We start from the raw sequence: 144,179 nt of genomic DNA, 5'->3' as shown, positions 1-144,179 counted from the left end.
AAAAATGCATTCCCAATGGCGATATGGTGATCATGGGGGAACGGAAACTCAGACCTCTTCATGATAGCAATTGAAAGAAAGAGGTCAGGATTGAATTAAATTTATGACATGATATGATATGGTATGTGAAATATGAGCAAGAGACTGGCATCAGGTGATCTGGCATCTGGTGATCTCCTGGTCAGAAACTACCATTAGTGAGATGAGTTACATGCACAGGCCTGGTGTCTATGCAATAAAGTACACTCAAGAAGAAAAGAAGAGGCATTGGGGTATTTTAGAAAATTTATGTAAAGATATGTACGTTTTGAACTTCTAACATTTTCTGAATATTCTTTTCATCCTTCTATTTTTTTTTTTCCTTTTTACATTACCATGAGCATTTTGATAATGCAATGGCATGTGCATGTAGCCAGCTTCAATAATTAATAACTGGGTTTTATTTAGGAGCACCAGACCAGAGCTGTCCTGTTTTGTTGTATTGTCTTTTTTGCAGATAGGAAGAAGAGTTGGACCAATATTTTCATCTTACAAATCATTATCTAAGATTTCCCTTCTGTTTGCTAATTACGTGGAAAATTTGTAAATGATTTTCCTTCTTGGAGATCAAGATTAGTTGTTAGCCTGATGAAATTTGTTAGCCTAACAAAGATTGTCAACTTGAAAACTGATCGTCCGCTAAAAATCGCTGAGAACATTGAGCTTTTGAAAGGTTAGGAAACTGACGCGTTTAAGAGTGAAGTTGGCATTAACATCTCGATTTTTTTGTCGAAGAAAGACAATGGCCCTTAGACAAAAGTGTAATCGATCAGTTTTATTCTCTTTTTCCAATAACGTCTTGAGTAGTTTATAGGTTTCCATCTTGTTTGGCCCTTAGTCTATATTAATTGGAAAACATAAACAAGAATAAGAAAATTGATTATTATATTATTAGTTTGCCGCTCAGTGTACATTAGTTGAAAAACAAAAAAATTAACTAATGATAGAAAAAAAGTCAGCAACCTGATGTATAATAAACAAACACCAAATGGCTTCAAACATGATAGCATCTAAGTCATATAAGTAAGAGCACGAGTTTGTGTAGGAGCATGAGCAGACAAGTATGACAATTTTAGAAAATCTTGATATGAGTAGCAATAAAATAGTGTGTGTGTATATATATATATATATATATATATAGATAGAGAGAGAGAGATTGGAAGAAAACAGACACCTAAGCCAAGGATAAAAACCAGACCCTTTAAGATTTTGCTAAAAAAATATTTTAAATAAAATATAAATATTCTAATATATTTATATAAACTATTTTAAATAGAACATGCTTTGAATCAAGGTGCTTTTCTATTATCAAAATGTTGATGCTACAAGAGCCATTCATTTTTACCAATTATGAAAACACTATTAAAACACAAAAATGATCAACTTAATATATATTTTGCGTGATCAATGTATCTTTAAGATCATATTAATGGGGTAAAATTTCCCCATAAAAACACTTTATGTGATCAATTTGTAATGGTCTTCGTATTCCAACTAAAAACAAGAAGGCCACAGATCTTGCCATTTGTTTGTTGTGAAAATTTAAGTTTAATGACGCCATGCCTTGGTTTTTTGCTTCAATATTGCTTTCTTTAGATAACTTTGGCTTTGCCATTTTGAATTTATTCAGTATGTTCTTTTAGGTAGATTTCCATTAGCATTAAACCAGCTAGCTATTTAATCAAAATTTTCTTAAGATAAAGACGTTAATCAAGTTACTCTAAGTTTTAGCCAATTTTTCTTTAATTTATTATGTGCTCGAGTTTAGGAAATAGGAATATAAAGAAATTGAAACCAAACATTTAGGTCATGGATAAAAACTAGACTTTAATTTTTTGGTAAAAATATATTTTAAGTAAAATATAAATAACTTAATATATTTATAAAAACTATTTTGATATAAAACATACTTTGTATCAAGTTGTTTTTATGAAAAATGTTGATTTTTCTATCATCAAAATGATGATGCAACGAGAGCCATTCATTTTTCCTTATTATAAAAACAGTATAACCCAAAAACATGATCAACTTAACATATTTTCCACCGGCTTACCCTTAAGATCATATTGGTAAAGTTAGATTTAAAAAAAAAAACACTTTAAATATCATAGTAATAGGTCTGGATTTGTCCCTGATCTAATTTCTGCCCATAACTGATACATAATATATATATATATATACATATATATATATATATATTATGTTGTGGCTTGAAAGATCAGGTGGTGTCTCAAAGGACGCAGCCTTGAGTTGTCCCTCAAAACATGAAAATGTGATTTTATTACATTCAATTTGTGTTAAGATACCGGGAAACTATTGGGCTTTACGTTGTGAACAGACAAATAATGATAAATCAATTGAAATTCAAGCTCTACAACAATCTTTTGTAGGATAAAGACGACAAACTTCCTTCCATATTAGATCTAGATAGGACAGAGGATAATTTAGACTAATAATATAGTCAATTCAAAGGAGCCTTATTTCTCCATAAAAACAATAAAATACATCCTTCTTTCCTGTATATTAGACAAATGGTTCTGCAGTTTGCTGCTAACTTTGAACATGCATAACATGTGCTAAATGGTACCCGCCGATTGTTTCCTCTATTTCCTTTCAACCAAACCATGCTTTTGGGGAAAAAAATGCATTGTTCATATTGCTTTGGTTATTGTTATAAACACTTCAACAACCTTGTCTGTAAAAAATGTTATGATGTAAAACTCATTTTTTGTCGCCCAAACAAAAACCAAGTCTCAAATCTCAAAAACCTATAATCTTGGTTTCCAAAATTCATTAAGAAAATTGGTTTTCACGAAACCAGATTTTCAAGAGAACCATTTTTTCAAAGTGTCATAAGTTTTGTTAAATCTTGGTTTTCGTCAAAACCAGTTTCTATGGCACTCGAACACTCGAAAAATTCCTGGTTTTAGAGACAACCATGTTTTGGGATGCCATCTGTTGGGTGGATGCTGTAGAGCCTCTCAAGCCAAGTTCTAAGTGGTTTCCACTTGAAAACTTTCCTTTCCAAAGAAATATATTGCACGTCATAGTTACGAATGAATTATTCAATTAACAATATTGGATTATGATTTTGCACTGAAATTGAACTCAATTAACAAAAGTTTTTTTCGTTTTGTGTGTATTTTTGTGTTCCACAGGTTAGGAGGGCTAGCTACAATTTCAAACTTGTAACTGAGTGTTAAACTAAATTTTTTATATAGGCTAAATAGTTTTTTTACATGTATTTTTTCTCATTTGAGGTGGGGCCATGGCCCTTGCGCCAGGCCCCCCTTGTTCCACATAGGCATCTTGATCAAGTTTAGTTTTTGCAAATGGTGCTTGTGATTCTAAACTAACACTTTTTGTAACTTTTTAAGAACCTAGCCTTATATAAATTGAAGGATGCGCTATTGTCATCGATGCAATCCAAAACCTCGGAAGGAGGGGGGATGAGGGTACCTTTGGGCCTAGTTTTAGGTGCAAGATAGCATGGCCAAATACATACTGTGGGCTTTATGAGTAAGAAGCATGGTGAACAGATCTTCAAGAGATATGTGGTGGATATATATATGATTATTTTAAACTAGTACGAAAAGGGAATTATAAAAAAATATTAAAACTAAAAAATGTACATACTTTTATAAAAAATTTCTGAAATGTCTCAACCCCCTCTTTCTTTTTTAGTGCATGTTTGTTGCATGCACAAAGGTGTGCATGCGGCTCGATATGTGGTGGACACAGGGAAACTGTTGGGTTTAACATTGTTCAACAGACGAATAATGACAAATCAGTTGAAATTCAAACTCTACAACAATCTTTCAAAGGATGAAGACCACAAACATTTATATTTGAGTTCACATTATTTAGCCCATAATAATATAGTCAATTCGATGGAACTTTCCTTCCTTTTGGATAACATAGTATTTCTTGTATATTTGACAAGTGGTTCTGCAATTTGTAGATACACGTAGGGGCTATGCATTGAACATGTGCAAAATCTAACCTGGTTATGTACGCTATGCACGAAATTTCGCGTGATAATGACAAAAATGCTTTTGTATGATAAAAAGCAAGAAAAAGAAGTTTTTTTGTAAAGACAAAAAGAAAATTAAAAGAAATGAGAAGACTCAAAAGGAGAATTCTTTTTCAAAAATTTTAACAATGTTCTTTTTTTCCTTTTGGCGTACATTTGTTGCACACATCAAACGGCACACGCAACTCAAACTCGTGCTAAATGGCCTCTGCCGCCCATTGGTTCCGCTATTTTGTGTACAGTAATGTGGGCTTCATGGGTGGGTGTATGTATGATAATTAGGTCTTCAAGAAATATGCGGTGGATGTATGATAATTTAAAGTAGACAAACGGACAGGTCAGCATTGTCCCAAGATTTGGAATGGTCGCAAAAGGCAGCTAGCGATTTTAAAGATTATAGATAAGTGAGTCCAGCCTATATAGATGTGGGACCGTTCTAAGAGCCCTGAGAGAGGGACAAAGAGAATTTTTAGGACAAAAAGGATTTATAAAAATGTCAAAAGGAAAAAATATACATGCATATATTTATACAAGATTTCTAAGATATTCCAATCTCTTCTAAGCTAGTTGTTTACGCTATGTTGGTGCATGATTTTTTTTGTGCATTAATATGTTTAATAACAAAAATATCCCAGTTAAGAGAAAAAAAAACTTTTTGTAAGACCAAAAAAAAATCAAAATATCCCCTTCTCTTTTAGCGTATAGGATTGCGTGAGTCTAGCAACTCACTCTGGAACCTCCCTTCTTTTAATTTTAAGTGAATATTTGTTGCACGCAACTCGATCTTGTTTCAAACGCGTCGAAAGAGTCGAGCAAGGCTAGCGAGCTGAAAGTCGGTCCAAAACCAGGTGAAACCTAAAAACAGAATGAAGAAGCTGTGGTTCTAATACTGCGGCACTGCATGCCCACAACCGCTGGCCGCCCGTGGGAAGGCTTTTCAGCTTCTTCTTCTTCTTCCTCAGTCATCTCTCTTCAATTAATGCGTTTCTTAACAATCCAAACACTCGATGTACGTAGCAAGCCGCAGCGGGTCAATGATTTTGTAGATCATTTTGCCAACTAGGTGGAACAGCAGGTCTATATATATGAAGTTCGTCATACTATGCTGTGGATCATCATTCTTTACTCATCAATCCTCCGATTCTCATCGTCTGTCAGCCATGTTCCGATCCTTCGTCCTTTCTCCCAAGTCTGTCACCGTTGCATGGGCAGACCACCCAGAGTACTGGAAGGTGTCTTCCATGCACAACTCCCGGTATTTTGAACCCCAACCCACCCGTCTCACTCACTCTCTCTCTCTCTCTCTCTATCATAGACATGCATACAAACGCATTGGGTCCTTTTATTTTTACTGCAGTCTCTTTTTTAGGGTGTTACAGTTTTACCCACCAATTGGGTATTTCTGTCTCTTTCAATTGATGAACAGGGTTTTGCGTTGTTATTTTGATTAAATTTGTGAATGCATATTGATGATAGTGTCGTCGTCATCGTCAATTTGCAACTGACATTGGTTGAGTCGGGCAGGAAAATGATAGTATGATGCGTATGGGGTTAATTCCTTCGTTTGCTTCAATAAAAAATAGGTTTTTCTTTCTTTTTCACCTCAGATTATTATTTAATGAGTGACTGCATATGGGTTATTAGGTTTTTCTCAAATATTTTATTCAGTCATGTAGCTCATCTTTTGATTTTTATATTTATACTTTTATGAAAAAAAAAATTTGAATGACTTTCAGCAATTGTCTGAAGGGATTAACCATTAAATTAAAAAAACCATTTTCCTCGGCCCTCTATTTTTTAATTATATTATCAGCACATGCTCTTCGAAAATACCATAGTTGCACATTTTCTTCATGAAATTATAAGCCCTAATGACGTATAAATTCTACGTCATCCATATAATAATATCGAAAAATGGCATGAATTTTTAAGAGCATGGACATCTATCTATCTATCTGATCTAATCACTGCGTTAAATTTTACCATGCTTACAAATATCTAATAGACTTCCTTCTGTACACTTGGTATCATGGATGACAGTTTTGAACCAGGGTAGGCTAGTTTCTAACGGCTCAGTTGCGGCATCTCCATAGGTTTCTTTTTGTATAGTACTTGAGCATTCCGTGACGATTTTTTGATACAATCCACTGTGATGATTTTTTGATCATCTTGTTGTTGACAATCAAAATGTGGCAGGTTCTCACAGAAAGCAGAGCTTTTACAAGTCTGCTGGCTGCAAATCCAGGGCACGTTTGATACGGCAATACTCGACAAAGATACCACATACTCACTCCTCTATTTCTTCAAGCACAATGATAAAGCATCAGGTTTAGAAAACGCAGCGGAGGTTTCTCTCTCACTGAAAGATGGGAAGACGATCTGCAAACGCCAAGTGCATCTGAAACCCGGCAGCTCCGACTTCATAAAACAGGATGGAGAAGAATGGCTTGCAATTGAGGCGGGGACGTTTCAGCCATCTGGCATTACTCGCGAGATCAGTTTTAATCTGCTGGATTGCAGCAGTAACTGGAAGAGTGGTCTCGTGTTTGCTGGAGTAGAGATTCGTGCTGTCTCGACTTGATCTTATGCTTCGACGAACAAGTGGTTCCCAAAACATGCTCCATCGTGAACACAGCTTTGGATTGGGAGTGCTATAGCGCCCATTTGTGTTTATCTACCGGTTTATTCTGTATTGTGTTTGTCTTATGGTGATAAAGGGGGGATCTGTCGATCCACATTGTATTTGATTTGTGTATTTTAGATTGTTGTGGATTCCAAAATCACCAGGTCCAACAAACATGGATTTTGGGTCCTAGGCCAACTTGTCTCGCTTGTGTGGTGATCATTTGTTGTGTTGTTTCGTGAGAAATAAAGTGGATCCTTGGTGTTCTGTAATTTTCATCTCATAATGTTTAGAGGTCGTTTGATTGCTGTTCATTAGGACAGGACTTCCTGTCGATTATATTACTGTCCTGTCCTCATGAACAATGAAGTTCTTTGTCCACCGTTTGATTACTTTAGGAACAAAACACTACGTTCTTCTTGTCCGACGTTTGTTTCATATATGTCTGTTATGTCCATTCTATTTGATGTTTGTTTCTGTTCTGTCTATTCTGTTTGTCTTGTTTGCTGTTTGTTTTTATGTTTTGTTCGAACTGTCTGTTCTATCCGATGTTTGTATCTTCTCTAATCAGTTTTGACTATTATATTTATTTTGTCTACTATATGATGACAAGAATATCTTATTTTTTTTAACAGGTTGTATCAAAACAAGTATAAAATTAATAACAACATGTTATGTGCAAATCAATATATTCGATAACACGATCTATAAAAAATCAACTCTTTCAATACAAGCATATATATAACAAAAACATCATTACTCTAAAATGTTTGAACATCTATATAATCCCCAGTATCAAGTAAAACATCAGAATACAAATAGTCTAAAATGTTCAACTGTTCAAAGCTATATGTTGGAGTACATTGACATAAAAGTATGGTTCCTATATAGTCTTCTTCTGTCCTACATACTACTCTTCCCATCGAAGCCATCTAATACTTGAAAAGATGCATCACCGTTTGGTTCCTGCATTTTAGAAACTAAAAAGACAAACAAATAATTAGGTTATCACCATAAAGTATTAAAATAATCAAGTATAACTAAAACAATGACATATAATATAATGAGAATATGTGCAATCAATGGGGTTGGATCTTCATCTGGATCCCAAATCATTTGGCAGTAGTACATGGATTGGCACAATGGTAAGAATTTTCACGATCAACATCGATCATAATTTCTCTTTATTTTTAATCTTTTTTACTCAAAAAGTGATTTGAAATCGTATCCAATTTATTTTACTAAATCCAACTAAACGGATTCAAATTTAAACTGTGATTCCATTTCATTTTGTTCATGGTGATATGAAGCCCAAACAAATATGTTTCCCCAAAATGATTTGGGCAGTATGGATTGTCGCGATACTAATAATTAATATCTGGAAGCCATGCTTTCTCTTGCCATATTGGCAGACCTAAGCGCCCCTTTCTTTCCGTCTCTCTTAATTATTTTTTCATTGAAAATAGTTATCCATTCTTATTTTTTCATTAAAAATAATTATCTAAACGAAAGTCTCAAATTGTTTAGACCAACAATTCAAGTTCATAATTCCATCATTTTTGTTACTATTTTTATTGTATCAATCTTGTTGATTCATTTCTTTATTATAAATACGTTATCCCTTGAACATTTTGGAAGATGGTTGAGTATGGGATTGCCGAACCAAGAAATGACTGCTACAGCCTGTTGTTCCATTTGCCCATATCACGACTTTTGTTTCTATCTTCTCTCTCTCTCTCTCTCTCTCTTAACAAAACAGATTGTACATGCAGAGACTCCCACGTCTTAGTCATAGTATTGCATTTTCTCTAGCAGATTCAAATGAAAATTTTACAAAAAGAAGATTAAGTTTTTTGGAGGGTGAAGAAATGCATACTGAGTTTGAGTGCTTAAATTGTAAATACCAAGTATCGTTCAAATGAAAGAAATCAAAATCAGGCTTACTTGTTTCTGTTATGTCACTAAAACTTACGTATCCACTTGTAAAATTTTGATATCAAAATGCAAGAATATGTACAAAACCATATTTTAGTGATCTTATATATATATATATATATATATATATATATATATATATATATAGTCAAATAAGGTGAATTTGTATGGATAGCCACAGGAAAAAAGCACAGCAACAGAACACCACAAGCCATGAAATCAACAACTAAGAATCATTATTAACATTGTCAACAGCAAAATGATTAGCCACAGAGAAAAAGCACAGCCAACAGAATTTTCATGGAATTCTTTTATTGTATAGCGACCAAGATCTAGCTTAGTTTTTTCATGTTGTATTAGTTCTCTTTTTACAGAAACAGTAGAAGAACAACTGTTCATTAGCTGAAGGAAATTAATACCCAGATCAACATAGGAAATCAAATCTCAAGGAAATTGCGAAAGAAGAGTCCAGCTACATTATGGTGATCAACAAATGGAACCAAGACATATCCTGGCTACACCAGTAGCATCTATGTTCTCATGCCAAGATAAGACATTGGTTCCCAACTTCTCCATACTAACTCCATACAAATTCTTCTTGCAATAAAGAATGGATGTGATCCGCAAGTCTTCTAATGCTGAATGCTGTTGGAGATAAAAGACTGAATGCTGGGAACGTGGCTGTTAGCGAAAGCTGTGAGGGATCTGTCTAAGAGTCCGAAATCTAGCACATAAACTGTTATCGTATTCTTGTTCCATTTGTGTGGCGAGAGGGAGAATAGAGAATGTTAAGATGAAAAGCACGGTGGGCTTGGCGATGAAAATATCTTCCAGCTAATTAACTTCCAAGTCTAGCTTCTCGGCGTAGGGGTAGGAGCCTCAATTAGAAGTTCCTCCTCTTCCAAGGGGAAGCAGCTTAGCTACCAAAGAGGAGGGTGACCCAGTTTATTTGGCTGCAACTATTTCTTTTTTCACTCAACCATCAACTCTTATTGAAGTGGGCGATATATGCCTCATAATACTACAGCCAACTCAATAGGTTGTATTTGGTAACCCAATAAATTAACACGTTGAATTTCCAAATCGTGTGAGAGCTTTATTATTTGAAGTGAACTTCCAAGTTTGGAAACAAACCTGATTATGTTTACTACCACTTATTATTGCAGTAAGGAAAAGAGATGCAGACTGCAGCTTCACAAAGAACATAACGCATCTGTATTATAGGCAAATGTACAAGTAAAGAATACAGTCTTAAAATTCACAAGCTGATACAGATTATACTGCATTGGAACTTAGCCCATGTAATGTGAAGGCACAATCTTGATCGTTTATACACAACCATCTCATGTTGTGGAAGTTTTCTCAACGAACAAATTAAAGTTGAGTCTTTGACAAGCTGAATCAAGTAAAACCATGAGCTACTGATCTTACTTTTACTAGCATTTATACTTAGAAGACAGTCTTATTCCTCACAGCAGAAAAGGTTCAAATTTATAGATATTGTCTAGATGTACAGGTCATATTATGTCAACTAGGTGCTGTTTTTCATGTGACAGTGTTACCGATGGACAATGAAACACCATACAAATCTCAAATTTCCAACTATAAAGAAAGTGAGAAAGGGTAGGGGATGCCAGCCATGGTCCATGCTCAAGCAGTAACTGAGTGAGAGAGAACACATGATAATAAAATGAGTCCAAGCAGTAACAGAGCGAGAGAGATCCCATGAATATCAGATGACTGCAACATTATAAGCAGCCCAAGGGCTATCTAAGCCATTGTTCCTACTGCAGCCATTGGCTGGGAATGCAAAACAGATGGACTGCAATTAGAAAGATCACATGAATATCAGAGCAAATATACAAATTTCTTTCAGTTCAGTTATCCTTTTAGCCAAAGTCTCAAATTTCGAGGTGGGAGTAGTGCTTATATCCAAGGGAATGTGATCTCTATGAAAGGAATGAAAGAGTATTCAGAGATTTTTAACGTGGTTCACCTGTTAAGGCTACATCCACGATGCAGGGACCCTCACCACTATGGTGGTTCCTGTTTTCCCTTTATACACTCTTTTTCTTTACAATGGATGGGGATGACCTTTTCAGTTTTAACAGACTCGATAAGGTTTCCCCTTTCAGTTACATCCTCTTTACATGAGGATGGATTACATGCTAACATGGTTCCACATTTGGTGGAGTTGATGTAACCAACTGCACGTTCATTGTTGGTGGAGCTGATGTAACTAACTGCACGTTCTGTGTGATCAGGACGAGGGTCTTTCACAGCCTCCCTCAAGTGCAACTGTATGCTTCTGAGGTTGAGCTTGACACGGAAATAATTAAACTGTGTGACAGCAATGGGCTTGGTTAGGCCATCAGCAATTTGGTCCTTTGATGAGAGATGCTGAACTCTGAGCAAACCTTTAGAAACTTTGTCGCGTACATAGTGAACGTCGACTTCAATGTGTTTGCTTCTGGAGTGAAACGTGGGATGAGCTGCAAGGTAGTTAGCGCTGATATTGTCACACCAAATAACTGGTGTGTTGACAACACTAACTTTCATCTCACTTAAGAGAGACTGAATCCAAGTTAGCTCTGCTGCGGCATTTGCTACTCCTCTATATTCGGCCTCCGTGCTTGAGCGGGAAACAACATGTTGTTTCCTTGAACTGCATGAAATAAGGTTAGGGCCAATATAAACTGCATACCCTGAGGTGGATTTTCGGTCATCAAGGGACCCAGCCCAATCAGCATCTATGTAGACATTAATGCTAGTGTTTTTGGATGCTTTGAACACCAATCCATACTGAATAGTATATTTTAAATACCTTAGGATTCTTTTAACTGCTGTCCAGTGAGCTATGGAGGGCTTGTGTATGAATTGGCACACTTTATTGATGCTGAAAGCGATGTCTGGTCTTGTGATAGATAGGTATTGTAAACCACCCACAATGCTCCTATACAAGGTAGGGTCCTCGAAATCAATGTCGTCTCCAATGTGTAATTTAGAGGAGGATGACATTGGAGTGGTGAATGGTTTGCACTCATGCATTTTTGCCTTTTTTAGAAGATCCATGATGTACTTTCGTTGAGAGAGGATAGCACCTTGGGAATTATACATAACTTCCACCCCAAGGAAAAAATGAAGCCTCCCAAGATCCCTTAAGGCAAACTGCTCACCAAGTAGCTTAATAATCTTGTTAGTAAGACTTTGAGAATTGCCGGTGACAAGAATGTCGTCAACATAGACCAGAATATAAACGATATTTTCACCACTATGCATGATAAATAAAGAAGGATCAGTTTTTGAGCTTGTGAATCCAAAATGAAAGAGACTTTGACTCAGCCGTTGAAACCAGGCTCGAGGGGCTTGCTTTAGTCCATATAAAGCCTTATGAAGGTGGCAGACGTGTGATGGAAATTGATGGTTGACGAAGCCGGGCGGTTGAGCCATATACACTTCCTCAGATAAGGTTCCATTAAGGAATGCATTATGGACACAAGTTGTCTAATTATCCAATTCCCCCGTAAAGCAAGTGAGATCATGGTTCGAATAGTACCTGGTTTGACGACAGGGCTGAAAGTTTCAAAGAAATCAACTCCTTCTTCTTGGTGAAACCCTTTTGCGACAAGTCTAGCTTTGTGTCGCTCAAGAGTTCCATCTGACCTGCGTTTGATGCGGTACACCCATTTGCATCCCACAACATTCATGTCCGAGGTGCGAGGCATAAGAGACCATGTTTTATTCTTGCAAAGAGCTTGAAATTCGTCTTGCATAGCAGCACGCCACTCGTTATGCTTGGTAGCTTCATTAAAATCTTTTGGTTCCTTGTCTTCAAGGAGTTTAGTCACTAAGAGACTAGAGAAAGCATAACGAGAGGATGGTTTGAGTGAACCAGTTTGGGAGCGTGTCACCATAGAGTGAGACCTTGAGGTGACCAGCGGTTCCTCTTGAGGAGCAGGTTGATATGGACTTGTTTGTGGCGAGCTAGGAGCAATAAGCAGTCCACTGTCATGAATAGGAGCAGTAGGATTTTCTGCAAGGGCACTGCTTGAAGATGAGAGCCATGGAGGCACAAGAACAGCTTGTGAGTGAGTTCCTCGGGCTGAAGTGTCATTAGCTGATTTTTCAATAAAAGGAAAATTTTCTTCATTGAAAATAACATCTCTGGACACAATAATCTTGAATGAGTTAGGATCCATGCATAGATAGCCATGATGGTTATAACTGTAACCCATAAAAACATGAGCATGAGATCGATAGTCGAGTTTGTTGGATCTATACGCTCTCAAGTTGGGGAAGCATAAACACCCAAAAGTTTTAAGAAACTTGTAGTTGGGTTCCTTGTTCCAAAGCATTTCAAGAGGACTTGTATTTTTCAAGCCTGCAGCAGGCAATCGATTTATCAGAAATATTGCAGCTGAAAAGGCAAAATTCCAGAGTTGTTTTGGCACATTGCTGTGAGCTATAAGAGTCAATCCAGTGTCAACGATATGCCTATGTTTGCGTTCAGAGTCGCCATTCTGTTCTTGGGTGTGAGGACAGGAATAACGATGTTTAATTCCTACCTTGGAAAAATAGTTGTCCATGCACTTGTATTCTCCTCCACCATCACTATGGAAGTTCTTAATTTTTCTTCCAAACATATTTTCAACCATTGCTTTAAACTTTTGAAAGGACTCAAGCACTTCAGATTTATGTTTCAACAAAAACAGCCATGTAAATCTTGACCATGCATCAACAAAGATAACATAAAAACGATGTCCATAGATACTAGAAATAGGGGCTGGCCCCCATACATCTGAAAAGATGATCTCTAGAGGTTCCAATTTACTGTAATCAATGCGATTAAAGGGTAACTTATGCATTTTAGCAGTTTGACAGGAAGAACAAATTCTGATATTGCAGTCCGAAAAAGGTAAATTAAAGGAACTAAGCACACGATCAACAATTTTTCTATTTGGATGTCCCAACCGGGCGTGCCATGTAGCGCGACTAGCCTTTTCTCCAATGCAAGCAACTTTGTCTTTAAGCTTGTCAAAGTCAAGAGTGTAGATTCCTCCTTTAACGTGTTCTTTCAACAACTCTTGTTTGGATCTGGCATCTCTAATTCTGCACTCTCTTGCATCAAATTCAAAAACAACATTATTATCTACAGCAAACCGATGCACAGAGAGAAGTTTCTTGGTGATAAGAGGAACATGAAGAATATCATGCATCTTGACATTGAAATTTCCAACTTTAAAGGATGAACTACCAATGTGTTTAATAGCTAAACCTGTACTATTTCCCACCTTGACAGAATCAGTGCCCGAGTAAGCGGAATTTATTGATAAAGAGCTGAGATCAGGAGCAACGTGATGGGAAGCACCAAAATCAGGATACCACGAATCATCACCGGTGGTCTCAGATGTAGTAGCATTGTACGCATGAGGAGGATTGGAATTAGAATTGTCTGATTGCTGGAATAATCTGCACGTCTTTGCCGAGTGCCCTATTTTTTCACATAATTGACAGACAATGTGAGAGCGTTGATCATTATAATACCTTTGATTTTGCTGATTGTTGTTGTAGTTTCCTCGTCCTCGACCTCGTGAGCGAAATCGACCACCACGGCCTCCACGATAGTTTCCCCTTCCATAATATTGATTTCCGCTACCTTGGTTGGTTCTGTGAGTGACATTAGCTTCAACTTGTGAGTCAAATGCTTTTTCAACAGAATCACCTTCACCAAGGTAGGCTTCATGGGACAACAAGAAACTAAGTAATTCAGTCATGCTAACAGGATCCTTGCGAATAGATATAGAAACACGCATTGCTTCATACTCTGGTGGAAGACCACGGAGTATATGAAGAATAAGGTCCTCTTCTTCAACTTTCTTTCCAGCAACTTTCAGATGGTGGGCAATGGATCTAGCTTTCTGAACAAATTGGGAAATAGATTTGTTTCCCTTTCTTAAATTCTATAGCTGCTCCTTAAGTTGTAAGATGCGTGCACGTGATTGTGCAGCATAAGAATCTTGCAGAGTGGTCCAGACTTCATAAGACGTTTCCAATCCAATAACTTGGGAGTGAACAGAGTTAGACAAAGAAGAAATAAGCCAGCTAAGGAGAAGCTGATCTCGCCGGCGCCAGTCTATATACTCAGGTTTGGGAGCAGATTTGCCATCCTTGATGACAGTTTTTTGAGGTTCAGTTTTTGATCCGTCAGTGAAGCCTTCAAGATCATAGGAGATAAGCAGAGGTCGGAATTGAGATGCCCACAATACATAATTATCAGAATCTAACTTGGTTGAAATGAAGTGTTGAAAAGAGGTAGGAGCTGGTAGGCCTGGAAGCGGAGAGGAGCTGGCTGCCATGTCCACGCTGGTTTAGTAATGGAGCACCATTGGCTCTTATACCATATGAAAGGAATGAAAGAGTATTCAGAGATTTTTAATGAGATTCACCTGTTAAGGCTACATCCACGATGCAGGGACCCTCACCACTATGGTGGTTCCTGTTTTCCCTTTATACACTCTTTTTCTTTACAATGGATGGGGATGACCTTTTCAGTTTTAACAGACTCGATAAGGTTTCCCCTTTCAGTTACATCCTCTTTACATGAGGATGGATTATATGCTAACATGGTTCCACATTTGGTGGAGTTGATGTAACCAACTGCACGTTCATTGTTGGTGGAGCTGATGTAACTAACTGCACGTTCTGTGTGATCAGGACGAGGGTCTTTCACAATCTCTATTATAGACATTCTGAAACAGAGTGATCCAGATAAATGTGACACAACAGAACAAGGATCATACCATGAAATCGATGCTTGCCATGGAGATGGATCAGTAACCATGGAACAGCTTTTTAATGAATTCATTGAAGGATCATGAAACTCCAACTATGTGTAGTTGAAAACATAGCATAAACCTAAGAAAACAATTATCCAGTATAAAGATGCTTGACAGAGCAAAAGTAGAGATGCCCTCAATCTCTTACAAAATCCTTTCAGTTAAATCAACAACTTCAATGTTTTCAATTTTGCAATACAACCGTCAATATTGGGTTACCACCTTCAATCAATTTTGGTGTGCTCGGTACCAAAATTTTCTGCTGAATACGTTGAATCATTTATCCAATTATAGTCCTAAAATCGAATTAAATCACAAGAAGAAAACAATAGAGAAACATCGCCTTTGCAGTAAAGCTAACCTGAGAGAGAGAGAGAGAGAGAGAAAGAAATAGAGAAGACGATAAACAGCGATTGGGAAAAGGGTGACAAAGAGGACGCCCTTACCTTGACGAGAAGTTGCTGCTGGTGAAGAGTAACCTCGACAGAAATGCGGAAGAGTTGCTGCTGTGGAGAGCTGCCGTTCCTGCTAAGGAGGGGAGAAGAGGAAGCTGAGGAGCTGCTGGTGAAGAGTCGGCCGTTTCAACCCTCAAGAGAAAAAACCCTAGTAGTGCTCCAGCGGAGACAGAGGAGAAGGAGTGAAGACGGGGGCAGAGACGGAGATGGAGGAGAAGGAAGTGCTCGGTGGGTGGAGGCAGGGGAGGGGCAGAGGAAGAGATAGGTCGAGGGCAAGGAGAGGTCGGGGTCACGCGGGAGGCTGTTCCATGGTAAACCATGGAACGCGGTGGAATACTTTAGCCTTTTATAAGGCATGTTCTCTGTCCATCCTGTATTGAGTGTTCTTTGTCCAATGTTTGTTTTGATTTTACTAAAACAGAACATGTCTGTTCTGTTCCGTCGTGTTCCATTGTCATCAAACGACCTCTTAGGTTTTGCGGAAACGTGATTTTGATTGAATTAGGTAAGCAGCTAAGCAAAACATCATCAAATGTAGAACTTTACTCTATTTTATTAACATTTATTTACTGAGGGTTTCTTAATGTAATTAATGATTAGCTTTTTTGTAGTGCATATCATGGAAAGAAGGGTAATCTCGAACCCTCAAGGCATATCATGGATGCATGCATGCACTTCTTACACATGTGAAAAAGTGAAAACGAAAGAAATATGTGTGTAAATAAAGTGATATTTTTAGGCTAGTGTGGGCAATTGCCCACAACAAAACCACAACATGGTTCCACCACTAGTTGATTGGGTCCTGATGGATTCTTGCACATGTTTTTGTGGATATTTCATAGTATAACTACTGTGGGCATACTGCCTCGCTTGTAGGTCTCATCATTTGAGGATATTGGCCAGTCCATAAAGGTGTGTTCAATGCCTTATGAGGAACCATGTCAAACTGAGTGAGGGACATTACAATGTTTGAGAAAAGGTTTTTCTTTTCACCTTTTCATTTTCATGTTTTTACTTTTGCTTAACATTTTTGTCAAGAATATTAAGGTCATTTTAGGCTAGGTCCGAGTATTCAGTCTCTTATGTTCGTCTCAATGAACAATAGGAGAAGTACCAACTTATCAATGATTCTTATGATGAAAATCTATTTAAAAATTATATTTATTATGAAAATAAGCTAGTCTTCATTTTTTCTCTAGATAACTATAAGTTTGGTTGCTACAAGCTGCAAGAATCAGTCCTAGGAACGAAGAGGGGAGACACAAAAATTGCAATATCCTATGGAAACATGTATTGCGGAAAGTAAGGACACACATCAGGCCAATACTTCAGAACAAATGTAAATGATGGCTCAAAAAAACTTATAAATAAACACTTCAATGTCGGGAACATATAAAAGAGAACAAAACGTTCCACATAATATCCTAAAAATCATCCAGGAGATACCACTTATACATACACACCAGCCATCTGGATGTTCTGGCCTCTCACACATGCAACCTGATGCAATACCTGGCTTCGTGTATGAGTGATTGAAGCATCTGAACAACTAGAAAAATCTGCATCCAATATATATAAGGAGGGCCCACAGCTGCCCCATTGGCTTTAACTGCATAAAGCAGCTTTAATTCATGAATGCAGCCTGAAGCATTATGAGACTATTGTCTCTCTCTCTCTCTCTCTCTCTCTCTCTATATATATATATATATATATATATATATAAAAGCAATGAGACCATATATGTCACATTATACCGTCACATCGCTTGGGACTTAAGCGCCCCAGAGAGAGAGAGAGTAAATCCAGCTTTGATGGGAATCGAACAAGTGACACACCCCATTTGGCACATCTTAGGTAACCGGCTATTGAAAAGAGAGAGAGAGACCGTAAGTTCTGCATAGGAGACACCTAACTGGTAGTTAGAGTTGTCTACCGAGCAAACCCAAACAGACTTAGGAGGTAGGACGAAGGACTGGAAAACGGCCATGGCAGCTAAAGGGGCGCAAGAAGAAATGAGTTGAAGCAACGGGGTCGGGCTGAAGATTGAAAATTAATGAAGATCCATCACTGCAAGGGTACGTTGAGCTTATACGTGGCTAAGAAATTAACGCAGTTAATGACTGAAGCTGGCGATAATTTATTAGTTGCATCCTTCATTCAATTAGCATCTTGACTTTTTGTGGAAGAAAAAAGAGTGGTACCCATGAGCGGCCGGTGGTGGGCAATGGGCAGCATTAGAGGCGCCTTCTTTCATTCACCTTCTAACTCCATAACTGGTTTCACCAGGCAACCTCAGACACAAAAATAATAATTATTCAATGATATACCGATGATTACAAGTTTGAGCTTTATAGCTCTAACTCAAACTGCTATTCCTCAATTCTTTGTCAAAAATTCTGATGCTAAGTTTAGCAACTCCAAAATAGGGAAACTATTGGTGCAACCATGAAAATTATTGATGCTTTTGCAAGACGAATAGTTGTAGATTGTTTCAATTTTCAAGGAAATTTGAAGAGACGCAAGCTATGCACCGGGCACTCAAACGAAAACAACTTAATAGGAGATGCAGTTACAGGCACCATTATGCACAGTTTAGAGCCTTTAGGGCACAATATCTATTTCCATGTAAAGGTGCACAGGCATGTGCATATAACCAGCTTTGAAACTTTGGCCCACTCTTAAATGTACGTGTTATGCATATGAACCTATGCACAATGCAAAGGTGCACAGTCATGTGCATATAACCAGTTATAAAGTCATAGACCATGAATGACACGTTACCTCCCTCCCTATATGTGATCCAAAATTCCATCCCATATTAAAGGGCACACTACTATGGCCAAGGATACCATAATTGGTAGTAATGGGAGACCTTCAGCCCACGCGGCGCCGAAGGCGTTCCCCAAAGCCTTCGACCAGCCGTCTCTCTCTTAAGCTAGCGGAAACATTCATCTTTTCTTCGGAACTATGGACTAGACGAGGAGTGCTAAGCCCTCGGCACACCATCACCCTGGTTTATCCCATTGTCGGCCATCGGCAAGCCGTGGCCATGAGGCCCTGTCAGAACTTCGCAATTCCTCCAAGTGCCTATCTACATCCAAACGAAATCTGGGTGGGGGTAGACTTCCCTTGGGAGGAAGTCCCCAGCCGAAGCCAGTTGATGACTATATGTCATTAAGTAAGGCGACCGACCATCACCCTACTCGACGATGAGCATTCACTTGCTCACCCTCGCGTGACTCTACGCGGTTGTGGAACACAGCGTATGCGCCCACTGAGGGAATTGCCTCTAACCCACGCGCACTCCCTTGTGTATCCAAACACTACGCGTGGAGAACCCAACAGATTCCCAAACGACCGACTTGCACTTCGAAAGGGACCGCTGATCATGATGCATTGAAACACCTTGTCGTCGTACCACCGCGCTGCACATTCCACGTGCATTGCTTTCTGCTAGACTCGACGCGCGATTGAATCCCACATGCCTTCTAACTATGCCTAAGCTGGCCAAGCAGCATCACCTTTTACTGGCTTGGCCGGGCCAGACACAGTCGACCGGCAACACTCTTCCACGGCCAAAATCGTCACTGACCCCAGTGACTTTGTCCCGAGCGAGAGAAGTTCAGCAACCATTCCCTTGATTTCTCTAGAACTCAGCCTTCATCTGTTCGTTTGGTTGACGCCCGTCATGTCGCGGCTAGCTGCCTTATCGGGTGTTTTGCCTCTAGTCCATTCCTTAGCATCATCTCACTTTTCTATCACTGTTTGCACTTTTTCCTTAGTAAAGTCCGGAACATCTCCGACAACCACTAAGTCTCAAATTTCAAAGCCGTGTTGCCAACCCGTGCACATACTCCTTTCTCGAGACTTGTCAACACTAAGGGCACTTGCCCTCCTTGACAATCCTTTTCCACATCGGGTCTCACCCTATCTGTCTCAGCGAGCGGTTCTCTTGGCCCATCTGCTCCTGACACCCAGACACCATCATCGGAACGTGTGATCTCCATCTGGCCAACACCAACGGGGTCACCTGAACCAGTGTCCGACGAACATGCCCGAACCCTTAGGGCACCAAAAAGCCAACATTTTTCTTTGAACAACTTGTTTGTTATCATTGTAGCGTTCTCATCTTTCAAGTTCCCTACGAGAAATCGTTTGCTCTGATACCACTTGTCACAAGTCGAGTTTCTCTAGCCCGCGCGGCGCCGAAGGCGTTCCCCAAAGCCTTCGGCCAACCGTCTCTCTCTTAAGCTAGCAGAAACATTCATCTTTTCTTCGAGACTGTGGACTAGACGAGGAGTGCTAAGCACTCGGCACACCATCACCCAGGTTTATCTCATTGTCGGCCATCAGCAAGCCGTGGCCATGAGGCCCTGTCAGAACTTCGCCATTCCTCTAAGTGCCTATCTACATCCAAACGAAATCTGGGTGGGGGTGGACTTCCCTTGGGAGGAAGTCCCCAGCCGAAGCCAGTTGATGACTATATGTCATTAAGTAAGGCGGCTGACCATCGCCCTACTCGACGATGAGCATTCACTTGCTTACCCCCGCGTGACTCTACGCGGTTGTGAAACGCAGCGTATGCGCCCACTGGGGGAATTGCCCCTAACCCACGCGCACCCCCTTGTGTATCCAAACACTATGCGTGGGGAACCCAACAGATTCCCTAACTATGGACTTGCACTTCCAAAGGGACTGCTGATCTTGATGCATTGAAACGCCTTGTCGTCGCACCATCGCGCTGCACATTCCACGTGTATTGCTTTTTGCTAGACTCGACACGCGATTGAATCCCACGTGCCTTCCAACTATGCCTAAGTTTGGCCGGTCCAGACACAGTCGACCGGCAACACCTTCCATCCTCTTTTTTTTTCAAACAGTGGATTGTTAACCTCTCACTCGCCAAACTAATTTCATCTCAAAATTTTTACCTCAAAACTAAAAACTAAATTGCGGTGGGTGCCATCGCCGCTGTAGCAGACGTGGGACCAATGGACCCTAATGCTTTTCACATCATTCATGTCAAAATTTTTTATTATTATTGTCTGGTCAAATAACGTCATCTTCCCCAACAATTTGATAAGAAATGTACAGCATTTTCAGTGATTGGAATACTCAAAAAAAAAAAAAAAAAAAACAAAAAACAAAAACAAACAAACACTGATTTTGCCAATGTCTACTTTCCTCTTTTGACTACTGGATCGTTAACGGGTGCTGATGTATGGATCGTACTTACTGTCCTATCAACTGCTACATCCATTCAAAAAGTTTCATGAAATTTGATTATATTGCGAAAGAAAAAGCAGCTTGCCGACATGTTTGGAGCTTTGTTAATGTTAGATGGGGTTCCTGTATCATTAGTCAATGTTCGTTGTTTTCCAAGTAATATAAACTTATCGGAAATATTAACTACCTAGTATAATATCATTAATCAATGTTTTTCTTTGCATCTTCCAAATTATATAGATGAAACGACAACTAAATATTTATGAATGGTTTTGGTTTTACAACTAAAAACAAGCTGGCCAGAGTTCTTGCCATTTGTTGATTGTCGAAGTTTTGAGTGTAATGACGCCAACGTTGGTTTTTTCCTTCAATATTGCTTTCTTCATATAATTTTAACTTTGCCATTTAGAATTTATTTAAACATTCTGTTACGTAGATTGCGGTTAGCGTTAAGCCAGCCAGCTAGCCAAACGAACAAAAGTTTCTTAAGATAAATACGTCGATCAATATAACAGCTCAAAGATCTTGTCCCTTGTCGTTCCATGCAGTTTATACACTTAATTGTCATTATTATGTTGTTATATACATGTATGTCAACTCATTCCCTATTAATTTTTTTAAGACGTCAAAAACTTACTATCAATTTGTGTTATGATGCACGGAAATGTGGGATTTACTTTGTTGAATGGAAAATGTATCGATATTTGAGTTAATAATACTTATTAAAAGAGCTATTAGTAGATCTAGATATCTCCAAGGGGGTTGAAGCATCGGGGTAAGATAGGGACTAGTAGGCGGCTAGTCACTGTTTCAAATCTTCGATATATCAGCTCTCTGTACTCTAAAAGGAAACACCAATATGCAGGCTGGAGCATAACCTGGGTGCCTTCACCAAGGCATCAAAAGCAATTATGGACCCTAAAGGAAAGGGGGAATGGCAGGGTCTTCGGCCATCCGTTGGGCAGTATGATGCAATACAACACGGCACAATACAACTCTTGCTCTTCCAACCTACTAGTAGATCTAAAATGATAAAGGATATTAGCCTCTAACGTGTTATAGTAAAGTCAAAGGATGCTTATTTTTCATAAAACAAAGAGAAACAATTCACTTTATTAATTACAAAGGAAACGGTACAAAGCATGACCAATATTGGACAAGGACAAGTTGGTCTATGACCCAAAATCCAAATCAGACGGTAGACAACGGCCAAGAGACTTACACTATGAAATACAAAACGAACACATTAGTGTGGATCTACATGTGCATCCAATTTTTTTATTGCCATTACCATACTATTAGACAAACACTAGACACGACACAACATATATAGAACGACAGACAAGCAGCTGCAATGGACTAGATGTGTAGGGCGACCCCCAAGTGTGTTCATAATCATTATGATGTCGGGAATTGACCACTTGCTGACTAAACTTCAGATCTGGAGACACCACGGATCTCCACCCCAGCAAACACGAGGGATATCTTCCATGGACCAACGACGGCATTCTGCAGAGTAGCGGTGATATCGCCACAAATGTTAGAGAACTGAAACCTGCCCACCTCAAGTGCCAGCCATTCTTCTCCGTCCTGTTTTATCAGGTCAAGGCTGTCTGGAGCGAGATACGCTTGGCCGCTACAAATGATCTTCCCATCTTCTTCTGAGAGAGAGACCGTCACTTTCATGCCTTTTGGTAGGGGTTCACAATTGTCTGAGAGAGACACCTCCTTCGCCGGTTGGGTTTCCGGTGGGGTTTGGAGATCTTGAAATTTGAAGCAGTACAGGACAGAGTATTTGACATCTTTGTCGAGTGCTGTTGTGCCAAATGTGGCTGGAATCTGCAGCTTCCGGTATTTGTTCGCCAAAAACTCCGTTTTCTGTAAGAACCTGCATGTCACAACGCACACGATACTATAATATCATTCTCATACTTATTTTCTCAGAAAATCTCTGCAAATTTTAAAAAACGATGAAAAACTAAAAATAAAATGTCAAATAAAAATCCGAGAACTAAAAAATGCGAAAACGTGAAAAGATGCACAAAAATGAAAAAAGATAATATAATGTGTTTCTTTCATGTCCTTTTAAAAAAATGTTTTTTTTTCTTTTTTTGGTTTACTTGTTTTTAATGTCTTCTTCACATTTTCTTTTGAATTCGACGCATTTGCTGTGACACAGATTGATGATCCACAGCTGAGTGTGATGACCTTGAAATAGACCTGCTGCTTCTCCTATTTGGCAGACTGTAGACTTGAACATTAACGAAGATCCATCACTGCTTGGGTACGTTGAGCTTATACGTGGCTAAGAAATTTACGCAGTTAATGACTGAAGCTGGCGTTAATTTATCAGTTGTATCCTTCTTTCCAATAGCATCTTGACTTTTTGTGGAAGAATGGTGCCCATGAGCGGCCGGTAGTGGGTTATGGGCAGCATTAGAGGCACCTTCTTTCATTCACCAGGCAACCTCACACACACAAAAAATAAAATTATTCAATGCTATACCGATGATTACAAGTTTGAGCTTTATAGCTCTAACTCAAAGTGCTATTCCTCACTTCGTTGGCTAAAATTCTTATGCTAAGTTTAGCAACTCCACAATAGAAAAACTATTGGTACTACCATGAAAATTATTGATGCTTTTGCTGTTTTTAATGACGTTTTTCTTTCATCAGTAAAGCAAAGACATGTATTTTTATAATGAGTTCAAATGTAAATCTCAAATGATGATTACTTGATTGACATAGAGATGTTTCATGATGCATGAGAGGAAAATGATATTTAGATGATTTTAGTGGAGTGGATCTGATTAAATTCGACGGGTACCTAATCTTTTAATTTGCTCCAATTCAAGTTCCAACTTAATGCATATGTCTTTAGAACGTAAATTTGGACTAGATCCAATATTTGGTCAATCTAGCTTCTTCACACTAGGCACGAATGATGCTTGGCATCGATGTATGCCTTACTTTGCTCTTGATACAGCATATATAAGCCGATACCTATCAACCTTTCGACGAGCTGATTTAAATATATATATATATATATATATATATATATACACCAACATCAGTCTTGTATTATATCAGCACCCACACGGTCCAATACTGACATGATATTAAAGTGACTTACAAGACGAATAGTTGTAGATGGTTTCAATTCTTTCAAGGAAATTTGAAGAGATGCAAGGGCCCACTCTTAAGGGTACGTGTCATGAACCTATCCACAATGGAAAGGTGCACAGCCATATGCATATAACCAGCTTTAAAGTCATAGGCCATGAGTGCCACGTTACCTCCCTACATTTGTTCCGCTTCCATCCAAAATGTATTCCTTTAAATGAAGCTGTTGCCAATTTCCATCTCCAACTACTGTCCCTTTTTTGATTAGTAGATTGTTAACCTCTCACTCACGGAACTAATTTCATCTCAAACTTTTTAGCTCAAAAAAACTAGAAACTAAATTGTGGTTGATCTGCAGCCATCGCCACTGTAGCGGCGCACATCATTCATGTCAAATTTTTTTTATTATTATTGTCCATTCAAATAACGTGTTTATGTTATAGTGTGGTACTTTGTCATTTCCCCCAACAATTTGATAAGAAACGTACAGATTTTTCACTGACTGGAAAACTCAAAAAAAAAAAAACTCATTTTGCGGATGACTACCTTCCTCTTCTTCACTACTGGATGGTTAATGCTTGCCGATGTATGGATCGTACTTATTGTTATATTAGCTGCTACATCAATTTAAAAAGTTCCATGAAATTTGATTATATTGCTTCGCTCCTTCTTCCTTCATAGACCCTTACTATCTTCAAGAGGTCGCAAGCACCTTGACTTGGTCTTCCATTTGAAGCCCAATCTTCCAGCTCCCCAACTCAAAACCTAGGTCACTTGGTCATATCATAAGAGTTCACGAACCAAATCTGGGCACCAGCCCCCTAGCCTCAGCAAGAGTCCATTCGGGCACTCAATGAGGGGAGTTATGCTGTTTTGGTGTCCTTAAAAAAAAAAAAAAGTTTCTTTGGATTTTTGAGTTTCTCGTTATAATTTTTTGTCCTTATAAAAGGGTTCTTGTTTTCACTGATCAGGAGTATTATAGTGATTACACAACTCCATACACAATGTATTTGTGCATTAGATGCTTATAACTAGCTTGGGTCTGAAACCCCTATAAGTGATCAATGGAGAGAGGTGGATGTGTAGTGTAATGTAGGCCGCCTGCCAATCCACATCACCCACCGGTAAGTTAAGTGCACCTATCTTTATAATTAAAACAAAATAAAAATAGATTAAACTAAATAGAACGAAATTATAGATTAACACTTAAATAATGGCGGAACAAAAAATCTCCACCCATGTCCTCAAAACATGCATTATGTAAGGTTAAAATTTTCCCTTAATTTGCTAATAACATGGAAAACGTGTAAATGATTTTCTTTTTACACATCCATTAATGAAATATTTATTGTATTGTAGATCAAAGTAAGAAGTTAATTATTTCGGACAAGCTTCCACTGAGGCTAAAGCATGCAATATTAGGAGATGCAAACAAAGACCAACAATCCACTTTATTAATTGCTGAGGAAACAACACAAAGCATGGCCACTACTGGACAAGGACAAGTTGGTCTAGGACACAAAATCCAAATCAAACGGTGGACAACGACCAACAGACTTACGCTATGAAATACAAATTGAACACATTAGTGTGGATCTACACATGCATCCAACTTTATTTATTACCATTACCATATTATCAGACAAACACGAGACACAACACAACATATATAGAACGACAGGCAAGCAGCTGCAACGGACTAGATGTGTAGGTCGACCCTGCGTGTGTTCATAATCATGATGATGTTGGGAATTGACCACCTGCTGACTAAACTTTAAGATCTGGAGACACCACGGATCTCCACCCCAGCAAACACAAGGGATATCTTCCATGGACCACCAACGGCACTCTGCAGATTAGCGGTGATATCGCCACAAACGGTAGACGACTGAAACGTGCCCACCTCAAGTGCCAGCCATTCTTCTCCTTCCTGTTTAATCAGGTCGAGGCTGTCTGGGCTGAGATACGCTTGGCCGCTGCAAATGATCTTCCCATCTTCTTGTGAGAGAGAGACCGTCACTTCTATGCCCTTTGGTAGGGGTTCACAATCGTCTGGTAGAGAAACCTCCTTCCCCGTTTGGGTTTCCGCTGGGGTTTGCAGATCTTGAAATTTGAAAAAATACAGGACGGAGTATTTGGCATACAGGATGGAGTATTTGGCATCTTTGTCGCGTGCTGTTGTGCCAAATGTGGCCGGAATCTGTAGCTTCCGGCATTTAACTGCTAAAAACTCCGCTTTTTGTAAGAACCTGCATTTCATGACGTACGCCATACTATAATATCATTCTCATAGTTATGGTTTATGTGTTTTAAATGGTAAAACTTTTCATGAGTATGACATGGCAAATTATTTTTCTCAGAAAATGTCTGCAATATATGTATATGACGTAGAATTCGTTTGTAATTAAAGATTATATATATTTGATAAAGAAAAAATGCATGCAATCGTATTATTTTCAAGCGACTTGCATACGATGTAACTATAAGACTATAAGTCAATAACGAAGGGTATGTATGCATGAGCAAATTCGTTTCTTCAATTGATCGGTTTCGCACCACAAACCATTCATAAAATTAATGCCGAAACCAACTCAAAAAATTTCTTGGGCAATTACTGGAATTTTGTTTTTCTTTCAAACTGAAAAAATATAAAAAGAAACTTTCAAAATTCGAGAGGCCTAGCTCTTATCAGTTTACGACGATATATATTTATGTGGTAGATGATGAGTACTTATAACATGATCGAATAAAATATATACATATATTTCGATGGGAAGAGATCAGTTAATAACCAATAATTATCAAATAATATCAGAGGCAGAAAAACATGGTAAAAAAAATAGTTGACCGGAGCAAACAAGTTATATTCTCTCCCATTGAATCAATTTCACTTATAACGACGCTGGCATCCATATATGTACTGTCCACCAAGTTAATCAAAATATATAACCACTAAAAATCCTGAACAAATTGGAAGAGACAAGATGTGGGTATAACTACAACACTACAAATGAAGTTCAAGAAGGTCCAGTAAAGGTAAAGAAAGATGATAAAAGATTTAAGATAGAGAAACAGAGGTTTATAGATATATATATATATATAAGATGATAAAAGATTTAAGAGAGAGAAACAGAGGTCTATATATGTGTGTGTGTGTGTGTGTGTGTTTTGGGGGGGCGGGGCAGGAGGTGGGTTGATGATACCTTGAATTCGTCGTAGGATACACCCTCCAGCAATTGGAGTCAACGGTCACAGACTTGGGAGACAGGACGAAGGAGTGGATCATGGCTGGCAGGTAAAGGGCAAGCAGAAAGAAAGGAGATGAAGCTCAAAAAGGCCGGACTGGCTGAAGATTGGTGATATCCGCGGCCGAGTCTGATGGCCCTTAAATAGACCTGCTTCTGATGCTTTCAGACTGTCGATCGACCACTGCATGGCTACAATGAGTTTCTGCATAGCTAATTAGAAACTAACGCATTTAAGAGTGAAGCTAGCGCTAATTTATTAGATGCATTGTTTTTTCCAATAGTACTTGACTGTTTGTGGAAGAAAAACAGTGGCAGTTCCAGAGACATGTTCTTTGTTCACATTCTAACTGGTTTCGCCAAGTACAGCTCCCAACCTTTCTTGCCTGTCAATGCGACCTGTTTAATTAATTGAAATTAGCTACTAAGTAATCCATCTATTAGGCCCATACCTTGTGGCACACATATTAGCTACATCCCCAAAGTTATACTACCGACTCACTAATACTACATCAAATGAGCCCACATTGTTGTGAGAAAGAGAAGTTGACCTAGGCCATCGGCCTAGTTTGTCACCATTGATCGATCCCTCACCCAAAACAATGCCAATCATCAGATGAGGAATAATTGCCACTTCATGGTAGATTTTATTAGAATTTGAAAAGCCATTATATATATATATATATATATATATATATATATATATATATATATAATCAGATGAGGAATAATTTCCATTTCATGGTAGATTTTAATATATATATATATATATATATATATATATATATATATATATATATATATATATATATATATATATATATATATATATATATATATATATATATATATATATATGCTTGCATTTGAATTTAGAAAATAACTTCGGCCACCAGTTAATGAAGGCCGGCCAAGGTACAAAATCTTCTCATTAGGCCGGCCAATGTACTAAATGTTCTTATCAGGCAAATATTCGTATTAGCAACAGTAAAGACCGTAGCCAATGGTACTTGCCCTTCAGCTGCCAGCGATGTTCGAATCCTCCGTCCCATCTCCCAAGTCTGTTTGGATTTCCCATGTTGACGACCCCAAATACTCGACGGTACTGTCTTGTATGCTCAGCTTCTCTCTCTTAAATATTCTTTTAATTATCATCCTTCACTTTTGGCTGGACCTTTTCAAATTTCATTTGCAGTGTTATATATAGTCTACATACGTACGCGCTGATCCCTTCCAATGGCTCTGGATTTTGGATGGCCCACATTAGTTTTGATTAACTTGGTGGGGAAATGATGTATATTTGATGCTGATGCATGTTGTTATAATACTGAAATTGATTGAGTCGATTGTCCGGGAAAAATGATACATGCATGGGATGAATTGACTCATTATTTGGCTTGAATGAAGTTCCTTTTTATCAATTCCATGTTTTCTGGGTTCCTGATCAGATATTATTAATTAAAATAATTACTGGTTCTTAACTAATCTCTTTCCAAATATATTTGATTCAATCATGTCGATGGCAACTCATCATCTTCTACAATCATAGTTAACTGTTATGTATCAGCTTGGTCTTTGAATTTTAAGTTTTTCTTGTTTTTATATTTTTTCATTTGAAAAAAGTTCCAACGTTGACTGAAGAAAATTTTAATTTGATTTGATTTCGGCAATTTTGTGAAGCATTTGTCGAAACAGTTCAATTAAAAAACCAATTTGCTGGCCATGCACGCATGACACCCTCCATTGACTTTAGGTATTACCATAATCATGTAATGGGTAAACATCAGTCAGAGAGCAGTGCCTGATGCCGAAAATAGGACCATTCATTAACTAAGAAATGTTTAATCGACGATATAATTGAAATGATAACATGATCTAAAGCTTAAAATCAAGAAACTCGCAAACCTTAATTTGGTAATGAGTTAACAATTGTCACAAACATCATTTATTGAATTTTTCTCGGAGTACTAAATGGAAAGTTTGTTTACGGGGTAATTCATAGCCGGGAAAAGTAAGAAAAGATGTGGGATTTTTGCATTGAGTAAATAAGCTGCTGGGAAAATATGAACAGATTGAATGCCTTGTTGGTGAACGATTCTCTTGCAAACTTTTTGGATGATCCAAATGCACTGTTATCCTGAAGAAACTCAATGCACTACAGAATTAATGAGTGCTGAAGCCATCAGTCTCTCTCTCTCTCTCTCCCACACACACACACACACACACATACATACATATATATATATATATATATATATATATATACATATATATATATATATATATATATATATATATATGGTGGTTCGTTTAAGTGTATATAACCATATACAAGTCCATATGGAAGCTACCACGAGGTTCTAATGACAGACTACAAGGGCAGCGGTTCCAAAGACCACAAAATGATGAAGACACCAAGAAAGGGTGGATCTGAGGAAATTAATCCAACGTAGGACTTCGTTGCCATTCCTGTATATCCGTTTAGTATCAATGATATTATTCTCTGGCTGTCGTGGCACTACAATCCAAGTTTGATTCTTATGCAACACATGTGGTTCACTTGTGGTTGGTACATGAAGATCTGGATCAGCAGTATTATGTGGGTTGAGTGGAGCAAGTTGTGATGCTGGATCATTTTCTGGCTGAGTCTAGATGGCCTCCGGCTGCACAACACTTGATTGCCACTCTATATTATTGACTGGTGGAAAAATGGTGGTCTGTGGTTTTGAGTCTTTCACTGTATCTAGTCCTACAAGAGTTGGATATGTTGTATTACATGCATTAATAGTAGGGAAATGAAATTGATGTACCTATTGTTGTAAATCAGCCTCTTGGAAGGAGATGTCATGACAGTTGCTGGAGCCTCTAGAATTCTCATAAAAATTTACGTGACGAGAAATTAACATTTGCCTTGATTTGGGATCTAGACACATAATCATTGCTCAATGTCAATAATGGATATAGCACTTGGATCGAAAAACCCGAAGAAATCCATAGTCAGGAACATGATTGAACATCATTTGGAAAGGCGATTTCCGATCCAGTTTGAAAGTAGGCAGCCATTAATTAAATAGACAGCCATTCGAAAAGTCTCAACCCAAAATCGATGGTGAGGTTGAGCATCATGAAGCATACTTAACCCAGTTTTGACTACATGTCGATTCTTTCTTTCTACAATCCTGTTTTGTTTGGGTGTATATAGGCATGAAAAACGGTGCATAATTCCTTGACATTTCAATTCATTCTCAAAATTTTTATTGCAAAATTTCCCTCGATTGTCCGATTAAATAGATTTGATGGTGGTTCCCAACTATTTTTCCATAATAATTTTGAAATTGACAAAACATTGATACACTTCTCCTTTACTTTTCAATGGAAACAGCCAAGTAAATTGGGAATAATTATCAATAATCAATAAAAGTTACTTAAAACCATCTTTTGACTCCATAGGGGCTGGTCTCCAAACATCCATGTGAAGGATATCTAGAGTTTTAGCACCATGAAAAGAAGACAGAAAAAAGGCAATTTATGTGCCTTTCCAATTAGACAGTGTTCACATACCTTTCCCGGAATAGGGCTATTTATTGAAATATGATTGAGAAAATTAAGCAAAGACACTATGTTCCTATTAGCATGCCCGAGTCACCGATGCCATTCTTCATGCAACCCTGGAACCTTTTTTATTTGTTGAGCCACACACACCTTCTTGATGTCACCATCAATTCTAGTTTTTACTTGAACCGGGTAAAGGCCGTCACTAGTTTTCGGTCCTTGAACAAACACTGAGCCTGTCTTGTGGTCCTTGATCACAAATTCAGATGGAGTAAGTTCAAAATTGTAATTATTGTTAGATGTAAACCGACCCACAGAAATCAGATTATGTGCAATCTTGGGAACATGTAAACTATTTTTTAAAATAAAAAAAGTCCCTTGAATATTAACCGGTAAGTCCTCCACGTGAGAAATAGGTACGAACTTACCATTTCCAACCATTACCAATTCGGAGCCCGAGTAAGTTTGCTTGTTTTCCAAATGTTGGTCACTAGCGTCAATATTATTGGTTGCCCCTGTATCTTGATACCAATATTCATCACCAGATTCTTGCAATGTCATGGCTGAAAAAACATGGGGATTAATATCCCAGCATGTCTTGGCTGCGTGGCCCTTACGACCACAATATTGACACAATGGATTTCTTAGATGACTAATTTCATGATGTTTGTTGATGGTTCGGCTGAAATCCATATGTTTGATGGTTGAATTGATGCTGATTTCTACCACGACCACCTCTTCCTTCATAAACTCCTCGACCGCGCCCATGCCTGCAACCTCAGATGGTATTGAAGGCTGTTATAGTAATTTGTTTTTTCATAGGCGATTCAGTAACATCATGTTTCATAAGTTGAAGACGCGTTTCTTGGTTTAATAGAAGATCATAGAGCTCGGCAAAACTAGGCATCTTTGCTACGGATGTGACTAAAGTGGTGACCAGACTCTCATATTCAATGGAAGTCCATTGAGCACAATTTGATCTAAATCTTTATTTGGACTTTATTTGGCATGTGATAGCCAGCAGCATCAAGAGAATCAACTAAAAGTTTAATTTTCTGCAAGTAATAAACCATATCTGATTTACCTTTTCAATAAACATCAGATCCTTTTTTAATAACATGACTCGCAGTGGAGACAGAGACCCATAGGATTTTTCCAACGTAGACTACGCTTCTCGTGCTGAGTGAGTCATGATTATTTGACCGAGAACAGCTTTAGAAACGGTATCTTTAATCCAGCTTAAAACCAAATGATCTGATTTTCTCCATATAGCGAACTCATGATTGAGTTCATCTTTGTCATCTCTTAGAATAGTTTCTGACAGAGCTTCACCTGATCCATCGAAAACTTCAGCAGGTCTTGCGATATCACCATGGTTTCAAGTTGACTCCTCCACAACAAATAATTATCTCTCTTTAGCTTCACAGAGACACGAGTTGCAATTGCGTTCCACTATGTTGATGAAGATGACACCATATGGTTAATAGCCAATGGCTTTGATATCATGAAAGGACGAAAATTGAGAAAGAGAGTAATGACTCAAGAAGATGAGTGAACCTCTTGCGTGATCATTAGCAAGAGCATTCCTTAGCTTATATAATGTGGTTTACAAGACATTACAATGGCTGGGTAAAATTACAAAGTATAGTAACAACACAATATGGTAACAACATAATGAAGGCAATGTTGAAGGTGTTATGATAGGATTTTTAAAATTTAAAAATCCTTTCCCTTAGTTGTGCCGATCCTCCACCTGGCAATCTCTTCTTGCCAAGTTCAGCTGATTCAATCACCTGGTGGTCTCTCCTTGGCATCCAGAGTATCTTTCACAGCCAACAACCAGATCTTGATCTCTAAGGAAAGCATGAGGATGACATAGATTTTTCTTGTGCTGCTTGAGCTGCCTTGCTTCAGAGATATCCAAAACTAATAGTAAATCACTTAGGAGCAGAAATTAAGTGCCAAAAATGCTTTAGAGCCATCAAAATGCAGCTTTAAGCCAGGTTAAAGCTCAAAAAACCAAGTGGATTTCAACAAAAATCTATCCATAGTTCAGCATAAAAGTTGAAATCAACTTTTTATAGACAGACAAAGGTTTGTCAAATCAACTAAATCAACTTGACTTTTAAGATTAAAATGTCAACTTAATAAAGTTGATCTCAAGGAGTTTTAAACTCTACAAATTTCAAAAACTTCAAAACTTTGATTTGTAAAAAAGCAAGGTCAAGGACCATGCTCTAGGATGCATTTTGATTTCAAAGTGTCTTCATGAATGAAAAATTGAATGAATTGCGCATGGACAGGTGAAAGAGTGAAGTATGAATGAAGCATATAGTTTGGCTTTGCCAAACATACATTCACTCACTTGATCAAAAGTCTAAATAAGTTCTAAGGTTAACAAGCACACAAAAACACTAGCCACTAAGATTTAAGTGATCCAACGTATAGTTGCTATTGTGACCAAGTCATATTGCAACAAAAACACAGTCATTTGCTTGTGTCAAAACGTCACACTCAATCCTATCTCAAAGGGGTTTTCTTAAAAAGAAGATTTCATCTCCAATTTCTTGAAATTTCAAAGTCTTTCAAAATAGACTACCAAAATTGGCAATTCACCTCTCATTTCAAAGCTAAATAAATTTCCGGCCTAAACATTCAAAATTCATAATTTCAATCAAAACCCAATTTTCAATCGCAAATGCATTTCCAAAACCTAGTCCTCAAAATTTACCAGAATTCAAAAGAACTTATGATCAAAATCAATTTTTCAAACCTATTCAAGTTTTCTATCGAATTCCAAATTACCAGTGGAGTTTAAAATGAACTTGAAAAATCCAAATCTAATTCTTGCACAATTATATAGGAGGATCCTTCAGGTAATTAGTTGTATGGTTAAGAAATCTTAGACCTTCGTCTGATTACCCTGAAGGTGGCATGAACGATCGGACCTCGTACCAATGGGCGGGCCGCCTTTTTTTGCAAACTAAAGCCAATTTCAAATTATTGCTGGTTCACACTGCCTTCCGCTTTCTAATGCACATGACGGGTACAAACAATCCACATGGCAGAACATGATTGCTAATCCAATTTCCAGGGTCAATATTTATTGTTCTTTTTCTCATCATGCAGCTTCTTGAAGCAACCTTATACAAAATTAAATGAAATGCTAATGGTTCCATTTCTAGGTACAAGGCGCGCCTGGTTGCATGAGGATTCTTACTAGAAGCTAGGTTGGATTATTTGGAGACTTTCAGTCTCACTATTAAGCCTACTACCATCCGAGTAATTCTCACCATCGCTGTGCAACACGCGTGGCCTCTTCGCCAACTCAACTTTGATAATGCATTTTTCAAAAAAGATGTTTATATCACTCAACAGAAAGGGTTTGAGGATCCAAATTTTCTATCTCATGTATGTAAACTAAATAAGGCATTTTATGCGCTAAAGCAGGCCCCTCGCTCATGGTATCAACGTCTTAGCACGTTTCTCAGTGCCCTTGGATTTTAGGCATCTCAATCAGATGCATTTCTTTTTATTTTTCTCAAATGATGTGAAAAGATATACATCTTAGTTTATGTTGATGATGTTATTATCACCATATCATCCATTAAGCTCATAAATCAAACTCTCGCCAAACTTCGGGCATCCTTTTCAGTCAAAGACTTGGGAGATTTATCATACTTTCTCGGCATAGAGGTGACTCGGCAACTTAACTATTTGGTCCTTCGGCAACAATCATATCTCCAAAACATTTTTACAAAAAGCTTAAATGACCAATGTCAAGCTCATACAAACTCCAATGCTTGCTTGCCATGTTTTGGGATCTACCTCTCCATTCTCGGATCCTACCCTCTATCGGAGCATGGTGGGAGCATTACAATATATCACTCTCATGTGTCTGGATGTAGCGTTTGCAGTAAATCGAGCATGTCAATACATCCATCAACCGTTAGACTGCCATTGGAGCCTTATAATGCGAATTCTCAGATATTTAAAAGGCACGAGTCAGTTTGGATTATGTATTCAAAGATCAGAACATCTTCACTTGAGCACGTTTGCGGACATGGATTGGGCTGAAAGTATTGAAGACAGAAAATCAACAGGTGGATGTGTGACATTATTGGGTGATGATGTTATATCATGGGCATCTAAAAAGCAACGAACTGTGGCCCGGTCGAGTATAGAAGCTGAATATAAATCTCTCGCATGTGCCACTACTGAACTTTTGTGGCTAAAATCTCTGTTGACAGAATTGGGAATCTCATGCATTGGAACCCCAACCTTGTGGTGTGACAATATAGGGGCATTATACTTAGCAGCAAACCTGTCTTTCATGCTTGCACAAAGCACATCCAAGTTGATTTCCACTTTGTGCGAGACCATGTGTCAAAAGGAAATATTTTAATTAAATTTATTAGATCATCCAAGCAAATAGCAGATGGACTGACAAAACCTCTTGGATCCGTTAAGTTAAAAGAATTCAGAGACAAGCTGAGCATTGTTCTTACCACGCTCAGCCTAGGGATTATGTGAAAGATTCTCTAGATGTCAAGGAGAGATCAGCAGGTGATTGAATCAGCTGAACATGTCGAGAAGAGATTGCTGTGTGGAGGATCGGCACAACTAAGGAAAGGATTTTCAAAGTTTAAAAATCCAATTGTGACTCCTTGAACATTGCCTTCATTATGTTGTTACCATATTGTGTTGTTACTATACTTTGTAATTTTATCCAGCTGTTGTAACGTCTTGTAAACCACATTATATAAGTTAAGGAACACTCTTTCTAATCATCACGTAAGAGGTTCACTCATCTTCTTGAATCGTTACTCTCTTTCTCAATCCTCATTCTTTCAGGCTACATTTGTCGAAGATGTACACTTGAAATTTTTTAACGACTTCCATTATCGCAGGACCTTCCATTATCTCATCAGTGTCTTGCCTTGTAGTTTCTTCTATGGATATTACATAATCCTGTATCTCTTGACACCATGGTAATGATAAAAAGGCCTAAGGCACTGAGCTGCCTCTCACCGTGGACATAGGCCTCATTGGCTGAACCACGTATTTGTTAGCGATAAGGCCCAGAAACCTCCAGGCGTTATCTCAGCTAATATCAAGAAGGTGATTGGTGCTACCTCAGCTAATATCAGGGAGGAGACTGCTGAGACGTCTTTCATCAATGGAGCTGTTACATGTACTATGCATCGAGCTAATAAGGCAACAAATATTGACACGCATAAAGCTGTTATATTCATCATGATAAGGCAACAAACAATAAAAACCAGAATTGTTGTAATCAGCCACTAAAACCAAGGAGCAGTGATCGATGTAAAGATTGAGAAACCTCTTTTTAAAGAAAATCAGGCTAAGCACTATCCTCAATTTTTTGAGCGATGGGGACTTACCCTTCTTGTGGACGTAGGTGCACAATTGCACCGGACCACATAACTCCCTAAGTCACTGTCTCTTTCCCTGTTTTCTCTTCTTCTTCCTTTTACTTGTTTAGTATTGTGTGTGTTCCTCTTTTCCTACTTGCTTTCTTTCCTTCTCTTTTTTGTTCAACATTTACTGATCAATACTTCAGCTTCTTTGGCTTTTCTCGCCTTAATTTCTGCCTGCCCTTTGGCTGCCAGCCATGTTCCGATCATTCGTCCTAGCTCCCAAGTCTGTCAACATTGCAATGGCAGACCAGGCAGAATACTAGAGGGTGCCTTCCATGCCGAATTCATGGTATATCTCTTGTGCATCTTTTGCGCTAAGGTGTCATAGTTTTACCCACTAATCACTTTCAATTAATGTTTCAAGGAGTGTAGCTGATCGGACTGATAGCCTGTGAAAATCCAGTCGTCAGTTTTGTTCCTATGGGTGCTATTCTTTTGAATTGCAAACAATGAATATACAACACTCGCACTCTGATCCTGAAGCAACACTAAATCTTAGAGGCACGGGAAAGGGTGATGTGCCTGTTTCAGAGGTCTATCTTCCAGTTAATGATCAGAGTTTGCATTTTTCTAATGAAATTAGTGGATAAATATTGATGCTAGTGCCGTGACTGTCAATTCTCAATTGAAATGGGTTGAGTCAGTGGGAAAACGATAGCATGACACATGTAGGGTGAATTCACTCGTTTGCTTCAAGTAAGAATAAGTTGTCGCTGTTTTCCACGTTAGAAATTATTTAATTGGGTTATAGTGACTACATTTTAGTTGTTAGTCATGTAACTCATCAAATACAACATAACAATGTCATAAACTGTTATTAACTAGGTACCCTGAATTTTGAAGTTTTTTATGTTTTTAGTTTTTTGAAAAAATATTCCAATGACCCAAGAAAAATGTTTCCATTAATGATTTGATTAGCGTAATTTTCTGAAGGAATTGAATCGAAAGCCATTCAATTTATTTCCCTCTATCGACTAATTATATTCTCATCATATGCCCTTCGAAAATACCAGAGTTGCACATTTCCTTCATCTACTTATAAGCCTTAATTAAGTATCAATTTCACGTCATCTATATATATATATAGAAAGAGAGAAAGAGAGAGAGAGATTGGCATAAACCTAGCACTTATGTAGGATAAAAACCAGACCCTTTAATATTTTTGCTAAAAGATGATTTTAAACAAAATAAAAGCATCCTAATATATTTATAAAAACTAATTTGATTTAAACATGTTTTCAATCATGTTGTTTTTATGAAGAATATGGATTTTTCTCTTATCAAATGTGCATGCTATGAATGCCATTCATTTATGATTATTACAAAAGCACTATTAAAGCCTAAAAACGATTAACTTTATATTTTGCATCAAACTATCTTTAAGATCATATTGGTAAGGTTATGTCCCTTAAATAATATTTTTTCAAAAAAAAAAAAACAGGATTTTATATTATAAATAAAAGTAGTGTCTAATTACATGTTATGGTCCACAAGGGAATCCTTCTTCGAATGAATGAATTATCATGGCAATATTTTTCTCCATTGGATCCAAAAAACGTGAAGAGTAGTTGACCCGAACATGCTAAATGGATCGTTAGTAGTTCTGTCTGTACAGGGTCTCTTTTGAACGGAAAATGGAATTTTTTATTGGAATGACGCTCGATGAAAACGGTATGCATTAGCGATCTTAATATATTCGATTTAAATTGATTCTTTGATGGAACCGTTTCCAAAACATTCGATATAGAAAAAAGAAAAATTAATATCCAAATAACAAAAATTAAATTGTTTTTGGATTTTTAAATGACATACTATCAGATTCAGATTTGGAAATACATAAATATCAGCTAGTTGGATTCAGAATTGAAGCATATTTGGTTTTAAATAAATATCCAGGATTTGAAACCAGAGCTTTTGCCGGCCTGCTGGCTGCAGATCCAGGGCACGTTTGACACAGCAGTACTCGACAAAGATACCACATACTCACATGGAAAGACGATCCGCAAACGCCAAGTGCATCTGAAACCCGCAGCTCCGACTTAATAAAACAGGAGGAGAGGATTCGCTGGCAATTGAGGCAGGCACGTTTCAGCAGTAATTGGAAGAATGGTCTCGTGTTTGTGGGGATGCAGATTCGTGCTGTCTCGACTTGACCTTAAGTTTGGATGAACAAGTGGTTCCCAAAACGATCTGCGTCGTGAACACAGCTTTGGATTGGGATTGTTATAGCGTCCATTTGTTCTTATCTACCGACGTATTGTCTGATGGTAAAAAAGTGGGGATGTGTCCATCCACATTGTCTTTGATGTGTCATTAGGTATTTGAGATTGTTGTGGATTGCAAAATCACTTGTACTTGAGTAATTGATCATCGTGCTGTTTCTTGAGCAATAAAGTGGATCGTTGTTGTTCCTTAATTTGCTTTTAAGGTTTTGCAGAAACTTGATTGCAAAACTTGATTCTTGTCTTTATCTTTGAGGGGGTTAGCGCATGCAATGGCTAGGACAGGGCTGGTAGGCAGCCAGTCCACTCTTTTTCGAATTTCCAACGTACCAAAGTCTTGTGCTGTAAAAGGGAAAATACTAATCATCACTCAACAAAAGATTCGCATTCTTCGACATTCCTTGAATAGCATTAAAAAAAAAAAAAAAAAAACTATGTTTACGCATCACAAACAGCCACATGCAAGCAATCAAACGTCACTGATGGTCCCAGCTGAGTGACGCTGACGAAAGAAACATCTTTAATAGTTGATGTTATGTAGCTTCAGCTTAATTGAAAAATTAACACTCGAAGCTGATTGAAAATTTGGGGTTTGAAATGTTGGTTTCGTGATCTAAGAACTAAGGGATCTTTAACGTGGCATTGTTTGCATTCCAAAATTTATTTTGGCTTTTGGAGTGCTTTTAAAAATACAAAGTTTTACTTTTAAAATGAAAGAGAAAATGAATTTACCCATCGATACGAGGATTGACAATTCTCGGTGCCTTTAACGGTGGTAATCAATCCAAGAGATATGTTTATTCTTGATGCATTTCATTTTTACTTAAACATCTTTATTCTAAATGTAGTGTACTGCTTGGAAATAATGTTCAAGATTTGATATTTCAAACTTTTCGATGAGAAAGTTTTGAAAGATCATTTGAGATTATAAACATTTTGATTTGAGAGATTTTTGAATCCAGAAATTTTTGTAAATATTGTTTGGAAATCTTTGGAACATAATATAGGTATCTTAAAGATTTTTTTTTTTTGCAATTGATTTAGTGGTCTATTAAAAACTTAATTAGGTTTAAGAGTTTGCTCTAATTCGACTACTACCTTACGAAAGTTTCATCTCATCTTGCTTAAGTTCTTTTAGAGAGGTGTTTTTGATCGTTCATGAATTCCACAATTGAATGTGAATGTATGAATGTGTTTGTTTTATATGATTAATAGCAAATTATTCATTTCTACCATATCATTCATCTAAAAATCAGCCAATCATCACATACATCTAAATTTATTTACATGCTTGTCTTAAATATTTTCATGAAGAGGAAAAAAAAAAATGCAAGTAAAGTAAGGTTGTATACCATCAAGCACCATTCCAATATTGGGTCATTACTTGAATTTTGGTCTTAGTCAAATTGATAAATGAAAATTAAAATCTTAGAACTTGAGAATGAAATATTCAAAAGAATGGAAGAAAGAAAAGAAAAGATTTTACACCAAGTGGAATATGGAGAATGAAAAAAAGATTTTGAAAAAGAAGAAGAAAAAAATTAAAGATATATATATATATATATATATATATATATATATATATATATATATATATATATATATATATATAATTTTCTTCACTCTCTCTCTTTCTTAGATTTAAGATATTCCTTTTATAAATTTTCATATAGTATGAAAAGAAGGTATTAACTTTTAGAGAGAGAAAGTAGAATGCATACATATATATATATATATATATATATATATATATATATATGAAAATATAAAGAAATATATTAAATCATAAAGAGATAAAGATAAAAAGAGATATTCGTGCATGTATACGCTTCTATATGTATGTATGCATTTAACAAAATCAAAATAAAAAAGTAACTTAAAGCATAACCGTTGGGAAAGAACAGTTTTCCCAACTGGTTGTAGACATGTGTAAAATGGCATGCTGAGGAAAGGAATGATGGCCATATATATTATCTGCAACGGTTCATGCCCTAAGCAGACTCTCAGCGAATGAACTGAACTGTTACTGTGTGTACGCCTCCAGTTTAAAGGAGAACAGGAAATTTGGTCTTTCACCTGCAGTTTCACCGTTTACATGAAAACTTGAACCCTGCTGAAGATCACAGCAAACATTGAGAATTTGAGTTGCTAAGAAATTGATGCTTGCATTTAAGCATGAGGTTGGCGTTAATTTATTAGTTGAATCCTTTTTTCCCATAGCATCTTGACCATTTGTGGAAGAAAGCATGTGTGTTCCAGCCACCTTTTTCATTCACATTCTGGCTTCATAACTGGTTTAACCAGGTACTCCCAGCCATAAGTTTTTGCCTGTTTGGACGTGTTTTAATTTGAACTTCATGATGTATGAGAGGAAGAAGCGAGGATAATTTGATTAGACCAATTGACATTAAGCTAATAATATCATTAATGGCTAATACAAACTAGTACAGACTAATGGGGTAATCAGTAATGATTTTGGTTATCCAATTAAAAAGAAGAATTGGCCGGCCGTAGTGCTTGGCATTCGAGTATTAGTGAGTCGGTAGCATAGCTTTGGGGCAGTAGCTAATATGTGTCCCACAAGGTACGGGCCCAAGGGACGGATTAATTAGTGGTTATCTTCAATTAATTAAACATGTCGCTTTGACAGGCAAGAAAGGTTGGGAGCAGTACTTGGTGAAACCAGTTAGAATGTGAACAAAGAACATGCCTCTGGTACTGCCACTGTTTTTCTTCCACAAAAAGTCAACTATTATTGGAAAAAACAATGCATCTAGTAAATTAGCGCCAGCTTCACTCTTAAATGCGTTAATTTCTAATTAGCTATGCAGAAACTCAATGTAGCCATGCAGTGACCGATCGACAGTCTGAAAGGAGCAGCCATCATACTCGGCTGTGGATATCATCAATCTTCAGCCAGGCCGGCCTTTTTGAGCTTCCTCTCCTTTCTTTCTGCCTGCCAGCCATGATCCACTCCTTCGTCATTCACCTGCCAGCCATGATCCACTCCTTCATCCTGTCTCCAAAGTCTGTGACCCTAGACTCCAATTACTGGAGGGTGTATCCTATGGCGAATTCACGGTATCAACCCACCTCCTGCCTCACCCCACCAAAATACACACACACACACACATATATATATATATATATATATATATATATATATATATATATATATATATATATATATATATATATATATATATAATATGTGTTTGTGTATATAGACCTCTGTTTCAATCATAAATCTTTTATCATCATTCTTTACCTTTACTGGACCTTCTCGTACTTCATTTGCAGTGTTGTAGTTATACCCACATATCTTGTCGCTTCCAATTTGTTCAGGATTTTTCGGAGGTTATATACTTTGATTAACTTGGTGGACGGTACATATATGGATGCCAGCGTTGTTATACGTGAAACTGATTCAGTGGGTGGGAAAATGAGACATGGGGTCGTGAATTAATCAGTTACCAAATTAATCTTTGAAACCAGAAAAATAAATAAATAAATAATATATGCATATATATATATATATATATATATATATATATATATGTGTGTGTGTGTGTGTGTGTGTGTGTGTGTCTATAAATGGGTAGGTGTTAGACGATAGATGTCAGATTAATAAAAAAAAATTCTCAGCCCTTGATCTTAGATCAGCAGTTGACAGAAAAATAAGAAATAAAACGTATGAACTAATATAGATGAAAATAGCCCATCATCTTTTTCTATTTGTTTTCTCAACTGCTAATACGGAGAAGATCCAAGGCTGAGATTGATATTTATTCGCTTAGCATTCTGCATTCTGTCATATATATATATATATATATATATATGTATATATATATATATATATATGTATGTATGTATATATATATATATATATATGCATCTATGTCACAGCAAATGCATCGAATTCAAAAGAAAATGTGAAGAAGATATTAAAAACAAGTAAACCAAAAAGAGAGAAAAAGACATTTTGTGCATTTTTCATGTTTTTGCATTTTTTTTATTTGTGGGATTTTTATTTGACATTTTATTTTTAGTTTTTGATATTTTTTAAAATTTGCAGAGATTTTATGAGAAAAACACTTTGCCATATTATAGTCATGAAAAACTTTGTCATTTTAAACTCATAAACTATGAATATGAGAATGATATTATAGTATGGCGTACGTTGTGACATGTAGGTTCTTACAGAAAGCAGAGTTTTCGGCGAACAAATGTCCGAAGCTGCAGATTCCGGCCACATTTGGCACAACAGCACTCGACAAAGATGCCAAATACTCTGTCATGTATTTCTTCAAATTTCAACATCTGCAAACCCCACCGGAAACCCAACCGGCGAAGGACGTGGATCTCTCAGACAATTGTCAACCCCTACCAAAAGGCATGAAAGTGACGGTCTCTCTCTCACAAGAAGATGGGAAGATCATTTGTAGCGGCCAAGCTTATCTCGCTCCAGACAGCCTTGACCTGAGAAAACAGGACGGAGAAGAATGGCTGGCACTTGAGGTGGGCAGGTTTCAGTTCTCTAACATTTGTGGCGATATCACCGCTAATCTGCAGAATGCCGTTGTTGGTCCATGGAAGATATTGTAAGATCATTTGGTGGGCCGATATATGTTCATAAGGAATTTCAGACATTATGGCTGTCTTAACGTAAATATCTGCTTAAGTGATTGCATTTTCGGATATTACGTCATTTTAGATGGTATGGGGTAATTTTGAAATGTATAGATACCAGTACGGAATTACGGACTCTTTGATGGGTGGAATCCGTAATTGTCTTTATTATAAAATGGTAGTGGTCCCTGGGGTCGTGCAGTGGTTGCCTGAAACATTGGTTTCTAGGGTTTTCCTCTTCCCCATCTGAGAGAGACCTCAAGCGCGCCGCACGTACCCTGGAAGACCCTACTGCGATCTTCCCGTGCACCAGATCAGATGGATTCAGGTACGCTTCCGCTTCAGTTTAAGGTTTCGTTTATTTCAATGATTTAGCATGAGCATGATCCTGTTTAGAGTATATACGTTTGGTTTTGTATATGCGTTATGGGAGAAATACCAACATTTGGTATCAGAGCCTATGCTTGTTGTTGAATCGTTGATCTTTTCGCGTTCTTCCCATTTGGATGTTCCTTTTCTTCGGCTGCAATTTTTGGTTTTCAAAAAAAAAAAAAATTTAGGGCTGAGGGCATGGGACGGAAGCCGTCGAGCTTCCGTTGCAGCCGTTTGAGGACTCAGGAGGATTGGAGAAGGGGACGCTGGATCGACGGGCGTCGGTTGCCGTTGGGCGACGGCGAGCCTCCGACACGTCCCTGCCGGCGGCACCCACGCCGTTGGGTGCCCTCCGCGCCTCTGTCGCAGCCGTAGAAACAAAAAAAAAAAAAGGAAGGGGGCACCGGGAGAGGACGACAGGGAGGGGCGACGGAGGAACACCGGCCGTTATGGCGGCACGGCGGGCTGCGACCGCCGGTTCGGGCGACGGCCGGCGCCCACCCACCTCCGTCCTGCCCGGTTTTTTGTTTTTCCCCTTCGTTTTTTTTTGTAGGAACAGTAAAAGGGGAGAAAATCAGGCAAGGGCCAAAACCGGCCGACTCCGGCCGGTTTTGGGCGGGCGATGGCCGGCCGTCGAGGCGGCACCCGCAGGCGGCCACCCACGCAGTTGGGTGGCCTGCCGAAGGATCACCACCGCACGCCTGCCGTTCGGCAGGCGAGCGGTGGAGACGACGCCTGCGACAGCTCGCGCGGTCGAGCGGGCGGGTCAGACCGGGTCGGGTCTTGACAGACCCGATCCGGATCCATCAGCTTTAAAAAAAAAAAAAAATAGAATAAAATAAATTCGTTCGCCCGCCCGCCAGCCTGCTTTAAGTTTTTCGGACCGGACCGGGTCCTACCGGACCGGGTCCTACCGGACCCGACCCGTACCCATACGGTTTGTTTTGAAACAGAACCGGTTCATTAAGTTTAGAACCGATTTCGTTTGATTTAGAACCGGTTCGCACCTTTCTGAACCGATTCGTACCCTTTTTAGACCGGTTCAGTTGTTTTTCAGATCGGTTCAATTGATTTTCAAACCGGTTCATGATTTTCAAAACCGATTTAGTTGATTTTCAAACCGTTTCATGGCTTCGAGGACCGGTTCATTCAGTTTTAGAATCGATTCGGACCATTTTCAGACCGGTTCAGTTGTTTTCAGTCCGGTTCAGTGGATTTCAGACCGGTTCAGTTGTTTTCAGTCCGGTTCAGTGGATTTCAAACCGGTTCAGTTGATTTTCTGACTGATACAGGGCATTTTAGACCGGTTCATTCAGTTTTTGAACCTATTTTTTGCCATTTTTTAACCGGTTCATTGGGTTTTGGAACCGATACGGTCTAATTTTGAACGGTTTGTCCAATTTTTTGACCAGTTCGACCATATTTAGGGCCTTTGTGGGTGCTTTTGTTGTGGTTTAAGAACGATACGGGCTATTTTAAGGCCGATTCAGTAGTTCTTGACCCTCTTAAGCACGATTATGGTACTGGTTTATAAATTTTGGACTCTTTTGAGCTCATTTCATTGAATCATTTTGGTTTTGGATTTAATGTAGGGCATACGTGTATGGTAATTTGGTTTATGCATCAGGTTTTGGATTCAATGAATGACAAATTTTGTATGTAAATTTTAATTCATGTATCATGTTTTGCATGTTATTAAAATTATGAGTGTACTTTAGATGAATGTTTGGATTATGAATTTTGATCTTTGGCCATGTCTGTTGTTTGAAATGAGTACGTTTGTACTTTATGTCGCCAAAGTGACCTCTGTTGTACGAATTTGCTTGTTTTGAACATTAGATGATAGTATACTTGATTCATGCGGGCAATAATCAACCCAAAGGAGGATTGTTGTTTGGTCAGGTTTAAGTATACAGGGCAATGAATATGTGATAATTTTTCAGGTTTTCATGTGAATAGCGAGTCAATCGAAATATAGGCTCGTTGTTTGACAGGGTTAATTATTTATATTCATTGTTGACCAAGAATACCACTTGCAGTTAGTATTTCAATCCAAAGATTGGATATTAACGTTGCACCGGTACCTTGTGATGGGATTTAGGCCATTGTATTTAAATTCATTTATATTTGTTGTTTCATCTTTGTACATGTATTGATTGTGAGCATGTTTGATATTTTTGGTTTGTTCTTTGTACAGTGAGTTCTGCTTCTATGATATCTGCAAATTTGAGTACTGTTCCTGAGTTAAATGGTTCGAATTTTAAGGACTGGAAAGAAACTGTTATGATTGTTCTGGGTTGTATGGATCTAGACCTTGCATTTAGGGAGTTGTGCCCACCTCATCCAACAGATCAAAGTTCCCATGAGGATAAGCGGTACTTTGAACGGTGGGAACGCTAAAACCGCATGTGTCTAATGATCATGAAGAGATCAATCCCAGAAAATTTTAGGGGCTCTATTACTGAAAAGGCTAGTGTCAAGGCGTTCCTTGAAGAGATTGAAAAACGTTTTGCTAAAAATGAAAAGGCTGAAACAAGCACTCTTTTGAGTAAACTTGTGACGCTGAAGTATAAAAATAAGGGGAACATACGGGAGCACATTATGGAAATGTCTCATCTTGCTTCAAAATTACAGGCGCTAGGTCTGAGGTTACCCGAAGACTTTATAGTGCATATGGTTCTTCTTTCTCTTCCACCACAGTTTGGACAGTTTAAAGTTAGTTATAACTGTCAAAAGGAGAAATGGACTCTTAGTGAGCTCATTTCGCACTGTGTGGAAGAAGAAGAGAGATTGAAGCATGATAGGATAGAAAGTGCTCACTTGACTACTACGCCTAAAAGTAAGAAAAGGAAGGCTATTAAGGAAATTGCAGTTGATCACGCATCCATTAAGAAACAGAAGAAGCATAAGGAAGGCAAATCAAGCTGCTTCTTTTGCAAGGATGAAGGTCATATGAAGAAGGATTGTACTAAATATCACGCATGGCGTGAAAAAAAATGTACGATTCTTACTTTGTTTTGTTATGAGGTTAATTTAATTTCAGTACCAAGGCACTTGTGGGTAGATTCAGTTGCTACTACTCACATAAGTGTTTCTGTGCAGGGCTGCCTAAATTGTCGGACGCCAATTGATGTTGAAAGATTCATCTATGAAGGCGATGACATGAAGGCGAAGATTGAAGCCATAGCAGATTTTTTGAGTTATTGTTAAAGACTGGTTGTTATTTGAATTTGATAGAAACTTATGTAATACCGCCTTTTAGACGGAATTTGGTTGTTATTTCCTTACTGAACAAATTTGGTTATTATTGTTCATTTGGAGGAAATAAATTTAAGTAGTTTCTGCATTCAAATTTGAATTCCACTGGTTCTTTGTCTAGTAGCGATAACCTTTATTTGCTTGATACGGTTGCTTCATATAATGAAACCTTGCATGTTACGTTTAGTGGTACTAAAAGAAAATTAGCCAAAGAGAATTCTGCTTTGTTATGACATTGGCGCTTAGGACATATCTCTGAAAAGAGAATATGAAAGCTTATGTCAAAATGAATTCTTGAGTCCCTTGATTTTGCAAACTTTAATGTCTGCACTGAATGTATAAAGGGAAAATGAACAAACATTAAGGGGTTATAAGTTTTTTTTTAATCCATTCAGTAAGTCTTTCTTTGAAAGGGAAACGCTCATTTCTTTGAGGATATTGAGTTTGGGAGGTGATCAGGTTATGAACATTGCTTTTGAAGAGGGACCTGAGTCCACTCTATTCAGAAGAAGGCAATGATGTCGATCTCCATACTGAAGAATAAACTCAACAACCTCAAGAAAATTAAGTAGATGTGTCACTAAGGAAATCCATATATGGACTAAAGCAAGTTTTCCAGTCAATGGTATTACAAACTTCATCAAGTTATAGTTTCATTTGGTTTCGATATTAATATGGTCGATGAATGTGTATACCAAAAGTTCAGTGAGAGCAAATTTATCTTTCTGGTTTTATATGTCGATGATATATTGCTGGCAAGTAATGATGTGGGCATATTGCATGAAACTAAGATTTTTAGTCAACAAAGTTTGACATGAAGGATCTTGGTTGTGCATCTTTTGTATTGGGGATCCAAATATTTCGAGATCGTTCTCGGGGTATTCTTGGATTATCACAAAAGGCTTACATTGATAAGGTGCTTCAGCGATATGACATGAAGGATTGTAAACCATGAAAGACTCCAGTTGCTAAAGGAGACAAGTTTAGTCTCAAACAGTGCCCTAAAAGTAAAATCGAATCTAAAGAAATGGAAAAGATTCCCTATTTGTCTGTTGTGGGAAGTCTTATGTATGCTCAGGTTTGTACTCGTCTGGATATTGCTTTTATCATTGGAATGTTAGGCAGACACTTAAGTGATCCTAGTATGGGTCATTGGAAAGCAGCCAAAAGAGTTTTGAAGTACTTAAAAAGGAACATAAAATTTTATGTTTACATACAGGAAGTCAGACCAGTGGGAGATCATTAGGTATTCAGATTCTGACTTTGCTGGGTGCCAAGATAATGGCATCCAATCAGGTTTTGTTATTGCAGAATTTTGTCATGAGGCTGCGCATTATGTATGGTATAGAAAGTCCACTAAGGTTGTTGTGTGACAATAATTCAGCAGTCATGTACTCTTATAACAGCCACAGTTTGTCAAAGTCGAAGCACATCGACATTAAGTTTTTTGGGTTGTTAAAGAGAGGATACAGAATGGTCAGGTGTCTTTAGAGCATATTGGGACAAACTCTATGATTGCAGATCCGCTTACCAAGGGTTTAACACATAAGGTCTTTCATGAACATGTTGTTCATATGGGGGTGTTATCCTTGGATGATGTGCTGGTTTAGTAGGAGTTTGTATTTTGTTTGCTCTTATGTATGGACACATATTCAGTTTTCTGCAGAATAAAGTTTAAAGTTCTTTGGTTTCATTCTGTGTTTATGTGTTAAGTTTTTGATCTCCATAAGGTTTTAAAGTTGGACCAGTTGAGAATAGACATGTTGTAATTACATTACATGTAATTCTCATGCTATACATCCATATCAGATCTATGTCATTGATTATGTTAACATTTGTGATCATTGAAGGTTTAGCTAATTTTATTATAGCGAAAGCCGTTTTGGTTCTGTGTTGATATGGTCATGGACGAGATTGGTGAAAATGACGTTTATAAGATAGCAATTATGAGCTCCTAAGGTTTTATGTAATGTCTGAATGTATAAAGACATATTTGGCCCAAGTGGGAGATTGTAAGATCATTTGGTGGGCCGACATATGTCTATAAGGAATTTCAGACATTATGGCTGTCTTAACGTAAATATCCGCTTAAGTGATTGCATTTTGGGATATTACGTCATTTTAGATGGTATGGGGTAATTTTGAAATGTATAGATACCAGTACGGAATTACGGACTCTTTGATGGGTGGAATCCGTAATTGTCTTTATTATAAAATGGTAGTGGTCCCTGGGGTCGTGCAGTGGTTGCCTGAAACATTGGTTTCTAGGGTTTTCCTCTTTTCCATCTGAGAGAGACCTCAAGCGCGCCGCACATACCCTGGAAGACCCTACTGCGATCTTTCCGTGCACCAGATCAGATGGATTCAGGTACGCTTCTGTTTCAGTTTAAGGTTTCGTTTATTTCAATGATTTAGCATGAGCATGATCCTGTTTAGGGTATATACGTTTGGTTTTGTATATGCGTTATGGGGAGAAATACCAACAGATATCCCTCGTGTTTGCTGGGGTGGAGATCCGTGGTGTCTCCAAATGTTAAAGTTTAGTCAGCAAGTGGTCAATTCCCAACATCATCATGATTACGAACACACGTGGGGATCGACCTACACATCTAGTCCGTTGCAGCTGCTTGCCTGTCGTTCTATATATGTTGTGTCGTGTCTCGTGTTTGTCTGATAGTATGGTAATGGTAATAAATAAAGTGGATGCACGTGTAGATCCACACTAATGTGTTCGATTTGTATTCCACAGCGTAAGTCTGTTGGCTGTTGTGGATTGTTGGTCTTTGGTTGCATTTCATAATATTATTGCATGCTTTAGCCTCAGTGGAAGCTTGACCGAAAATAGTTAACTTCTTACTTTGATCTACAATACAATACATATTTCATTAATGGATTTATAGAAAGAAAACCATTTACAATTTTTCCATGTAATTAGCCAAGTAGGGGAAATATTTAACCTTAAATAATGCATGTTTTGTAACATAAAAGATTTGGACCGTTGTTAAATGATGCTGACATTTTACTTGTATGGGCAGGCAAGGCTTTTTTTTTTCCTCTTTAGCTGGTACTAAGATTTTTCCGTATAGGGACAATATCGATGCAGCTTTCTTTGTAAACAAAACACTTTTAAGAACTGGAATCTAGCCGTCCTCCTGCACTTCCACAACCACTTCTCCTCCATCTTTTTGAAGCCCTTCTCATGGAAGAAAGTCCCCGTTTGGACAAAGAAAGAAGTGCTTTTGTGCAAACTAAGACTAAAAAGGAGGTGCGCCCAAGAACTGCTGAAGGATTAATTGTGCTTCCAATGTAGCACATATGTCCAACAACTGTCACAAATACAATGCATGCATTTGCAGACGATATATCCAACAACTGCAACTCCATATTATTTGAATCAAAGAGAGGAATGTGTGATGATAGAGTAGAAGGTACAACAAGAACGTAATTGATTTATGACTTCCACACCTTTGCCTGCAGAATTGCCATTAAGTGCTCAAAGGGGCATATGCATGCCATTTTATTTCACAAGTACAAGATATATATAATTATAGATGTGCATGCCATTTTATTTGAAAAAGTTCCAAAATGCAACGAACAACATTATTGGCTGTGGCCAATATGCAATGCAGCCATAGGCTAAAAATATTTTTGGCAACAGCCCCTCTAGTGATTGCTATAGGCCTTGTGCTCAAAAGTTATTGCGCAAGCAAGAGTTGTTGCCAAGAAATGTTTGGCCACGGAAAATCTTCATATTGGCCACTACAAAAGCCATGGCCAATAAAGTGAGCTGCCAGTCTAAACCATGGCTGAATTGACATCCACGGCTATTGTTACCATAATGTATTTTTCCACAAGTTCTTTTGCAATATATATGTGTGTGTGTGTCTGTGTTACAATAAAATTAAGAAAATTTTCACAAATTGGAATTTCGTTATAAAAAAAGGTTACACAATAACGTGTTCAGTAAATCACAAAATTCATCATGTTCATTCCCATCAATGATAGTCCTTAGAGTTTACTGAAAATATCCATGACAAAAAAAAAACAATTTTACGACCCCATGAGAAAAGAAAATATTATGTGCACAAAAGAAGCTCATATAAAACGAGAATAGTTGTCAATTAACAAAAGTATATTAGTCTGTACATAGACCTTTTGTTCTGAGTTTTTACTTCATATTCCTTTTCTCTTGCTAAACATTATATTCAATAGAAAAAGGCGACTGCCTTTTCTACGATTTTTATATGATGTTTAATAGAAAAAAAACGGCTACCTTTCCTATATAGGCCACCTTCTTCTTGTGCTTTCTTGTTTTTTCGATCTGGTGTTAACATTAAATGCTTGGGATTGCGCCTAAAGCATGCCATGCATTTGAGGAAATGGCTGCTACTTGGATATGCATATCGCTTCGTAGTGAAACAGTAGGTTCCCACATTATCCAAGTCAAAACCTTCGAAGTATTTTTCCTCGTAGAACACTCTAAATCACAACTGGATATAGAAACCTAGTTTTTTAATACTAATCTTGTAATAGTTGGTCACTCTTGCACTTGCTTAACCGCGAAACTTTGTTGGAAATTGTGCATAGTTTTTTAGACGGAAAATCTTTGTTTTCCCGCTAGCTAAAGAAGTCGTAGAGGTAATTTTATGTATGTTAGTGAGCCAATACAAGTTAAGCCCCAGCAAATAATCAATTATGTTGGCTCAACAGCAGAGGATGAAGCAAAGGTTCGACTCACTTCACATCTTAATACTATAAATCTAGTTAATCAAGCCAGGAAAGGCCCAAACCACGACAATTAAAGAGAGAATCGTACAAGAAATATTAGAATTAAGCATCCGTGTGTCCGGCATGCAAATAGTAGTCTACCGTATAGGGGTAGAGTTAGAAAATTTTGACTAAAAGGCACTAAATATAAAATTTTAAACTTTTAAGGGGTACCAATATATAAATGAAAACAATTATATAGAAATATCAATATAAAATAAGAAGATTTTTTTTAGTCTGTGTGGACAATTGTCTACATGTAACCCACACCTGCCTTCTCCCTTGACCATATGACGGCCAACCTCGGCAATAACACTTCACAACATCCATCTCTCTCTCTCTCTCTCCCTCATGTGTCCATGCACACACACACACAACCTTAGTTCTTAGCAACCATGTTCAAAACAACACTTCACATCTTCCCTTTCACAAGCACACACACACACACACACACAAAGTGCTCACACACAAGCACTCGCACTCTGTAAATTAGTCAATTATATATATATATATATATATATATATATATATATATATATATATATATATATATATATATATATGCACACACATCAACGGTGTTCTCTCATTGGGAGAGGGCTTATAGAAGAGTCGACTGTACTTTCTGTCGGCAGAGAGTGGAGACTGCGCTTCCATGCTCCACCCTCGACCCCGTAATTTTGGATGGGGAAATCCCAACGGATGCAGCCGTCGAGGCTCCATTACTAGTCATCCAGGTTCCATTACTGATTTCGCTGGGAAGATGAGAGGTTACCAACAGAGGCAAAACTTTATTCCGGTGGTGTCTGGCGCCAATTTTTTTTTCTGCCTAAAAGATGAAGCTTCGACCTATTTCCCTTTTTATAATCAATCACCTTCCACACAGACTTGTTGCCCTCCTTGGTTCTTCTTTTCTGCCTACAGCAGCTTCCAAATGGGTTTCCTCAACTACACCAGAGATGGATATTACCATCAGTCCCAAATCCAAGGTATATACTAAATGTTCTTATGGGAGGCAAATATTCTTATTGACAACAGTAAGGGCTGTAGCCAATGGTACATTCTGTTGTAGTACCTTGCTCTTCAGCAGCCAGCGATGTTCGAATCCTCCATCCAATCTGCCAAGTCTCTGTGAATTTCCCATGTTGACGATCCCAAATACTGGACGGTACTGTCTTGTAAGCTCTGCTTCTCTCTCTTAAATATTTTATTAATTATCATCCTTTACTTTTGGCTGGACGTTCTCAAATTTCATTTGCAGTGTTATATATATCCTACATACGCGCTGATCCCTTCCAACGGCTCTGGATTCTGGGTGGCCATTAGTTTTGATTAACTTGGTGGACACATAATGTATATTTGATGCTGGTGCATGTTGTTTATAATATTGAAATTGATTGAGTCGATTGGCCGGGAACAATGATACACGCATGGGGTGCATTGATTCCTTATTTGGCTTGAATCAAGTTCCCTTTTATCAATTCCATGTTTTCTGGGTTCTGATCAGATATTATTAATTAAAATAATTATTGGTTATTAACTAATCTCTTTCCAAATATATTTGATTCAATCATCTCGATCGCAACTCATCATCTACTACAGACATATAATATCATCATAGTTAACTGTTATGTATCAGGTAGGTCTTTGAATTTTAAATTTTTCTTGTTTTCATACTTTTTTGCATTGGAAAAAAGTTCCAATGTTGAACAAGAAGATTTTAATTTGATTTGATTTCGGCGATTTTGGGAAGGCTTTGTCGAAACCGTTCAACTAAAAACCAATTTGCTGACCATGTGCACATGACACCCTCCATTGACTTCCCGTATTACCATAATCATGCAGTGGGGAGACATCACTTAGAGCGCAGTGACTGATGCCAAAAACAAGACCATTCATTAACTAAAAAATGTTTTATCCATGATATAATAAATCTAAAAAGGATGACATGATCTAAAGCTTAAAATTAAGAAACTTTGGCAACCCTTAGTTTGGTAGTGAGTTAAACAATTGTCACAAATAGAGTTTCTCTGTTCTTATTTGTTGAAGTTTTTCTTTAGTACTAAATGGGAAGTTTGTTTACGGGGTAATTCATTGTTGGGGAAAGTAAGAAAAGATGTGGGTTTTTTGCATTGAGTAAATATGCTGCTGGGAAAGTAAGAACAGATTGAATGCCTTGTTGGTGAATGATTCTCGTGCAAACTTTCTGGATGATCCAAATGCACTGTTGTCGTGAAGAAACTCAAAGCACTACAAAACTAATGAGTGCTGAAGCCATTAGTCATGTATATATATATGGTGGTTTGTTTTAGGGTATATAGCCATCTGCAAGTGCATATGGAAGCTAGCAGGGGGGTTCTCAGGCAAGGCTACAAGGGCAGCGGTTCTAAAGACCATGAAATGATGAAGGCACCAAGAAAGGGTTGATCGGAGGACAATTAATCTAATGTAGGACTTTGAGGCCGATTCTCAAGGTTACTTCAAGAAGCTGCGTGATGAGAAAAAGAACAATAAATATTTATCCTGGAAATTGAAGTAGCAATCCTGTTCTACCATGAGGATTGTTTGCAACCCTCCTGCACATTAGAATTTGGTGACCCGCCCATTGGTACAATGCCCGATCATTCATGCCACCATTAACAGGGTAATTAGACCAAAGTCAAAATTTCTTAATCATACAACTCACTGAAGGTTCCTCCTATATAATTGGGCAACAATTAGATTTGGATATTTGAAGTTCATTTTAAACTCGATTGGCGATTTGGAATTTCATAGAAAACATGAATTAGTTTGAAAATTTAAATTTGATCTTAAGGTCTTTTGAATCCTGGTAACTTTTGAGGATTGATTTGGGAAATTGATTTAAATTGGCATTAGTTTAACCCTAGGAGTAGGTTTTGGAAATGTGATTGGGATTGAACATTGGGTTTTGATTGAAATTGTGAATTTTGAATGTTTAGGCCAAAAAAATATTTAGTTTTAAAACGAGAGGGGAATCACCAATTTTGGTAGTCTATTTTGAAAGACTTTGATATTTTGAGAAATTGGAAATGAAATCTTCTTTTTGGGAAAACCATTTTGAGATAGGATTGAGTGTTTGCCGTTTTGATACAACAAAATGACCGACTCTTCGTTGCAATATGACTACTTGATCACAGTAGCAACTATAAGTTGGATCACTTAAATCTCAGCGGCTAGTGTTTTTATGTACTTGTTAACCTTAGGACTTATTCAGACTTTTAATCAAGTGAGTGAATGTATGTTTGACCAAACCAAACTATATGCTTCATTCATACATCCCTCTTTCACCTCTCCATGTACAACTTATTCAATTTTTCATTCATGAAGACATAGAGTTGGATGGTTTTGGAATGTTGGACAGCTCCTAGGTCCATTCTTGACAGTTTGAATCAAAATGCATCCTAGAGCATGGTACTTGAGCTTGGTTTTTTTACAAATCAAAGTTTTGAAGTTTTTGAAATTTGTAGAGTTTAAAACTTGAGATCAACTTGATTAAGTCAACATTTTGATCTTAAAAATCCAGTTGATTTAGTTGATTTGACAAACCTTTGTCTATCTATAAAAAGTTTATTTCAGTTTTTACGCTGAAATGTGGATGGATTTTTATTGAAATCCACTTGGTTTTTGAACATTAACCTCGCTTAAAGCAGCACTTTGAGATCTCTAAAGCGTTTTGGCACTTAGGATCTGTTCCTAAGTGATTTGGTATTTGTTTGAATATCTCCAACTCAAAAACATGAGTTTAAAATCTGAATTTTCAGATATATGGAATTTTTGGAGATAATGGGACTTCTTGTGAAATCTCATTTTGGACAGTCTGAGTATTTGGAGCCTTGAATTGGTCTCTCTTCTTTTTTGAAAACAAGTAAGCTTTAGTTGAGCTGGCTTTGATTTAATGCTGGCTTTGATTTGACTTCAAATTTTTTTCTTCTTTTTTTTTCGAAAAACCAGCTAACTTCATTATCTTTGATTTATGATTGAACTCATTCAAGAGCATTCTCTCAAAGGAGATCGAGGGAGAGCACGCCCAAGGGGGCTACTCCTTGATTTGTTTTTGGAAATAAGTCAGCCTTAATTGGGCTGGTCTAGTTATAATTCCAAGATCTCTTCAAAACCAAAAGAGATTTGAGAAGAGAAGATGACAGACCCCCTTTGGGCGCTTCTTGAGTTGAGAATTGGAAACGAGGTCAGATTTGATGAAGCTTATCTGGTTTTGTTTAAAAAAAAAATTGAGATTTCCCCCAAAAAATGGAAATCTAGTGGAGCACGCACACTTGCACGACTTTTTTATTGAATTCCAAATTTAACTAGGCTGGTTTTGTGTTTCAATTGAAATCTTCCAAATTTGTGCTAAAGAGAAGCAAGAGAACCAAGCCTAAAATGTGGTTTCTCTTTTAAATTGATTTGGTTCTTAATCAGAATAACATAAACTGATTCTAAAGAAGAAAGAGAGAGGCAGCTAAGGGCTGTTCTCTAGATTTATTTGTCTTCAACCTTAGATATAGTCAATTTTGGAACTAAAGAATTAGTTCAAGTCGGCTGTATATTAGGAAACTTTGAATTTCCTTCTTGGAAATTTCTGATTGGATGAGTTGCATGACATGGCCAAGAGTAGCCAATGTTAGTTTTCCTAGATGGCCAAGAAAGATTAAAAATGATGAGGTAAACACCACCTATCCCATTTTGACATCCACCAATAGGAATGAAGACCTTAATCTCTTATTGAATAGAACGTTTTTATTAGGATTAACGACGTGACAAAGAAAATTAAATTCTCTTAAATTTTGTATCTAATTGGCCTACCTAGTCACATGTATGAGACAGGTGAGTCTAGCCTTAGTCAACATCCATTGTGACTTTAACTAGACTCTAATTTGGACGTTTTCATTCTAGAATATAGATTTTATCTAATTCTACTTTGAATCACATTTTACACACTCTTTCTAACGAAGGAACATCAGATTGATTGATTCTTACATAGCGTAATTCAATTACTAAGTAGATTGAGTTCTTTTGTCATGTTCGAGTCAGATCATGTGATCACACACTCTGAATTGTGTAAGTTGACTCGACACAACCTTAAATTAAGGCTTTTATGCTTTTGTAATTCCAATAACAGAGAAATTGACTAAGTTAAATTCTTAACTTAGTTCAAATTAGGATTTTAAATCCAAATTGAAATTGAGTTTCTGAGTTAAATCCTTGACTTCGATCCAATTTGATTTTTAGAGCGCTACTTTTAGCTCGGATTGAAATTAAATGTAAGACATAGGAACTTTGGTTTTGTAATTCAAAGTTCTAGGTTATTTTAGAAATGAGATCGTAATCGATTCCAAGACTTAGATCTAGGATGGAATTGGATAGGCATCGAAGTGGGTTGTTTTGAATTTCGCTTGGAATGTTTTGTAAAATTTTCAAAATTGCTATTGAAAAAAAATTGAGTTGCTGAGAAAGCCTTGGGCTTCACTCCTATTAACCTTGCAAAAAATGACAACTGAAGGCAAATCCTTGGATATAACATTTCTTCCTCAATTTCATAAGATATATTGTAGAAAAATTCATATTGATCATGAAATCCTATGATTATGTAGAATTTTTCCACATGACGCTTTAGGGGAGTTGGCCTTTCATGCCTTTTGTCCCTTAACAAGTGTTTGCTTTTGCATTGATCTCTTTCTCGCTTTTTATTAAAGTTCATTTCATCCTTTTGAGCCCCCTTCACTTCTAGGGGAAATTCCTCACCACCCCAAGGGATACTACGGAGTTCCACCCATTTGCTGGTTTTGTGTAGATTTGTTTTATGCAAATGTCATGCCTATCGAGCTTCCTTTGAAACCATTGTAGCAAGTTTTGTACAGGTAACTTCTAGACCGACTGGCCTTAGGGTATCAAGTGTCAAACACCTATCAAACTTACTTACTTGAGTCTAAAATGTCTTAGAAGGCTTGACATAAGCAAATTATTCACGAATTACTTTTAGTTTCACTATGTAAGTATAGGTCATATGCTCACATGCTATTATAGAGCTTTGAACTTGAAGAACAATTACTCACCTCGAGGTCATCATTCAACTCATTTTGTTTGATGCATTTTTCTTCATCTTACCAAGATCTTTTTGGTTACGAAAGGCTTCTTTCCTTGACACCTCATGCTAGTCCTTCAGAAATGTTTGATTGCCAAGATCAATATTAGCTTCTAGGTATCGATCCTTGATTTCCTTGGATTTTTTTGTATATTGCAAACTCAATGCTTCTTACGGTTTCTCATTCATGGTTTAGGGACTCAACTTTGAAAATCGTATTATAAAAGGTTTTTGAAAAGATTGTTTGAGTTCCTTTTAGAAAATTCATTTGGAGTGATGGTTTGCAAAATTATTTTCGGTTGAAATTTCTATTAAGAAGTAAGACACTCTCACATGTCTCAAAAGCATGTGAAGACATTGTTTTATTGGATAACTCACTATGCAATTTTGATTTGTGATTACACTCAAAGCATAAAATTTCTTGAGATGCAATGCATTTATTGGATCAAAGATTTCAACCCTGCTCCTGCATGCCTCTGATGTAGCACTAGTGTTCTCAATTAGCCTATTATGACTTGCAAAATTTGGATTCCAAAGGGTTGATTTCTTTTTTTTTTTGTTAAGGATTAACGAGTGATCCATAAGTTAAAGATAAAGATAAAGACGTAGGCTCCCCCCTTTTATCTAAACCTTTACTTTTTAATCACCTTATAATGAATATTGATGTACATGTCATTTTCAAAGTTTAAATAGATTGAAAATCACGAAAAAACTAGAGTGGAAGAGAGAGAGAGGGAGATGGAGAGGGTGAGGGAGTGAGTTAGGGTTTTACCAAACACATTGATTAGCCTTTTGTATATGAAGAAGAACGCACCATTTGCTCGACCTTGGCAGAGAAAGAATGATGTTGTGAAATGGGGGAATGAGAGATGCAAGGGGCCAAGGAAACAAGAGGGAAAGAGAAGAGAGAGAGGGCATACAGGTTTTTGCCTCCTCTTGTTATTGATAATTAGTTTGAGGAAGACGCAACTTCCTTCTTCCTCTTTTGTTGCTGCTTTCAATGCTCTAATGGACAGATTTTCAATGCTAGGATTTTTCAGAATGGGATGCAATAGACAACAAATCCATCCTTTATTTGATAGATCCAGAACCAAATACGAATTTTTGAATTTGGGTTCCCTATCCATAGTAAAATTAAGGACTAGCAAACGAACCTACGAAGCTGAGGTCAATCACCAAATACCACTGTTATCAACCGAAATTTTTCAAAAGATGGGGCTATTAAAATTTTGGGTCGATTATATTTAATGAATTTTAAAACCAAGTTTAGATCCAAAATCCAAGTTTAGATCCAAATCTAACATTTCAAGCTCAAAATCCATTTATCAAATTCAAATTAGATCCAAAATCCGACTTTCAGATCCAAATTAGAGCAAGAACCATTTGCCCCTCTTTTTGATAATGAACCTCCTTTTAGAGGGTGGTTTTGGTCTTTTTGATGGGCAAGACCCATTTGCCCCTCCTCTTGATAAAGAATCTCCTTTTAGATAGGGCCGGATAAGAACGTCGAAATCAAAGCCCGGAAACCGTATCGGGCCAGCCCGAGGCCGGGCCAATGTAATTTCAGTTCTCAGGCTTCGGTTAATGCCCGAAGCCCCGCCCAGCCCGATTGATAATGGGCCGGGCGGGCTAAGTCGGGCTTTTGGGCGGGGCAGGCCGGGCCTGGTTCTCATTTCTTCTTTCTTCTCCTCCTTCTCGCGAGAGAAATCGATCGAGTGGTTGTGATGTACAATCCATTGGAATGCAAAATCTGGCAATGAAATGAAAAAATGATCGACTGGTTGTGATGATAACGAGGAGTGAGGGAGAGGAGCGCGATGGAAGAAGCCCTAACGGGCAGAAAAAAAAATTGTCGAAAAAAAGTCGGACCTTCACGGCGATGGCGACGGGTAGGACCGAAGGCTGACGGGGAGGACCGATTGCTGTACGACGGTAACAGGGAGGACCGAAGGAGGCAGCCGAGGAGGATGGGAGGAGGCAGTCTCAACGATGGGGATGAAACTTTTAACATCAAAAAGTCCAAAACCCTAAGTTACCTAAGTTCATTTTTGTAAAAAGAAAAAAATAATAATATAATAATAATATTGGGCTTCTCGGCCGCAGACGATCACAGCAGCAAGCCCGAGCCCGGCCCGTTATTTACCGGGCCGGGCCAAGCCCAATAAAAAAAGCCCGAAACTCAATTTTTCAAGGCCCGGGTCCGGGCCCGTGGCGGGCCGGGTACCGGGTCCGGGCCCGGGCCCGTGGCGGGCCGGGTACCGGGTACCCTACGGTGGCCCAGCCCGATGCCCAGGCTTACTTTTAGAGGGCGATTTTAGTTTTTTTTGTGGGCAAGACTCATTTGCCCCTCCTTTTGACAAAAAACATCCTTTTAGAAGGCGGTTTTGGTATGTTTTTTGTAGGCAATACTCATTTGCCCCTCCTTTTGACAAAAAGTCTCCTTTTATACGGTAATTTTGGTCTTTTTGATGGGCTAAACTCATTTCCCGTTTTGACAAAGAACCTCATTTTAGAGGGTGATTTTGGTCATTTTGGGTGGACAAAAGCGCAACTCATTTTAAAAAATATATATATTTTTATAAGCCTAATGGCCAATCATACCAATTTTCAAACCATTTCTTTTTCAAAATTATGAGAAATTCAGATGAAAATGGGGTGAAATTAAAAAAAAAAAATCAAATTTAGGGTTTTGGCTCTAAAATCTTCTATAAATACTCCCCACTTCCCTTCTCTTGAGCAAGAATGGCCCTTAGGAGAAACCCTAGAGTATTCTTACTTGAAGACTTGGGGTTTTCCTTTAGCTCTCTCTCTTCCTCTTTCCATTTCTGTCCAACTTGGAGCAAGCTACAACCCTTTTAGAGGCATTATCTTGGAGCTTCACTCAAGGAGATCTTCAAGTGAATGTGTTCATCTTTCTTAAGTAATTTTCTCATTTAGAGGTATGTAATCATCATCCCTCTCGTTTCTCTCTTATCTTCTTTCCTTTCTTCTTCCTCTCCCAATGGCCAAAAGAGATAGCTCTCAACTCTATTTTAGAGCAAGAGGCTATCCTCAAGTGCACCGGGAGCATGAGAAGATGAGATGATCTTTCATTTCCATGCTTGAGTCATGTTATCTCATTTCTTGAATACATTCTTTTCCTTCCTTCTATTTTTCTCTCTTTTTCATTTCCCCATGGCCCTAAGAGATAGTTCTCAACTCTATATTAGAGCCAAGAGGCTATAATCAAGTGCACGGATAATATGAGAAGATAAGATAATATTTCATTTCATTGTTGAATCATGTTTTATTTCTTTACTTGAATACTGCTTATATATTAACCATGCGTAGTTGCTTGATTTTTTATTTATATTTTGCTTTTCTTGTATTCTCTCTTCCTCATTTCCCCATGGCCATAGGAGATAGCTCTCACTCTCTAGAGTCAAGAGGCTATGCTCGAGTGCATCGAAAACATAAAAAAATGAGATTCCATTCCATAGTTGAATCATACTCTCTTTCTTTTCTTAAATATTGTTTTGATATTATCTATGCATGATATTTTAATCTTCAATTTACATACCAATGAATGGTGGGAATGAGAGTGTGGTTTGGGGATTCTTTATCTTCATATTGATTTGTGAGGTTGGGACTTGTCTAACCCGGAGAAACCCTCACGAATATGTACATGTTAATATGCATTTGCATCACATTTCGCGTTAGTTTCCTTTTAATCATCTCATTAAAAACCTTAATGAGCATCTTATTGTATGATTTGTTTTCTTTCATACCCAACGGTGGAAGAAATATATCCTTTGTGTTAAACAAAATCATGACATTCTATGTTTATATATAAATCATATTTTTCAAAACATTTTAAAAAAAAAACCTTTCTAATATGGCCTTTGAGACTTAATTTAGGTTCTTGCATGAGCCCAAGTTCCCCTCCGGCCTAGCTATTTTCAATTCACTTCTTGATTTTAATATTCATGAAGACATATGTGTATATACATGTTATATACGTATGAGTGCACATGAATATCTTTCTTTGTCATTCTCTCTTTATGATTTAACATATCCTTTTACAAATTCTCATATACGTGTATTCCATTTTAAACCTCTCTCTCTTTCTAAAATGATATTCTCTTCTCTATTTGATTTAAGCTTTATTTTCACAAGGTTTCATATACGTATGTATACATATATACATATATACATATGTATATATAAATATGTATATGCATATGTATCTCTCTTCCTTTTAAATCTTTAATTTTATGATTTTCAAGATTTCTTTCTCTCTCTTTTTCTCTATATCTCTCTTGGGATCAAGTTTTTCATTTTTTCCATTCTTTCAATATTTTCACTTATCATTTAAGATTTTAATTTTTCATTTTCCGACTTCACTAAGACCAAAATCAAGTAATGACCCAATATTGGAATCATGTTTGAGGGTCTACAACCTCATTCCATTTTAAAAAAAAATTCTCTCTTTATCAAAAATATTTATTACAAAAATCTTAGATATATGTTATGGTAGGAATGACTTTAGATGAATGTTATGGTAGAAATGTTTTATATCCTTCCAATCATATAGGATGAAGCAAGATGAGATGAAGGTCTAACTAGGTGGTAACCGAATTAAAGCAAAATCTCAAACCTACTTAATGTCTCATGAGAATACGAAAGTGATTTCAAAATGTTCAAGCTTTCCAAATGATATTCATAAGGATTTTTCGATTTTAGTTTTTCTTAAAATATTTCACATTCTCAAGCAACTCTCAAAAACTCGTTCAAAAGTTTGAAACATCAAACTTTCAATATTTTTCTTCACCGCATATAGAATCAAAGAGATGTTCAAGTTAAAATGAAATGCATCAATAATAAACATAGCCCTTGGATTGATTACACCCGGTAAAGGCGTCGGGAACGGTCGACCCTCGTACCGACGGGTGAGTCTCTTTCTTTCTTATTTCAAAACAAAAATTCATTTTTCTGGAGCACTTCAAAACCAAATACCAAAAAATTTTAGAGATGCAAACAACCACAAATTGATGAAAATTGATTGTTAAAGTTGGGTAGGGAGTTGCTTTGTATGCATCGCAACAAAGCACTACACTCACAAAGCAGTAGTTGATGAGTAGATCCAAAGGAAGTATCGTGGTTTTCTTGTAATCTTCATAAAAAGAGAAATTATGGCTTTTAATGAAAAAAACTATAAGGGGCTGTTTGATGGCCTGGAAATATATTTCTGAAAATATATTTCTGGAAATGTAGGAAATGGAAAAATGGAATAGGAAAAATATTTCCAATTCCAATTTGGGTGTGTGTGTGATGACTCAGAAATATATTTCCAATTCTATATTTCTGAGTTTGATGGTACAGAAATATATTTCTAGATTTGCTAGAAGAGAAAGATTGACCAATTTCTAGAAGGTAAAATAATGTAATCTCCTCAGCAAAATTCATAGAATTCAAAAAAAGATAAGCATCATCCTACAATGTGAATGTCCCTACAATTATGATTCCCAACTTTGGTTGTCTAAATCAAGAACAATGAAACTAGAAATTAGAAGAGGTACAGAACTGTAAACATGAGTGTGAAAGTGCAACAATTCAAAGCCTGCAACATTAACAACAGAAGCGTACCTGCATTACAACATCAAACTTTGCAACATCTACATGGAATTTGTCAGTATGTATCTCAGTGCTTTCTACAATCTGAGGAGTGGTGCTCAACCAACACCAGTATATATAGGTCATGAAAAAAAAAGTGCACTTAACATCAGGTAAGCTTTTGAGACAGTCCTCTTCCCTACTAGTATAAATATAGGAATTTGATTTTATACACATAATTTAACTCAAAAAGTACCTCTTCAAGTTTTAAGGTGCTATTTTGGGAGAGAAGGAAGACAGGAAAATCATAGCGGCTCCACATTACACCAGATCCCTGGGATGAATATATACAAGTGATAATGCAAATTATGCTTTAATTAACATGTAAAAGATAGGGAAAGCTACTAAGCTATAGGAGATGCATTATGAATTCAACAGACCACAAGGAATCATACGACACTTACAGCTGGGTTCCAATTATATGTGGTATTCCTGTATGAAGCAAACTCAGCCTGTGGAAATTTTCCTACTGGTGAGAACCCTCTGTCATTCACCTAGATGAATGTGGTTGAATTTTAATGACAGCACTGACAACCTGACCTCTTCACCTGGTTGCAGTACCAGATCTACTGTCTAACCATCAACTTCCAAAGCCCAAACCCACAAGCCATCATCATTCCTGCAACATAAAAATGCAGAAAAGTGCATAATATGTCACAGATAAAAAGCAGATAAGAGTATTTGTTTTTGTTGTTATATTTTAGAATTTATGTACATTTTTAAGTACAGATTTTCTTCTTTCTGTTGTTATATTTTAGAATTTATGTATTTGTTTTTTGTATTTTGTAAGAAAAACAACATAAAATCTGCTTAACATTCAAAATCACCAGAAAAACAAAATGTTGAAGACCTTATTTAGGTCCCATAATGGTCATCATAGGCACCAGCATAATATGCAAATTGAAAATTTGCCTCATATCCAAAGCCCTCATATAATGGAGTCGCCTAGTTAGAAACAAAGGATAAAATGAAACTAACTTGCAACAACAACCGACTTGATTGCAATTTGAATAAATTTTAATCGAAACCAAAAATATCAATTCCTAATTTCCTACATACTCACCAGAATTATCATCAGGTGAAATAAAAAGCTGCATGATCCAATAATAAACACATAGTGGTGATTTTGTCTCACTATGTGGTTCTAAAAGACGCACATAACAAAGAACCGAACCACCAAGTAAAGAGATCACCTCAATTTTGGGGCTTACTGGAGAAGGGGCTAACTTGCTAGTGGCATCGTCATCCTCTTCACATAGCTGCAACAGCCGACGGATATCAGAGGAGAGAGCTGATGAACCCCTACTTGCTTCCTGAATCGTAATTGAAAGGAAACAGATGAAAAGAACGAAAATTTTAGCTCAGGAACTGAATCAAAAGAATAACAAAAGCCGAAAGAGACAAATCCCCTGAATCTTCGAGCTTTACCAGCAAGGAGTTCGCCGGTGAGACCTCGTTCAGTTCAGCCTTCCACTCCCGCAGCATCAGCAGATCCTGCTCTTCCAGAAGGGCCACATCACTCGTACGGCTCTCCTTCCTGGCACTTTGCATGTTAGTGAAGACACCCTCCAGAAAATCGTCTGAGTTCTCCTTGAAGCAAGTGTTTACACTCTTATCAGCCCTCGTTGCTTTTCCGCCTCAACCCCCGACTAAAATGGGGAGATTAAACAACCACAGAAACAAAACCCTAGTTCTTCTTCGGATCTCTTAGAATTAGGCCCAAAAACCACACGGGAAGACTAATTTTTACTTCCTTTCAACAACTTCCTCCCTCAAAATACCATCAAAACCAGCAAGAGATCAAACCCTTGTTCTCCACTCAAAAGAACACAAGAATTTCTTACAGAAACTCCGGCCGCGAAATCCCTTATCAAAGCCCGCCAGTGAACAACTCCAAATCGAATCTCTTTCCTTTCAGAATTAGAAAACCCATAGAGTTGATTTTGCCTCGTCCACGCAACGAGTTGTGTCCCTCCTTCCAACGGAAGTAAAACAGGAGAAGCTTTTAGAAAGATCCCCAAACCCAAGAGATGGAAGAGGGATAGCAATCGAAGCAGAAGCAAGAGGCGACGAGGAGAGCAGGAGAGTGAGAGGCCGAGAGGGACGACGAGCTGCGAGGGAGACGACCAGGGGAGGCAGCAACGGCAGAGGCTTGCGAGCTTGCGATGCAGCACGCCCTAACGGGCAAAAAAAAAAAACTGGAAATATGTTTCCACCTCTCTTGGTGGAAACGGTAACAAAAAAAACTCCGCGTTTGATAAAGCAGAAATTTTTTAAAAATTCGAATTTTTTTTCTATTGCTACAGGATTTTTCCTGCCCGTCAAACGGGCCCTAAGGGCCCGTTTGATGGGCGGGTGAAATTTAACGTGGTAAATTTACCATGGTAAATTTTTCTGAAAAAATTTACAGGATGAAATTTATCCATCTTCCAATCTGAGGCCCTGTTTGATGCACAGGAAGAATTTACCGTGGTAAATTTAACCATGTTTGATGCACATGAATAATATTGCAAGATTTTGACGTACAGTGAAAGCTATTGTAGTTTTCTCTAGTTAAATGTAAATTTTAGAGTTAAATTCGTAGAAAATCCTTATTTCTATTTATAGGCTGCGCTCTGTTCCTATGGCTTATAATTGCATAAGAAGAACATGTAGATGAGATTCTATCAAATTTTCATTTGAAATCTTCAATGACCATTACTACTAGATCTTGGTTGGCTACTATCCAACTTTGATTAGATCACATTGGCCATGCTTAGGATTGACCTTAAGCCATGTAGGCAATTGACCACACAGGGTATTACATAATACATAATTAGATTATCCCAAATGCAACTACTTCCGAATTCCTGGCTCCAATTCAACATGGGTTATCAGGAGTTGCTTGACATGTATGTTCATCCCAGGATCTATTTTCTCTCATTAAATCAATTTAAAATAATCTTTATGTCTCCCTTCTTGAGCCAAACAGGGTTCGTAAGACAAGTTAAACTAAACCAGCTGATTAGTTTTGCAGAATCTAACAAGCTAAATGAGTTCACAACCTTGAAGGCTCATTACATCATTACAGATATAAGAACAGCTTCAGAAGAGAAGCAATTTTTACATTGTGAATCAGATTTTAGCAATCTATATAGCCTTTCACCTAGAAACCACTTCCACCGGCATCACTGAACTACAAAATTTCACATATATGTAGCGATGGAGCTTGTTCGTCAACTGCATCAAGGAAACTTGCTGTAGATCTCATTGCTTCAATCAACTTGACAGATGCCAAGGATTGCAGGAAACTTGCTGTAGATCTCATTGCTTCAATCAACTTGACAGATGCCAAGGATTGCCAAAAAAGTGACTGCATCCGGCTCAGAATGAGTCTCGCTTGGGCATTTCATCAAAGGCTTGACGAGCATAGTCTATCCTCCCACATTTCGCATACAAATCAACAAGAGAATTGCCAACAAAGACATCAAATTTGATGCTCAATTTCTCCAAAACCGAGTGCAAACATCGTGCCTGGTCCAACGCACCCAGCTGAGCACAACAGCCCATGACGCAAACCAATGTCGCTGAATTTGACTTCATACAATCATCCCTCAAAAAGTTGAACGCCAATAACCCCTCTTCCCAACAATCATTAGCAGCGTAGCAGGTGATCAGGCTAGTCCAAAAAGCCACATCTCTCTACGGCATATTATCGAACAATTTCGTTGCTTCCCCTAGAAAACCTAACTGCCCATACTTGTGCATGGTCCCAGTCAGAACATACAGATCCAATGCATACCCAAGTTCCAAAACATGACAATGGAGTGATTTCCCTAGCACCAGACCATTCCTAGCTAGAGATCCACAAGCCTTGAAGAGAAACGGGCAGGCAACATGCCATCACAAAGCATTCTGGAATAAAGAGAGAGTGTCATCACGGGTTGTCCACTGGAAACAAACCCCCTGATCATCGTGCTCCATGGTAAAAAAAGACAGAGAGCGAGAGAGGAGGAGTAAGGAGCAACTGGCGGTGGAATTCTTCACGGTTCCATGGTAAAAAAAAAAAGAAATCAGGGAATGGGCAAAGAGGGATGCAGAGACAAGGCAAAGAGGGACAGAGAGACAAGGCAGCAAATGAAAATGAAACGCCCAAATCTAGAAGAACTTAGGGCAAGAGAGAAAGGGAAGGCATCAGGAGAAAGCATACCAGCTGAGGAGAGAGGCGACGGTGCAGCGGAGAGACGACGACGCAACGGAGAGGCGAGCTCGTTCTAATGTGGTGCTGTGGTAAGACGGTGAGAAGGCAGGAGGGAGCAGGAGCTGCGGAGAAGGGTGATACAGCGCTCGAAACATGAACTCGAGCGGGTGAAATTTCACCCGCCCGAAAGTCCAAGCTCCGAGCTCGGACTTTCGAGCGGGTGAAATTTCACCCGCTCCCTTTTGGATCAAACGGGTGAAAATTCACCTCGTTTGATGAGTTTGTAATGAGGCGGGTGAATTCACCCGCCCGTACAGATTTACCTCTCCTCAAGTTATTTCACCAGCCCATCAAACGGGCCCTAATGGATTGTTAGTTTCTAAAATTATTAGTAAGTAGCCTCAAAAAGAATGTACTATTTTTTTTTCTAAACTTAGAATTGCAAAAGAATTTATTTAAAAAATTAAAAAGCTTAAATATTCACCACATATTGCAATATAGTATTTTATTCTTCTGGTTAGTTGTCCGGAAGCAAGGTCTGACCCTGACCCGAAAAAGTAGAGTTAATTTCCCCATAATCCCGATACCTCGCCGAACCTAAGGCGGTCTCCGTCTGCCCCGGGAACTAGTAAGGGACGAGAACGAGTAAGGGACAGTGAGGGTGAGATGATGATTCTTCTTCTTCTTCTTCTCTCTCTCCCCCTCAACGGGCAATGGTTCACATGTGTGAAGATCAAAGGATATTTTTCCCCAGTGGATTATGCAAAGACGCTCTTACAGCAGTTGCTTGAAGTCCTAATGAAATTTAAGCGTCACAATGGAATTGACGAAGTATCTTTTTCCTAGAACAGAATCCCAAAATTCTGGTTTGCAGTTGAACGGAAGTCATTGAAGTATGATTTTATTGGTAGGGTTGGATTGGAAAGCCTGAAACAGGTAGACAATAGAACAAGTATCACCTGAAGATTCTGGGGCTTTACAACTTGGCAGGAGTGTATTTGGGCAACTGCAAGATGTTTCAGGGAGAAGCTGAGCGTGATATTGAGGCTGCTGCACAAGATGCTGTTCTGCGAGAACAAGTACGTCTTTTAGAAATTACCCATCTCAGTCTATTTTTTTATTATTGACTGGTCATTATGTTATCATTCTGGATCAGCAGGAGATGGCGACGTTGCAAGTAATTCACGGACGGAGGTTCGGTTCGCTTTTTTGTTTTCTTTCCAATTAATTCATCCTTAGATTTCCATCAATAAAATTGGTAATGTATACCTTGTGGTTTGTAGTTGCAACAGCCGAGCTGCAAAGGATTCGGCGTTACCAATTGATGATCGCAGAGATGTCCTATCTCAGAGACATGATTCCAATGCTTTGAAGGTAATGTTCCTTCTCTTTGTGACTTTTTCTGGCCGTCCCATGTTCTACGTCCATGGCACCTTGTGTCTTGTTTAGTGCATACAATTATTGCCTGGTGCCATTGCAAGGTGAAAACATGATATGTCGACATGGTATTGTAGGAAACTCTGTTGAAAATGGCGACTGAACACCGAGCAGAAATTGCTTCAAAACGTGGGAAGTTTACCGCTACAGATCAACGTAGGTCTTGATGATGAATTCACTTATTTTGTTGTTGTTAGCAATGGAATATTCTAGTTTTTTATAAGCCACTGTCAGCTTTTCCCATGATAAATGAACATCATGTTTTAAGCTTCTATGACTTAAATTATATATCTGGAAAGTTGAGTACATACTGTTATAACTGCTCACCTATGAATACATCCTCCTGGTTCTGAGGATGCTTATTTTATTTTTCTAAAACTGAAGACAGAATGATGAAGTGAGGAGAAAAGTAAATGCAACTAGATCATATGCTTTTTGTCTTATGATTTTAGGAACAAAGTTGAACTTGTATAGTGTTAGGAACAACATACAAAACTCTCCTCTCGCACTTTCAAGAGGGGGATAGAAGCAACAAGAAAGAAGACAAAGATTTACGTGATTCGGAGCAATAATCTCATACGTCAACGGTCGCACAGATCTTTCACTATTCACTCTCAGATGAACACAGACACTCTCAGAGAGAAGACAAAAAAAAGGAACTACGGCCCCCCTCACAACATAAGGATTAGGGCAAACCGGCATATGAGTATCCAGTATGGATCAAGTCCAATACACCAACATATAGTTCACTCCATGACACTGCTAACTTTGTAATTTGAATTAAAGAACTGGTTTGAAGTTTTGCTAGAATCGTGCCTCCCAGAAAGGTGCTGAAAGATCTCCTTTCCTCTTCTCTGAACATGATGAAGGGAACTCTAAACTTTTTTCACCAGAAAAGTTGAAAACAAGTTTACACTATTGAAGAGAAATAAGAACGTAGTAAGACAAAATATACATGGACTGTATATATTATCCAATCTTCCCGTATATCATTTATCCCCTGTAAGGTGGACATCAACTAGGAATATCTAATTGTAGCATCTTGGCCCAAAACTGATCCAAGTGCTTTTATAACCCACCACATGGGTTCTTTTGTTTCAAACCCAAAAGGCCTACAAATTGGGGCAACTGGTAGTATGAAGATACGTATATAATCCCTTCGATATTTCTTAGGATCTTCAATATAAATGGATATTAATAGGCACATTAGTGCATCTCACATCAGCATGTTGCACTGTAGAGGGCATATTGCACACCCTTCTCAGCTGCCCTAGATGTAATTCCTTACCAAAAAAAACCTGAAGTGGAAGTCATAGCAATATCAATTTAAATCGTGTTCATATCAATACTGAATCTCTATATATATATATAATTATAAGTTAAATTTATTAGATAAACTAAAATTCAGCAAATGAATAGCTTGAATTCCATCAATGCCATCAAACAATGCCAATATTTATTTATACAAACCAATTAAACTGATTTAGTGATCAAGCACGACCAGTTAAACTGGTGGTCTCAGTTCAGTGACAGTACTGGATAGAAAAACATCAGTAAAAGGTAGATTCGGCCTAGCTGTTCAGTGACAATACTTCTCTATACCTTGGGATTGCTGGCCTTTCTCCATCATTAATGTTTTGCCTCCTATACCAACAGCCAGCACCAAACGCTGCCCATGGTAACACTGTTTTAATTCAAATGGTTTGTGAATCCTATCGAAAAGTCAAGTGATTTTACAAATAACTGCATCAAATCAGAAAAATAAAAGAGTGATAATATGTTATGAGACATCGAAAGCAAACCCTGTATCTTAATGAGATAAAAAAGTTGGGTGAGAGCTTTGACATTTTGTGAGACAGTAGAAAACCCCACTCGCTTGAAATTTAACAAAAAAGTAAATGACATGCTAAAAACATAAATGACCACAACGATAACATGTTATAATTTATTGTGTAAAAAAAAAACCACCTTATAAAAAAAAGTGTGTTTGTACTCTTTGAAAGAGGTTTTATGGGGGCTGTAATTAAGTCACCTAGTGTTTTCCCAGACAAAAAGGTGCAATGAAAAAAAGTTTATTACTCGAATTATACATGCAAAATCGGGCGATTCGGCTGTCGTTATTTTATTACAGCAATTCAATGGAAAGAAGCTCCATTCCTGTCAGGCACTGAATCGGCGGATCCGGGCGTATCCGGGTTCACTCATAAGGATTTTAGTAACACAGCCACAGTTTTTTTAAGATGCTATCTAATTGGATGAAAGGATATTTCAACTAATTAATTAATCGCCAACTTTAGACTTGTCCTCCCATATATAGTACTAGAGAAAAAACAAGCATAATATATGCAGTAACTTATCTCAGTCTCAAATATTGTGTTTCTTAAGCAAGCAAAAACCCAATGCAGAGATTAACTGCCGGCTCATTAACTTTATAGACATTTTGCCAAATAAGAGACACAACACGCCTATTAAAGCTAACTCGTTACGTGCACACTCCTGCGAATAAAACATTATACACAATCGTGTATGATGACTAAAATACTTTTGATAAAGTAAACAAAAGAAAAAGACAAAACTGGGTTATGAAAAAGTTACAAGTATAACATGTATATTTCTATATTAAAATTACTAAAGTACTCCAACCTTTTCCCCCTCTCATCTGTTGCTCCAATTTGAAGCTGGTTATATAAGTCGTTCCTGTGTATGAAATTTCATGTGTCATTTTAATAATGACAAAAAATGCCTATGATGAATAAAAAAAGTAACTTTTTTTTGTAGGACAAAAAAAGAAAACCACAAAAAGAAGATTTGGGGATTCGATAAAGGTAAAATTTATCAGTCCGTATAAATCGTTATAACCAATATACTCCTTTAAGCAATAAAAAAACATTTTTGTTTTTTTATCCCACTCATAGCATTATGTCATTATCTCATAAATATTTTTTGTCTAATAAACATTATCTCATACTCATGTTTAACGTTATCTCATACATTCATCCGTTATCTCATTATTTCATAAATATGTTATTATCTCAAAATACTTATGTTTAATGTTATCTCAAACATCACATCTGTTATCTCATTATTTCATAACTCTTTTGTTATCTCATACTTATGTTGAGCGTTATTTTACACATTTATCCATCAATTGTCTCATTATTTCATATATCATTTTTGATCTTATAAATAGTATCTCATACTTATTTGATATTTTATTCTTATTTGTTATCTCACGTATGCGATATTTGGGCATTAAAAGTAAATGTTCATATTAATAGTAAGGTCCACATCCGGTGTACACTTAGTACATACATGAGGTGGCGTACATAGCTCCTTTCCATTCCCATGGGTTTCTCCCAATGTCACCAGGGTGCGGCAGTATTGGACCAGCACCCACGTCGACGCAACGCGGGTGCTGATTTGGGTGCGGGTGCGACCTGGATTCGCACCCAAACCGCACCTGACAACAATGACGCACCCAAACCGCACCCTGGAGGAGAAATGGATAGGATTTGGGGGAAACGGAGAGGGAGAGTGAGGAGGAAGAGAGGTGTGGACGGGAGGAAGAGAGGTGATGATGGGAAGAAGAGAGGGCCAGAGCGAGGGGGAAACAGATGGGAGAGGGAGGAAGAGAGGTGAGGACCAGAGGAAGAGAGGATGGGGAAACAGATGGGAGAGGGAGGAAGAGAGGTGAGGATGGGAGGAAGAGAGGAGGGGGAAACAGATGGGAGAGGGAGGAAGAGAGGTGAGGACGGGAGGGCTCAAGCGAAGACCTAATTACCCAAATCGCCGCCGCGCTGCACCGCCGCTGCGGCCAGTGCTCCTTCCTCCACCTTCTTCTTCTCTGTTCTCTGTGTGGATGCTCACCTGAGAGAGGGCAACTAAGTGGGAGATAGAGATTAGAGAAGAAGACGAGGAAGAGGAAGAAGAGGAAGGGGAACCCGTCCGGCAGTGATAGAGTTTGGTTCTGGATTTGGATCTTGATCCAATTTGACATATGTAAAACCAAAATTATTATAAGAATAATGCTCGTTAATGAACAGCGGAGCGCTTCGCCCCGTCCCTTCGACGCCGAACCTAACCAGCTAACCTCCTTATTAAAAAAGAAAGGAATTGGGAAAATTGCAATTTTGATTTTGATATTTAATAATTTTATGGTTTAGAGATAATTTTGTCATATATATTATTATTATAAATTAATAATAATAATAATAATAATAAATAGTTTTCTCGCACCGCCGCACCTAATTTTTTTGGGATGTGCCGTGCCGGCACCCGCACCCCACACTCTGATGACATAGGTCGCTCCACATTTTGCTTATGTCTAGAGCCCCGTCGGGCAGCTTGATTGAAGAAAAGGATGAAGGTGAAGTGGTTGTTGAAGAAAAACACATTCCCAATGGCGATATGGTGGTCATGGAAGAACGGAAACTCAGACCTATTCGTGACAGCAAGTGAAAGAAAGAGGTCAACATTGAATTAAATTTATGATATGATATGATATGTGAAATATGGGCAAGAGACCGCTTCTGGTGCTATTTCCAAGCACCAAAGCAGTGACTGTGGCGTCGGGTGACCTCCTAGTCAGAGACTACCATTAATGAAATTGAGTTACATGCACAGGCCTGGTGTGTAGGCAATAAATGTACACTTAAGAAGAAAAGAAGAGGGATTGGAGTATTTAAGAAAATTTATATAAAGATATGTACATTGTAGACTTCTAACATTTTTATAATCTTCTTTTGATCGGTCTTTTTTTTTTTCTTTTTTTTATTTCACCATAGGCATTTTGGTCGTGCAATGGCGTGTGCATCTAACCTTCAATAATTAATAACTGCGCTTTATTTAGGAGCACCAGACCGGAGCTGTCCTGTTTTGTTGTATTGTCTTTTTTCAGATGAAGAAATATTTTCTTCTTACAAATCATTATCTAAATTTTCCTTCTGTTTGCTAATTGCATGGAAAATTTGTAAAGGATTTTCCTTCTTCGTGATGAAAATAAGTTGTTAGTCTAATCAGATTCGTTTGAAATAAACATGATTGTCAACTTGAAAACGGATCGCTGAGAACATTGAGCTTTTGAAAGGGTAGAAAAAGACGCGTTTAAGAATGAAGTTGGCATTAACTGATTAGTTTTATTCTCTTTTTCCAATGACATGTTGATTTTTTTTTTGGAAGAAAATGAAGTTGGCATTAACTGATTAGTTTTATTCTCTTTTTCCAATGACATGTTGATTCTTTTTTTTGGAAGAAAAACAATTGTAAAGGGTTTATTGACGTTTTTGCAATTTTTACTGACATTTTTTGTCACCAGTAACGACACTTTTTATAGATTAATTTAACTGCAACAACAATAAAGAAAGTTTCAGGAAATTTTGATTGTAGAGCTTCGTGGAGATAGCAAGATGCCGACTTGTTTGGAGCCAATATTTGTAATTGTTCATATTGGGGTTGCTGACCTTCCTCTATCATTAGTCAATGATTTTTCTTTTCAAACTAATATGGAATAATTGGAAATATTAACCTAGTATAATATCATCAACCACTGTTTTTTGTTTTCCAAATAATATAGACTAATGGGCAACTAAATAATTTGTAATGGTTTTCGTATTCCAACTAAAACCAAGAAGGCCGCAGTTCTTGCCATCTGTTCATTGTCCAAATTTAAGTTAAATGACGCGATGCCTTGGTTTTTTCCTTCGATATTGCTTTCCTTAGATAACTTTGACTTTGCCATGTAGAATTTATTCAGTAAATTCTTTCAGGTAGACTGCGATTAGCATTAAACTAGCTAGCTAGCTAATCAAATTCTCTTAAGATAAAGACGTTACTCAAGCTATTTTAAGTTTTAGCTAATTTTTTTTTAATTTATTTATGTGCTCGAGTTTAGGAAATAGGAATGTAGAGAAATTGGTAAAAACCAGACACTTAGAGATCATGGACAAAAAGCAGACCCTTTAACTTTTTTTGGTAAAAAGTTATTTTAAATAAAATAGAAATAACTTAATATATTTATAGAAACTATTTTATATAAAACATACTTTGAAACAAGTTGTTTTTATGAAAAAAGTTGATTTTTCTATTGTCAAAATGACGATGGTATGAGAGCCATTCATTTTTTCTTATTACTAAAACAATTCTCCAGAAAATAATAAATACACCCTATTTCCTGTATATTAGACAAATGGTTCTGCAGTTTGCTGCTAACTTTGAACATGCATAAACATGTGCTAAATGGTACTGCCCATTGTTTCTTCCATTTCTTTCGCAATATATAATACTAAATTTTGAGTATAGTAATGTTATTTCAGTTGGATTTTTAGGTGCATCCGTGCATGACATCATGATCAAATACATATTGTGGGCTTCATGAGTAAGAAGCATAGCAAACAGGTCATCAAAAGATGTGTGGTGGATATATATGTGATTATTTTATAGTACAAAGGGACCGGTAGGCATTTTCCTAAGTCTGCATAGGTATGGGTCCGTTCTAGACTTATGGTGCACTACAAGGTGTGTGTGATGACTAAAATGCTCTAAATCAAGAAAGGAAGAAGTTTTTTAAAAGGACAAAAAGGGAATTATAAAAATGTCAAAACTGAAAAATGTACATACTTTTATAAAAAATTTCTCAAATATCTCAACCCCCTTTTTTTTCTTTAGTACATATTTGTTGTGTGCGCAAAGGTGTGCATGTGACTAGATGTTGTTTCAAACACGTTACAGTACCCAAGAAAAAGCTAGCTAGCCAGAAGAAAACAAGAAAATTTCATTTTAGCTCCAGCTTGTGTTATATATGATACAGGGAAACTGTTGGGTTTCACATTGTTCAACAGACGAATAATGACAAATCAATGAAATTCAAACTCTACAACTTTCAAAGGATGAAGACGTCAAACGTTTATATTTGAGCTGATAGTATTTGTCGAAAGAACTACTGGTAGATCTAGCTAGATAAGATAAAGGATAATTTAGCCCATAATAATATAATGAATTCGAAGGAACCTTCCTTCCATTTGGATAACATCCTATTTCCTGTATATTTGACAAGTGGTTCTGCAAACATTTGGATAACATCCTATTTCCTTCCATTTGGATAACACCATGTGCTAATTCGGTTAATGACAAAAATGTTTTTGTATGATAGAAAGCAGGAATTTTTTTTTTAAAGAAACAAAAGGAATGAAAAGACTCAGAAAGACAATTCTTTTTCAAAAATTTCAATAACGTTTCCTTTTTCCTTTTGGTGTAAGTTTGTTGCACTCTTCAAACGGCACACGCAACTCAAACTCCTACACGCAACCCAAACTCGTGCTAAATGGCATATGCCCATTGTTTCCGCTATTTCTTTTGCAATATATCGTACTAATTTTGAGTACAGTAATGTTTGCTATCTCCGTTGGATCTTTAGGTGCAGGACATTGTGGGCTTCATGGGTAAGAAGCATCACAAATATGTCTTCAAGGGATATGCAGTAGATATATGATTATTTAAAGTAGGACAAAGGGACAAGTAAGCATTTTCCCATGTTCTTAACGTCTGAAAATGATCAGGAACTGAAGTCAGATTTGGAATGGTCGCAAAGGCAGCTAGCGATTTTAAAAACTTATAGATAAGTGAGTCCAGCCTGTATAGATATGGGTCCGTTCAAGACATCCAGTGTTCCGTCGACAAGATGTGGGTCTGAGAGATGGACAAAAGGAATTTTTAGGACAAAAGGATTTATAAAATTGTCAAGATGAAAAAACTATACTTACATATTTTTATGGAATATCTCAATGTCTTTTAAGTTAGTTATGTAGGCTACGTTGGTGCATGAATTTTTCATGGGTCAATATGGTTAATAACGAAAATACCTTCAATTAAAAGAAAAAAAAACTTTTTTTAAGACAAAAAAAAAAAAAATATCCAGCGTATAGGATTACTCTGGAACCTCGCAACTCACTCTGGAACCTCCCTTCTTTCTTTTTTAAGTGAATATTTGTTGCACGCAACTCCGGTTTCCAACGCGTCGACAGAGTCAAGAAAGGCTAGCGAGCTGAGAGACGGTCTAAAACCAGGTGAAACCGCTAGCTATGAACTTAAAAACTGAATGAAGAAGCTGTGCTTCTGATACTGCGGCATTGCATGCCCACATGCAGCCCACCGCTGGCCGCCCATGGGAAGGCTTTTCAGCTTCTTCTTCTTCCTCAGTCATCGCGTTTCTTAACAAAACAAACACTCGATGTGCGTAGCAAGCCGCAGCGGGTCATTGATTTTATGGATCATTTTGCCAACTAGGTGGAACAGCAGGTCTATATATATGAAGTTCGTCATACTATCCTGTGGATCATCATTCTTTACTCATCAATATTCCGAATCTCATCGTCTGCCAGCCATGTTCCGATCTTTCGTCCTATCTCCCAAGTCTGTCAACGTTGCATGGGCAGACCACGCAGAGTACTGGAAGGTGTCTTCCATGCACAACTCCCGGTATCTTGAACCCCAACCCCTCTCACCCCTTTATCTCTCTTTCTCTCTCTCTCTCACACATGTACATGCATATTTAAACTTGCGTGCACACACCAGTTAGTTGCAGTTAAATCTCTTGGGTCCTTTTATTTACTGCAGTCTCTTTTTTGGGGCGTTACAGTTTTAACCACTGATTTCTTCCAATTAAAGCATGAGGCACCGTAATTGGTTAGACAGACAGTCAGTAGAAGTCTGATCATTAGTTTGATCTTTGGATGCAGCTCATGTCTCAAAGTAGATCTTAGCATGCAGGTTAGTTAAAAAAAGAAAAGAAAAAGGGTTGTAACCTTTTTTGGGTATTTCTGTCTCTTCCAATTGTTGAACAGGGTCTTGCTTTGTTATTTTGATTAAATTTATGAATGCATATTGATGATATTTGCAACTGACATTGGTTGAGTCGGGCAGGAAAATGGTAGTAGTATGATACGCATGGGGTGAATTCCTTCGTTTGCTTCAGTAAAAAGTAGGAATTTTTTTTTTTTTGTTTTTCATCTCAGGTTATTATTTAATTAGTAACTACATACGGGTTATTAGTTTTTTCTCAAATATTTTATTCAGTCATGTAACTCATCAAATTCTACATACATCGTCATAAACTGTTATTAATTAGGTCTACTGAAATTTTATTTTTTATATTTATAATTTTATGAAAAAAAATCGAATGACTTTCAGCAATTTTCTGAAGGGATTGATCGAAAACCGTTAAATTAAAAATACCATTTTCCTCGGCCCTCTATTTTCTAATTATATTATCAGCACATGCCATTCGAAAACGTATAAATTCTACGTCATCCATATAATAATATCGAAAAGTGGCATGAATTTTTAAGAGCATGGATATCTATCTATCTGTCTGATCTAATCACTGCGTTAAATTTACCATGCCTACAAATATCTAATAGACTTCCTTCTGTACACTTGGCATCATGGATGACAGTTTTGAACCAGGTAGGCAAGTTTCTAACGGCTCAGTTGAAGCATCTCCATAGGTTTCTTTTTGTATAGTACTTCAGCATTCCGTGATGATTTTTTGATGCAATCCACAGTGATGATTTTTTGATCATCTTGTTGTTGACAATCAAAATGTGGCAGGTTCTCACAGAAAGCAGAGCTTTTACAAGTCTGCTGGCTGCAAATCCAGGGCACGTTTGATACGGCAATACTCGACAAAGATACCACATACTCACTCCTCTATTTCTTCAAGCACAATGATAAAGCATCAGGTTTAGAAAACGGAGCGGAGGTTTCTCTCTCACTGAATGATGGGAAGACGATCTGCAAACGCCAAGTGCATCTGAAACCCGGCAGCTCCGACTTCATAAAACAGGATGGAGAAGAATGGCTTGCAATTGAGGCGGGGACGTTTCAGCCATCTGGCATTACTCGCGAGATCAGTTTTAATCTGCTGGATTGCAGCAGTAACTGGAAGAGTGGTCTCGTGTTTGCTGGAGTAGAGATTCGTGCTGTCTCGACTTGATCTTATGCTTAGACGAACAAGTGGTTCCCAAAACGAGCTCCATCGTGAACACAGCTTTGGATTGGGAGTCCTATAGCGCCCATTTGTGTTTATCTACCGGTTTATTCCGTATTGTGTTTGTCTTATGGTGATAAAGGGGGGATGTGTCGATCCACATTGTATTTGATTTGTGTATTTTAGATTGTTGTGGATTCCAAAATCACCAGGTCCAACAAACATGGATTTTGGGTCCTAGGCCAACTTGTCTCGCTTGTGTAGTGATCATTTGTTGTGTTGTTTCGTGAGAAATAAAGTGGATCCTTGGTGTTCCGTAATTTCCATCTCATAATGCTTTAGGTTTTGCAGAAACTTGATTGAATTAGGTAAGCAGCAAAGCAAGACATCATCAAATGTAGAACTTTACTATTTTATTAACATTTATTTACTGAGGGTTTCTTAATGTAATTAACGATTAGCTTTTTTGTAGTGGAGAATAGTGGAGATGGAAAGAAGTGTAATCTCCGACCCCTCAAGGCACATCATTGATGCATGCGTGCGCTTCTTATTTCAAAGGTTATCTCCATTGAATAAATTCTAACTAAGGTTTTCTTCCCAAACAGATTTTGGAGGATCTTAGCTCTCTAATTCATGGATGTCAGTGTCAGATGGACATGCAATAACAGGAGCTGACTAAAATAGTAGTTGATCGTACTGGTGAAGTTAGAAATTTTTAGTCAAGGCATACTGTTACTATTTCGAAGTTTACATGGGCACTGGTATGGAAAAAAGTGAAAACCAAAGAAATCTGTGTGTAAATAAAGTGATTTTCTGAGGCTAGTGTGGGCAATTGCCCACAACAAACCACAGCATGGCTCCCCCACTAGTTGATTGGGTCCTGATGGATTCTTACACATGTTTTTGTCGGTATTGCATAGGAGAATTACTGTGGTTATACTGCCTCACTTGTAGGTCTCATATCATTTGAAGATATTGGCCAGTTCATAAAGGTGTGTCCAACGCCTCACAAGGAACCATGTCAAACTGAGTGAGGGACATTACAATGTTTGTGAAAAGGCTTTTCTTTTCACCTTTTCATTTTCATGTTTTTACTTTTGCTTAACATTTTTGTCAAGAATATTATGGTCATTTTACTCTATGTCCGAGTATTCAATCTCTTATGTTTGTCTCAACGAACAATAGAAGTGCCAACTTATCAATGATTTTTACAATGAAAACCTATTTAATAATTATATTTCTTATGAAAATAAGCTAGTCTTCAGTTTTCTCTAGATAACTATCAGTTTGGTTGTTACAAGCTGCAAGAATCAGTCCCAGGAACGAAGAGGAGAGAAACCAAAAATTGTTCCAAAATTGCAATCTCCTATGAAAACATGTGTTGGGGAAAGTAAGCACACACATTAGGCCAATACTTCAGAACAAATGAAAATTATGGCGCAAAAAAACTTATAAATAAACACTTCTATGTCTGGAACATATAAAAGAGAATAAAACTTTCCACACATCTCCAAAATGGCACCCAAGAGATAAGCAACAATCAATAGGATTTCCTTAATCTTTCCTTCCCGAAAACGAAAGAAAGAATGTGAAATTCACTTATATATACACACCAGCCATGTGGATGTTCTTGCCTCTCACACATGTAATCCGATACAACACCTGACTGCATGTATGAGAGATCGAAGCATCTGAACAACCAGAGAAATCTGCATTATATATATATAAGGAGGGCCTACAACCAGTGGGAACTCACTCCACCCACAGCTGCCCCATTGGTGGCTTCAACTATGTCATGCAGCTTTAATTCATGCATGAAGCCTGAAGCAATATGAGACGATTGTGGTTCCTACTCTCTCTCTCTCTCTCTCTCTCTCTCTCTCTCTATCTATATATATATATATATATAAGCAAGCAATGAAATAAAGAGCTTATCAAAGAAACAGGAATCTCCTATATATTATTGAAACAATGACAAACGGTGTTACACAATGCAAGGTGCCCAAAAAATCACAAGCATAGCAATAAGAAGATCAAAATGCAAACCGTCAACTTTTGGGAAAAGCCCTTTTCTCCAAATAAAAGCCCTCTTTCTTTTTTCTTGCCTCACAAAACACTGGGAAAAGAAAAGAGAGGAGCAGTCACATTTCAGGTTCATATTGACCGGCTTAAGCCCATTTTGGCAGTGGTGAAGGGGGGACAGTTCCTCCAACCCCTTCCATCTTCCACCATCGTGTACACACTCTGCACATAATAATAATAATAATAATGGGGCCTCTGATCAAAACGATGGACGGCACTAGTTTGTTATTCCCTAATGTCATGAAAAATTAAAGTGACGGGTTGGTGGAGGTAGAAAATGTGGAGCAAAAGATGAAAATGCTAATCAGCTTTTCTCATTGTTTTTCTATCAACTGGAAAAAATAATAAGGGCAAAAACCAGTAGTGGAGCTACGTGTGGGCGGTTGAGCCATTGCCCATGACAACCAACAGCAATACTTGAAAATTTTTATTAGAAAGCCGTTGGATCTGTGTCCAGCCAGATGTAGTGCCCACAGCAAACTCACGTTAATGCTCCATAAAGACCAAACCCACTAAGGCAAGTACCCCTTTGATAAAATTTTCTGACCCCACCACTGACAAAAATTATGAAGTATTTAACGGCAACAAATATATATAGTGATAATTTCTTGCATGCATCAGCTTGTTTGTTGACAATATATGTATCACATAAGTTGTGGCATGCAGCTCCTAACAAAAAGCAGAGTTTTCGAACGGCAGACAAAGATGACGTACTCCGTCCAGTATTTTTACAAATTTCATTATCATCTTCCAATATCACGTCTGGAAACCCTTGCGGATCAGGTTTTCTTCCCAGCAGACAATGAACCAGTAATAGGAGATGTGGGAACCCTGGGGTAGGAGGTTTCTCTCTTAGACCATTCTAAACCCCTAATATGTTCCCCAAAAGGCCCTGAAGAGACAGCTTCTCTCTCACAAAAACATGGGAGCATCTGCAAAGAGTCATCACCAACTCTCTTGAAAGAGTCGAGAGGATTTGAGAGGTTATGAGCCTCTTTTGGTATGTCGGTGCTTAACGGGAATGATTAAAGATGACATTGAAAGGAAAACAATTGTAGAATTCGGTGGAAGCACACCACCACCGACTTCTTCTCCCCTACTGTCATTGTGTGTTAGGCATTGAGTTGGGTTGAGTCTCAAGTCGTTGAGCAAGTCAGTAGCTTACTTGGTGAGCTTGACATGATAAAGTAAGAGTGTTGAGTGTCTTGATCAAGTGAATGATCCTTGTGTGGTTACTTCATGAGCTGGTGTGAGAGTATCTCGAGTAAGAGTTGAGTGAGTTCGTGTGCTTACTTCGTGAGCTGGTGTGTGAGAGTTTGTAATCACCCTAAATTTTTCCAAAATGCTACGCTCTTTTACTAGAACACAAAGCCCAAGTTCAGATCCAAATCAAGCATTTCAAACCTGAAATTCGAAATAACAAAATTTGAGTGTCGCGTGTGCACAAACCTTCACTTTGTTTTAAGGTCTCACTCTCATGCCAAAACATGTTTTTAAATCTTAGTCACGCACTAGAATGCGTCGGCGAGCAATCGAACCCAGTCCAAATTTCAAATGAGTCCGGAGTCACTCGAAACTGAGTTGACCACCCATTTGAAACAAAAACCAATCTTATACACTTTTTAAATAAATTACACAAAAACGAAAAGGAGTTTTATGCTCATTTTATCTTATTTTTTATTTTCATATCATTTTACCAAATTTAAAATAAAAAAAATGAGTTTTTGCGTGATCACACGTGCATTGCGTCACGCGATCGTGTCCTCGCAATGTACGACTGTGCGTGCCACGCGCAGGTGCAAGCCCTCAAGGGCATATTGGCATGCGCTGTCGAGTGCAAACCTCATTTTTTTTCAAAATCGACTGTTAGAGGGTGATTTTGAGCGTTTTAAGTGGCCATTAGCCCTGCCTAAACCTCAAAAATGGATTTACAAGCCTAATGGCCAATTATACTCATTTCAAACCTATTTATTTTAAAAAAAATGAAAATAATGCAAAATTATTTGAAATTCACATGAAAATATTGTGAAATTCAAATAAAAATTGATTTTTGAGTTTTGGCTCCAAAACTCTCCATAAAAAACTCCATTATCCCCCTCTTGGGCAAGAAGCTAGCCCTTGGAGAAGCCCTAGTGCATTCTCACTAGAGGACTTGGATTCTCCTCCATTTCCTTCTCATTCATCTTCTTCTTCTCCAACTTGGATCAAGCTATAACTCTTCAAGGGAGGATGAAGATCTCTTGGAGGCATCTTCTTCATTACCTTGGAGCTCTATTCAAGGTGAGTCTAAGCAAGGGTGATAATTTTTTCCTCAAACCATTCTCATTAGAGGTATGTAATCAACATTCATCTCCATTCTTTCCTTTGTTTTTTCTCTCCTCTTCATCTCCCCATGGCCATATGAGATAGCTCTCAATCTCTATTTTAAAGTCAAGAAACTATGCTCGAGTGCACCGGGAGCATGAGAAGAGGAGATGATATTTAATTTTATGATTGCATCATGTTCTATCTTTTCTTGAATGTAGCCTTGTTTTGGTTCCTTTATTTTCTCTCCTCTTCATCTCCCCATGGCTATATGAGATAGCTCTCAAATCTCTATTTTAGAGTCAAGAGGCTATGCTCGAGTGCACCACAAGCATGAGAAGATGATATGATATTTCATTTTATGATTGAATCATGCTCTCTCTCTTTTCTTAAATATTGCTTTGATATTATCCATGCATAGGTGTTTGATTTTTCATTTATATGTGAATGCACGGTGAGAATGAGAGTATGGTTCGAGATTTTCTCTTTATTCTATGTCAATTTATAAGGTTGGACTTGTCCAACCCGGGGAGAACTCTCACAAATTTGTACATATTAAAAATGCATCTTCATGTCATTATGTTTAGTTTTCTTCTTAATCATCCAATTAGGAACCCTAACAAGTGGCTCGTTATGTTGCTTGATTTTCTTCCATACCCAACGGTGGAAGAAACATATCCCTTCTAACAAACCTAATAATAACATTTTATGTTTATATATAAATCATATTTTACAAAAGATTTTTGAAAGCAAATACCCTCTTATATGCTGCCTGGGAGACTTAGCTTAGACTCTTACATGAGTCAAAGCTCTCTTCCGGCCTATATCAAACTTGAAGTCGATTATTTTAAGCCATTTCTTGATTTCGAATCTCATGAAGACACATATGCATATACATGTTATATATGTATATGTGCACATGATGATTCCCTTTATCCTTCTCTCTTTATGTTTCCACATTCTATTTTACAAATTTTCATATACACATGAATACATATATACATGTGTTCTATTTTCTCTTTCTAGAATCTTTTATTTCTCTTTTCAAGATAAATATCTTCCCTTACAAATTTTCTTATACATAAACATATGTATATATATATGAATGTATGCATATTTATCTTTTCCTCTAAAATCTCTCTTTTTATTCAAATTAATATCATTTTCACAAACTTTCATATATGTACATATGTGATGGTATATACACGTATATGTACATCTTTCTCTATCTCTTTCTCTCTCTCTTTCTTTTGAAGAGAGTATTTCAACTTCTCCATTCCTTTTAACATTTTCTTCTCATGATCTTTGTTTACCAACTTCACTAATACCAAAAATCAAGTAATGACTCAATATTGGATTCATGTTTGATGGTTTACAACTCCAACCCATTTTCAAAAACTTTTTCTTCTTATTTATGATAGTTATCAAAAAAAAAAATCTTAGATGTATGTTGTGGTAGGAATGTTTCTAGATGAATGTTATGACATGAATGAATGATTTTCCTTTCCAATTATATAGGATCAATGCATTCATGCATTCACACTCATTTAATATCACTTATGACTACAAGCACCTCTCCAAAAGAATTTAAGCAAGATGAGATGGAACTCTAAGTAGGTAGTAACTGAACTAGAGCAAAATGTCAAACCTACTTAAGTCTTAAGAGAGCACTAAAGTGACTTCAAAATGATTTCCCAAGCTTTTCAAATGATATTTACAAAGATTTCTCAATTCTAGTTTTTCTCAAAATATTTCACATTCTCAAGTAATTTATCAAGAACCTTTTCAAAAGTTTGAAACATCAAACTTTCAATATTTTTCTACACCACATATAAAATAAAAAAGATGTTTAAGTCAAAATGAAATGCATCAATAATAGACATAACCTTTGGATTGATTACCCCCGGTAAAGGCGCTGGGAACGGTCGATCCTCGTACCGACGGGCGAGTCCCTTTCTCTCTTATTTTCAAAACAAATCTCATTTGTCTGGAGCACTTCAAAAACAAAAAATTTTGGGGATGCGAATAGAGTTTCAAGTGTGTGCTTAAGTGCAAGGATGTTGGGTACTTGGATGTTAGCTTACTATGTGAGCTTGTTGAGTTGATTTTTTGTACTTCACTTTTGTATGTTTCGTTTTGACAAACAATAGAATTATTTGAAGTGTGGTTGGTGCATATTTTAGGTTGTTGCTCGGTTAAGTTCATTTTGTGAACTTCATTGGTTTGGTTGTTAAGTTTTATTAAGTACACTTGGTCAAGTTTATTATTGGGAATTATTTTGGACATCGAGACTTTGCAAGATTTTCTATGAATAAATTATTGGAGTTTGAGCTTAAGTAATATTGGGGGCTCAAGTATTCCCTACAATATCATCTATAGTCAAAAGGTGCATTTAAATCCTGGCAGCCTGACCTGATAAAACAAGAAGAATAATGGCTGTCACTTGAGGTGGGCAGGTTTCAGCCTTCTGGTGTTAGTCGTGAGATGACCACTAATCTGCATGGTGCTGGCAGTCCATGGATGGTATTCTACGTGTTTGAGATAAGCCTCGTGTTTGCTGGGGTGGAGATTCATGATGTCTCCACTTAATTGATCTTAAGTTTTATCATTGGACTAGCAAGTGATCAGTTCCCAAAATAAGCATGATGAAGAATGCAACTTAATTTCGGGTCAACCTATAGATGTAGTCCATTGCAGCTGGTTATCCACCATTCTATATATGTTGTGTCGTGTTTGTCTGATAGTGTGGTAATAAAAAAATTGGATGCATTTGTAGATCCACATAGTGTTCAATTTGTATTTCATAGCATAAGTTGGTGGTTGTCTACCATTAGATTTGGATTTTGGGTCCTAACCAATTGTCCTTGTCTAGTAGTGGTCATGTATTGTACTGTTTCTTGAGTAATCAATAGAGTGGATTGTTGGCTTTGTTTGCATGGCATAATATTGCTTAATTGTGGCTTTGCAGAAGCTTACCTTGATTAGTTAAGTTCTTTACTTTGATCTACAATAAATATTCCATTAATGGATTTGTAGAAAGGCTGTCAGCTAAATTAAAATAACACATTTATTTTTCCATCAACGACAATCAACGTTACTTACTTGTTTCACATTTCAAACAATTCTCATTAGAATAACAACTTATTTTGACTAGGAAGGAAGAAAATCATTTACATGGTTTCCATGTATTTAGCAAATATAAGGGAAATTTTAAATAATGATTTGTAAGATCAATGGTTGGACCACTCATAAATTACAATGAAATTTTGCCTGTATAGGTAAGCAGGTTTCTTTTCTTTAGCTGATTCTACGATTTTTCTGTATAGAGATAATAACATTGATGCATCCTTCTTTATTTGTAAATAAAATGCTTTTATAAAACTTTCATTTTTAGTTTTCAAAGTGTTTAAAATTGTACTTAAATTGAAACAAACTATATTTTGCATTAAAACTGACCACCTAATTAACAAACTACGTTTTTTTTTTCCTTCAACCACCATGAAAAATCTTTTGTCTCACCACTATGCCCAATTATGATATCGAATTTAGTTCAAGCTAGTCAATGATGGATGTCAAGGAATAAAAAATAAATGATGGAAAATAGTCGATATTAGGTGGGACCATTATCGAAGAATCTTTTATATGTAATCAAACCTTATAGCTTTTTACTGCCAATAATTAACAAGAAACTTTTGGCCTCAAATATTGCCTAGTGCAACTAGGGATGTCAATGGATCGGATTCAGATCAAATATACATTTCATTATATCTGATGTTTTGAATTCATAAATTCAGATTTGGACTTGGATTCAAATTCAGATGGAAAAAAAATTATACCATATCCAAATCCGACTTTAAAATCTACATCCGAATCCAATCCAAGTCCGATTTTTAAGTTATATTTGAATCTGATCCAAATCCGAATTTTAAGTTTTATCCGAATCCGATCCAAATCCAACTTTTAAGTTATATATGAATTCGATCTGAACCTGACCTGAATCCGACTTTTAAGTTATATTTGAATTCATCTGAATCTGATTTATGACTTTAAGCCATATGTAAATCTTATCCAAATCTGATTTATGTATGAAAAATATATAGTAAATACCAAATGAACTATGACACCCAATCTTAACATCACACTAGCTCAAACTTGACTGGTGATAATTGTCAAGCTTATTGAGAGAGAGAGAGAGAGAGAGAGAGAGAGAGAAAGTGTGTGTGTGTGTGTGTATATATATACACTACATCATCAAACTTCATTTTCTAGAGCATGTAAAATTTCCAAAAATTATACTTGGCAGTTGTTCGTTGATGCAACAAGAGACTAGACGAGTCATCCTTGACAACTTCAATAAAAAAACATTTCACCATATCGTACAAGTTTGCAAAATTTTTCTTTCAATGCCTCCTTTTCCCACAATGGATATAATCTTTCTATTTGGATATATACTTCAATGATGTTGACACTATATTAAGGTCTTGAGGATAATGCTATCAAATTAACTTGCATTATGCAAATGAAAATTTTAATTAAATAAACATCTTAGATATAAATAATTGTAGGTTTTAATTGATGTAAATAAAACAGATAAATACAAAATAATATATACCTCTAATTTATAATTCAGTTTTAATGTATGCAAATGCAAATGGTGCTTCCTCTTCAGGCAAAGGTGTAGGCAAATTGAAGTCATCTAACAAAAGAATAGAATAAACAATATAAAAATACGTTTAAAAAGCATTAATTATAAGTAAATTACCTTCAGCTTGATCTCGCAACCAATCTTGTGCACAAATCAAAGCCTCCACGGTCTTTGTACCTAATCTACTTTTGTATAAATCAAGAATACATCCATTTGTGCTAAATATTGACTAAATATCACATATCATTTTTAGATAAGACAAGGTATTTTGGTGCACTGAGCTTCCACCATGTCGAAATGTCAATTGGATTGTTTTTTGGATAAATAGGCTCTTCCAAATACAACACAAAATCTGATTTTGTGTGTTGGCTTTGTGATGATTCTTCAAGAAAGTCATCTAGTGCACTTGTCCTAGGCTTCTTATTAGAAGAAAATTTAATTAAAGAAGTAAAGATAGATGCATCACTATCCTTATTAACATTAACAATATAACCAGTACTAGTAAAGAGTGTCTTCAATGTATAAGTAGGTTTATATTCACCATAAAGATCCAGAAGTAGTTCTTAATTTTGGAGACATATTCATATGTTTCGTCTTTATAAAATTGACTATAATAAAACTCAATTATTTTCATCTTATAATGATGATAAAAAACCACTGCAACTCTTAAAATTAAATTGCATTTATCCTAATACTTATCAAACTTTGTTTTCATCCTCATTTCCATATTTGAATGGCAAATATCACAACTTGAACACATTTTTTTTATTGTCATCTTTATCTCACAAAACTCTTAAAAGAAGATATAAGAAGTTGGATATTTGACTGCAAAGATGGCATTAGTAGCATCATAAAGTATTTTTAAACTGTTATGAATAATAGTAGCCTTCTTCTGCTCGTACTTAGTCCAAGTCAAATGAAGGTGACGATCAAGTTATTGAAAATGACCAAAAGCTTCTTTATATTGTAAAGCTACATCAAGCATAAGAAATGTTGAGTTCTATGTAGTTGGAAAATCTTGTCATAATTTATTTTTCACAAGTAACTTCGACATGACGCATGCTTGATCAAAAATTTCACCTCGAGCTAGAGATGCCTTGATATATTTTATGCTTTCTCTGATCTTGTCAATCACATCACTTATTTCTTTGATATCATCTTACACAACCAAATTAAAAATATGAGCAGCACATCTAACTTGAAAAAAATTTTCATTGTAAACAAGTGCATCCTTTTCATAAAGCCACTCTATCAATTTTGTTACCATGATATCATTTCTTGAACAATTATCTAATGTAATTGAAAATAACTTGCGATCAATGTTCCATTTTAGTAAACAATCTTTGATGATTGATGCAAGTTTTCTCCTACATGAGGTGTTTCAACCATAACAAAGTTGAGAACTTTCTTTGTTGTTTCCCAACTATTATTAATATAATGTGCAGTCAAACATAAATAACCATGTTTCAGACAAGACGAAGTCCACATGTCAGATGTGAGATTAATCCTCTCATTAGTCTTCTCCAAAATATTACATAATTTTGTCATTTTATCTTCATAAACGTGTATGCAATCTGATCTGATAGTGTTACGTGACAACAACTTAAACTGTGGTTGTAATCTTTTAATAAACTTCTCAAAGCTTGAATGACTAACTTCACAAAATGGATATTCATGAAGAATAATCATATTGGCTAAATCAAGTCGGCTTTTATCTAAATCAAACTTGAAAGTACATTTTCCATCATTAGTCTTTCCACAAAGAACAAGACGTTGTTGGCCTAATTCTAAGTTAGGCATTTTAAAACATGCCTTTAAATGATTCTTTAAACATGTGGTGTCCATCTTACTATTGTAATCCTTAGATACTTTACAGTGTTGATAAACAACACGCATAATACTTGATTTATTTATTGTCCTGCTAAACTCATTCCATACAACTGATCTTAGTGACTTGGCTTTTGTTAGAATCATGTCAGTTTCTATATTGTTAGCAAAGACAGAACAAGAAGCATTGGCACGAGCTGTTGTAAAATCCATCAACTGCATATATTAGGATATATTCTTTAATTTTATCATCTATTTTTCCTTTTGATAATGTTTGGTACTTTTCTTTTTGCTTTCCATAATATCTTTTGCTAGAAGCTTGTTTATGTTATGCTTGTATCAGCATCCTTTCTAATTCTTGCACAAACATTTGTAATTCTTCGTCTGAATTCATTCAAGTTTAACATCACATATTTATGGCCCTGCGAAATGGCATGCCGGTTTAAAGAAAGTGACCAAAACTTAGAAGCCTTTTTATTACTATTAATCAATTATATATTTTTATTTTAGGTTACCTTGTCAATTTCCTATTGTTTTATATAATTTATAATTTTAGTTACAACGGTTACAACTCTTAACACTTCGAAGCCTTTGCGTTACCTCATGATGATGAAGGGTGTTTGACAAGGATATCGGATCTCCGTCTGCTAATACATTGACCAAAATGCCTTTGGAATTTCATGAAATATCATTCATGTGGATGGTGAATTCGAAACTGTGACAAATTATATATATGGGCAGTAGACAGCCATAAGTTTTGATAAATTTTGAAGAGAATATGCGATGCCTATATCGACAAATCTTGGAGTCAGGTAAACAAGGAAAAACCTTCTCACCTATACATGCAAGTAAGGTTTCATCATAATGTAACTATGGTCCAATCTTCTCATCTTACAAATCCTTATCTAACATTTCCTTTTAATTCGCTAATTACATGGAAACTTGTAAATGGGTCTCCTTCATCTTGATCAAAATAAGTTGTTAGTCACATGAGCTCTGTTTGAAATGTGAAAATAATTAACGTTGGCAGTGATCTATCTAGAAATAAAAAATATTTTATTTGAAATATTTATTTTAGATCGAAGCAAGAGCTCGCGTACCAAATTCAGTAAGTTTCCGAAAAGCCTAAACCATGCATTATGAGATGCAAACATAGACCGACAATCCACTCTACTAATTACTCCGGAAACAACACAAGACATGAGCTAGACAAGGACAATTGGACTAGGACCAAATCCAACGGGTAGACAACCACCACCGGACTTACGCTATGATATACACAGCTAAGACAATGCGGACCTACACATCCACTTAATTTGTTACCATCACACAAACACTGACACGGCACAAAGCAGTAGACAAGTTAACCACTTGTTATAAGTCCATTGAATAATTAAGTGGAGACAGCACGAATCTCCACCCCAGCAAACACGAGTCCAGTCTTGCAGTGAGTGGTGCCGTCCAGCAGATTAAAAGTGATCTCGCGACTAACGCCGGCCGGCTGAAACCTCCCCACCTCAAGCGCCAGCCATTCCTCGCCTTCCTGTTGTATCAGGTCGGCGCTGCCGGGGTTTAGTTGCATCTTCCGGCTGCATATGGTCGTCCCATCTTGCTGTGAGACAGAAACCTCCGCAGGTGTGTGCAGACCTGTTGCTGAATCATTGTGTTTTAGAGGACACACGGGTGACCATGTGGTATCTTTGTCGATTGCTGCTGTATCAAATGTGTCTCGGATCTGCAGCCAGCAGACCTCCAAGAGCTCTGCCACAACGTGGGTGATACATATTGTCAACGAGACGAAATTATCATGGATAAGCATGTATCTTTTGGCCCTTTGGGTTTAGAAGATTTGGTAATCATTTATGCTAAACCCACATACCATTAACATCAATCATGATATTAATAGAATTTTGGTTCCATTTTAGGTTGAAATGAGACCATATATGTGTCACAGTTAGTGGTCCATTTCATATGTGTCGACTTTGATGTTTTTTTTACAATGGAGACAAATATTGCCCCATGGGTCTCAAATAAGAGACATGAGAGAGCTATAGTAAAATCCAGTTTTCATGGGAATCGAACAAGAGACACCTTTCAGTTCGATACATCCTATTTAACTAGCTATGCTACACCCCTTGAAACGAGAGAAAAAGAGACCGTGAGTTCTGCATAGGAGACACCTTCCAGTAGTTAGAGTTGTCTGCCCAGCAAACGCAAATAGACTTAAAAGATAGGACGAAGGACTGGAAAACGGCCCTGGCAGCTAAAGGGGCGCAAGAAGAAAGGAGATGAAGCAAAGCGGTCGGGCTGAAGATTGATGAGCCACAGCTGAGTATGATGACCTTTAAATAGACCTGCTGCTTCACCTATTTGGCAGACTGTAGTCTTGAACATTAATGAAGATCCATCACTGCATGGGTACGTTGAGCTTATACGTGGCTAAGAAATTTACGCAGTTAATGACTGAAGCTGGCGTTAATTTATTAGTTGTATCCTTCTTTCCAATAGCATCTTGACTTTTTGTGGAAGAATGGTGCCCATGAGCGGCCGGTGGTGGGTTATGGGCAGCATTAGAGGCACCTTCTTTCATTCACCTTCTTTCACCAGGCAACCTCACACACACAAAAATTAATCATTCAATTCAATGGTACACCGATGAATACAAGTTTGAGCTTTATAGCTCTAATTCAAACTGCTATTCCTCAATTCTTTGGCAAAAATTCTGATGCTAAGTTTAGCAACTCTACAATAGAGAAACTATTGGTGCTACCATGAAAATTATTAATGCTTTTGCTATTTTACTGACGTTTTTCTTCACCAGTAAAGGCATGCTTTTTTATAGTGAACTCAAATGTAAATCTCAAAGGATGATTGCTTGATTGACATAGAGATGTTTCATGATGTATGAAAAGAAAATGATATTAAGATGATTTTAGTGAAGTGGATCTAATTAAATTTGTGTCCTAAATCGAAGCTCAAGTCCCAAAAGAACCCTGGTTAGGCCTGAAGTCATGGGGTCATGTTTTACATAATTTTTTAATTTGCCACAATTCAAGTTCCAACATAATGCATATGTCTTCATAACATAAATTTGCACTAGATCCAATATTTGGTCAATCTAACTTCAGACTATGCACGAAGAAGTGTCGCTTGGCACCGATGTATGCGTTACTTTGCTCATGATACAGCATACATAAGCCGATACCTATCAACCTTTTGAATTTAATAAATATGTTAAAATATTTTGAGCTGATTTTAAGAATAAAAATATACATATGTACACCCACATCAGTCCTGTATCGTATCAGCACCCACATGGTCCAATACCGACATGATATTAATGTGGCTTGCAAGACGAATAGTTCCAGATTGTTTCAATTCCCCAAGGAAATTTGAAGAGATGCAAGCTGTGCGCTCGGCGCTCAAACCAAAATAATGTAATCATAGGAGATTTGAAGTTATTGGCACCATTCGTAACCGTTTAGAGCCTTTAGGGCACAATATCACCAAACTAATTTCATCTCAAACTTTTGTCATAAAACTAGAAACTAAAGTGCGGTGGGCCTGCAGCCATCGCCGATGTAGCAGACGTTGGATCAATGGACCCTAATGCATTTCACAACATTCATGTCAAATTTTTTTATTATTATTGTCTATTCAAATAACGTGTTTATGTTATAGTGTGGTACTTCCTCATCTCCCCCAACAATTCGATAAGGAATGTACAGCTTTTTCAGTGATTGGAAAACTCAAAAACTCATTTTGCCAATGACTACTTTCATTTTATGGGGTTCCTGTATCATTAGTCAATGTTTTTTGTTTTCCAATTAATATAAACTAATCGGAAATATTAACCAACTAGTATAATATCATTAATCAATGCTTTTATTTTTGTTTTCCAAATTATATAGACGAATCGACAATTAAATAGTTTGTAATGGTTTTGGTTTTATAACTAAAAACAAACAGGCCGGAGTTCTTGCCATTTGTTGATTGTGGAAGTTTTAAGCTTAATGATGCCAACGTTGGTTTTTTCCTTCAATATTGCTTTCTTCAGATAATTTTAACTTTGTCATTTAGAATTTATTTAAACATTCTTTTAGGTAGATTGTGATTAGCATTAAGCCAGCCAGCTAGTTAGACAAAATTTTCTTAGGATAAATACGTCGATCAATATAACAGCTCAAAGATCTTGTCCCTGGTCGTTCCATGCAGTTTATACACTTAATTGTCATTATTATGTTGTTATAGACTTGTATGTCAACTCATTCCCTATTAATTCTTTTAAAACTTCAAAAACTACCGATCAATTTGTGTTATGATGCACAGAAACTGTGGGATTTACATTGTTGAACGGAAAATGTATCCATATTTGAGTTCATAATACTTATTAAAAGAGCAATTCATAGATCTAGATATCTCCAAGGGGGTTGAAGCATCGGGCAGGATAAGGACTAGCAGGCAGCTAGTCACCATTTCAAATCTTCGATACATCATATCTCTGTGCTTTAAAATGAAGCACCAATATACAGGCTGGAGCATAGCAGTGGTGCCTTCACCCAGGCATCAAAAGCAAGTTTGGACCCTAAAGGAGAGAGGGAATGGTGGCATCTTCGGTATGATGCAATACAACTCTTGCTTTTCCAACCTACTAGTAGATCTAAAAATGATAAAGGATATTAGCCTCTAACGTGTTATAGTAAATTCAAAGGATGCTTATTTTTCATAAAACAAAGACCAACAATCCACTTTATTAATTACTGAGGAAACAGCACAAAGCATGACCACTACGGGACAAGGACAAGTTGGTCTATGACCCAAAATCCAAATCAAACGGCAGACAACGGCACAGAGACTTATGCTATGAAATACAAAACAAACACATTAGTGTGGATCATCCACTTTTTTTATTGTCATTACCATAGTATCAGACAAACACGAGACACGACACAACATATATAGAACGACAGACAAGCAGCGGCAATGGACTAGATGTGTAGGTCGACCCCCGCGTGTGTTCATAATCATGATGATGTTGGGAGTTGACCACTTGCTGACTAAACTTTAAGATCTGGAGACACCACGGATCTCCACCCCAGCAAACACGAGGGATATCTTCCATGGACCAACAACGGCATTCTGCAGAGTAGCAGTGATATCGCCACAAATGTTAGAGAACTGAAACCTGCCCACCTCAAGTGCCAGCCATTCTTCTCCGTCCTGTTTTATCAGGTCAAGGCTGTCTGGGGCGAGATACGCTTGGCCGCTGCAAATGATCTCCCCATCTTCTTGTGAGAGAGAGACCGTCACTTTCATGCCTTTTGGTAGGGGTTCACAATTGTCTGAGAGAGAAGCCTCCTTTGCCGGTTTGGTTTCCGTTGGGGTTTGCAGATCTTGAAATTTGAAGAAATACAGGACAGAGTATTTGGCATCTTTGTCCAGTGCTGTTGTGCCAAATGTGGCCGGAATCTGCAGCTTCGGGCATTTGTTCGCCAAAAACTGTGCATTCTGTAAGAACCTGCATGTCACAACATACGCCATACTATAATATCATTCTCATACTCATAGTTTATGAGTTTTAAATGGCAAAGTTCTTCATGAGTATAATATGCCAAAGTGTTTTTCTTGGAAATCTGTGCAAATTTTAAAAAAGATCAGAAACTAAAACTAAAATGTTAAATAAAAATCCCACAACTAAAAAATGCAAAGCCGTGAAAAAATGCACAAAATATTTTCTTCCTCTTTTGGTTTGCTTGTTTTTTTTAATGTCATCTTCACATTTTCTTTTGAATTTGATGCAGATGTTGTATATATATATATACATATATATATATAGAAATATCAATCTCAGCTTTGGATCTTCTCCGTATTAGCAGTTGAGAAAAAAAATAGAAAAAAGTGATGGGTGATTTTCATCGGTATTAGTTCATACGTTCTATTCCTTATTTTTCTGTCAACTGCTGATCTAAGATCAAGGGCTGAGAATTTTTTTTTTATTAATCTGACATCTATCGACTAGCACCTATATATATATATATATATATATATATATATATATATATATATATATATATATATATATATATATACACATACATACAAGATATGGGACAAGACCATATCTACCAAGTTAATCAAAACCACCGAAAATCCAAAACAAATTGGAAGAGACAAGATATGTGGGTATAACTATAACGCTACAAATGAAATTCGAGAAGATCCAGTAAAGGTAAAGGAATATGATAAAAGATTTAAGAGAGAGAAACAGAAGTCTATATGTGTGTGTGCGTGTGTTTTGGGGGAGGTGGGGCAGGAGGTGGGTCGATGATACCGTGAATTCGCCATAGGATACACCCTCCAGCAATTGGAGTCAAGGGTCACTGACTTGGGAGACTGGACGAAGGAGTGGATCATGGCTGGCAGGTAAAGGGCAAGCAGAAAGAAAGGAGAGGAAGCTCAAAGGGGCTGGCCAGGCTGAGGATTGGTGATATCCACGGCCGAGTATGATGGCCCTTAAATAGACCTGCTGCTGCTGCTTTCAGACTGTCGATAGATCACTGCATGGCTACACTGAGTTTCTGCATAGCTAATTAGAAATTAACGCATTTAAGAGTGAAGCTGGTGCTAATTTATTAGATGCATTGTTTTTTCCAATAGTAGTTGACTTTTTGTGGAAGAAAAACAGTGGCAGTACCAGAGGCATGTTCTTTGTTCACACATAACTGGTTTCACCAAGTACGCTCCCAACCTTTCTTGCCTGTCAATGCGACATGTTTAATGAATTGAAGATAGCCACTAATTAATCCATCTCTTAGGCCCATACCTTGTGGGACACATATTAGCCACTTCCCCAAAACTATGCTACCGACTCACTAATACTGGAATGCCAAGCACTACGGCCGGCCAATTCTTGTTTTTAGTTGGATAACCAAAATCATTACTAATTATTAGTAGCCCATTTGTCTGTATTAGTTGGAAAGCAAAAACACTGATTAATGATACTATTAGGTTAATGCCAATTGGTCTATGTAAAATTAGCCTCGCTTCTTCCTCTCATACATCATGAAGTTCAAATTAAAACACGTCCGAACAGGCAAAAAATTAAGGCTGGGATTACCTCGTTAAACCGGTTATGAAGTCAGAATGTGAATGAGAAAGGTGGCTGTAACACAGCTGCTTTCTTCTACAAAAGGTCAAGATGCTATCGGAAAAAAGGATGCAACTAACAAATTTACGCCAACCTCAGTCTTAAATGCAAGCATCAATTTCTTAGCAACTCAAATTCTAAATGTTTGCTGCGATCTTCAGCAGCTCTTCAATTTTCATATAAACGGTTGGCCAAATAGGTAAAAGCGCAGGTGAAAGACCAAATTTCCTATTCTGCTTTAAACTGGACGCCCTCGCACAATAACAGTTCAGTTCATTCTATGAGGCTCGGCTTAGGGCATGAGTCGTTGCAGTTTATATATGTGGCCATTGTTCCTTACCTGAGTGCACCATTTTATTCATTCAGCATGCCATTATATGGGTCGAGAAAGTGTGCCGTTTTATTTCCTTCAGCATGCCATTTTCTTTGCCCACATTGTCGTGAGAGAGAGAAGTTGACTCAGGCCATCGGCCTAGTTTGTCATCATTGTTTGATTCCTCACCCAAAACAATGCCAGTCATCAGATGGGGAATAATTTCCATTTCATGGTAAATTTTATTAGAATTTAAAAAGCCATTATATATATATATATATATATACTTGCATTTGAATTTCGAAAATTTCGGCCACCTGTTAATAAAGGCCGGCCAAGGCACTAAATCTTCTCATTAGGCTGGCTAATGTACTAAATGTTCTTATTAGGCAAATATTCTTATTAGCAACAGTAAAGGCCGTAGCCAATGGTACTTGCCCTTCAGCTACCAGCAATGTTCGAGTCCTCTGTCCTATCTCCCAAATCTGTGTGGATTTCCCATGTTGACGACCCCAAATTCCGGACGGTACTCTCTTGTATGCTCTGCTTCTCTGTTTTAATTATCATCCTTTACTTTTGGCTGGACCTTCTCAAATTTCATTTGCAGTGTTATATATAGTCTACATACGTATGCACTGATCCGTTCCAATGGCTCTGGATTTTGGGTGGCCATTAGTTTTGATTAACTTGGTGGACACATGATATATATTTGATGCTGGTGCATGTTGTTATAACATTGAAATTGATTGAGTGGATTGAATTTGCAATCCTGTTCTACCATGAGGATTGTTTGCACCCCTCCTGCGCATTAGAAAGGGGAAGGCCATGCAAACCAGCAAAAATTTGAAATTGCTTTTCGTTTGGGAAAAAAAAAGGGGCCCGCCCATTGGTATGAGGCCCGATCATTCATGCCACCTTTAACAGGTAATCATACCAAGGTCTAAGATTTCTTAATCAAACAACTCATTAATTGAAGGTTCCTCCGATATAGTTGTGCAAGAATTAGATTTGGATTTTTGAAGTTCATTTTAAACTCGATTGGCGATCTGGAATTTCATAGAAAACATGAATTAGTTTGAAAATTTGAATTTGATCGTAAGTTCTTTTGAATTCTGGTAAATTTTGAAGATTGGTTTGGGAAATTGATTTGAATTGGGATTAGTTTAACCCTAGGACTAGGTTTTGGAAATGTGATTGGGGTTGAACATTGGGTTTTGATTGAAATTGTGAATTTTGAATCTTCAGGCCAAAAAAATATTTAGTTTTAAAACGAGAGGGAATCATCAAGTTTGGTAGTCTATTTGAAAGACTTTGAAATTTGGAGAAATTGGAGATGAAATCTTCCTTTTGAAAACCATTGTAAGATAGGATTGAGTGTTTGTCGTTTTGATACAAGAAAATGACCGAGTCTTCGATGCAATATGACTTGGTCACAGTAGCACTATAAGTTGGATCACTTAAATCTTAGCAGCTAGTGTTTTTATGTGCTTGTTAACCTTATTCAGACTTTTGATCCAGTGAGTGACTGTACGTTTGATGAAACCAAACTATATGTTTCATTCATATTTCGCTCTTTCACCTCTCCATGTTCAATTTATTCAACTTTTCATTCACGAAGACACAGTGTTGGATGGTTTTGGAATGTTGGACAGCTCCTACGTCCATTCTTGACATTTTGAATCAAAATGCATCCTAGAGCATGGTCCTTGGGCTTGGTGTTTTACAAATCAAGAAATTTGTAGAATTTAAAACTCGAGATCAACTTGATTATGTCAACATCTTGATCTTAAAAATCCTGTTGATTTAATAGATTTGACAAACCTTTGTCTATCTATAAAAAGTTGATTTCAGTTTTTATGCTGAAATGTGGATGGATTTTTTATTGAAATCCACTTGGTTTTTGAACATTAACCTTGCTTAAAGCAGCACTTTGAGAGATCTAAAGCATTTTTGGCACTTAGGATCTGGTAAATGATTTAGCATTTGGTTTGAATATCCCAAACTCAAAAAAGATGAGTTTAAAATCCGAATTTTCAGATTTTTGGAATTTTGGGAGATAATGAGACTTCTTGTGAAATCTCGTTTTGGACAGTCCAAATATTTGGAGCCTTGGATTGGTCTCTCTTCTTTTTTGAAAACAAGTAGCTCTAGTTGAGCTGGCTTTGACTTAATGCTGGCTTTGATTTAACTTCAAACTTTTTTCTTATTTTTTTCTTTGAAAAACCATCCAACTTCATTTTCTTTGATTTACGATTGAACTAATTCAAGAACATTCTCTCAAGGGAGATCAAGGGAGAGCACGCCCTAAGGGGGCTGCTCCTTGATTTGTTTTTGGAAATAAGTCGGCCTTAATTGGGCTGGTCTGGTTTTAATTCCAAGATCTCTTCAAAACCAAAAGAGATTTGAGAAGAGAAGAGGACACACCCCCTTTGGACGCTTCTTGAGTTGAGAATTGGAAATGAGGTCAGCTTTGTTGAAGCTTATCTGGTTTGTTTAAAAAAAAACTGAGATTTTCCCTAAAAAAAAAGAAATCTAGTGGAGCACGTCCACTTGCATGACTCTTTGATTGAATTCCAACTTTAACTCGGCCGGTCATGTTTCAATTGAAATCTTCCAAATTGATGATAAAGAGAAGCAAGAGAACCAAGCCTAAAATGTGGTTTCTCTTTAAAATTGGTTTGGTTCTTAATTAGAATCACATAAACTGATTCTAAAGAAGAGAGAGAGAGAGAGAGAGAGAGAGCTGCCCAGCTAAGGGTTGCTCTCTATATTTAATTGGCTTCAACCTTAGATAAAGTCAATTTTGGAGCTACGGAATTAGTTCAATTTTCTTTTTAAGGATTTTTCCTAGTCGGCTGTATATCCTGATAGGAAACTTTGAATTTCCTTCTTGGAAATTTCTGATTGGATGAGTTGCATGACATGGCCAAGAGTATCCAATGTCAGTTTTCCTAGATGGCCAAGAAAGATTGAAAATGATGAGGCAAACACCACCTATCCCATTTTGGCATCCACCAATAGGAATGAAGACCTTAATCTCCTATTGAATAGAACGTTTTCATTAGGATTGATGACATGACAAAGAAAATTGAATTCCCTTAAATTTTGAAACTAATTGACCTACATAATCACATGTATGAGGTAGATGAGTCTAACCTCATTCAAAGTCCATTGTGACTTTAGTTTGGATGTTTCTTATTGTAGAATATAGGTTTTATTGTTCTAGTTTGAATCACATTTTACACACTCTTTCTGGTGATGGAGCACTGGATTGATTGATTCTTATGGAGTGTAAATCAAATACTAAGTAGATTGAGTTATTTTATCATGTTTGAGTCAGATCATGTGATCACACACTCTGAATTGTGTAAGTTGACTCAACACAACCTTAAATTAAGATTTTTGTGCTTTTGTAATTCCAATAACGAAGAAATTGGCTAAGTTAAATTCTTAACTTAGTTTAGATTAGGATTTAAAATCCAAACCAAAATTGAGTTCCTGAGTTAAATCCTTGGCTTCGATCGAAATTGATTTCTAGAGCACTACTTTTAGATAGGATTGAAATTGAATTTAAAAGAAGCAATAGGAATTTTGATTTTGTAATTCATAGTTCTAGGTTATTTTAGAACTGAGATCGTAATTGATTCCCAGACTTCGATCTATGATGGAATTGGACAGGCATCGAAGTGGGTTTTTTTGAATTTCACCAGAAATATTTTGTATGATTTTTGAAATTGCTATTGAAAAAACAAATGAGAAAATTTAGGGTGTTAATAAGTACCCCTCTTCGTTGCTGAGCAAGCCTTGGGCTTCAATCCTATTAACCTTGCAAAAAATGACAACCGAAGGCAAAGGCTTGAATATAACATTTCTTCCTCAAGTTCATAAGATATACTGTAGAGAAATTCATATTGATCATGAAATCCTACGATTGTGTAGAGTTTTTCCACATGACGCTTTAGATGAGTTGTCCCTTCATGCCTTCTGTCCTTTAACAAATGTTTGCTTTTGCCTTTATTGCCTTTCCGGTTTTTTCTTGAAATTTGTTTCATCCTTTTGAGCCCCCTTCACCTCTAGGGAAAATTCCTCACCACCCCAAGGGCTATTACGGAATTTAACCGCTTTAATGGGTTTCTGTAGTTTTGTTTTATGGAATGTCATGCCTATCGAACTTTCTTCTGAAACATTGTAGCGAGTTTTTTATAGGTAACTTCTAGACCAACTGGCCTTAGGGTATCAAGTGTCAAATACATATTGAACTTACTTACTTGAGTTTAAAATGTTTTAGAAGGTCATATATAAGCAAATTGTTCATGGATTACTTTTAGTTTCACGGTGTAAGTATATGTCATATGCTCACCTGCTATTACAGAGCTTTGAACTTGAGGAACAGTTATACTCACCCCAACTCATCATTCAACTCATTTTGTTTTATGCATTTTTCTTCATCTTACCAAGGCCCTTTTGGTTATGAAAGGCTTCTTCCCCATGACATCTGATGCTAAACATTCACAAATGTTTGATTGCCAAGATCAATATTAGCTTCTAGGTATCGATCCGTTGATTCCATTGGAATTTTTTGTATATTGCAAACCAGTGCTCCTTACGGTTTCTTATTCACGGTTCAAGGACTCAACTTTGAAAATGGTTTTATAAAAGGTTTTTGAAAAGATTGTTTGAGTTTGTTTGCATCCTCAAAAGTTTTTTGTTTTTGGAATGCTCTAGAAAAATGAAGTTTTATTTTAAATGAGAGAGAAAGGGACACGCCTGTCGGTATGAGGATTGTCCATTTTTGGTGCCTTTACCGGGGGTAATCAATCTAAGGGCTATACTTATTCTTAATGTATTTCATTTTAGCATTACCATTTTTTTCATTCTAAAAGTGGTGTTGTGTTTGAGAAAATGTTGAATATTTGATGTTTCAAACTTTTGAAAAAGTTCTTGAAGAATCACTTGAGAGTGTAAAACATTCTGATTTGAGAAAAATCTTAAATTGAGAAATCATTACAAATATCATTTGGAAAGTTTGAGAAATCACTTTTGAAGTGGATTTAGTCTTCTCTTAAGACTTTAAATAGGTTTGAGGTTTTGCTCTAATTCAGTTGCAACCTAGTTGGACCTCCATCTCATGTTGCTTAAGTTCTTTTGAAGATGTGTTTGTGGTCATAAGTGATGTTAAGTGAGTGTGGATGCATGAATGCATTGGTCCTATATGATTAGAATGGAATAATCCATTCTTATCATAACATTCATTTAAAAGCATTTCTACTATCACATACATCTAAGTTTTTCATTTTTATTCATAATATTGTCATAAATATTGCTATGAAAATGGAAGGGGTTGTAGACCATCAAACATGATTTCAATATTGGGACATTACTTAATTTTTGGTCCTGGTGAATCTACAAGTAGGAAATTAAAACCTTAGATGTTTGAAAAAAAATATCCAAAAGAATGAAAAAGATGAAATACTCCCACAGAAAGAAAGAGAGAGAGAGAAATTTTAGATATCACTAAATGAAAGATTTTAAAAGAGAGGGAGATACGTATCTTTATATGTATTTATATGTATATACATAGATGTATATATGCATATGTATACATATATATACACGTATGTATGTGAAAGCTTTTGAAAATAAAGTATTAACTTAAATAGAGAGGAAAAAGAAGTTCTTAAAAGGGAGAGAGAGAGAGAAATGCACATATATGTGTATATACTATCACACATACACATATATGAAAGTTTATAAAAAGAGGATACCAATTCAAAGAGAAAGAGAGATTTTAGAGTAAAAGAAATAGAGAAATATATGTGTGTGTGTATATATATATATATATATATAAGAAATTTGTAAGAAAAGACATTTAACTTAAAGAAAAATAAAAGATTCTAGAGAGAGAAAATAGAACAAATATGTATGCATTCATGTGTATATGAAAATCTGTAAAATAAAATATCGAACCATAAAGAGAGAAGGATAAAGAACATCATCATGTGCACATATACATATGTAATATGTATATACGTATGGGTCTTCATAAGATTAAAAATTAAAAAATGAATTAAAATATCCGACTTCGATCTTTATGTAGGCCGGAGAAAATTTTGGGATCATGCAAGAGCCTAAGCTAAGTCTCCAAAGTCTCATTAGAGAGGGTTCTTGCTTTTGAAAATCTTTTGAAAAGTATGATTTCAAATATTTTTAGATATGAACATAAAACATAATTATTTCGTTTGTTACAAGGGAATATGTTTCTTCCACCATTCGGTATTTGTCCCCTTACCTGAGTGTGTTGCAAGGGAATATGTTTTTAGATATGAAATCAATATGCAAACGTCCAATGTTTGTCGCATGGCTTTTTGAAATTTTATTTTTTAAATGAAATAAAATGGATAAATAAAATAAAATAAAACGTCTTTTTAGTATAAAACCATTTTTATTTAAAATATGTATATAAAAAATGCTTTTTGTTACAAATAGGTGGGCCGACTCTGTTTTGAGTGACTCTGGATTGTTTTAAATCTGGGTTGGATTCAATTGGTTGCCAACACATTCTGGCGAGTGATTTGGGCTCAAAAATGCATCTTGGCACAAGAACGAAACATGAAACAAAGGGAAGGTCCGTGCACGCGTGCACGGTGCTCATAAATTCAAATTTTGTTGTCTTAATTTCAGTTTTGGGTTTAGAGTTTCAAATAATGAATTTGTGTCTAGACTGGGATTTTGGATCTTATTTGGTTTCGAGAGTTGGATTTCGGATTTAAATCTGCCTTCTAAAGTTTAGTTTTGAATTTGTGTTTGGGTAAAAAGAATGCAGTCTTTTCAGAAATATTTGGGGTGATAACAGATGCCCCTCTTTGTTAATAAGCTAATGTTAGTCGTGCTTAGTGACAAAGTAAAGCACCCCGCATTTTTCAAACAAAACATGTTTGGAGTGATGTTTCAAGTTTAACCCCTTACTTGAATAGGTTATTTGAACTAAATTGATTTCAGGTTTGACCCCTTACCTGAGTGTGTTGCTTTGCGTTGCATGTTTACCCCTTACCTACATGGCTTGCTTTGCATTATAGGTTTAACCCCTTACATGCAGGGGTTGCTCTCAAGTCATGATCAATAAAAATAAAGAAAATGCCCTAGTGTAATCGTTATGTTTTACGACTAAGAATAATAAAAAATGAATATTAGATTGAATGTGGAAAACAAAAATATTTGTCATTGATTGGAAAGTGAGTACAAGAAGACTAGGTGTAGAATTTTTTGAGGTGAAGAGTGTTAACGGCATCGGTAAGTTCCACCCCATTAGCATCAATCAACCGGTATGAATTACGGGGCAAGGCTTCCCTAATAACATATGAGTCTTCCCAATTTGGTGCCCACTTACCACGTGGTTGTCCTCTTAGGTATACCACAAATCGTAAGACCAAGTCATCCAGTTTGAAATGTCTCTCAATAACTGACTTGGCAAATTAACTAGCTACCCTTTGACGATAAGCTTCAGCATGCTCACCCGCTTTTAACTTCTTTTCATCTAGCAAATCGAGCTACATTAGTCTCTTCTGCTGATATTGATTTAGAGGAAGCTTTATGAGAGAAGCAAACTTCAAAGCAGGTTTTAGTACATGTAATGGTAGAACCACTTCCGTTCCATAGACTAGCTCTGCTGGCGTAGCATTTGTTGGAGTTCTCATAGTTGTGCGATATGCCCATAAAGCATTATGCATCTTTTTATGTCAGTTTACTCTCTGTTTCAAGATGTGGGTTAGGATCTTATTGGTGGCCTTTGCTTGCCTATTACCTTGGGGGTCATAAGGAGCTGAAATATGATGTATGATGCGGTATTTACTACACAACTGCCTCATCTTTTCATTTTTTAAATGAGTACTGTTGTTAGATACTATATCATGAGGTACTCCAAATCTGCAAAGAAGATTTTTGTGAATGAAGGACAATATGTGACGCCCTTCTATTGTTATGAGTATGACGACTTCTACTCACTTGAGAAAATAGACCATTGCAGTAAGAAAATACTTATGACTATTAGATGTTGCAGGAGATATTGGTCCAACTACATCAAATGCCCACGTTGAAAACGGCCAAAGAAATGTTACAGAATGCAAGTGGGAGGTTGGTGCATGGATCATTGGAGCATGCAGTTGACATTCTTTACATCTTTTATCGAATTGGTAACAATCTTTTTGTATAGTTGGTCAATAATATCTTATTCGAATTATTTGGTAACCAACATGACCCCCACAATCTCTTCAATGTGACTCTTCGATGACTTCCTTTGCCTCATCTTCATCAAGGCACCGAGAGTATTCAGTACTAAATCTACGTTTGTGTAGCACTCTTGCAAGAACAAAGTACCTCACTGACATACGTTGAATTACTTTTTGTTCATTTTTGGGCATTCCAGTTGGGAATTCTCCGCTCTCAATATATCTTTTGATGTCATTATGCCAAGGCGTCTTCCCTTCTTGGATATGATAAACATGTTTCACCACTTCAAAAGCATGACGTTCTAATCTTTCAATCTCAAAAGAACGAATTACTTCGTTGGTTCGAAAGACGATAGTGGATCTTAGACTCGCGAGGCCATCTGCAATAGGGTTGCCTTCTCTTTTTATGTGAGCTAATTGTATTTCTTCAAATTGACGGATCAAGGTGGTCGCGATCTCTTGATTTGGCACCAACTTTTTGTCTTTGACTTGTCATTCTCCATTCACTTGATTTATGATAAGTTGAGAGTCACCAAAGGTATGTACTCTTTTTACTTGAAAACTCAATAAAGAACAAAGTCCTTGTATGAGGGCTTCATATTCAGCAATGTTATGGGTACATGAAAAATCAAGTTTCAAAGAGTATGGTATTATTTCATCTTTCGGAGTGATAAGTAGAATGTCTATACCTGCTCCCAACACGTTCATGGATCCATCGAAGAACATCTTCCATACCGGTACCATTTCCGAACTTAGCACATGTCCATCTGAAAACTCATCGTTCGTTTTGATTTCCTCATATTAGATAAAGTCTGCTAACTGATTCGCAATTGCTTGTCTTTTGATTGACTTCTGGGACACATATTCAAGATCATATTACATCAACAAAGCTTGCCATTTGGCGATGCACCCATTAAGAAATGGTTGTTCCAAGGTGTACTTAAAGAGATTTAGCTTGGAGAGTATCTTGACCTCATAAGCTAATAAATAATGTCTCAGCTTCTGACACATCCAAACCAATGCTAGAAAAGTTTTATCCATTGGAGAGTACCTCCTTTCATGCTGGACAAAAGTTTTGCTAATGTAATAAATTACATGCTCGATGCGACTTCCTTCTTCATATTGTGCCAAAAAGCCACCGCATGTTGACTCATTCACTATAATGTAAACCAGTAATTGTCTACCTAACACCGATGGTTTTAGGTGGATTTAGAAATTATTTCTTGATCTTTTCAAATGACTGTTGGTACTCAAAACCCCATTCAAACTTGATGTCTTTCCTCAATAGCTAGTTGAATGGTTCAAATCTTATGACTAGATTGAAAATAAATCATCTGATGGACCGGATGAATCCTTGCAGACTTTGCAGTTCCATGATATTGTTATCTGGTGGCATATCAATGACTGCTTTAGCTTTGGTAAGATCCATCTCGATCCCCCTCTTACTAACTATGAGACCCAAAAGTTTACCCAATTTAACCCCAAACACATATTTTTGAGGATTCAAATGAAGCTTGTACAGTAAGAGTCTCTCAAACACCTGGACGAGGGTTTCAATGTGATCTTCTCTTATCTTGGATTTAATTAATGTGTCATCAATATATGCATCCATGATTTTGTGCATCTGATCATGGAAGATAGCGGCCATGGCTCTTTGATAAGTCACTCCAGTATTCTTTAACCCAAATGGCATCATCGTGTAACAGAAAGTACTCCAAGGGGTGGTAAAAGCGGTCTTTGGTTGATCCTTGACTGATAATTTGATTTGGTTATTACCTAAATATCCATCTATAACAGAAAACATGGCATGACCTACAGTACTGTCTACCAATAAATGAATGTTTGGAAGTGGATAATCCTCTTTCGGTGTGGTTTGTTTAGGTTTCGAAAGTCGATGCACAACCTTACTTTGTCATTTTTTTTAGGGACCACCACGATATTAGCTAACCATTCAGGGTAATCGATGGCCTAGATGAATTTTGCCTTTAGCAGGTCTTCTAATCCTTCTTGTATGGGCCCTTCTAGTCGAGGATCAAGCTTGCGCAACTTTTGCTTAACTAGCTTGCAATTAGGACTTAGGAGCAAACGATGTTCAACCAACTGGGGGTCTATACCTGGCAAATCTTCATAGGTCCATACGAAAACTTCTTGGTGACTTATAAGAAAGTCCATCAATTTTTTCTTATCATCTACTGTCAAACTGCTGCCAATTTGAAGGGTCTTAGGATTCTCACTGGTTTCAATGTTAATCTCTTCAATCGGATCATTACCTAAGGATGAAGGATGTTCTTATTTCTAAATCTGAATGAATTCCATTAGTTTCGATTCGGGTATTGCCGTAGGTTCTATTTCATTAACAGCTTCTTTGATAAATGCTTTTTGAGGGAACTTTCGAGGAAAAAGAAGAAACTGAGACATGTTGAGTTATGACATCCTGTAAAGAGGAGAATAGAGGAAAATTAAACAAAATTAAAATTAATAACAAAAGATTACTTGCATTACATACTAAAAGTTCTAAGTTCATAGAGGGGGTCCTCTCATGAGACCAAACAATTGGAAGTTAAGATTACAAAATTCATGGGAGGATTTGGTAACAAAGGCAAATACTATCAGCCCACAAGATCTTATTCAAATTTCCTTATGATATACCAATCCTCTAGTGTTCATCTGAAAGGGGATACTGATTGGCTGCAAGATGCCATCTTCATTCTTTTCGAGGCTAGTGAATGGACGGTAGCCACTTTTCACAAGTAACTAAAATCCCTTAAGGATTTTCATGAAATGAGTATACAAGGGTTGTTTTTGGTAACTTGCACGACTGCTTGAAATAGTATGGGCACTCCCAGGCGATTCGCCTATCTCCATGCTCTGTATCCATTCTTCCAAGGGTCCTTCTTTCACTGTTTTTATGTTGGGTATGCACACTGAATCAATTGGCCTAGGGAGTATTGATTGTACCAACCTCTCGACTGGATCCTCAGCACATACGGTGATGACCGATGGACCAAAATCCTATTTGAAGCATTGATGAAGAGTGGACGAGATTCCTCGTTCTTCATGAATCCAGGGCCATCCCAAGAGCAAGGTATATGACGGCAGTACATCCACCACATGGAATGTAATGCAATGGCTGGTGTGTTTGATGATTACGTTCATGTTGAGGTTACCTTTGCTATTCATGCTTCGGCCGTCGTATCTGTAGATCTTGGTATCATCAGGGCGAAACTTGTCTTCACGAAATCCCAAAACTTTGGCCATGAGATCAAGGCAAATATTTAAACCACTTCCTCTATCGATCAATATATGTGACACAGTTATCTTATTAACTTGAACGACGATGTAAAGAGCATCGTCATGATAATATCCCCATTTTGAGAGGTACTTTTTTGAAAAGGTGATTGACAGGTCCTTAGAGGCTTGAATCCAGTCTTCCTCAATCATTCATACTTCCAAAGGAAAGACATCATCCAAGTGGCATGGATCCTCATCCAAAGTGTCATGTGATGATTCATCATCACCGCCTCGTAAGATAAAAGTTTTTGGAATTATGACAGGTTTTTTGGATGAACTTTTTGCCTTGTTGTTCATCATAGTAATAAATTCTAGAGGTTTCTTACCTTGAATTATCATCATGACTTTGTGTGAACTACTTCCATCACAAGGTCAGATGTGCTCCTGTGAATGATATGGGAGTGGAGTGCCTGTGGTGATCGTTGCTATTGCTGCCTTCCCGTGATCAGAAAATGGATTCCTTAATACCTCAGGGATGCTATCATCATCAACCTTGAGATCCTTATTGATGAAATCTTAGATAATATTTTTTAGGACAAAACAATCATCAATGTCATGTTGAGGGTCATGATGAAACTTGCATAGTTTTTCTTTATTCTCTCCAATCATTTTCGGGACCTCTGACATTTTGGCAAGACAATAATTCCTTTGACGAGGAGGTACTCTAGGATCTTCTCGCGAGACTGACTGAGAGGAGTAAACTTTCGATCATAACTCCAGTCTAGGTGTTTGTTCTTCCCTTCTTCATTTCCCTTGAACAACTGTGCGTTTTTTTTTGTGGTTGGCTTCTTTGTCATGCTTATAATTGTTGTCGTTGTCCTTTCGAATGCCGACATTAGCTATGAAGTGTGCGAGCAACTGTGTCCTCCCTCCTTACCATCTTCTTTGTACTCAAGAGCAATTATTTCATCAAAATCGTCTTCCTCAATTCCTTCATCTATTGAATCTGCTTCTTCAATTAACTTGGCAAAGGTCTTGATTAGGCATTGTGGATGAGACTTTTCAAGGGTTGGGTGAGATTTTTCCTGATGAGTGACAAAGCCTGCGTTTCAAAAATGGACTCCTTCATCTTGTTGCATTGAATTCTCCATTTTTGGATGAATTCTCGAGCCATTTCCCCATATTTTTTATAGAAACCGTAAATGGTACTGAGGGTTAGAGCCATGGGAACATTCTGTTCAAATCTCTTGACATACATGTTAACCAATCTATCAAATTCCTTTAGTTCAACTGGGTTGACATTTTCTTTATACCACTGCACAGCAATGCCTTCAAGACTTCTTGGAAAGTAGCGAAACAAAGCTATGTTATTTGCCCAAATCTTGTAGCAATCATTGAGGAACGTTGAAAGATGTGGGCAGGTGGTTCCATCATATTTGACGAACTTTTTAGACAAACCCTTCACTTCTTCGTCTCCTTCAATATCGAGGTAGTAATCCTTGCATGAGTATGAGTGTTTTTCTTTTCCCTAAAGTTCGAGGTTGCTCATTCTTTTCTCTATTTCATGAAACTTGCACTTAGTCGGACTTTCATCCTCACTTGATTCGACTAATTCTGGCTTTATTTTTTTCTTCTTGCCATTGATCTCTTTTGTTTTCTCTTTATATCTCTCGCTATCTGAGCTATTGCTTGAGATGTACTTCCTTGTCTTTTTGCCTTTCTTGGCAGTCTTTCTCTTTCTTTTTGGCTTCTCTCTTAAACTTTCGCTTGTGAGAGGGCAAGGTGATCTGCTTTTTTCTATGATTTATTTTCCTTTCTTGCTTTTATTTGTTGTCCTTTTTTTCTTGAGAGGAAGCAATTCAGGTTTTTTCTCCTCACTAGTTGCTGAGCCTGAATCTATATGAATTTCATCTCGATCTGTAAGAGAGGATTTGTTGTATTTCTTGTTTCTCTTTTGCTTGACCGGCTTTTCAGTTTCTGGTTTTGAAGTAACCATTAGGGTCTTTTGTTCTTCTTGCTCCCTCATGAATAGCTCCATGAACAACCAGAACATATGGTAGTCTTCTGGCTCAATTGTTAGGAAGCCAAGTGTTTCTGGCATAAGCTCAGATGATGAAGCCTTATTTTGAGGAGTCTGCTTAGCTTATGTTCTGGTTTCAATTGTCTTGGTGGCTTTCAGGTATTCACTTGTGAGACAGGAAAATGAAGAGTCATTGGAAGGAAATGATGGCAAAATGAATGTTCATATTGCACTAAGAGTTTCAAAAATTACATCCAAAAGAAACACTAACAAGATGACAACGACTGAAGATTAAATAAGGAGTACAAAGTTGAAAACAAAAACTTTTAAGGCAAGATGGATGATGGTTGGTTGGCATTCCACCACTCGGCGTGTTCCTTCTTACCACTGGGCCTGTGAACAAAGTGTACGATATCTGTGTCTTCTACTCTTGTCGAGCCACTAGAAACAATGCTGACCATTAAGGAGAGCTGAGATGAATTCAGGAATAGTTCTAATTGGTGCACATACAGAAACCATCTTCTGCCTCTGAAAGAATTGTGTCATGCATCTATCAGCACAATAATCGATTATCAAGTAAGGGCCCAAAAGTGTGGTATGACCATGGTAATGATGAGTGTATCTAGGTGGATTTTGATGATGATCATAATAGTTCCAAATGATCTCTTCTCCATCTAACTGCTCGATCAAACAACAGTATTGTTTTAATATTGTCAATGCTCCATCAGTGTTTCTGAATAGACTGGCTTGGGGTCCGACGTGCTTGAAAAACCACAATTATAAAGTTGTGCATCCTTCTATGAAGTCGGCATCTTCAATGGTGAAGCGGGTGAGTCCTCGGTAAAGGAAAGCCAAGGTTGTCATTGTTGTTGACAAGTGTCGGGTCCCACTATGTCCCCATATCCAAAAACGTTAGGCAATACAAACATCTAGGATGTCACTTCCATCGTTGAAAAGGTCACTCCCACAGTGAAAAATATCATACAATGTTTAATTCTTCCTATGACTTTTCAAGATAAGGTAGAAGGTTCAATATAGGCTCCAAATTCTTCATACAAATTTTTCAAGTTGATGCTTTGGCTCTCATGGTTTTCTACTAGGGCCCAAGTTTTTTGTCTGGTAAAATGAGTTACATGGTCATTTGCATTAATCTTAATCGTGTTCATGAGGAACTGTTTTTCCAATGGATCGTTTGGGTCACAAGTCAGGGTGAGGAGGTCTAGTATTTCAACAAATTCATTTAATAATATTGTCATTTCTCCCCATGGAAACCAAAAAGAGGAGGTCATTGGGTGCCACCGCTCGGCAATTACATGTATCAAATTTTCATCCATTAATTGCATTCCTCCGGCTGCCATTGTCTCTAGTCCATATTCTTCAAAGTAGGAAGGAAACATCCAAGAGAATGTCGAATGCCAAGACCGATACCATTCGGAAGTCAAAGGTTTAGACTGAAGAGAGATATAGGTAGACCGTTCGGGTCCTTCCCCGAAGAGGATGTGATCATAAGGGAATGTGACACCATGTTGGAAAGAATACATCTTGAGTGATGACTCTGAATGGTAGAGATTAAAGTAGTGGAAAAGATTGACTAGGTTGACAAAAACAATATGAAGTAGATGTATATAATAAGGTTGTAGATCACCACATAAGGTTTTATGCACATCCACATTCTCTATATTTCTATCATGTGAAATAATTTTAGAGAAAAATGGGTATAGGAACCTAATTGAGATAATTTTACGTCATGATAATCTGATGTCAAATTATACTTATATACTTTAGACAAATGACTTAGTACTAGCATAGATTCCTCCTTAGGTAACTAAGGGTAGGGTTTATCAATTTCTTCCTGGACACTCGTCGATATACTACAAGTTACCACTCATGGTGCTAATGAGGGGGCTTTCCCGCCCAAGGTGTGGTATAGTTGTAAGGCTTAGTCTTGTACTACAGTCGAAGACTAAGTCCGGCAACATGATGATCGGGACAAATAGTTATAAGAAGTTTTGAAATATGAGCAAACATGAAAAATTCATTATCTCTAATGCAATGTTTCCTAAGATGGTGATTAAAATAAGTAGAAAAACATTGTTTTCAATCAAACCTTAAATTAAGGAGGGTTGTATTTGATTCTAGATGTAGGTGAACATGATTGATCATCCTCAATTAGTCTCAAGTGCAAGAGAGCAAGACACAATCACCAAGTAATGTAATGTAATGAAATGCCAATAAGGGCAAGGCCAAAGAAGGGGACATGCTTTATCATCGGCAATATATGATATGCATCAATCAATGATAATCATAGCCAAATGATGACGGGTCCCATCACGGTTGCCTCCTTTTTTTCTATCCCCAAAAAATTTTTGGTTTTTGGAGTGCTCCAGAAAAATGACATTTTATTTTAAATCATAGGAAAAGGGATTGGCCTGACGGTACGAGGATCGATCGTTCTCGGTGCCTTTACCGGAGGTAATCAATCCAAGGGCTATGCTTATTCTTGATACATTTCGTTTTAGCTTAAGCATCTTTTTCATTCTAAATATGGTGTTGTGTTTGAAAAAATGTTGAAGATTTAATGTTTCAAACTTTTGAAAAAGTTCTTGAAGAATCACTTGAGAGTGTAAAACATTTTGATTTGAGAAAAATCTTGAATTAAGAAATCCTTACAAATGCAATTTAGAAAGCTTAGGAAATCAATTTTGAAGTGGATTTAGTATTCTCTTAATACTTTAAGTAGGTTTGATGTTTTGCTCTAATTCGGTTACTACTTAGTTAGACCTCCATCTCATCTTGCTTAAGTTCTTTTGGAGAGGTGTCTTTGATTATAAGTGATGTTAAGTGAGTGATAAATGCATTGGTTTTACATTATTAGAATTGAATAATTTATTCCCACCATAACATTCATCTAAAAGCATTCATACCATTACATAGATCTAAGTTTTTCATTGTTATTTATAAGATTGTCATAAATATTGTTATGAAAAGAGAAAAAAAATTTAAAAAACAGAATAGGGTAGTAGGCCATCAAGCATGATTCAAATATTGGTCATTACTTGATTTTTGGTCTTGGTGAAGTCGACAAATAGGAAGTTAAAACCTTAGATGTTTGGAGAAAAATATCCAAAAAAATGGAAAAGATGAAAGACTCCCATAAAAAGAAAGAAAGAAAGAGAGAAAGAGATTTTAGAGATCACTAAATGAAAGATTTTAAAAAGGGGGAGATACGTATCTTTATATGTATTTTATATATATATGTATATATATATATATATATATATATATATATATATATATATATATATATATATATATATATATATATATATATATATATATATATATACACACACGTGAAAGCTTTTGAAAAAGAAGTACTAACTTAAATAGAGAGGAAAAAGAAATTCTTAAAAGAGAGAGAGAGAAATGCACATATACGTGTGCATACTATCACACATACATATATATGAAAGTTTATAAAAAGATGATACCGATTCGAAGAGAAAGAGAGATTTTAGAGGAAAAGAAAAAATCTTTTGAAGAACATGATTTCAAATATTTTTAGATATGAACATAAAATATAATTTTTTCATTTGTTACAAAGGAATATGTTTCTTCCACCGTTGGGTATAAAAGAATTGGATATAAAAAAAAATCAATCACACATAAAATAAGGAGCAACGCATCAAAGCACTCACTGGAGTTCCTAATCAGGTGATTAAGAAAGAAATTAAACGTAGGAATAACATGAAAATCCACTTTAACATATACAAATTCATGATGGGCTTTTTTGGATTGGACAAGTCTCAACTTCAAAGTTCAACATAAGATGAAGAAATCTCAACCCCAAACACTCATTCTCACCATACGTTTGCTCATCAATTAATACATTATTTTGCAAAATTTGAATTTCAAAGGGTTGATTTCCTTTCTTTGTGTCGTTATCGTGGTAAGGCTTAATGAGTGATACATAAGTTAAAAACGAACAGGTATCACCTTATAAATGAATATTGATGTATATGTCATTTTCGAAGTTTAAATAGATTGAACAAAAAACTAGAATGGGAGAGAGAGGGAGAAGGAAAGGGTGAGGGGGTGACTTAGGGTTTTACCAAACACATTGTTGATGAGCGTTTTATCTATAAAGAATGATGTTGTGAAATGGCGGAACGAGAAATGCAGAGGGCCGGAGAAACAAGGGGGAGAGAGAAGAGAGAGAGATATAGGTTTTTGCCTCTTCTTGTTATTGAGAATTACTATGAGGAAGACACAACTTCCTTCTTCCTCCTTTCTGCCGCCTTCAATGCTCTAATGGACAGATTTCCAATGTTCTGATTTTTCAGAATGGGATGCAACGGACAATAAATCCATTTTTTATTTGATAGATCCTGTACCAAATTCGAATTTTTGAATTTGGGTTCCCTGTTTATAGTAAAATCAAGGACTAGCAAACAAACCTACAAAGTTGAGGTCAATCACCAAATGGCACACGAACGGCACACGGATCGATGAAAATTGATTGTTAAAGTCGGGTTGGGGAGTTGCTTTGTGAGCACTGGGTATGCTTGACGCTGAGGCTGAGCACTGGGTATGCTTGACGCTGAGGCTGAGCACTGGGTCGGGCTACCGCCGAGTCGGGTACCCAGTACCTAGTTTGACTGAACCAGGTGTCGGAAAAAGGTATTTGGGCCGGCCCGATTCGTTATCGGGCCCGCTCAGGTGAGTTTGATAAGCTCGATTCGGGGTTCGATAATTTATTTTTTAATTTTTTATTTATATATATATATATATTTATTTATTTATTTATGTATAATATATTATTATAATTACTTATATTTATATATTGTTTTATATTAAAAATATTATTTTTAAACAAAGCTTGGATTTTCAAATTCAAGTCAAACCCAAACCTGATTTTTGGATGTCAAGTCGACCCTAATCCGACTCGTTATCAGCGGGGCCAAGCCCGCTCAAGCTTAATTATGCTTACGATAGAACACCTTTGAGTCGTTATTGGGAATTTTTTTTCTGTGGTTGGAAAGCTAGTATTTTGTACGCGAGTATGGTTGAGCTTTGTCCTCACGCAATTAAATAAACAAAGCATTCACTCACAAAGCAAATAGTTGTTGAGTAGACCAAAGGATGGTTTTCTTGATAATCTTCAGAAAAAAGAATTATGAATTTCAATGAAAAAACTACAAAGGATTGTTCATTTTCTAAAATTATTAGCATGTGTCCTCAAAAAAGAAATGTACTATTTTTTGTTCTAAACTTATAATTTCAAAAGATTTTATAACTTTAAAAAATTAAAAAGCTTATCTATTCACCAGTTATTGCAATATAGTATTTTATTTTTCTGGGTAGTTGTCCGGAAGCAAGGTCTGACCCGAAAAAGTAGAAGTATGAGGTTAATTTCCCCATAATCCCGATACCTCGCCGAACCTAAGGCTGTCTCCGTCTGCGCGTGAACGAGTAAAGAGAGAGGGTTGAGGGAGACGGAGGAAAACGAGTTGAGTGAGGGAAGAGCAGGGTAGGACAGTGAGATTTGAGCACGCTGCCCAGGTGAGATGATTCTTCTTCTTCTTCTTGTTCTTCTATCTCTCCCCCCTCAACGGGCAATGGTTGACATGTGTGAAGATCAAAGGATATTTTCCCCCATTGGAGTATGCGAAGACGCTCTTATAGCAGTTTCTTGAAGTCCTAATGAAATTTAAGTGTCTCAATGGAATTGACAAAGTGTCTTTTACCTAGAACAGAATCCCAAAATTGCGGTTTGCAGTTGAACGGAAGTCATTGAAGTATGATTTTATTCGTAGGGTTGGATTGGAAAGCCTGAAACAGGTAAACAATAGAACAAGTATCACCTGAAGATTCTGGGGCTTTACAACTTGGCAAGAGTGTACTTGGGCAACTGCAAGATGTTTCAGGGAGAAGCTGAGCGTGATATTGAGGCTGCTGCACAAGATGCTGTGCTGCGTGAACAAGTATGTCTTTTAGAAATGCCCCATCTCATTCTATTTTTTGATTATTGACTGGACATTATGTTATCATTCTGGATCACCAGGAGATGGCGACGTTGCAAGTAATTCAAGGACAGAGGTTCGCTTCGCTTTCTTGTTTTCTTTCCAATTAATTCATCCTTAGATTTCCATCAATAAAATTGGTAATATATACATTGTGGCTTGTGGTTGCAACAGCCGAGCTGCAAAGGATTCGGCGTTACCAATTGATGATCGCAGAGATGTCCTATCTCAGAGACATGATTCAAATGCTTTGAAGGTAATGTTCCTTCTCTTTGTGACTTTTTCTGGCCGTCCTATGTTCTACGTTCATGGCATCCTGTGTCTTGTTTAGTGCATACAATTATTGCCTGGTGCGATTGCATGGTGAAAACATGATATGTCGACATGGTATTGTAGGAAACTCTGTTGAAAATGGCCACTGAACACCGAGCAGAAATTGCTTCAAAACGTGGGAAGTTTACCACTACAGATCAAGGTAGGTCTTGATGATGAATTCACTTTATTTTGCTGTTGTCAGCAATGGAATATTCTAGTTTTTTTTTATTAGTCACTGTCAGCTTTTCCCATGATAAATGAACATTATGTTTTAAGCTTCTATAATTTAAATTATATATCAGGAAAAGTTGAGTACATACTCTTACAATTGCTCACCTATGAATGCATCCTTCTGGTTCTGAGGATGCTTACTTTATTTTTCTAAAAATGAAGACATAATGATGAAGTGAGGAGAAAAGTAAATGCAACTAGATCATATGCTTTTGTCTTATGATTTGAGGAACGAAGTTGAACTTGTATAGTTCACTCCATGACACCGCTAACTTTGTAATTTGAATTAAAGAACTGTTGGAAGTATTGCTAGAATCGTACCTCCCAGAAAGGTGCTGAAAGATCTCCTTTCCTCTTGTCTGAACATGATGAAGGGAACTCTAGACTTTTTTCACCAGAAAAGTTGAAAACCAGTCTACACTATTGAAGAGAAATGAGAATATAACAAGAGAAAATATACATGGACTCTATATATTATCCAATGTTCCCATATATCATTTATCCCCTGTAAGTTGGACATCAACTAGGAATATCAACTTGGCCCGAAACTGATCCAAGTGCTTTTTATAACCCCTCACATGGCTTATTTTGTTTCAAACCCAGGAGGCCTACAAATTGGGGCAACTGGTAGTATGAAGATACATATATAATCCCTTCGATATTTCTTAAGATCTTCAATCTAAAGGGCTGCTTTCGTGTTCTATTCCATACACTTGAGGGGTTAACCATTAAAGCCTAACATCCTTGAAGGAAGATGTTCCCTCAATTATTGGACCTCTAGTATGAGTATTGAACTTAGCTCCGATACCAACTAGTAAGTAAGCTGTCCAAAGCTAATATGATTGACAGTATATTGTATCTTGACATTCCTTGTAGCTAGTTTCACTTAATATGCAAAAAAGTTAACAACTAAGACAGTTAGTGGTACAGGACATGGGTATAGATGCTGCTCAGGATTTGTCAAGATCTTCAATTAGGACTATTGTTGAGTTCTATTCCACACACTTGAGAGTTGGGGTTTTGCACTAACAGCCAAGAGGCCCAAGACACATACATACAACTTGAAAATGAAAAGTTACATGATTTTAGTAATTATCTTTGTGTGCATTCATGCTTCCAGATATGTGAGACCCTGCAGTTTACAACATTATTAAAACCCAAGCAAAAAAATTTCTTTTCTTCTCAATAGGATTGCTCATGCAAGGGGTCATTCATAGAGAACTAACAGAAACAGAGGCAAGAGATTTTCAAACCCATTGATATTAACCATAGTCACAAAAACAGTTCTCGCTTAAATGGCAAGGCTTTTTCTGGTATAATACACAAGCTTAAAGAAAGGAAACCTATGGTAATTTTTTAAATTACAAAAAAAAAACTAAAATAAGGGGAAAATACAGTAAGTGAGAAATTAGTACCACAAATATCAAAAAAGTAAGTAGATTTACAACAAATAAAATTAAAAATAAAAACAAGCAGTTTGGCATTAAAAAGGTAAAAAAAATGAATGAAAAGAAAAAATAGGAAAAAGTGTGCTTTTTCACGTTGTTTTTAAACGTTTTTTTTTTCAAATAAACGGCGTTTGTTTAAAGTTTTAAGCGGCTGATTTATTTATTGCATTGTTTTCACGTTTTTTTTCAAAAAAAAAAGTTGTTACCATGATATTAACAACATAACCTCAAAACCTAACATCTTATCCCCTGTACTACATCAATCAGAAACATATTTAGGAACATTATGTTACGAGCCAAGACTCAAACAAAACACTAAACACCATCCCCCAGTCGTAGGGAAAGAGAGTACTGCCATCCATCTACCATGTCCATCTGCATCGGCACCTAGGATTGAGCATCATCTGGAAAAAAACATCAATATAGCCATGAGTAGGTAACTGGTACACATTAGGATAGGGACTTGCATTACCAAGCTATATAAGAGGAATGGAGGATATGAGATTCAACATTGCAGTTAAAATAGTAAAACCAACTTGTATTTTTGCGGCTTGATTAATAGGCACATTAGTGCATCTCACATCAGCATGTTGCACTGTAGAGGGCATATTGCACACCCTTCTCAGCTGCCCTAGATGTAATTCCTTACCAAAAACAACCTGAAGTGGAAATCATAGAGAGTTCTGCAAGACAATTTCTATGCATTTCTAAAACATGTGGTGACCATCAATTTTACGAAAACCAATATTTGAAGCAGTATCAAAAAGTCATAGGCAAACCAGTATTTGAAGCAATATAAGAAAGTCATAGCAGAAACAGTCTTTGCATATGTCACATGAGTATTTCTAAATGGCTGCTGCACCCGTGTCACACCTGTATCGACATTGGCGCTGGTACTGGAGCTTCTCTGACACAGAACATCTGGTTCAGTCAGCCAAACCGGGCCAAAACTGACAAAATGTACACATAACTAAACTATCTCTAATACAAAAAGTTTATATGTAAATATAGATAAATAAGGCTACCCAACAGTTAAATAATTATGTAACAAATTATTTATATACATGTATACAAACACATACATATACATCCTTGCCGCAGCCGCACCTAAATTTTTTTGAAAACTTGTCGTATCCGCACCAGCACCCGCATTCGCACCATTTAATAGAGGTCTTTGCATTCTCTAAAAAGTGCCTTTAACAGAAAAAATAACAGTACAAGCCCAAATCTTCATCCAAGGTACTTAAGAGCTCCCAAAATAACAAATCTCAGTCTAGTAGCACTTCCTGAAAGGCTTTTCAAAAGCAAGGACCATTGACAAGCCAAAACAGTATCATTTCCAGTTTCCATGGCAGTTGTTCTCTTTGCGACATCAGAAAACATCTCATTTTTGTTCCTTAATCGGTGATAGGATACACAAAATCATAGTCCAGTAGATAAACACTATCCGAATGCAAACATACAATGTAATCCCTGCAACTGGAAAGCAGGATCAATATATTTCAATTTTTCAGAACATGCATATCACATTTCATGTGGTGCAAACAAACAACATTATATAATGCAATTTCCTCTCATGTGGCGTATCAAATTGGTTTTGCACTAGACTCTGGACTGTGCAGAATCCTTGCAGTTTCGCAAAAGTATAAATTTCACAGAAGCAATTATTTAAAAGCTCTTGAAGCCAACAAAGCATGTTTCCGCAATGTATTTAAGTGAAAATGTACAACTGTACTGCAACATATGCTTAATCCCAACATTTTACAACAAAATCCCCAGATGATACATAAAATTTCATATCAAACACTGTAAAAACCAATAAAATAATCAATCTAGAGTCAGGCAATAATTGGAGAAATCATGCATAACACGTGTCGAGCACACTGTCGGTCAATGTCTGCCTGCTATATGCCCAACCTCACACAAAAACGCTTGTTCAAGTTAACTTTTCAACCCTTTAAAATCCTATCCTTGCTCAGCAACTCCTTCCACCTTCCATGGGTCCTCTGCATTTTGTTCCACCTGCACCAAAACACACACACCCTCTCTCTGCTGCTTGTGAAGAGGAAATTGTGGGTGGCTAGGACAGTGGCTCAGGAATGCCACCTCCTTCTCCAGGCATCCGATAGCAGGGAAAAGGCGCTGTTGAGCATTGGGTTGGACCTCCCAAGCCTCACCAAAACACTTATCTTGAAAACGGAGCCAGAATTTCACCAAAACTAATGGATAGCATATGGTGCTGCTGCTGTTTCTGTTGCATTAGACAGTAATTGGAGAAATCATGCATAACACGTGCATCTCAACAGCTGTGCTAAATAGGATCTGATGCACAGAAGTAAATAAGCTATGCAGATTAGAATGTCTTAGTATTACAAAATATTTGCTCAGGCATCTGGCATCAAGCAAAAGGTTGTCTTTTTGTAAAAGTAAAGTATTTAATGAACTTTTGTGATCATAAACCATTTTGTGATCAATTGTTATACTCGTGATGGTACTTATAGTGTTATATGGTATTTGCTAAAAGTGTGGCCAATAGCCCTCCTTACCAAAAGAGAAAAGGGGATTAGTTAGTTACATGTAAGATGTTTCTGAATAAGATGGGAATAGACTGCAATTTGTTTGCATTTTTTCTCATTTTTGCTGAACTGATGACATGGGTTTTACATATCAGGAAACATAGATATTGGCAATGGATATGGTGTGCCTGGTGGTAGTGCACACTATGGCTCTGCAAACCCATTAACATATAATCCTACTTCTGGTAAGCTTAATTAGCAGTGTCAGGTCTCTTTTATAGACTGCTAGTGAACCATAGTTATGACTGTGCAGGAGGACAACATGAAAGCAGATGTCTGGACAGCAAGAACATCAGTGCTGAGTCTTTCAAACTATCAGAAGAAAAGGTTGAACAGAGAGAGTTGCCTGAATATCTGAAACAAAAGTTAAAGGCTCGTGGCATTCTTAAGAATGATGGTGCAGAACCTGAAAAAGTTAGTCGCTTTCTTCATTATTATTTTCCTATTTCTTGCTGAAAAGGAAACTGTTTTTTTTTTTTTGGATTTTTTTCCCCTCCAGTTCCCCATTTTTTGTGTTCCAGATTTTGCTAATTTTCAGTGGACTTTTTTCAGAAGGTTGTTGTTGCTGAATCAACCACTGCATCAACTCATGTGCTTCCTGCTGGTTGGGTTCGTAAGCTTCTAACTTAATATCATTTGTCCTTATCTCACTTCAAAATGCATTTACTCATGCTGCACTTCCTTCTGGTTGAGCTGTTAATGTGAACTTGCTGTGGTTCATGTATGCATGTAATCTTCAACAGGCTTTCTATGGCCTGAATGTTTCACTGTCAGTGGCATGTCTTAATATTATCAAAGACTACCCTATGAAAACTAGCATTAGTTTTGTCAACTCCAGGCATATTATTTGAAGATAATAGTATAACTATAAACAAGGTATTAATATTGGCTATTTTTTGGGTTTTGAGGAAAAGACAAGATTAAATGCAGGAGAGAAGATGCCATTCTTTCTCCTTTTATTTATCTCCTTTTCTAGAAATCCAGTTTCACATATCATGCTCTCTTGAAGAGAAAGTGTTAAATATCAATGGAATTTACCTTCAATGTGTTATTTTTGTTGTATATTTCTTTAAAAAAACACTTGCAAGTCCATTTTTTTGTGTTTTAGAGTCTTAGACGGATTGAGGATTGGTATGATAAGCTTGAAAACAATAAATGAATGGTCTCCGGTTCCATGTTTGAAGCTGAAATTATAAGGTAGAGGATTGATTTCTATGTTCGTGTGTTCATAAATGAGCCTGGACATGCTAAACCAACATATGTAGGCATTGTTTAGACAATAGCTTTATAATGTTTCTTTGGTTTTGTTTGGTGTTATTATTGCAGGTGCATGAGTGGTTTTGGGGCTTCAGTCCCTTAAATGTAGCATGCATCATGAAATTATGAATCTTGCAGAACACATATACTTGTTTGACCTTGTTTGGCCCCTTAAATCTTTGAATATGGTTTAATTTGTTCCTATGGGAGGACATATAAATTTTTGTAGTTGTATTTTGTTTCTTTTTCTCACCAAGATTGTTATACAAGCATTGCTGGTTAGTCTATCTATTTTAACATGCAGATTACACTTTGTAACAGTCAATTAGAACAGAGGCCCCATCTGGGTGAACAGATATATGAGCAGAAACATTATCCCTTTCATTTTGTGATTTTTAGTGGTAGTAGAAAAATATAATTTTCTTTCCGGCATCCCTTTAGGAAGTGGTGATTTAGCAATGAGCCCACACACCACACCTCCACAACCCTCTTTTCTCAAACCAAAAAAAAATTAATAATAATATGATGTACCTTATCCTAGTACTGTTTGAACTTTGAATTTTGATGTGAACAAGTGATTGGATGAATATTTCAATGTTCTAAAATTGAATCATTAATAATGCAAATTAGGAAATATGTGATTTGAATTTTTTGAGCTGCATTTGTGAAGCTTCTTCCACAAACTTTCCCTTAGGTTGAAGCCACAGATCCAAGTGGTTCCATATACTATTACAATGAACACACTGGGAAAAGCCAGTGGGAACGTCCAGTGAAAACTGAAGCTTCTCCACCAGCAGCTCCAAGTTTACCGCCAGATTGGGAAGAAGCATTAGACAGTTCAACAGGTTGTGCTTCCCATATCTCTAGCATTTTCCTAACATAATACTTTGAAGTACTGAGAAAGTTTCCTGCAGGCCAAAAGTACTACTACAATAAAAGGACGAATGTTTCACTGTGGGAACCCCCTAGCTTAGATTATCAAGCTGTGCAATCAACTGACACCCAAACAAGTTCCAAGGATGGACATACTATAGGTGGAGATATTCAGTCGTCATTGTTCAAAAGATGTGCAGGTTGTGGGGGATGGGGACGAGGACTTGTTCAAAGGTGGGGTTATTGCAATCATTGTACAAGGTACGATCGATGCATGAATTTGCTTCATTCCTTTTGCCATGTTATCTTTTTCTTGGTTCATGTTTTGGACTTTATATGTATTGAAAAGATGGTTTTTGTAAATATGTTTGTGAATTTAATGTTTCCGATGTTTCTTTTTCCACATTAAATTTGGGTTATGGCTATATCACATGGGTGGGGAATGTCAGTGTTGATCCAGGTGAAGCATTTTTCATATAAACTTGAGTGTGGGTGCAAGAGATGAATAAACACTCATACCCACATGCTTTCTTGTGTGTGTAAAAGAATCTTGTATATAAAAAGAATTACATCATTGAGTGAATATATATAGTAGATGCGAGATCATGAGTGATTTGCTGCACAGCCTAGTTGCTATGTCCATGTGACATGGGTTTGATGCTTCTTTATAAGTAAATCCATGTGACTATGAGTTTGATTTGTGAACTAGCAATCAGGTGCATGGAGGCTCTTCTTAGGCCTAGGTGTTTCTCATCGTATTTCTGCATTAAATTTCTATCAATTCGAAATATTTTTTTTTACCAGGAAATGTCTCCCAGAGCTTGCCTGAACTTTGATCTGTTGATTCATCGCCAGAAACTGCATTTAACTCCATCCGGTAGTGATCAATGACTGTCATATGAACTAATTCCTCAATACAAATACAATTTTAATTACTACATTGAGAGAAAGTTGTTTTATTACTTATGTAATTGTTCAAGAGTGGAGTAGAATGGTATTGATACCAAAGAGGTTCTTTATCTATATATAATTTAGTTCAGGTGGAGGATGTTGCAAATGTTTTTGTAACTCAGCTATTGTATTTCTATGTAAAGTTGCCAAAGATATCTTTTCTGACTTTGTTTATAACTAATGAAGACTTGAACATTCTGTTGGTTCCAGCATGTTTTTTTGCGTCATTTTTTTATTGTGTTCATTTCATGAACTGTAGCTGTCACTTTTCTTGATCCCAATATTTGAATTTTATGGTGCATTGACATGATTAACCCTTCTGACATGGTAGACAATAGGCATTTTATGGTGCATCTTTAATTTTCATTGGTTAGTGCTTTCATTATGGCTTTCCATCATACAGGCTGCTGAACCTTCCTTATCAACCAAGTGGGCCAACTACAAACCATCATCAGGAAAATACTAGAGTCGTAAAAGAAGATGTCAGTAAAAATATATCAAAACAAGGGTATGATCTATCCAAGGGCTTTTGTGCCACTTTCAGATCGCTTAATCCTGCTAAGTTCCTTGGTTTGTCATGTGAATTGCAGTTTAAATTCCAGACTTCCACCAAGAAAAGGCAACAGGAGAGACTATAAGAAACGTGCTCATGCTGATGAAGATGAGTTGGATCCGATGGATCCAAGCTCTTATTCAGATGCACCACGTGGTGGCTGGTATATCCCACTATGTAGATACATTTCTTTTAAAGCACTTGTGCATGAGAAGTTTATTTCTTCGGAGGGCTACACATAATTCTTTTATGTTGCCAAGCATAAATGTAGCCGTTTCAAATAAATTGGCATAGGTTATTCCTTTCATCTGTTAACTTGATGATGTCTAATGAAAGTAATAACTAATTGGCTATCTAAAAAGTTGTAAGCTAAGAAAGCAGGCATTCCATGACCCTAGGGAGTGACTACCTTTACCAATGTAACAGAGCGATTGCTGAATAGTTACCTGTCTTTGTTCCCAGTGCCTCTAACCAATGACTATTACACGGTTGAGACACATTATACAGAAATCAACATCAATTTTGCTTGTATTACAACCTAACGAGAGTAATATAATAATCTGTGGTGATCTTTGTCTTCAAATGGTCATGTCGACTGCTTAACCTTAAATTGGCATTCTGCAGGGTAGTCGGTCTGAAAGGAGTCCAACCACGAGCAGCAGATACAACAGCTACTGTAAGATTCTTTATATAAATTTCTTATACTGTCTGAAGTAGGAATTTTGCTTCACGTGCATCAATTTTTGGGATGTCTTCTTTCAGGGCCCTCTTTTCCAGCAGCGCCCTTATCCATCACCTGGTGCTGTACTGCGTAAGAATGCTGAAATTGCATCACAAACAAAGAAGTCAAGCACCCATTTTGCTCCCATCTCTAAGAAAGGTGATGGAAGCGACGGACTTGGTGATGCAGACTGAGATGTTAAATGGTCAGATTGGTGTACAAACTTCTACATGCACTGGTAACTGAAGCAGCTACATGACAGGCTTGTTAGCTTGAGCTGACCTTTGTAAAGTAGTATAGCTTCTGTTGTCCTCTTGCAATTTTGGCATTCCTGTGTATTCCGTACACGATGATCTATTTTAAGCATCTGTTGCATAACAAATGCGAGGTCAGCATTCAGTTCAAGTTGGACACATAGCATGGAAAAGCCTGGACGGGACGCCAGTCTGCTGAGCTTTCGAGTCTACACTACCTGTTTTTAGTTGCTATGAGGTTCCTCTCCCAGTTTACCTCTGTAATCTCTTGTAGCTTGATCACAAGTATCACAGTTATGGCATCTGAAACTTTCAAGCATCAAGAACGTGTGGAAACCCTGGGAGGCTTTGCCACGAGCTTTAGTAGTTGAACTATGGGTTTCTTTCTACCTTTACCCCCTTTTGTGGGAAGAAATGAAGGATTTTGTTCATATGTTTTTCTACAGCAATTTCCGTAACATCCGAGTGGGTGGACTTGTTCTTAACAATCTCATATCCACCAGCTTTCATGTTTGCTTGTGATTAGCTGGATTAGTTGTCAAAATGGGTTGATGCGTTCTGGAAAGCATTTAGCAGTCATTCATGGTCATTCTAAATCAGAACAGTTAAGAAGTGGCTGACACTTATTTGAATTGCTTACCACAAAACATCTTAAAACTGATTGTAAGTTGATCTTGATGGTATTGATCATTTGCTTTCATCGGAAAGCATGGACTTCTTAATTAGAATTGGAATTTCATGAGAGCTGGCCGTGACACAAGTTAGTCGTTACTAGGTATGGTAACCGTGTGTATTTGTGTGGGTTGGACTGATGATGTGATGGGCCCCCCATAAATACTATGCATTTCACCCAAATCCTAGATTAACTATCAGGAAGTTTAAGGATTTCATTTTCAGGTAAAAGTATTTCTAATGTATGGAGGGGTTGAGGGTTGAAAAACTTCTCACTTGGGGGTTAAATTTCTGTCGATCACGTTTCTTAAGTTCAAGAATACAAACAATAGGTTCCCAATGGAGGTCTGAGGATATCACGTGCAGTTGTGTTTTTTTTTTTGTAATCCTTAAGTTATCTCTTAGACATCAAATTTTTGTCACCGTTCATAAAAGGAAAAATGTCTGTGATTTGAGTTCAATTTTTTTCTCGCATTATTTCATAGAAATGGGTTTTTTTTTTTTTTTTTTTTTGTAATCCTTAAGTTATCTTTTAGACATCAAATGTTTGTCACCCTTCATAAAAGGAAAAATGTCTGTGATTTGAGTTCAATTTTTTCCTAGCATTATTTCATAGAAATGGGTATCTTTTCCATCAAATTTTGCTTCCATGCTTATACATGGAACTTAAAAATAAAAGCCTTTTATAGAATTAGAGGAAAAACAATTGCCTCTAATAGAAAACTTTTGGTAAAAAAAAAAAAGAAGAAATGTTGAGTGGAAGGAGCTTACATGGAAGAAGTTTACCTGCCTCAAGGGGTGTAGGATAGATGGTCGGAGTGGGTGATTTGTAGTCCGTGTGTGTCTGCTTCGATTTTCATGGGTGTTATTCCTTTGTATTGCAAAAGGTATGGGTGCTCTTTCGAGCTAAAGGTGGTCCACTGCCCACCTAAGTCCTCTTGATGCACCTAAGACTCCATATGCAAGGGGAACATGAGAGCATTTGGGCCTCTTTTCTGGGTAGTGGTTGTAAAAAAATATTGGAAGGGATAAATGTTTCCAAGATCAATCTGTTCCCATGCAATAGTCAAGAATTCTTTACGGTATCGAGCTGGACCAACTTCTTCTTCCTGAATACCTGTTGTTAACATCCTGCTCACCTGAAACTTAAAAGAAATTTACCTATTTTTATTTATGAAGATTCAATAAAGTGTTTGCTGAAATTGTTCCAAGAAAATCCCTGTATAAAAGGCAGCACACTGATGTCTTTTCCTTTTAATGTGATACTCAAGGCCATGCCCTTTTCAAAAAAGAAAATGAATTGGCCTGAACCATCTTCATAAGGAAACAGGCATTTTGTGTTGACAAGAAAAGAAGTCTGCTGGGCTCAGACCAAATGCTCGTGATCATCACTGAGTCGAATAAACGTCCATTGGCTGGAAGCTACATCTGATGGTCCTTATGATCAGGTGGAAGCTGGTTTCTATCAGGCAAGAAAGTGTCCAAAGTGTTGTAAAAACAAAAGCTTCTTGTCCGGAGTGTTGTATAAAAAAGAGCATAATGAGTTCGCTTGAGCTGCCTAATCAAAATAACAATATACGCCTCACTGCACTTGGCAGTGTGGTCACTAAAAACATGTAAAATCGAGTACCCAAATGTTCTCTTGATCCCAAAGAAGTCAGCTGGTACTAAGAAGTTAAAAAGAGACAAAGTTTATTAGCATTACCCAACTGGGATCCCAAACATGTGAATTCTTATCACTGTTAGGGATGCCAATACATCTAATTTGAATTAGATATCTCACGTAATTGTTCCGAAAAAAATGGGAGTAGAAAAAAAATTAAAATTCTGATTAAGAAATTGGATCAGATAGGGACCTAAGAAACAACACCCAGTCGGATTCGGATTCAAATATATATAAATATTCAATCGGATTCATATTCAAATTTGGTTTTGATTTAGTTTTAAATAAATATCCTATATCCAACCTTCTTACATTTTGAAAACTAGCTGAATTCAGTTCAAATTCATATTTGGAATCGGAAGTGAATGAAAAAAAATCAGATTTGGCTTGTGAAATTGGATTTCAGATTCTGATTTGCATATGACTCTTTTCATTTGTATTCGAATCTGAGTGTATGAATATATGATAAACTGGATATGGTTAAGAGTATAACTGATTTATCCAATGCATTGACATCCCTAACCACGTTAATTTGGTATCAATTGAATCCATACCAAATACGTTTTCTTTGTCTTTCAGAAAATCACTGTGCTCGTGTTTTGCAGTGAGGAGAAATATAGATTGTGTATGCACGTTAGGTTTAAGATTATACCCTAAGTCACCAGGGTGCGCCCTGTTTGGCCTCGCACCCACGTCGACGCGGTGCGGGTGCGGGTGCACCTTCGGTGCGCACCCAAAACAATCAAACAAGAGTCGGGTGCGGCTGACCGCACCCGACTAAAATTGTCCTTTTTCGACTCGCACCCGAGTCGGGTGCGGTCAAATGCGAGTCGGTCTATTTTCGTCCAATTTTTTGGGTTTTTTTTTAATTTTTAACAAAGTCAACAACCCGCGTCGACCTCTCCCCTTGTCTCTCGCATGCGTCTTCCTCGCTCCTCCTAGATGTGCTTTGCAATATATGTTAGAAAATTTTGTCGATGTTCTGTTACTGAATTTTAAACTACTTTTAGTTGACATTTGTTATACAATATAAAATAAATGGCGAACTTGTATGTTCTTTTAGTTTTTTCCTAATAATGTAACTAATTTTAGCTACTTAACATCAGATTGATTTTATTGGAATGCTTTTTTTCTTGGTCTTCAAACTTTCAAAACTATTGGAGTGGAGACTAACTAAATTAATTTTGATTTTTGTATATGAATCAGGTTGTGTAAATTAATGTGTACTTGTGTAATTGTGTTATTCAAGTGTATGTGCATTTGACTATCTAATTTTAAATTTGTTATATTTGAAATTTTTATTTTGAATTTCGAATTTGAAATTTTTTATTTTGAACTTTGAAGGTAAAACATAAAAAGAAGATAATAATAATAATAAAAAATTAATAATAATAATAAAATACTCTTCCCACACAGCTGCACCTAAATTTTTTGAGATGTGCCGTGCCGGCACCCGCATACCCTGCACTCAGGTGACATAGATTATACCGCATCCATTTCCCATTATATAAAGCATGATGGAACTCTAGCGGACCGCTGCCCATTCTCAATGAAAAACTTGTGTCCATGAATGTCAGAACGGGAGAATTTAAAGGATATGAAGAGATGTTCCTCTCCGAGCTCGCATCATGCCGAGAGCTGCGTTTCTATAGATGGATGAACCTTTTGCGGAAAATATTACACAAATTAATTATTTTATAGCAATCACACTACAAAGGAAAAAAAACGGATTACAAATTAAATAATTCATTGGATCTGAACGAGATGAACTGCAAAAATGCGTACACACACAAATATATATTATCGAACATGTCAAAGAGGAAAAACCTCACAATTGACTTACTTCTATTATGCACAGTGAACTTTACGTATGATCTAGCATGATTCATAGTCAGACTCATTTAAATGGCCCAGATCACCTCGTTTGAAGGCTTCATTTGCCTTATGTGATCCAATCTACCAAATTCGTTTTTGGCCAGACCTTTAAATGCATTTTGTTATCTCCCATCCACCCACTTTGCGATGATACTCAATGTATGCCTACCAAAAGAACATCAGTGGCGCTTTTGTATATGCAAAATGATTAAGGTGCCTTTCTTACGCGTGTATATATATATATATATATATATAAAGAGAGAGAGAGAGAGAAATTGGTATATATATATATATATATATATATATATATATATATATATATATATATATATATATATAAAAGAGAGAGAGAGAGAGAGAGAAATTGGTAAATGTATATCGGACTACTTAGGTAACGGATAAAATGAAGACCCATTTGATCATTTGGGTGCATCATTATTGTTGGTTCCTAGGGTTGGCAACCAGTTAGATTCAAGGCTGCATTGAAAACCGTGGATTTGAGGCTGGGGGTGGGGGGAAGGGTCTGACCTTAAATTAAATCTACCAATGATCACCATGGATCTCAGATCCGTGAATTATCTCAATGGAACTCAAACACAACCATAGTTAATTAGGCTCACTAGGAAGCGTGAACCTTATATCCATGTATAGGTTGATTATATTTTTCGTACAAGGTCCTCCCATATTGTGATGCAACAACTTGACAATGAACATGGCTGTATTTTTCAATTAGAGATCTAGGAGTTATTCACTATTTTCTTGGCATGGAAGCTATTTTCCTTACGTTGTTTGAAAATTGTATAAACATAAAACAAAAAACAAATATATGTTACCTACAACATGCACAATTTTATTGGAATAAGGAATGACCACTTAAATTACTCTCAACACTTTGATGGTTAATTAAGATAAATAAATTTTTGTTAATCTGAAACTTATCATTAAGGTGATCACAAGATTTGAATTCTATTTTTGAGAACAAATCTCTCTTAAGAAAAACTGTAAAAGCTTTATTTCGTTGCATGTGATCATATCCACATTTCACTTTTTATTTTAAGTATGTAAGTAGAATTTCTTTCCCGTGGAAGACACCTTTTCATGTTTGTAAGGTAAGTTATGCTTGTACACCAATGGTAGAGTTAGAATTTTTTTTTTTTTTTATTAATGGGCACTTGAGTCATAAGTTTGAGTTTGATGTGGACATTCTATGTAGTATTTGAATCATCACAATGTGATTACAAGCTCTTTCAATGAGATTTTTCATGGGCTGGTGTGGGCACTGGCCCACACTAGCTGTCATGTATCTCCGCACCTGTTGTATACTATATCAGGTCTAAGTTACACTTGATATGACATAATTATACTCCTGAATCGAGGACACTCGTCTCTTCTTTCGCCCCTATGTTACATAGTACTATTAGTACTACATGTTATGTTTGTAAAACATCGATCCTCGATCTCATACTTAAAATGCAATCGTTTGAAAGTGTGCTTTGGAGTTTTCCTTTGGCGGATACCTCAAGATCGCTATGCATCTCCACGCTAAGGGTTTGAGAAATCAGTATAAGCTATGTAAATTGTATTTATTATATAAGCATGTAAAGGGTGTGGTCAGCAACATTTTTTTTTTACAACTTCATCATAGAGTGGAATGCATTTGTGTCGAACTTAGCTAAAAAATAGAAGCATGAATGGCTTTTAGGGGCACAACACAACAGGGTGGCAGATAATTTAAATTTAAGGGGTTGAATGTTATTGTCCTGCTCTAACGTGTTATTTTCTAATAAACACCTGAATTAAAGAATGTACCGTAGATCCATCATGGAAGAGTATGGTTTTTATGTTCGTTTTATTTAAACAAACATTAAAAAAAAAGTGGTTCCATACAAAACAGAGGAATTCTTTTATGCGGTTAAATTGACATTGGGAATTTGAGAGACTCAGGAAAGATCGTGCCGTCATGGAGACAAAGTATGTATGATATTGCAGAAAGGAACCCGCCCGCGAGCACCATTTTGGAAAAATTCACTTCATTAGGCCCTACTCGATGGTGAAATGGTTTGACCGCCTCGGTGATTGTGTGCCAACAAGGCAACAGATGAGGGGAGCAAGAGAGGGGATAAGAAGACGAGACTGAGAAAGGAAAACGGGTGAGGGAAGGGTTTTAGGCCACACAGAGGGAGGGAGGAGAGAGAAGGCCCGTCGTCGCCTGGAGAAGGTGGGAGAGCAGAGGAAGCAAAAAGGTACGTACTTGAGAGCTCTAATTCTCTCCTTCTTTCGTTTCATCTTCTTATTCTTTCATTTGTTTCTTTTCATGTCCGTCAGCATCACTTCTTCTTTCTCTCTTTCTCAACATGGTAGTTGGTAGTGGTCTCTCTCTCCCTAAAAAGCTTCTTTGTTCTTGTTTTTTCTGTTGCAGGGTTGCTTCCATCTTCTGCGGAGTCTCTCTTCTCATAATCAGAAGGAGCGGAAGAAATTCCTCCTTCGGACGCTTTCCAGCCACAGACTCCTCCTCCTCTTCTTAAGGCGACGACTTTCCGTCTCTCCCTTGGCCTCTGCACGCACACAGCCTCCATCTAAGCAGTAGGTTATAAGACCCATCTTTCCATTTTCCTTCTTTCCCAGACTTTCCATTTTGGTTTCTGTCTGTTCTGTTCCTTCTTCTACTGGGAGTTTGGAGAAAGGCAGAAAGGGAAAGTTGAGTGCAGTTTTGGAAAGTTTAGGTTTCGATTCCGGCTATTTTAGAAGGAGAGAATAAAGGGATTTATGTCGGCTGGCGCTGAAATTTGGGGTTACTCTTCTTCTCTCGCTGCTGTCTTCTTCTTGTTGGTCTTCTTACGCATGTTACGCATCGATCCAGTTCGCGAGGGAATGCGTTTAGCTTCAAAGCGGTGAGAGCTTCTCAGTCTTTTGTCGCCTTTCTTCCATATTTTCTCTCCACCTTTTTCCTCCTTTTTTCTTTCTTAGTTACGGGCTAAATCTGTTGGAGATCTGAACCAGCTGTGTTTCCTTTTCTAGGATTGTTGCTGGGGTTGCAAGCAGTGGGTGCAGATTGATATTGCCTCTCCATTCTTTTTTATTTTTGTTCTTCAGAAGCGTGCTTACGTAATAGCACTGCCATCCTTCTTCTTTTTCTTCTTCTTCTTGATTTTTGTTTTCGGACTTTTTTCTTTTGCAATTTGAGAAGTGGGGATGATGCTGGGTCTTGAGAGGCGAATCCTCAATCAAGAGAAGTTTCTAGGGAAAAGGGTGAAAGCAAACAAGGGTTTTAGGCACCCTTATGTTTCTGAGGTGCGAGAACCAGTGAGGAAGATCAGGATAATCTGTGACGACCCTGATGCTACAGATTCTTCGAGCGATGACGACGATGACGGTTGCTGCCGGAGGAGGCGCTCTCCTGTGCTCGGCAGCAGCTATTCCGTTCGGAAGAAGCTGCTTCAGGAGATTATAGTCCCCTTTCCCTCCTCTTGTTTTGCTGCCTCATCCTTGGATACGGAGAGCTCTGTGAATAGCACTTCCAGGAAGAAGACATCAAAGAGCTGCAATGCCTACACCAAGAATCCAAAAGAAGGTATCGGGTCGGCTACTAAGACGTCCAACTGCCTTCCGCCGGAAAACGGCAAGTCCAGGAAATACAAGGGAGTGAGGCAGCGCAGGTGGGGTAAGTGGGCAGCGGAGATCAGGGATCCAGTTAGGGGAGTGAGGATCTGGCTTGGCACGTACAGTACTGCGGAGGAAGCTGCGATAGCCTACGAGAGGGCGTCGAGGGAGATGTTGGAAGGGCATACCTCCGCCATCTTTACCAGCAAAAAGCGGAGGGCGGCCACTGCCTCCAAGACTGCGCCTATGGAGACTTCATCTTCAGAAGCATCCCTGTCATCCGTTTCTGAAGATGACAACCACCATGTTGGGCTTTCTTCGCCTTCCTCTGTTCTTGACCCCTCTGCCACCTGTGACTTTGCGGGAGAGCCCGGTTCTTCAAGGAATTTCTTCAGTAAGACTAAGAAAAATATGGACGACATTTTGTTGAAGGGTCGAAGGGACAAAGATAGTTCTGCAACTGAGGCGATGAGCTTGAATGGGTTTGATCATTGTCTCACCATTCCCCTCCCTACGGATGACATTGCGGCCTTTGCAGGACCATTATTTGCTAATGATTTCAGTATGTGTTTGGACAGAATGGAGTTGGAAGAACTCCATGATGGTGGTTGTTTTCTTGATGATGGGCAGAAAGAAGATGATGACATATCTACTGAGTTATTGAATCTGGAGATGGATGTAGAAGCATTTTCCTGGGTAGATTGTTGATACAAGAGAGGCAGAGAAGAAAATATTGTTATGAGTTTTGATATATCATTATTCGTCCCAATTTTGTTTCCCTTTTTCCGTGCATGCTATCTACTAGTTAAGTTGTGAAGGTGAGTGGTCTAGGGGAGGGAGGTGAGAATTTGTATTTTGCTGTCTTCGTTTTGTAGCTCCTTTTTTTTTTCTCTCTCCTAGTTAGTATTGAGTTTTGGTATGGAGGTGAGAGGCATTGAAAGACTCAGTTGGGGGAGGCAGGAGGAATCCGTGTCTTCCTTGGGACTAAATTTTTGGTATTCATATAGATGCAGGAGAGGGGAAGAATTGGTCAGGGAAGAGAAGAAAAGAAGAAAAGCTTGGTTTTTCATGTGCTTGTGAGCCGTCCAGGCTTTGTAATGATACCGTTGGATTCATCTGATTCAGTCATTCCTTGGTGATAATAAATATAATAAGCAGTGTTGTTGCCATTTATCTTCTCTTCTTTTACATTGTAGCAGATTTTTTTTTTTCAAACTAGGTGGGTGTCTCCTTCAATATGATCAGTCAGTTCCCTCCCTCTCTCTCCTTCATTTCTTTAATGACATTAGTCAATCACGCATCTTCAATGTTGAAAATGTATCGAAAAGGATGCGTTTTTGGCTTTTCTTTGTACTGCACTGGTTGCAGAAACGGGCCAGACTCCCTTTAATGCTCAGCCGTTGCCCTTTCCTTTTGTTTTTTTCATTGCTATGCTATGGGTGAGTGCGATCTGTGATTTGTTGCTCCTTTTCTGTCAGCCGTCTAATGTGTTAAAAGTTGTCAATCGGTGAGAATTATTTAAGACAGTGGCACACTGGCACTTCTTTTCGATGCCTTGGAGGCTTGGACTTCTTGAGACTTTGTGGGAAGAACTGAACATTGTCTGCGAGACTGCAACGTTGGTCTTCTTCCGTCCGGCCATTACAGGTTCTGTACATAGAGAATGATTGCTACCCAATTCTTGAAACGCCATGAACGGAGTAGCCTGTTCTGTTTCTGCGATCAGGACGAAGAAATTCTCCACCTTAACGTCGCGCATTCTGCGTCATTCCATGCATAGCGTGTCCATGGCGTTTGATTTCAGTTTTCTGAGGAACAACTTCTTGTTACTGACGTCCCAAGAGCAGGAAGATTAGGAATGGACGCTCTTTGTATAAAAAGGAGCGTCTTGGGCATCCAGCAGTACGGGCAAAAACGCGTGCTGGCGCGTTCTCCTGCATCCCACATGTTCCATCTGCCGCCGTGATTCGCGGAAATTTACCAATTTATTTGATCTTGAGGACTGCCATTTTGGTAGACGAGACGGACGAAATCGAGGTCAAGAACTTACTTTGATTGGTGAAATTGGATCGTGATCTGCTGAGACTGGCTTGGAAACCGTAATGGCCAATCGTATCGGCTGTAAACGGGACGGTGTTGATCGCCAGGACAGTTGGAAATGTGAGTATTTTATTAAATATTTTAAATTTTATTATTAACGTCGAAATGAAGCTTGACACGGAGTGATGTGTATCGGCGTATCAGTCAGGCTAGGGAGATGGTGGAGACACCGATCCGATACCATTAACCGAGCGAAAACCTCTTGTTTGCCATGTGTTAAATGGCTTTCACTAGGGGAGGGCTCTTCAAGAGACTAAAGAGGACCATAGCAAATGAAAGAGACTCGGAGAACTGCTTGGTGGCAAACTTTCAATCTGGCCTGATTCGCTTCGCTCCCGATTCGATTTTGTCAACAAAACCATATGTATCGGTTGAACCTAACCTTTGAATTAGAGGTCCAGCGAGATGAAGGCATGTCAGTTTTAGCTATCAATAGCCATTGCTGTAACCGTAGGTCAATTCAAGTCAGCTAGCTTGAAAAGACGAATTTGCCTCCACAAAGTGGTCTGAACTTTCAAGGCGAAGATCCAAGATGACGACAAAATCGGTAGAAGGTTCCCAATAGTTGGCTGACTCTCTGGGTTGGCTCAAAAATCGCTCTGTTAGTTCGGATCGCTCAAAAACCTGGCACTCGTTAAGGTTGGCCCAGCTTGCTCCTGACTCTTCGCTCTTGACTCGTTCGTTCATGACTTGTCTGATTCAGGTTATTTTAAAACTCGATCGAATCGACTTGCTAACCTTTTGACCCGATCATCTGCCATTCAAGGTTTACCAAACATGCACGCCCCGAGATAGTCGCATATTTATTGAATCTAATGGGAAAAAAGTAGTCTAAAAGATAGAGTGACTCAAATGGCAAGGAAATAATTGAAAGGATGCACGAAAGGGATGCAGTTTTATCATTGGAAACATAATTGCGATCAAATCAGGAGGAAAAAAAATCACGGCAAGCTACCATTCAAATAAAAAATCGTAGATGAGCATCTCCTTGTCGTCGTCTTGCTCCATGAACTTGAGATGATATTTAGGGGAACTTATTGTCTATTTAGGGGAAACTGCTTTCGGCATAAAATTCTCAAGTTTACATCTAAGGTTCTGACTTGCTTTGAAACATAGGTGGACCTAGGACACACTGTTTAATTCGAATGTCATGCTTGCCACATTTACAACCCAAAAAATTACTCAAACCATGATTACTTCAAACCCTTTGGACCTTTCCGCTTCATTGCACTAGATGCCCCTTGAGCCATATAAACGGACCCTTAAAAAACAAAAGGCGACACGTAAACTTGTCAATAATTGGAGACATGAATCGACAAATAAAGAATCAAATGAAGAAAAGAAATAAAATGCAACATAAAGAAAAAACTAGGTGCTTGAGAGTAGAACGAAAGTGAGGAAAGAAAAGAAGGGGGGTTTATTTGGATCCGACTTAAATTACGAAATCAACGACGAGGGCCTTGAAAATGCAACTAATTCATGGTCACATGTGAAGTCAAACTTGAGAAAATCAGTGAAATCCAGCTGAATATATATATATATATATATATATATATATATATATATATATATATATATATATATATATATATATATATATATATATATATATATATATATATATATATATATATATATATATATATATATATATATATATATATATAGAGAGAGAGAGAGAGAGAGAGAGAGAGAAAGAGAGGACAATAGATAAGTCGCTTTCGTTTTTACTTGCAAGGAAGTGCCAAGTTGGCAGGATGTGGACGGAGGACAATGTCGGGAAGAACGCTCTTTTAATACTTATTTAGTGAGTACGGAAGCCAGTGAGAGAAGCGACAAATGAGAGGAATCTCAAAGGAGTTAGCAAAGCAACCTAATTATATATATTTCTTTCCTCGTATACTTAGTGAACTCTCCTCTTCTTATTTTTTAAAAATCTGCTTCACTTCGTCGTCTTTGCATAGTCAGTACCTAAAAAAGATTCCCACGAGACTTGAAGAGAGAAATCTTGATACTGGAAAAAAAATTCCATACGAAATGATTTTCCACTGTTTTGGTTTGAGTTTTGAGGAAATCACACTCAGGCCAAGGGGTTTTATTGTTTGCTTAGCCTGGAAGAACTTCCCTAGGCTAGTACTTCTTAGGTTGCGTTGGATTGCTGCAGATCTCATCCTCGATGAACTTAGATCACTGTGGATTTGAAATATGTGGTTTTCAAATCAGAACCGCTCCAAAAAAAAATAAACCGATTTCAAATCCACACTTTTTACATTAATGAGTAGATGTAAACCCACATTGCGGGTAGAAGCTCAAACCACTGTTTGATATAATTGTGGATTTCAATATCACAGATTTGAGATTCGCTTGAACCTGAGATCGTTGGGGAATCAAACACATCCTTAATGATTTAATTGGATAGGATTTGGATCACAAGTGAAAGACTTCATTGTCATGACCAAGGTAATTAAGTAGCTGAAATCTTTGAAAACAGTTTTGGTAGGTAGGCCTTCGCATTGGGCCGGCTCCACCTAATAAGAGCCGGGTACGGGCTGGCCCGATATCTGAAACCCTAGCATGGGAAATCCAAGCTCAAGTACGACTAGGTTACAATAAAAAAATAATTTTTTTAAATATAAAATAAATTTTTTTAATATAAAATATATTTTAATAATAAAAATATATTATTAATAAAATAAAAATAATATTTAAAAGTTATCGAATCAACCTGAGCCGATTTTTTCAAACCTGGGCCCGATCGGGCCAAGTACTGGGTACCCAATGGGTACCCGACCCACTGCCCAGGTCTAATGGCATACTTCAACAAGTTAATTAGTATTTTGTTAAGCGTGTTGTTGGCAATAGGAGCCGAGGCCCGAGGCAGTGTGGGCAATTGTCCATACACGGATTATTCAAAACAAACTTTTATTTTTGTGTTGATATTTTAAAGCAATTTTTTTCATCTACATTGGTGCCTCTTAAAAATTTAAATTTTTTATACCTAGCACCTTTTAGCTAGATTTTTCTAGCTCGGCCCTGGTTGACAATTGAAATATAGTTCACACAAACAAGAAGATATATAGTTATAGATCCAGAATGTTGTACGAATGGGGACATGTTCATATCAGCAGTTAAATGAGTAAGATAAACACTCATAGTTTTAAACAATCAGAAAATTGGCCAACATAAACTAAAACCGACAATTGAAATAAGATGCAAGAGTACATTCATCTATGGCAATAATAGCACCTTCCACATGACCAGCCAAGAACTTCTAGAAAAATGAAGATATGCAATTTACCACCGGGCATAAAAAAAAAACACAAGTTAGGTTCAAAACTCAGAAAATAACCTAGCAATCCTGGAAGTGCAAGTGAAGCATACAACCAACAGCAATTGCACCTAACCTGATGAAACAAGTCTTCCTTAAGTTTAGAGAGGCCCCTATTGATCTCTTCCCTCTGTGACAGACCAAGCCAGGAACTTGAACAACTTCATTATCGTCTTAGAAAAATAGGAAAATCATAAGCACAGCATTCAAATGGATTGGAAAGAGAAATCCAAGCAGAAGCAAAAATCCCATACACATAAATTTCATTTAAAGAATTGTACAAGTCAAATTCATTAAACAACAAACAAGGTGTCAAACTAACAAGCTGCTTAATGATATATTAGAACAATTCAACTGTAACTTTCTGAAATGAGACTTTCACTGAAGGATAAGGATGATGCAGAAAGTGTTGAACCTATATCATATGGAATGGGTGCGGGTTCAGGTACGGGTTCCGCTAAGTTCAAAAATCATGGGTACGGGGGTATGCTGGTACATACTATGTATATGTATATTTTATATGGATATTCATAAAAGTATATTACTGAACAAAAAATACTAAAATATATCCAAAAAAATAAAAAAATAAAGGCCTGCACCTGTACCCACATCCATGTCGCCATGGGTACTAGCCATTGTTAACCATACCCATGCTTCACAGTATTTAAAGTAAACATGTAATAATTTAAAGACTAAGAAATTTTTATCATAGTATTTCCTTACCATGAATGAGTTAGTTTTCAATTTTCATTTCTTTGGATTTGCTATTGTTGATAATTTCATGAGGCCATCTGGTGGGAATTGTTATATTGGCTTCCCTCACTCAAATCATTTGATTGTTGACCATTGTAGTCATCGAACCTCATCTTTTGTCCATTCAATTGTGGTAGAAAATACATATCATAAACGCATTTCATCAAATTGTGTTGCATGTGACTTCAATGGCACTTATAGTAAAGTACTTAAGTTGACTAGTTCTATCTCCCAATACTTGGGCATGATGATGTCCGCCACTTAGTTCTCATCAACTAAGGGAAGATATGCGATTGTATTTAGACTAATATTTGAAAGGAAAAAAACAAGTGACCCTGCTTGTTATAGAGGGATGGTCCAATGAGTTACTAGAGTACCACACTGAAGTTGCTTTCTTGAAGCCACCAAGTTTTGAAGGGAATCATTGACTACATTTAAAGCTTTTCACCATTGGTGACTCATGATTTGGAATGCAACTTGAGGAGAATGGGTTTGTGACTTTGGGAAAGCATCTATAAATGATGTTGAGGCAAGCATGTCAACTATTTTCGTCCATGGAGAGGACTGCCAAATGTCAATCTAAGATAATGACTTCATAGTAAATGCACAAGTAAAAGGATCTAAGAAGACCACAGTTGCAACTAACCAACAATACAATGTAATTGATTTTAGTAGCAATGAGATGTGGTAATAAATAGAAGGATGTAATACATTTGATGACTTCCTAGAAATTAGTCCTTCGTAAGGATTGTATGCATGATATTTTGGCGGAATTTGTGAGTAAGATGGAGTTTGAGAAAACACCAACTACTAGAAAAGTGACATTTAGTTTGTTATTCCACGTTTCTAACATACTTCATATAATGCCCATTGATGGTTTGGAAATGTCTTCTCTTTTCATTTGGCTTGCGGTTGTTATATGAGAAGATTCCATCTTCACCCCAGCAACGGCAACAATATCAAGACTGTCTACTATAATGGAATTCACTAGAACAATAGATTTGGTGGGGCTTGTGAGTCTCCTAACATTTCACACAATCGACTTTCTCTACAATTAGTAAAGTGCTAGGCCTTCTTAACATAAGTAGGTCATTGGACAACCAGCGGAGCTAGAAATTTTATATCATTTTTTAAAATTTATATATAGAACAAGTGAAATTTTCTAAAATTTAGATGTATTTTTTTTTTTTGAGAAGGGCCAGGGCCCCTGTGGGCCGCCCTTGGCTCCGCCCCTGGGACAAACGAATTTGTTGTTGATGCTTTTGTTGTTTACATACTTTCACTAGGGACTTCTATGAAATAGATGGCATGTGGAATGAGATGGGCTTTGATGCAAGTGAGACAAAGACGATTTGAAGGCAGTATCGGGGTGAAACAATAATTATAATTATCAAATGCTTACGATCCTACGGTGATCAGATTTTTATTGAGAACAAAAATGCCTTTATTTATTAAAAACTATCTTTTTATATGGTGCATGTTCTGATAGCAAATGTAAATCTTGTGATTGTGTGGTTGAGATTCAAGGTAAATTTGTTATGATGATAGAGATTCTATGGTGATTGAGATTTGGCTGGCAACAAGAATGTCCTTGTTTACCAAGAACCATGCTTGGAAATCTACATGTACTGATGGAAAGTGCAAATTTTGAGGTAATTGTCTGGTTGAGTTCGTGGCAAGAACCTCAAAAACATGTAAGATTACTAACTTAAAAATTTTGATATACAGTTCCCATTGTGATGGCTTGATGATGGATAAGAAGTAGAGACACCTCAAATGGCCAACTTTTATAGCAAGAAATGTCTTTTCAAGAGATAAAGGTCATAATTCCAATACAAGTATAATAAAAAGTCCATTTGTAGGACATGGGAGGAGATGTTTTGTAATAGTAGTGGAAATAGTTACCAATATTGTATAAGGTGACGAGACGAGACGTGACAGGCAAGGTGAGATGCTGCTGAAGCCTAAACTTCACGGTCAAATTCGTTAGTTATATAATATTTATAAAAACAATGAGGAAAATGAAAAAAATAAACTAAAATATCAAGAATATTGGAACACTAAAATGACTAAAATTACAGGTTAATCATGTGAACCATGACTCTAACAAATGTTTGTAAAAAATGGGCAGCTCTCAAGCTGTTACTTTTTGTTGTTTTTTAATTTTTTTTCCACTCCTCTGTCCCCAACCCCTTCTTCCCTTTCCCAACTCCCCCACCCCACCAGCCCCCATCTCCTCCACAACGGCAGCCGCCGGCGGCCCATTCGCCCATGCCGGCGTCGGGGAATGGTGCTGGTGGCCATCGATCTCCCTTCCCCAACTTCCCTTTTTAACACTAATAGATGGGTGCAGTTTTCCTACTCATCTTCTCTTAAAAAAGGAAGGAAACTAAAGAGTTGAGGAAGGGGGAGAGGCGGCCCGGACGCGGTTCTCCACTGCCGGTGGCCTGGCGGGCCTCCGCCAATCCGATGGAAGCCCGGTGGGCCAGCCGTCATCGAGGGATGGCACCAGCGGCCGCCGGTGGTGGTGGATGAACTTGGGGATGGAGGTAAAGAGTTGGGAAAATAAAGGAAAAATTGAGGGAGAGGGGAAGAATAAGGTAGAGAGAATGTTTGAAAAAGAAAAAGAAACAAAAAAAAAAAGCAGCTTTAAGAGGATCAGCTGTCTATTTGACCAACTTTTGTTAAAGTCATGGTACACCATTATTGAATGAGCAGGGAGAGATAAGTCATTTGCTTGGCGAGGTCGATTGCCTGTGGAGAAGAGATAGTGGGATCAAGGGTTTGTAAGGCACTGAGCTTAGAGAGCTCCCACAAACATAATTGCTTGAACTTATTTTGGTGCTTTATTTTGATCCATTCGGTTGCCTTGGCGGCCAAGACGTGTAGCTTGCATTTGATTTCCATGCAGCAGGGAAGATCTCGTGGAACCCTTTTTCACAAAGCCACCATTGTTCAGAAAAGAACCCGAAGAGTCGCGCTTCCATAAGCATGCCAGACCTGGTGCAAAGAGATGCCACCATGAGAGGGAACATATCCAAAACGTCTGGAGATGAGCACCCCAATGGAACAAACGAAGGCATGGAGAGCGCCTGTTATTGGACCATGAAAATTGATCTCTTGTCAGTGGCAGGGAACAGAGATTATGAATGTGGACAAACTCTTGAAAAGCCTGCATTGAAGAGGAGGAGGCCACAGCTTGGTTTGAGTCAGCCATGAAAAGCATGCAGTTAAAATCGCCGGGGGTGTGGAAAAGAGAGAAACACTCGTGAGAGAGAGATCGGACCAAAGGGAGGGACGCCTATAAGCGTACACGGGTCCATAGACAGCAGCAAAAAACCCTGAAACTGTGCCCAGGAGCATTGGATAGTAAAAGAGTGTATTCCAATGTCAACACACCAGACGGTAATAAGAGTGCTGGAGAGAATTAGAATGCCACCAGCGTGCCCAACTGCTGGTTTAACAGAAGAATTAGCATTCCGCCAAATACGATTGATGGTGCGTATATCTAGTTCCTTCATCTTTGTCTCGGCACTGACACCGAGGCGAATAATTGTAAGCAGCTGGACCGGCGCCGGAAAATGCAATTAATGAGGAAGCAGAATGGACGGAAGGGCTGGTGACCGAACGGCGAGCGTCGGAGCCGGCAGGAGCGAGTAGGGACGCTGATGCTGAAGGTGGAGGAGACGCTACCGAGACCTGCGGTGAATGGAGCAACCACAATGGAATGGGGAGGCGAATGGAGCCAACAAAAGACTCCCTGGAGGATTGAGAAAGCTGCGGTGGATGCTGAGGTCGAGGACCGAGAATTCCGGCGGTGGGTGATGGAGGCGGAGGGTGGAAACAGGTGTCGCTCCGGTGTCGCTCGAAACAGGTGTCGCTCCGGTGGAAGTTCAGCATGTAACGGTGCACCACCAGTCACCACGGCTAGCCTATTGTATCGACGTGCGACGAAGAAGAGCTGCGGTATTAGCTTACCCTGAAGCAAGGGAAGGCGGAGTCTCCGACCGGGGACCACTAGAGAAGAATGGCGGAGATAGAGAAGCAGTAATGCCAAGAGAATCATGATCCTCTGCGAAAAT

The 144,179-nt window shown here is 37.4% G+C and overlaps 6 protein-coding genes and 1 long non-coding RNA gene across 11 annotated transcripts; 2 read left to right on the top strand and 5 right to left on the bottom strand.

Annotated features, from left to right (window-relative positions):
• Positions 1-25,811: 25,811 nt before the first annotated feature.
• On the bottom strand, positions 25,812-27,611 carry LOC126410275 (uncharacterized). The gene is made up of 2 exons (XM_050078939.1): positions 27,474-27,611; positions 25,812-26,519 (listed from the first exon to the last, which is right to left on the bottom strand). The coding sequence occupies exons 1-2, from the start codon at positions 27,554-27,556 to the stop codon at positions 26,045-26,047; spliced, it is 558 nt and encodes a 185-aa protein (XP_049934896.1). The 5' UTR covers positions 27,557-27,611; the 3' UTR covers positions 25,812-26,044.
• A 35,681-nt stretch (positions 27,612-63,292) lies between these two features.
• On the bottom strand, positions 63,293-65,714 carry LOC116257780 (transcription factor VOZ1-like). 3 transcript variants are annotated; one of them, XR_004173469.1, is made up of 5 exons: positions 64,940-65,714; positions 64,705-64,824; positions 63,916-64,130; positions 63,708-63,785; positions 63,293-63,556 (listed from the first exon to the last, which is right to left on the bottom strand). XR_004173469.1 is itself a non-coding variant. In XM_031634764.1 (4 exons), the coding sequence occupies exons 1-3, from the start codon at positions 65,060-65,062 to the stop codon at positions 64,125-64,127; spliced, it is 249 nt and encodes an 82-aa protein (XP_031490624.1). In that variant the 5' UTR covers positions 65,063-65,714; the 3' UTR covers positions 63,293-63,785; positions 63,916-64,124. The 3 variants fall into 3 exon arrangements, 2 of the variants coding, with proteins under 2 accessions (XP_031490624.1, XP_031490625.1); XM_031634764.1 differs by having other exon boundaries at positions 63,293-63,785; XM_031634765.1 differs by having other exon boundaries at positions 63,293-63,785; positions 64,723-64,824.
• Positions 65,715-66,497: 783 nt separating this feature from the next.
• LOC126410276 (uncharacterized) lies at positions 66,498-67,915 on the bottom strand. The gene is made up of 2 exons (XR_007573980.1): positions 67,701-67,915; positions 66,498-67,531 (listed from the first exon to the last, which is right to left on the bottom strand). It is a non-coding gene; the product is annotated as an uncharacterized LOC126410276 (long non-coding RNA).
• Positions 67,916-91,361: 23,446 nt separating this feature from the next.
• On the bottom strand, positions 91,362-91,787 carry LOC116257142 (uncharacterized protein PHLOEM PROTEIN 2-LIKE A4-like). The gene has a single exon (XM_031633753.1). It carries the CDS (start codon positions 91,785-91,787, stop codon positions 91,362-91,364), a length of 426 nt encoding a protein of 141 aa, XP_031489613.1.
• A 2,897-nt stretch (positions 91,788-94,684) lies between these two features.
• On the bottom strand, positions 94,685-96,460 carry LOC116257914 (uncharacterized). The gene is made up of 2 exons (XM_031634938.2): positions 96,300-96,460; positions 94,685-95,486 (listed from the first exon to the last, which is right to left on the bottom strand). Exons 1-2 carry the CDS (start codon positions 96,380-96,382, stop codon positions 95,033-95,035), a joined length of 537 nt encoding a protein of 178 aa, XP_031490798.1. The 5' UTR covers positions 96,383-96,460; the 3' UTR covers positions 94,685-95,032.
• A 19,869-nt stretch (positions 96,461-116,329) lies between these two features.
• Positions 116,330-126,539, top strand: LOC116258113 (uncharacterized). Of its 3 annotated transcripts, none has more exons than XM_031635238.2 (14): positions 116,330-116,466; positions 116,661-116,888; positions 116,969-117,003; positions 117,102-117,183; positions 117,324-117,402; positions 121,593-121,682; positions 121,751-121,911; positions 122,050-122,106; positions 123,449-123,599; positions 123,669-123,888; positions 124,982-125,086; positions 125,169-125,294; positions 125,756-125,807; positions 125,894-126,539. In XM_031635238.2, the coding sequence occupies exons 2-14, from the start codon at positions 116,823-116,825 to the stop codon at positions 126,044-126,046; spliced, it is 1,377 nt and encodes a 458-aa protein (XP_031491098.1). In that variant the 5' UTR covers positions 116,330-116,466; positions 116,661-116,822; the 3' UTR covers positions 126,047-126,539. The 3 variants fall into 3 exon arrangements, with proteins under 3 accessions (XP_031491098.1, XP_031491100.1, XP_031491097.1); XM_031635240.2 differs by having other exon boundaries at positions 116,338-116,466; positions 116,721-116,888; positions 122,053-122,106; XM_031635237.2 differs by having other exon boundaries at positions 116,338-116,466; positions 116,721-116,888.
• A 5,876-nt stretch (positions 126,540-132,415) lies between these two features.
• On the top strand, positions 132,416-135,089 carry LOC116258079 (ethylene-responsive transcription factor CRF2-like). The gene is made up of 3 exons (XM_031635181.2): positions 132,416-132,559; positions 132,736-133,207; positions 133,335-135,089. Exon 3 carries the CDS (start codon positions 133,509-133,511, stop codon positions 134,622-134,624), a length of 1,116 nt encoding a protein of 371 aa, XP_031491041.1. The 5' UTR covers positions 132,416-132,559; positions 132,736-133,207; positions 133,335-133,508; the 3' UTR covers positions 134,625-135,089.
• The last annotated feature ends 9,090 nt before the right edge of the window (positions 135,090-144,179 follow it).

Source organism: Nymphaea colorata, chromosome 7 (assembly GCF_008831285.2).
Source record: "Nymphaea colorata isolate Beijing-Zhang1983 chromosome 7, ASM883128v2, whole genome shotgun sequence".
NCBI lineage: Eukaryota > Viridiplantae > Streptophyta > Magnoliopsida > Nymphaeales > Nymphaeaceae > Nymphaea > Nymphaea colorata.
Note: the sequence above shows the minus strand (reverse complement) of the source record. Positions and strands in the feature narration are given on the sequence as shown.

Excerpts from the sequence above, each read along its gene's own strand:
- LOC126410275 (XM_050078939.1), bottom strand. The coding sequence starts at position 27,556 with ATGATCCACTCCTTCGTCCTGTCTCCCAAGTCTGTGACCGTTGACTCC. Across the intron at positions 26,520-27,473 it reads TATCCTACGACGAATTCAAG|GTTCTTACAAAAAGCGGAGT; the intron begins GTATCATCAACC and ends CATGAAATGCAG.
- LOC116257780 (XM_031634764.1), bottom strand. The coding sequence starts at position 65,062 with ATGCAAAGTGCCAGGAAGGAGAGCCGTACGAGTGATGTGGCCCTTCTG. Across the intron at positions 64,825-64,939 it reads CACCGGCGAACTCCTTGCTG|GAAGCAAGTAGGGGTTCATC; the intron begins GTAAAGCTCGAA and ends ATTACGATTCAG.
- LOC116257142 (XM_031633753.1), bottom strand. The coding sequence starts at position 91,787 with ATGCTTATCCATGATAATTTCGTCTCGTTGACAATATGTATCACCCAC.
- LOC116257914 (XM_031634938.2), bottom strand. The coding sequence starts at position 96,382 with ATGATCCACTCCTTCGTCCAGTCTCCCAAGTCAGTGACCCTTGACTCC. Across the intron at positions 95,487-96,299 it reads TATCCTATGGCGAATTCACG|GTTCTTACAGAATGCACAGT; the intron begins GTATCATCGACC and ends TGTGACATGCAG.
- LOC116258113 (XM_031635238.2), top strand. The coding sequence starts at position 116,823 with ATGTTTCAGGGAGAAGCTGAGCGTGATATTGAGGCTGCTGCACAAGAT. Across the intron at positions 121,912-122,049 it reads ATGGTGCAGAACCTGAAAAA|AAGGTTGTTGTTGCTGAATC; the intron begins GTTAGTCGCTTT and ends GACTTTTTTCAG. Across the intron at positions 122,107-123,448 it reads ATGTGCTTCCTGCTGGTTGG|GTTGAAGCCACAGATCCAAG; the intron begins GTTCGTAAGCTT and ends ACTTTCCCTTAG.
- LOC116258079 (XM_031635181.2), top strand. The coding sequence starts at position 133,509 with ATGATGCTGGGTCTTGAGAGGCGAATCCTCAATCAAGAGAAGTTTCTA.